The 144,179-nt window shown below is 39.6% G+C and overlaps 1 protein-coding gene across 4 annotated transcripts; it reads left to right on the top strand.

Moving 5' to 3' along the window:
* The first annotated feature begins 5,003 nt into the window (after nucleotides 1–5,003).
* Nucleotides 5,004–103,112, top strand: LOC134431707 (transducin-like enhancer protein 4). 4 transcript variants are annotated; one of them, XM_063179836.1, is made up of 20 exons: nucleotides 5,004–5,109; nucleotides 5,537–5,634; nucleotides 6,745–6,808; nucleotides 8,073–8,117; nucleotides 36,342–36,404; nucleotides 44,422–44,496; nucleotides 59,629–59,833; nucleotides 60,242–60,258; nucleotides 88,854–88,973; nucleotides 89,533–89,586; nucleotides 90,602–90,754; nucleotides 91,946–92,078; nucleotides 92,352–92,545; nucleotides 92,737–92,813; nucleotides 95,973–96,222; nucleotides 97,308–97,555; nucleotides 98,447–98,594; nucleotides 99,226–99,376; nucleotides 99,703–99,779; nucleotides 101,384–103,112. In XM_063179836.1, the coding sequence occupies exons 1-20, from the start codon at nucleotides 5,065–5,067 to the stop codon at nucleotides 101,489–101,491; spliced, it is 2,325 nt and encodes a 774-aa protein (XP_063035906.1). In that variant the 5' UTR covers nucleotides 5,004–5,064; the 3' UTR covers nucleotides 101,492–103,112. The 4 variants fall into 4 exon arrangements, with proteins under 4 accessions (XP_063035906.1, XP_063035908.1, XP_063035907.1 ...); XM_063179838.1 differs by having other exon boundaries at nucleotides 91,946–92,063; XM_063179837.1 differs by having other exon boundaries at nucleotides 59,632–59,833.
* The last annotated feature ends 41,067 nt before the right edge of the window (nucleotides 103,113–144,179 follow it).

A 144,179-nucleotide genomic window follows, 5' to 3' on the forward strand; every position in this document is an offset into this window, starting at 1 on the left:
CTAATTGTGAGTAGGGAGTGTTTCAAAAACTTGCTGAGACAGGGTCACTCGATAGCACTTGTAAAACACCAGATCATAAATTGTGTGTCATGCTGTTACATTCTTCCACCAGTAGAAGAATGTAACTGACTTAAGACCATAATTAAAATTTTCAAGCAGAGAAAACTTAGTTTCAATTCAACTAACAACCTCACTGATTTTATCTTTCTGAAAGCAAAGAAGAGCACTTGTTACACAGTGAACTTAAATATGTATAGAGATACAAAATTTACTCTGGGGCATTCTGAACTGATTATCAGTTTAACACTTTATTTTTATGAGTGTCTCTGCCTCTGTGTGTGTGTGTGAGTATACAGCTGAGAAAGTATGGTGACCTTGTAACTTGGTCCCAAAATAAACTGTAATAAGTTGCGGTGCTAGGCACAACGGTCTTGGTCTTCAGCTACAATCATTCCAGACAGGGAATATGTGGGGTTACATATAAAACAGCCTCAGGACCCATTCTTAAAGGTCCTTTAGTGCTGTTAACATCTGTATTAAGATTATGATATGACTGTAGGGAAAAAAAAAAAAAGAATCATAGGAGTCTGAAAGTGGGTTAGAAAATCTTAGGGGGAAAAAGTGTTTTTTCACTTATTCAATTAAATACATATTGTTCTGTTCACTTCAGGCTCTAAAATTTTAATGCAAACAAAAGCAGGCTAATTCTGAACTATTAGGACTGAAATAGCCAGTTGCCTTTCTTGACAAAAGAATGGAAGTGATACTTTGCAACCTCTGGCTCTGCTGAGATATTTTATAAGGGTTTTTCTACACCAGTAAAGACTCAGCACACTTACTGTGCATACAAAACTGCCTAAATATTTCTTGCAGTCGATTCACTTATGAGAAATCATTAGCAATATGTGCAAAACATTTAAAATCTAGCTTCTCCACTTCTGAGGTAACAGTACAGGTTATATAACCTAGCACAAAAGATTTTTCATAAAAGGAAAAAACAAGGAACTTTAAATACAAAACAGCCCATATTTAAAGAACCATCAAAGCTATGTCAGAAGTGACAAAAGATAGGGAAACAGAATGACAATGACATTCTGATCTTAATTCACATAATTTAAAAGTGGCAAGTTATAGCACACTTCCTCTTAAACTTCTGAGTCTCATGGATCCTGACAGAATGCTGTGAAACAGTACAAAAATAGACATTGATTAGTTACATAAAGAGTTAAGTATATGGATATAGATGTCTTGCTAAAGCTTTGCAAACCAAGCTCTGCCTTACTTTTGGCTACACAAGTTCACTTAAGACCAATGGGCAAGCAAGACCAAACACTGGTAAAGCTTTAATGAACATTACTGGTAAACTGACTGGCGCAAGAAGACCAGAGATGGCTTTGACCAAAAAGCTGTACTCTTTTGACTTTAGGTTTGGGGCTCTGTACCTAATGCCAGACTCATGCAGGGCAACAGGGAACAATTAATCCTGCTGTTATTTTCAGAACTCAGTTTCTTCAGATATACAATTTATTTTATAACTGGAGTTATATCTTGTCCACTTTGTGGATTTGCTAGTGATATCCACTGTAAACACCCATCAGCTGTCTAAAGGTGCTTGCAACTCTGCAGAGTGAATTGTCCTGTTCCTGCACAGCTTTCACACTCTCAGTGACAGCCACTTAAGCGTTTCTAGATTTGGCAGCCATACTTCTGAATGTCAAGACTTGGTCCAGGCATATGGGGATTGTCCTCTATTTCAGAGGAATTGGAAGTGCTCCTCTGTCTAGTGAGCAGTGCTCATGATTAATTTTTTAAAATCACTTTTAGTGCTGGAAGATTTAGACATGTGAGAAGCAGCATTTTCATCATTAGGCAAGTGTTCTATAATGAAATCTTTAAACAATATTTAGAGGTCTAAATCCCTATGGAAATCTGATTATGACCTTGGTAAATATAAAAATTACAGCAGAAACTACACATGTAAGTAGGCTGGAGGCTGAGTACTGCAATATGTAATGTGTAGATATTTTTGGTGGTACAAAAACAGAAGGTGACAGGAATGGACATATTTTGGCCCATTTTGCACTTGCAATTTTAGGGAAAATCTTTTTTCAAAAGGATTAAGAATCTGTGTGGCAAACTGCTCCAGAGGCTAGTGATCATAGCACTCACCACAGAGGAGCAGATTTTGGTAACAAGTTCTAGAGAAAGGTGGAATTCCTACTGTGTACTCTTGCAGCTGAGTCCTAGGCAGCAGCAGAAGATGGATGCCACCTTCATCATCACCAGCACCACTACTGTTCCCCTGGATCAGTCCTTGAAGGTCACTCTGCAAGGCAAAATCTCAATGGTAAAACTCTGGTGGCATGTCCTGTCAAGGCCTCAAGGTGCTCAGTAGCTGCAGGCCTTAACCAGAGATCTGTAGGCAGTAGAGAATTTACAACCAAACCTGTACGCATACATAATTTAGTTACCATCATTAGGGTATTAATTGCTGAGTGTATGTTTTGAGATTATAGATTTGGTATATCAAAAATGACATGACTAAACCACATCTATTTTGCATGGAGGTTTAAACTGCAACTCATCAGGAATACAAACTGCTTGAAGGCAAATATAAGCATGACAGACACAGAGAAGAAAAAAGCCCCAACAATATATGAGTCTATCCCTCATGCATGTGTCACTGCACAGCATTGTCTAGAGCGGGGCTCTGCAGAAAAATTGTTCTGGGGTCTTTTTAGGACACAGCACTACTACGTGCAAAATCGTTCTTTTTTTTCGGGAGAATGTGTATGGAATCAGGTGTTCACGTTCCAGCTCTTCACTGACAGCCCTGGAGAAAGCATGCGACGCTCAGGCCTGGGAAAACACTTTCTGATGCCTGCTTCCCAGCCTGCAAAAGGCAGCAGCCGCGGCTGCTGCAGCGAGACGAAGCCGTAGTTCCTGTCCTTTCCTCGCCGCAGGTCGCTTCCAGGTGTGCGTACCGTACGTTCCAAAACGTGCAGCAGGCAGAGGCCGCAGCCGCCCTGCGAAGCCGGGACAGAACGCCCCGTCGAACACAAACGCGGCATTACAATGGAGCATTCAACGATCGGGTCTTGGAGCGCTCCTCTTGCGAGTGGAGAACACCCTGGCCCTGTCACCGCTCCCTCCAGTACAGGCGGCGCTCCTTCAACAAAGCCGGGGGGAAAAAAAAGGAAAAGGAAAAAAAAAAAAAAAAAAAAAAAAGGCAGCAACAAAACTTAAATCACGTCGCATTCGGCGACTGTAGCAGGGCACCGCTCCGCACGCCCAGCAGCACGGGGAGCGGACGGAGCCGTCGGGCGGCCGGGGCTGCCCCGGCAGAGCCGCTGCGGCCCCTCTCGGGCGCTGGGAAAGGCCCGGCCGGGACCAGACCGGTCCGGTCCGGCGGGTCGAGGGCAGGCGGGAGCGCCTCGCCTTGGCGGCAGGCAGCGGAGGGGCAATTCCCCCGCCCATCCACGAGGGCAGCGGCGATGCTGTACCCCCCTTTTTAAGGCGACGTTGCCCCTCATTAGCGCCCGTCCCCGGCGGTGCCCGCGGGCGGGGCGCAGGGCGGAGCCCCCTGCCGCCCCCCGCTCCCGCCGCGCCACCGCCCCGCGCGGAGGAGGAGGAGGAGGAGGCGGCGGCGGGAGCGGCGGCGGTGGCGACAGCCGACACCGGCCCCACGTTACTTTGATTGACGGCTGAACAAATGTTTCCCCTGTTCGAACGCCGGCGCCGCGGAACGCCGGCGATCTGCGGGCCCCGCCTCGGGCGGCGGGCGAGCGGAGGCGGAGAGGCGGCGGGGAGCCTCCTGATTGGCTGCGGGCCCGCGGCGCGTCGGAACCCCACGTGGGGGAGAGTCCGGGGCCGCCCCTCTGCCCGGGCCCGCGCGCCCATTTGTCAGCGGCGAAGTGATGGGCATTAGTGCCGAGCGGCGATTAACGGCAGCCCGCCGCCCATTGGCCGCCGCCACCGCCCTTCATTGGCGGGCCGCGAGGGGAGCGGCTGACAGCGTCGCGATGCTTAATGGGAGAAGTAGTCCCCAGAGCGGCTGCATGCGGGCAGTCTTGGCGTCGGGAGGACTGCGACTCCCAGGGTGCCCCGCGGCGGCGGCCTTCCGGCTGCTGTGAATATGTATCAGAATGTTAATGACGAGCCGCTGCTAAATTTGGTCAAAGGAGTCACTTCGGCAGAGCGTGCTGTGGGAGCGGCGCGGAGCGGCGATCGGGCTGGACCGGGCTGGGCAGGACACGGCTGGGCTGGGCCGGACCACGCTGCGCTGACGAGCCGAGTACGGGGCTCCGCTCTGCGCGTCCCCGCCGCCACCACCGCCACTTCCCGGAGTTTCGAAAGGCGCGGAGGGAAAAAGAGAGGAAAAAAAAAAAAAAAGACATAAATAAAGCTGCCCAGACCGTACCGTATTTTTAAATCTTTCTCGCTCTTTAAATTTTTTTTTTCAATTAAAAAAAAAACCAAACAAAAGGCGGTCGAGCAGCACTAGCGGGGGAGATGCGGTGCTGGCGGTAGCAGCGAAGACCGGACCGCCGCACAAAAGGGCAACCGCACCACACGCACCCCCGCCGCGGCAGCGGAGCAGCCGCCCGACCGCAGCAGCCACCGTCCCCGCCGGGGCTCCGCGCCCCGCTTCGCCCGGCGCCGGGAGAGCCGCCGGCAGCAGCAGTAAAAGTTTTCAGGAAGGGAGGAAAACTGCCGGTGGGGGGAATCTCCGGTGGAGCGCGCGCCGGCGCCGGCGGAGGGGCTTTCCCCGCCCTCCTCCACCTCGCCCTCCGCCGCACGGGGCTCGCAGCCCGCCGGAGCCCGTGGAGCGGCGGCGGAGCTCGGGAGAACCGGCCGGCGTCGCCCGCTGACCGCCCCCGGGGGATGTGGCAGCGGCCCCCGAGCGTCGCGGACGCCGCCGCCGTCGCGCCTCGCTGCTGCCGGCGGTGCCCCGCCAGCCCCGGGGCGGCGGGGCCGGGGCGTCCCTGCCCGCTGTCTCCGCCGCCGCGCCTGCAGCCCTGATCCCCGCCGCTCCGGCCGCCAGCGCCCCCCGAAGCGGCGTGGATGATCCGCGACCTGAGCAAGATGTACCCGCAGACCCGGCACCCGGTGAGTGGCGGCGGCGGCCCCGCGGGCAGCGCTCAGGCGCGGGCACCGCGGAGTTGTAGCCATTTTCTTATTGTTGTCCGCCGCGCCGCCGTCGCCTCCCGGGGTCGGGGTTGGCTTGTTTGAGTTGCCCTCGCCCGGTGCGCGGCGGTCCCGGCGCCAGCCCCGCGTCCCGCGGCTGCCGGCGGTGCGGAGGGTCCGAGCGGGCGGCAGCTCTTGCAGCGGCGGTCCCGCACCGCCGGCGGACACGTCGGGGCAGCATCTCGGGCCGTTTGGGGCATCGCGCCTCCGCCCGCGGACGAGCGGGGACCGGGGGGCTGCGCCTCGGCGGAGCCCCGGTGCGAGGGCCGCGGTGGGGGACGGCGGCGGGCAGGAGGTGGTGACCGGATGAGAGGGGGCGATTAAAAGACCTGATGTTCCTTGCTTGCAGGCTCCTCACCAGCCAGCTCAGCCCTTTAAATTCACCATTTCAGAATCCTGCGATCGGATAAAGGAGGAGTTTCAGTTTTTGCAGGCTCAGTACCACAGGTAAGACTGCCTACTTTGCCCGAGCCCCGCGCAGTCTTTCCTCTCGCCGTTTTCCGCGCCGCACCCGGAGGGACGGCGGGGCGGGGGCCCGGGACCCCTGGCGGAACCGGGAGCGGGGCGGACCCACCCCAGCCAGGCGCTCCGGGCCGGCTCCTCCACATCCCGCTCCGCTCCCGACCCTGGGGACGAGGGGCTCCGGTGGGCCCCGAGCCGAGCGGATTTTCTTGTTTTCCCCGCGCTCCGTTTTTGTTCATGTTATTTTGTTTTGTTTTGTTTCTTTTGGTCTTTTTGTTTACTTTTGGGTGCGGAGTGGGGGAGGGCGGGTGTTGATAGAAAAATATGTGTCTGGTTGGCCTCGTCCGCTGCTTTTCTTCGAAATGCCGCTCAGGACAGGCATCTTGTCTTGGCTCGGCCCCCTCGCGCCTTTCATTGACATGTCAAGTGCTGATAACCTGGAAGTGAGGCGGCGAGCTGTTTCATTATCCTTAGGTGGAACAGCGCTGTGTCCTCAAAGTGACAAGTGACTTCTGGCAGGATTGTTTAGCGGGCTTCAGAAAACCAAATAAACACTCGAAGCGTTAGTATTTACCACGGTATTCATTAAATTACACGCAGTATTGTGCTTGCAGTTCTGTCATCAGTAATAGCAAATAGCAAAAATTCAAATCCACAAGTTTTTCTTGAAGCGGTAATGTGCATGTGATTCTTCTGTGGGTCGAGTAAAAGAAAGAGGTGTTTCTAAAACACCTAAATAAAAACTCTGAAACCCAAATTACATTTTTGTTAGTAGCTTTTCAAGCTTAACTGTTAAAAGATATGAACCCTGCGTGCTTCTTCTGTGAACCAGTGTCAGTGTTTAGTTTTTTTGTCAGAAAAATAATTTTCTGTGGATACCACATGTGTGTCTGCAGTTCTTTTAGGAGATGAGGATGCTGCATGGTATCCTTTGAAAATGGAAAAGTGCAAATCTCCATCCTAAACTCCCAAGCAAGAACTGGAATATGCGTTTATGTTTGGGTAGTGGAGAAAAGGGGAGCAGCCGGTGCTCAAGAGAATGTCACTTTAGTGTTATGAAGTACCCATGCTTTTTCCTTTTTGTGTCTTGAACAGTTTAAAGCTAGAATGTGAAAAACTGGCCAGTGAGAAGACAGAGATGCAGCGACATTATGTCATGGTAAGCAAGCTGCATAACAAATTCAAAATGTCTATTAGCCTGGTATACTGAGACTGACATACATTCGGGTTGCTGGAGGCAAACAGGAAGATTGTAGTAGCGCTGCTGTTGTTGAGGTTGCATCAGTGCTTCCATTATAAATCAGTAGTTTCTGGGGTCTTTTAACTTCTTTGCAGTGGTCAGTATCTGTGTGAAACTGGCTTTTTAATCCTTTAAGCAATTGAGCATGTTTCTTCCAAATGCTAGTAAATCACTTGTCAGCCCTTTCAAGCTGTGTGCAAGTTCCATAGTGCGCCTGGGGATGATGTTTTCACTTTTGCTGAAAAGGTTCTGTAAAATGGTTCTGGAAAGTATTTTTTTTTGTGATGGCAGTAAGACAAAATTGTACATAAGCGCATGCAAATCCAAAGTCTGCTTTCTAGAAGATCTGTTGCTCTTCGGCAGCTGAATCATTGTTTCATTAAATTGAGAATGTCAGTGATCTCAGCTGTGAAAGGGATTTCCTCAGTTGTTGTGGTCTGCCTGGTTAAATTATGTGCATAGAAAGATGTTTCTAAACAGGTAATTGTATGATGGATCATGATAACTCTAGAGGAACTCTTGATATCTCTCCTCTTGTACATCTCTGAGGGATTAGCCATTTTCCATATGCACCAGACAAGTAATACTCTTGTATACACAGAAAGAGTAAATAACCTTGAAAAAATCTTAAGGGAGAGCACAAGCAAATTGTAAGGCTCGCAGTTGTCATTTTAATGCCTGATATGCCTAAGTCTTGGAGATTGTTTGGTATTAACGTTGCACACTGAAAAGAGTTCCCTGCAGTACTGGGGCACAGCAGGACGTACTTAGATTGGTGTGTCTGCTCTGGCCCTGAATTTCCATGCTCTCTCCTTTTTTTTTTTTTAAATACCTGCCATTTAATTACAGGAATTTTTTGCGTTCTTTTTTTTTTAATTTAAAATATCGAATTGGTCTGTTAGACATTGCTGATTTATATGTTCATATGCTTGAAGCACTTTGGGTGTTTTTTTGGCATGTTTTATGTATGCTAGTGAATAGAATCTTCATAATTTTCTGCTTTTAATCCTTGAAAACAAAGTTTATTCGGAAACACACTCTTTGTAGTTCCAGGAACTCTTCAAAGCAAATTAATGTGTGTAGGTTTGTATGTCTTTGTACAGATGATGTTTCAGTCAAAGTGAATTCCAAAATAGTTTTCACAATTGCAAAGTCTAATAGAGTAATTTTCATTTTTTCTTAGTATTACGAGATGTCCTATGGGCTGAATATAGAGATGCATAAACAGGTAGGTAAAGAATTACTTTTGTTGTAAGAATGCTCTGTATAATTTCTCCTATCAATCTTAAAACACACATATTCTGTGTGACTTGCTTTAATTGCATGCAGGAGTGCATCAGAAATTTTTTTTCTTCACCTGACCCTGAATCTTCTGTCTTATGTTTGGTATGCAGACTCTTTGTAGGTTTTGGTCTTGTCTGCCAGTTGTGCATTATTTGCTTGACTTTCCATATGCAATTTTTGCACATGCAGGCATTCCTATACTTCACAGGGAGAGTGTTTGTGGGCTGTATCTTCTTTACTGTCTGGTCTCAAACCCTCGGGGTTTATTTTTTGGGATATGCGTATTAGGAAGGGGAGCATGTGTGGAAAAAAATGGATTTTTTGGTTAACCTAGGGTGATTTAAGCTGGAGCTACAAATGCTGTTGATGTTACAGCCATTTTGATATTTCCCTCTGGCTGCTTACTTGGACTTCTGTCCAGAAGTAGTGTGCTAGTATCTCAAACACAAAGGAGTAAATGATCTTTCTGTGATGGTGTAAGTATAGAATCATAAAATGCTTTGGACTGGAGGGGACCTTAAATATCATCTGGTTCCACCCAACGCTGCCATGGGCAGGGCAACTTCCACTAGATCAGGCTACTCAAAGCCCTATCCAGCCTGGCCTTGAACATGTCCAGGGATGGGGCATTGTCAGCCTCCCCATTCCGGTGCCTCCCCATCTTCATAGTAAAGAATTTATCATAATATCTAAGCTAAACCTGCCATGTCTTCAGTTTAAGGCCATTTCCCTTTGTCCTATCACTACGTGCCCTTGTCAAAGGCCCTTTAGAGCTCTCTTGTAGGCCCCCTCTAGATACCGGAGAACAGCAATCAGTTCTGTGCCTTGAACTCTAGCACTCAGGCCAAGATTAGCAAGAGATTACTCAGTTAGTGTATGCTAATGTAAATTAGAGTTTCTTATTTGATAATGTGTGTTTTTTAACCTTCTCTAGAGGAGAATGAATTGAACATCTGACCTCTTTTCCAGTGAGGGAACTTTTTATGTAGTGGAGTTTAATACTGACAATTCATTTTAGCAAATGGTTGAGCAATTCACCGGCATTGCTGGGGGAGCATAAACTGCAGAAATAAAGAAATGATTGGATGGGAAAAGAAAGATCACCTGAAAATTGGTTTGTATGTGCTTCTGTTCAAAGTTAGGGATTTGGAATTTCTCTGGGTTTGGAAATAGGATTTCTTTATCTTGTTGATCTTTATCAACAGACTTTGAACTCAAAAGCTTTTTCATGTTATTTATTATATTTTGTATTCCATTAGCACGTCAATGCCACAGAACTGATTTGGGCCATTTTTGCTAGATGGCATACATACGAACACACTGGGATTTCCCTTCTCAAAGCATTTGCAGCTACATTTTGCGTTCTGCAGCTCCAAACTTATGGAACCCTGTACATACACGTTATTTTACAGACATACGTAGGTCTTTTGAATTATGTGTGTCCTTCTCAAAGGTAACGTTAAGACTCAACAAATGGCTGACAGGAAAAGGTAGTGATTGCAGAGATCAGATTGTATGCACATGCTGACTCTCTGGACCTGATCCTTGTCGTGTGTGCGGTTGGAAAAATTGGTCACTGAATCTAAGAGGTGTTGGGTCTGTTCTCAAATGAATATCCAGATTGTTTCAGGCCCCATTAGAGTAAAACAAAAAACAAAATAAAACCAAACAAATCCTCAATCAGTAAAGCTGTAGATATGGAAACAATTCACAAAGACCAGAGTCTTTACAGGCCACCTACGTAGCAAATTCTTACAGGCGTTTTAAAGCTAGCATTGCAGTCAAACTTGTTTATATTTCTAGATACCCCATTTTTACAGCGGCGCTTTAGACTTACACCGACAGCACAAAATTCTTTGCAACAGAATCAGTTTGCAAGTGCAATGTGTAATGGAATTGTATTAAGCAAGGGGGAAAAAAAAAACCCACAGCAAAGGACTTTAAACTTCTAATTTCTAAACGTTTTACTTCAGAAATTTTATACATTTATGGTGATGGAGTCATCAGTGATACTCTGCAGAAATTAAATACTTGGTGACAACTAAATGTGGGGATTACAAAGCACTGGATTTTAATTGAACACCTTTTTCCATCACCATTAATTTTATTCAAGTTTTAAGTATTGTACTTTCATGCAAAACACTGAAATATTTTGTCAGACAATGAATCAAATTAGTTGTGGCTAAGAAACTTGTTCACTCACATTCTTAAAACTGATATCAATTTCCTGTCTTTCATATCTCCCTGTCTATTGACACAGTGTTGTATTTTTCCTCTTGCCTCAGCAAATGCAAAATATTACCATTTTTCATTATGATCACGGTATTACGGTCCAGTTGGATATTTGTGTAGATGGCATTGATTGCTTCATTTGATGTGTGTGAAGCTGTTTTAGTCTACCACCTTAAGTTCCCTTTTCCTCCTCTCCCATATTTGAATTTCACTCGGCTGAAATTGAGCAATTCACCCTTTTTTATTTTCCTTCTCCCTTGCCCCCCCCAGCTTTCTAAATTCAATCATATAAAAAATCCTGAGGGCAGTTTATCACATTATGAAATACAGACAGCCCTGCAAACCACCTACTTATTATATTTTCTTTCTTTTTTTCACTTTAGCACAGAGGCATATCTGTCTTTATTTGTTTTTCTGGGCAGACAGCCTTGGTTCCTCTCGGGTTCTTTTCCAGATGTACTCAATGGATGCCCTTGTAATGGAAAGCAGGCAATAATGCGGTGAAGTTGCCCTTCGGCGTAATTGGGCCTAGTTCTCAAGATCAGGTTAGGCTTATTCACTTATTAGATTTGCGTCTCAAAGGGTTCAAGAGCAGGACTCCCTGGAGTCCTTGGAAGTACCCTAGTAATTGGTGGCCCTGATATTTGAAACCTTTGTGTATTTTTCTGTTAAAGCTTCTGTTCTTCTTGGCTGCTTCCAGCCACAGAGTATTTATTTTTAGAGAAATTTTTCACTGGAACAGAAAATGATGTGTGATAGAGTCATGACTCTGTGACTTAGCAAATTGATAAAAGGATAAACGTGCAGAAAGCAGCAGTAGTGAGTGTGCCTGTGTGGCTGGGGGCATAGAGGGGGGAAGAGCATCTCTTTTCCCACCCCTTATGTGATGCTCATCATCAGTCATCCTGTGTTGATTTTGATAGAAGACTATTAAAGTGAAACCTATGGGGAATTTGTCATTCTGAAAGGAAAGCTAATGTAATTAGTACCAATTAAAGTACATTTAGTAAATTGGATTTAATCTTAATTAAGCCTGCATAATGTTGCCAATTTTTAACAATTATGTTTGAGAACATAATTAATTTAAATTTTGGTAACTGAGTAAATAGCGTTAGACTTGTAGAATTAGGCATTTGTAATTTTTTAAAAGACAAATGTAGGGTGTGTTGTCACATGTGATGTTATAGCCTAATATACTAAGCTGATTTCTGATATTCTTTATTAGGATCAATACGGCTTCAAAATCAACATGTTCTGGGAAAAAAAGATACTGGATTAGGAATTTTGGTTGCAGTATAAGCAGATATGTCCCTACTGTTTTAGATTTTAATATTAGCATAATGCTTGAGTGTGGTCTAAAGATCCCTACTTGTTACTAAGTTGCTTTTTTAAACATTTTTAAGAGGCTCAGTTGATAGTTTATGAATGAATAGTTAATTGACTGCCCTGTGTTTCTAACATACTGTTGGTACTTGGAAGTGGTCAATTGGTTTAATTTCTGAAATTAGAGTGTTTTAATGTTATGGTAAACAGTTTATTTAAATTGCTGTAATCAAACACCCTTGCTGCATGTTTAATTGAGAATTGTAATTGTAAAATAAGTGTCTGTATTTGGCTATAGACAAGAGATATTTATGAATGGGACTGATGGAAAGTATAAATAAGATACAGCATTAATTTTTTATTTTGTGTTTCTTTGGAGATGTCAATACATAAATTCTTTTTCACACTTTTTGCCTAGACCGTCATATTTGAACTAGTTCATGTACTAGAATGTTGAATTTCAGCATTTTTGGAAGGAAAATTTAGGTCTTTTAAGAAGTTGGGTATTGAAAAATAAATGAAATGGCATTTTAAGATCACAGGGAAAAAAAAAATCAGTCCAGTCCATGTAAATTTTATTACAAGACTTGGGTAGCAACCATTTGAGTGCTGCTAAAATATTAATTGGATAGAAATGAAAGGGTTCTGCTAGCTGATAGGATATCATAACCATAGCTGCAGTAGTCGATGGTAAATGATGATAAATGGCATTAGGAACCTTTTAGCAAGCTGTAATAACTACGAGGAGGGAAGCAGTATGGATTTGCATTATATCTGATACCCTCCAGTACCAAGTGGATTGCCAATACTGCTTGTTTAGCATTTTCTAAGGGCAATAGGATATTGATTTCTGTCTTACAAGGAATAGCTCTATTTTCACCATTGAAAAGTATTGCAGGTTGTTAAGAAGAAATTGACTTGAAGAGGCCTGACTGCTGCCCATCATGGAGCAAATAAAGCAAAACTGCCGAAGCATGGTGGAGCAGTGAGATGGGGCCCTCAGCAATTTGTTGCTATTAATTTACCATGCTCGACAGCAAATCAATCGGCATCTACTTCATCTGCTGGAGAAAATGCTGTCCAGGGCAGATAAAAGGCCCTGTGTGGTACGGGGAATAGACTGGATTGGCCAAACGGAGGCTGCAGTTAATGTGTAAATAAGTGAAATCAAGGCCACTGTTGCCGAGAAAGCTGTTTTTAATTAGGTTAGGGCTTTATAGTGAGCTATTTAAGAAAGTAGTATGGAGAGTAAGAGGAGATTTATTGCTGACAGAGTTAATATATGGGCTCTATGACATCCCAGCCTTTTCTCTACTTGCTTCTTAAGACTTAGTAAATTATTTTCCTATGGGGTTAAACACGGAAATCAATTTGTTTAATTTAGGGCAGAATTTTGACGGTTTTTCATCTTGATGGTGATAAAACACATACATTACAGAGAAATGTTTTTTGTATGCTCTACCTGTGCAACAGAAAAATACATTCCTCTTTCTCCTCTTTATTTTTTGGCAAAATCCTGGGCTTGGCATGAATGCATACGCATGCATGTGTCGACTTTCTTTTGACACATTCAGTTGCTGAGTGTATGTTGTCTTGCATTTGAAAAATAGCTGGAAAGCCAACTAAAATTATACTGACTGAATTTGTTCTCTATTGTAAACAGTAGGAAAGATTTAATAGAGATATAAGCAGTGGGTAGTCAGAACTAAACAGAAAAACTTCAAAATGAGAAGAGATTAGAAGTGAAATTTTGAAGACTGCAGCTCACACAGTACTGTTAAGGAGGAAGAGAAAAACAAGTGGCATTTTGATTAAAGTCACAAAATGTAAAAAATAGGCTGTCAAATCAGTTTGACAACTGAGGCTTGTTTGTCCCAGTTTTAGGTTATTTAGCCTCTGAAGCCAGCAGAAAAGCTTAGAAGCTTATGAAAAGTTAGAAAATCTATTATTCTGGAGGTATACCAGAACCTTTTACTTGGTAATAGCTGCTAAGTTCTGTAACAAGGTTCTGTGCTTTCTTTTCCTCACAGCTGTTAGGCAGCTGTTCTGTGGAGAGGTCCTGGTAATTACTGGGAAGTTTGTTGTTGCTACTACTCCATGAGTTACTGTTGAAATAACCTTTCCCTTTGCAACTGCAGAATAGCGTGCATGATGACAAGAACTTCCATATCATACAGTTTTTGCTGTTTATCAGCAAAGGAAAGTGTCGTTTTCTCCCACTTGTTTAGGCAAATTCAGACAGATGCTTAAGACACAGGAAGTAGCACAAAACATGCTGAGCAAATGTTTAAATTAAGACATATGCTCTGTTTTTACTGGCAAAAGGCTGTGCTCTACAGTGCTTAAACATAAAAGCATTTTTCTGTCTTTGAAAGATACTAATTGCTATGATGCTGCCTCACTGACTGTATTGGTTTATGGGCCGATTTGCAATTACAGAGGAAGCCAGTGGTGCCCCTGTGGTTATGGTCACCTAACAGTTTCCCTTATAAAAATTATTTGCATTTTAAATTTTTTTTTAATGAAAGCAACCTGCTGTTCCTTTCATTAAAAAAAAGGGAGAGTGTTCCAGTGAGAACCCCAGCTCCTATGGGGCAGTGGTAGAGGAGAGGGAAGGCAGAGGGAAGAAGAAAGGTGATGTGTACCTTTGCAGTGAGAAGCTCCCCTCCTGCCTGGCCCCACTGCTCTTTGGGTTGTCCAGTGTGGCTGGAAATATGACACAGGCATAAGGCTCCTTCGGAACAATCAGGACTTACTGTCCTCCAAGCGAGGGAAGCTACGTCACCATTTTGTATATAGCTTTTGCACCATTTTGTGCGGTGAGATTTGCTGTCCTTCTAGGGGCAAAAAAGAAGTGCTGAGGTCATTCAGAACAGGAAAAAAACATTAATTAGCCGATAGGTTTCAGAGAGAAGTATTGCTTTGCTGGGATGCCCAGGCTTTACAGCATTTGTGTGAACTTGATCCTGCCCTATTGTGTATGTGCATTGTGGTGCAGGTTTTAGTTATACACTTGCTGATCTCATTACCAGTTTTCCTAGAGGAGCTCTTTCATTGCACAAAACAGACATTAGGAAAGTAGAATTAAGACTGCAGAGCTGATTGTAAAGCTGGTTTAAAAATGTTTGGCTGCTTGTCTCAGTTAAGGAAATAACTTCAAACACAAGGATTCAAGCATGTGAAATAATTGCCATTGTAAGCTCCTTAAGATTCTGATTTTGATTTATGTTACAAAATGTGAAGGGCCTGCTTACACCAGTCAATCACATTGAATACCAAAGACTTAGTGAATTAAAACTAATGAAAAAATTTTAGCATCGAGGCTCTCAGACATAGAGAATTCAAAATTGTCAATTTGGTCTTACTTTTTATTTCTTTCTTTTATGGATAATTGTAGAGTACTGTTTATGAATGTAATAGAGAATTTGGCTTATCAAAAATGTGGGTCTGTTTGTGTACAGTGCAATTAAAATTGTTAAAAAAGTTACCTTTGTGGTCTGCAGACTGTGTACATCTGTCACTGACTTTCAGAAAACCTGTTCAGCCACAAGGTTCAGTGGGAGCAGAACAAAGATGATAATGTGAAACATGGGCTATGTAAACTGATGCTTGCATTAGCCAGGAGGTGACAAAAATGTATCTGGAAGCCAAACCTATCTACATTTAAGAAATGCTGTTCTGTGTCAGAATTGAATGTTCAAGTTAAAAATAAATCTTTGTTTAAAAATGCAAAAATATTAATTGGTTTTAAGAATACCTGTTTGTCTTTCTTTTTATCTGTATCCTTACAAGTTTTGTCTTGCTTCAAAGTAATAGTTTTACAGTTCCAGTGGTATCTAGTGGAACATGTCTCTGCCTATGTCAGGGGGAGTGGAACTAGATGAACTTAAAGATCTCTTCCTCTTCCAGCCCACTCTATTCTTAAGTACTTCTCTGAATTTTTTCCCCTGATAACTGTTTGTCTTAGTGGTGGCACAACTTCTGTAGTTCAGTGTAGTAGAAATGGTTTTGGGCATAATGTCAAAAGCAGGTGTCCATATTCCTTTTGTTTAAAGAATAGTTTTTAAATATAACTGAAATATGTAACAAATAATAAATAGAACTCTAATAGTGATTTCTTGCCTGTATGGATAGGATTTTGACATAAAAATTGTCTTCCTTAGCCTCAGACAGGTGCATAATGCTCTGGTATTGAACACTGTGGTGTTATGGCTAAGATACTTAAATATGCAAATGTCAGGCAAATCAAAGTTATAGTCCCCATACTAAACTTGAATTGGTCTCTTTATGGTTATATAGTTGTATGGTATGCTGTATTGCCAACTCCAAATGTTAAATCATGACAGTTACTGGAATATCATGAGATTGGCTGAAGATTAATAATGAGATAAACGTAAGTTTAGAGTTCATTTTACTTCCATTCTCCTTTTAAGCTGCCAAACTGTTAATGTCTCGTGCTTCTTAGATTTCTCGCTTCTTTCTTCCATAGTTGGTTTGTTTTGCAAGTAAGGAGAAAACATACCAAGATTCAGGATAAAGCCAATGGAGCTAAGTATGACATACAGCTGACAATTTTTTGTTGTAATTTCCTGCTCTCAGAAAATGTGAGATGTACTCTTCTAAAGAAAAATAGTACCAAACTGAAAATATAGAAAGAATCTTTCTGGAACTTCTTGTTAAGTTTTTTGTGTCGTTAGGTGGCAGAGATAGGGTAGTGACAGTTCTTCATGTGTTAGAAGGAAGTGGAGAACATAGTTTTGAGTGGTGATCTTCTAAGTTGGCCTCTCTTTTGGTCTATTTAAATAGCTTCTCTGCAGAATCACACACAGAGGTTTTTGACATTTGCTGCATGAGATTTTAATTTTTCAAAGAAGAAAAACTTTTCACTGTTTGGGATGTGAAACATTTGGCAGTAAGAACATGTGCTTTTCTTTTTTCTCGTGTTTGCTTAAAAAACCTTGGCAGAACACCTCACAATTGAGCAGAAGTAAAAGTTTGTCCCCTTCATGTTAAAAAGAATCTGCATAATACTAGGCTCTGCTGCTAGATTTTGTTTGGTATTGTATTACTTAAGTGTGTGCATGTTCTGTATGACTACAGATAGCGTTTAATTTTTAAAAATGCTGCTCTCTATCTAAAGTACAGGAAACCTCTTTTGTGTTACTCTGTTTGCTTATGGATGTGGCTTGGCTCTTTAGAACCTGCTCTTACCCTGTTCATGCTTACCCCAGGAAGAAGTGATTGCCCTAGGACTGAGTAGCCAGTGAAGGAGGAGCACCACAGAGAGGGCAGGATGGATCTGCTGCTGACATCACCTGTGTTTCAATTACAGCTGCAGCCCTTGGTGCACATACACTGCAGCAAAAGGGTGCTTCGGAGAGCAAAGGGGATCTTAGCCCCTTGTCTTTTCTGACTTTGAACCCTTTACCAACAAGTCAGAACAAGGCCAATACATGCTTCTCTGCAAATGCTTAATAAAATATTGTGGTACATATTGACAGTGACAGTAAATGCTTTTGAAATTTAACGTTGACCATTTTAATAGCAGGAACAACAGCAAAAAGGTATAGCTTGGGTCTTTTGTGTCCTCAAGGCAATTGGTTTCCTCAGAACGCAGGAGTGCCCGTGGGGTTACAGCAACAGACTCAGTTGTGGATGAGGGAGGACCTGCTGAACTGGCACAGTGGTGAGATCCTTGTAGAGGGTGATAGAATGCTTGTTTGATGGTGCACAGACCTCAGACCTGGCAAAGTTAGGGTTACAGGATGTTACTGACAGTTGCTCCATGGCTGAAGCTCTCATTTACCATGTTAACTTGACAGTATTACTTAAAATTATTCATAAGGCAAATTTGAGCGAGCTTTTAGCTGGGGGTTAAGGAAGAGAAAGAAAAAGTGTAATCAAAATGCTTTCTCAAGTCTCTCTGCTTCTTGGCAGGAGAGGTGGATCTTCATTTTTGCACATTCCTTATAATGAGATAGACAATAGGAGTTCTAGATTATAATATTTGGATATCTGGTTAATCTCTCTTTCTCAGTAACTTATATGTGGTTGGTAAACCAATTTCTCCTATATATCATGCCATTCAAATCTTACTTTTAAAAACCAGTTGCAGCATGGTGTGATCTTAAGGTCAGGTGTCCGGCTAGCAGGAGGGCGGCCAACACCCAGCTGCAAATGGGTGAGCACCCCTCAGCGTCAGAAGGCTTCGGGCTGTGCTCACAGCGGACGGAATTGCTGCTGGCCGACAAGAGTAAAGAGTCCGGACACTCACTGGGGACTTGTCAGATTTATTGTAAAACCGAACATGTCAGCCAGGGAGTGACAGACACCCACATGTTGAATCTAACGTGTCTGCCAGTGAGTGACCTCGAACACAGGGCGCAACAGGATTATAAAGGAGGGAGGAATTCAGGGAGGGGTTTACAAAGGACCCAATAGGGGAAGGCAAGGGAGTGGATTTAGGATTACGGGCATGAGAGAAAACCCAATAGAAACAATGTAAAGGAGGGGCCCTGGAGCCACAGCCAATCAAGTCTCCCTAAGCACAGAAGATTCTGGCAAACTAGGAGGAGTGGGGAGTGATTGACTGGGCCCAGGGAGGAGAACAAATTCACATATAAGGAAACACAGGGGAGGGGAAATTACATAACAGAGAGGATTGAGGTAAACTGTGGCGGGAGTAACCAAGGTAACCAAATGACAGACAATACCATGGTGGGAAGAACTGGTGAGGGCAGAACCATTACAGAAAATGGGGGAGTGATACAGAAAATAGGGGAGTAATTAAATAAACTAACAGAACACACTACAACAACCAGTGGGAAAATAGAGAAATCTTTGAGCAAAGTTTTTATCTTGGATAGCCACTTTTCTCCTTTTCTACCCTTTTATGGGGGTGAATAAGAAGTTCTCAGCCACACTTCATACCTGAAATGATTCTCGACTTCTTTTTGATGACACAGTGCTTTTTTCCAATTACACTTTCTTATTTATAAGTGCAAGGGAGACAAAATAACTAGTGCTGTATTTTCACCTGTCTGCCTTGAGAGGTCCTGTGTTGGGTTTGAAGTGGACTAGCCACCATCTTGCTGCTTGACAGCCAAGAAGCCACTGGCCGCATGGACTCCATGCGGGTGTTTGAGACCAGCAGCTGAGCCAAACTGTGTCGTGGTTTTAGTTCAGAGGGATGTGAGTTTCCACTGTGTTTTTATGGTGGCTGCAGGAGGAAAAAGTTCAGTACTCGTCCTTCGTGAAGTACTGTGGATCTGCAGAGAAAAGTCCATGTTGCTATTTGTTCTGGTTTTTGCTCTAGATACCTGCTGGTGCTTGTCCAGGGGCTTGCTTTCCTCAGATCCAGGGAAGAGGCCATTTTTAATTCAAGGCCTGTAACAAATTACTGGCTGGGGTTACTCCAGCTGCAAGTTTTTGAGCTCTACAGCCCTTTACAACAGTCTTGTGACATTTCTGTCTCTCTACTGAATGGTAGTGATATGTGCGTGATGGGGCATGATCTAAGATTTAGTTACTTAACATCCATTATTAGATGAGAGATTCTCTAGAATCACTGAATATTGAATGAAGATGTGTTTGCTGTGGAAGGAAGAGGACTCCTTGCAAACCCATGTTCACTGTGTAACAAGGTCCATTTATACCTTAACTGTTTTGGAGTAGCCTTTGTCCTTATGCTCCAGAGGTTACCAGGAGATATAGCACCACAGATACTTGAGCTGTCCTCCTGTCTGCTATTCTGTTAATTGTATTTGGAGACTGAAGTTGGAAATAGCAGAGTCAGGTCTTTGTGATAACATTTGGAGAAGGAAAGAAAAGAGCTTAAGACCAAACCAGGCCACAACACTTAGGCTTTTCCATTTGATGGAGAAGGCAAAGAAAAGGGAATGTTTGGAGGAAGCTGTTTAATTGGTTTTCTTCTATCTCCTACTTCCCTGCAGTGCCATACTTCACTCTGTATGAGAACCATCTACCTTCTTAGTGCCCTCTTTGAAAGATGGCACTCCGCTGATGTGTAAAAGAGAGTCAGCTACAGCACCGCTAATGTTGGGTTTCTGTAATTTTGTAGAGCATTTGACTAGATACAAAGTAGGTGCTTCTTGAAATACACATCCACAGTCTTGAATAACACAAGGTTTGGAAAACTTTGGGCAGAAAACACTCCCTGTATGCTTGTCTCAGTGTGATAACAAAGGATAGATTGTCTATTCTTATACTCAACTTGACCAGTAGACTTTTCTGTCCTGGTTGCAGAAGGCTGTTGCAGTCTGAACATGTTGATTATTTACAGTTTTTATCAATACTTCCTAATTTCTGCTGGAAAGGTGTATGTTTTCTTTCTGTCTCTTCTTAAACAATATCTAAAATAACAGCAAAATCAAGCATTGATGAGGCTTTCCTGCTTATTTGCCGCATTAAATATCCTTGGCAACTTCATCCAAATGTCAAGGGACTTTTTATTTTATCAGAGTTATTTTTTTAGGTATTTTTTCTTGAAAAGCAAATTGTGTATAAGCTCTTGGTTTAATTAATTCAAGAATGATACCCTGCTTCCTTTGCACATCCCTGCTTTAAGTCTTTTCTAGAGGTGGAAAACAAAGCTAATAGTGTGTCTTGAATACGAAGAACATAAATAGAATATTTTCCATGAGTATCTACTAGGCAGTTAGTTTTCTTACCCCCACAAAGTTCCCTGGTTTATCTCTATAGACTAGTGACACCAAAAATGCCTCCTGTTTCAGTTGTTGGCAGCATAACAAAAAGTCTTACAACTGTGTGCCTGTGACATCCTAGAAATTTCTGGGGCATGGTTTCTTTCTGACATTTTTTTCTAAAACCACGATCTACCAAGGATGAAAATTGTTCTTAGGTTTGATCATGCATTTAGAGATGGAAAGAGGAACAACACCACAAGACTGTACAAGAAGAGGGCCCCCCCGAGCATACATGTGGTTGCTTTTTTCTTTCTGAGGTTGTAGGTTTCTGTTTGAGGATGAGTTTTCAAGCATGTATACAAGATGCTTCTAAAACTAACATTAGTAGCCTTGCTATTATACACCTAAAGAGCCTTCGTCCATGGAAAGACATGGGACTTTGCTTTGCAGATACAAATGTCTAGCTTCTTTGCATTTGCAACATTTTTTTCAGATATTCTTTCAGTCAAATAGACATAGAGGCCTTATGAATGTAGGAATTATCTTTTGTCCTTTGTTTAGTTGCTGTTAGCTCTATTTTTGTGCTTGGAACTCAGGTGTATATTTTGTCTGAAGCCTTGATTTTTAACATCTCTTTGTGTAGGTGAAAGAATCCTGGGGTAATCTTAGTTTACACATTTTGAAAGAAAAATGCAGTTGTAAGTATGCACTGCATTAAGGGTCAAGAGGGTTTTTTTCAAGCCTGTGACAGACCTGGAGGGCCTGAAAATCTGTAGACAGAGGAAATGCCTCTCTGTATTAATGTAAAGCAAGGCAGAAAGCTCTCAGGTGGATGAGATGCAGCTGCCAGGATCTGGGGCTTGGAGGGAAGCTGGTGCAAGTTTCTAGACTATGCTGTCAAAGGATTCCCGTGAGACCTTGGATAAGCTACTTCGACTGCTCTCTGCAGCAAGATGGGAGCAATGATGTGGGCACTTTTGCACCACTGGGCTGCAGGACGAGAGCAGATAAGTGCTTGATGTGTGTCGTGTGACTCAGCATGGTACCAAAGAAATCTGGCACACGTGGAGGGACTTCATAGGGGAATGTTGATGTTGCAGGAGTGGCTGAAATCTCTCATTGCCTGAAGTCACCAAAGTTGGTGCTGTTGGGACACATTGCCTTGGCTTAGTAGTTTCAGAATCACTTTTCAGAGTGGTACCTAATGTTTATATCAAAGTAGAAGCATAGTATGAATTTTTCTTAAACAAGCTGCAGAAGGCAGGACTCTTGATTCATCTCAGTTCAGGTGGGGTTTTTTTTTGTCTACTAGCAAGAGCCATGTTTCTTCTGTCCCAGAAAAATGACTGATATACCCAGCAGAAAACACTCTGGTTTGTGTGAGATTCTTAATGGTCCACTAAAGCTGAAAGAGGAGAGGTGCAGTTTGTGCTATCCCCCCGGAAAGATTCTGGTCAGCTGGATGATTTGTACTGGGTTACAGTCCCTGCCCAAAACCTATTTACATGGTTTACCCTGTGGTGTTTTTTTTATGTACATTGGTTCTAAGCAGGGACTGGAAAAGAGACTTTCCTTCTCCAAGGGAAGAATTGGGCATATTTCCACTTTTCACAGAAACCTATTAGACAGGGAAAGAGAACTAAAGAAAGAATATAAGTAATGTGTAAAATGGTCCGACTAAGCTCTTTAACCTCTATGCTATGACACAGAAATCTGTCTGATCTCCACTCCTTTTTTTTTTAATGTGTTGCTGCTGTATTTTATGTCTGAATAAAGTGCTAGCAGAGATTTTCAGCTATCTGGGGAACATGGCTGGAGAAGGACTGAGTTGCAGGGACCAGGTTTTTGCAGGACTGAGTTGTGAGCTGTGTGAGAAAGATCTCGATAATTTTTAAGCCAAAGACTCAGCAGAGTAGCTTCAGTACTGAAGATGGAAACTTGTGTACGCTTTTGATGACTTCATCACTGTGTCATTCCTGAGCAGGGAGACTAGGGGCTAAAGACTGTAGTTTGGGATTTTTCTGGTATATGCTCTGGTTTTTTTAGGATGCAAAGCTACATTTACATAGCTGTAAGTAAGGGTAGAAGCCCCCATGTGCTAAGGTATTCTAGAAAATCCTCTTGAGTATCTCTCTCTTGCTAACATTCTGCAGAATTACATGTCTAGTCTGTTAAGATATTTTTAAAAATCCCATTACATATCTTCTGGAGACTTCACCTGTGGCTTTCACTGCTTCAGATCTCTGTCTCTGGGAAGTGGAAGTAATATTGTTTCCTGAAGCATTGCCCTTACCACAGGGGATCGTTTGGAGAGCAAAGCGTTAAGAAACAGGAGGTGAGATGCTATTGCATGGGAGTCACTTAGAAGTGGCTGTGTTTATCCAATAGGGTGGTATGCTTGGGGCAGAGTGCTCTTTCCCAAACAGTTTTGTCCTCCTTTTGTTTCTCATGTGAATTCTGCTACCTTCTGTTCCAGCTGCAATTAACAGGTTCGAGTAATGTACCCTTCAGTGGTAGTGCAGTCAGTGCTTTCCCTGTGGTAGTCCATCTTCTCAGTCTCTGTTCTCCCTTTGGACAATGGGGTGATACTGCTTTTTTACCAGGGTGGGATTTTTTGGGGGAAAACCAAAATTTCTTACTTTGTGGTAGTACTCATGTGACCTGTGTGCATGTGCAACCTTTACAATGCATGTGTAGCTATGCATGAGTGGTTGCAACACAGTGGGATTTTGGTTCTCTGGTACAAGCAATTACATTGTAAAGTTAGGGATAATAGGGAGTTTGATACACTTTTCTGTGCTGGCTGGTTCTATGTGGAACTACGCAGAATTAGTCTGAGGCATGATCTTGGTGTAGCTCTTGAATAGATAGTTTCCCAATCTCTTTTTAAGCATGATTGTATTTTTACCTGCCCACTACACAATGAATTCCTCAAGGCTCTTTCTTGATTTATTTATTGCAAAGGAAGGAAGGTGATGACAATGAGAGATGTCAAAAGATTAGGAAAACCAGCTTCATATTCAGTAGGGAGGATCACAGCTTTGACTGAATCATCACTCCTTACTATATAAATACCCTACACAAGAGAAGCTGTAAATGTAATTTGAGCATAAATGCAAGTTGAACTTCTGAAAAGAAGTACTAGATTAAGGACTCTCTTCAATAGAATATAAAATAAAGGTTTGATATCTGGTTCTTTCTGCAACACTGCTCTGCTTTTCCACTTTGGTGGAGCAGTGGAATTTAGGTGGTAAAGCAGGTCACTTTCTGTATTTAAACATCAGTTTGCTTCTACCTGTTGTGGTTACCCTCCTTCAGAAGGGAGTCAACTTTGGATGCAGAACAGCTATGAATATAATAAAACTATAAAATCTCAGTGTACAGTCTAGGTTAGTCAGTAGAGCTGGAGATTTACAACCATAACACAGGTTCTGCAGTGGATATTGAGAGTGATTTTGTATTGCTTTAGACTGCAGAAAAATGGCATCTATTTTGAATACTTTGTTTGCAGGTACAGAGTTAAAGTGATGTTTGGTGCCTGTGGGTGGTATTTAAGAGTATTACTGAAGTACATGCAGGTGTGCTTGAACAGACTTGCTCAGGTCCTAATAACTGAGAAGTTGGCAAGTTTTGACTGTGCTGAGTATTTATCCAGCTCCTTGGGTTATTCTGTAGCTAGTTTAAAGCAATTTCGGTTTTATGTTCAGGAGCAGAAGTTATACTTGTGATGGTAAAAGTAATTGTATCCCTTGTTGGTGACATAAAAAAGTACATGTTTTCTCACATCTCTTTCCCTTGCTTTCACCCACACTTGCTGTGTTATAGTAGTGAAAATGGACTTATTTCAATATATAATTCAGTAATTTTAAACTGATTTCACTTTATATTGAAGTATACTATTTTCCAGCTTATTCTCACATCTTCACTGAAGCTCACACAAAGGAAGCACAGTCTGAACTATCTGCTTGTCATCAAACCTATTTTTCATCCTACTCCTCCCAGCATTTTCTGCTTCTTTTGTGAAAAACAGATAATGATTTTACACAACCAGGTTTGCAAACCATCGGTAGGTAGTTCAGTAATTTTAAGTTTCCTTTCTTGTATATTTCTGGCAAATTTCTAATGCAAACAGAATAGCACATCTAAGTCTCTAATTGTCATGGGAAGCTGCTGTTACAAAAAGGAATAATTATCATAGTTTGTGCAAAACAGATTTTCATAAACCAGAATATATCCAACCTCTGTGTATTTTTGTGGGTAAAATGTTAGGATGTGAATGAGTATTTTTCATGTAAATGCTCGCCTGAAACCTTTTTGATTAAAAGAGTGGCAAGATTACAGACCTAGCAAGCTAAATGTGAAATTAACAAGTCCAGAGTCTCGCATTTTGGTAAACCATAGAATTATTCCATGTCAAAAAGCCAGAAATCCATTAAATCCACAGCAGACAGGGCATGCAAATGTGGTTTTGCTGTCTCTCATTCTGTCTGCTATGACTGAAAAAAAATACATTGTTTTGTGAGTATGGGTTTTTCTTCACACTTTTGATCACAGTATTTAATTTCTTCATTTGACCTGTACTGACTTGGTATGTCTGCCCCTAATTTGCACTAGCTTATATTTATTTATTGTTTTGAATTCACTGTGAAGTTGGATATTGGTGATTTGATTTACCAGATATCTAACAGGTGCTCTAAAGGCTAGTTGAAACCTCAGGCTTAGCCAGTCATGATACTAACCTGAGAGGTGAAAAGATTAGGATATGATTGATACCAGTGTGACTTGGTGGCAGTGTAGTGGAGGAGGTGAACTGGGTGCCTTATCTTGCCCAGAGAACTACTGGTATCTCTAATAAAATGAGCAGCTTGACAGAAATGCTGTTGCATGGTCCCTTAACTGTGCTTTTGTTTCCTGACTCAAAGGAGTGCTCAGAAAAGTCTCACCTTTGAGATTTTTTGTGTCGAGGGCTGAAGTCTTCTGTGCACTTTGAGGGCAGAAGACAGCAGTGGTAATGTGAGGGGTGATCCTGCATTTGGGTCAACCCTATGGTAGACTGGTCCTGGGATGGTGTGTATATTTGAAAAAATGTAATTGTTTCATTTGGAAGTGGGCTCTGCTTCCATGTGGATAAATTCGTTGCTTAGTTTATCACATGCCCACAAAAATGTTACCGATAGAAGGATGGTGCAAGAAGGAGTAACTGGATTAAGGGCTACTTTTATGGATTAAGGCATTTTCTCTGCCTAGGTGCATCATATTTCGTGAGTGTGTAATACATTTCTGGCCCAGACATATTTATAGTAGAGGATCATGGGTGTGAAACTGGTACAACTTTGTGAAGGAATATTCTTCTGACTAATGACTCTATTAATATGAACATGTTTAAGGAGAGCTGCTTTAATCATATGGTTAATCTGTTTAGAGAGTTATTTACCCCCTATATTTCATGTGTTTACCATGTTCTAGATGCTCTTGTTAGAGTTTATAGGTGTAGTATCATGAAAAGCACATTTAATATATGATGTGTCCTGAGTATTTGTCTGGAATTACCGCAGTTCATAGTAGCTCTCCACAAAGGGTGATCCTACAGAAGTTACACACTGGAAAACATTGAATGAAATCTGCATTTCCTAACCAGATAGTTCTTCTTGATCTATTCCTCCTCTGTTCTGCTTTTTACGGCATTGCCTTAAACTTTGCTTTTCTACAAGAAGTTATTTTATGTTGAAATCCATTTTAGATGAAAAGTGTGTGAAAACTTCAATAATGCTGATGTAATTTAAAGATAAATGCCATTAGGTGTTGCTTGACTCAGATTCTGTCTGTTCTGGTAGGAGATTTACTGGGGAAATGCCATTCAAATGAATTGAACACCAAGATGTACTTAGTGTATCCAGCTGTCTTGGACAAGCGAATTTTTGTGAACATATTAAGCATGCATGTCTTACAAATGTCTTAGCATTTGCTTTGCAAATATGTTTTCTTAGGAAGGCTGAAAAGAGAATTGTAAACTACCTGATTATTTTAGAGGTATTTCCCTAGTGAAACTACCATTTGTTAGGTATTCACATGTTAAAGGCTTAAAGGACTTATTCTTTCATTGTCCTTCTCTTAGGAGGAAAAATTGCAAGAAATCGTAATTGCAGAAATGCTGAAATTAGAATAGTTATTTTCAGCAGAAGTAGTTATGATGAATGATGATTGAAATTATGAGCAATGACAATTCATATAAATATTTTCTTCTTGATAGAAGAAAATACGTGGAACTATGGTCTTTTTGGAACTATGGTCTTTTTTCAGAAGGAACAACCTTCTGAAGTGGTTGTTCCTCTTCAGAAAGCAGTATTCTGTTGTATCAGGAATCCCTTCCTGTTGAGCTGGTTGCAGCAAGTCTTTTACTTTAAAAATGCAAATAGCAATCAGTATCGTCTGAGTGTGAGATGATACTGAAATATGTCAAGTGTGGAATGTCCAGTCTTTGCTTGTTGGCTATTCTGCTCAGCTCCCCGGCTCCATGGCACCATCCCTTGTACCCTTAGGGCAGCATGCTCTAGAGGAAGGGAATTGGGATCCTCACTGGCTGTGTCATCCATGGTGTAAGCTCCTACTGACAACCTGCCGTGACCTACAGGGCACTGGAAGTTTTTAGCTGGTACTTCTGTAGGTGTGTGGCATTGCCATCTCAATCATGAGCCAATGCCTGAAGCTGAAACTTGCACTTAAATCTGGAGTAAAAGGAAATGTGTCCTACGTATACATTCATGGTATTTTAGTAAACTTCCACTTGTAGTGTGTTGATTTAACAAACAAAAAACTCTTTAGATCAGAAAGGGAGATAGGTGTCTTAAATGTATTCTGCTTCCTAGATGAACACTATTCCAGCAACTGAGATTTGATAGAGTATGAATCATTTATTTATCTTGAGAAAGAATTAGCAGGTATCATACTTCAGTTGGTTTAAAGTGTGAGAGACAACACATTATTTGAGTTTCTGTCTTTATAAGGATTCCAAATCAAAACTTGAAAATACAATCGCCACAGAATCCACTGCACTGATTTTTCATCTCTTTAAGAGATGTTAAAATTGTGCTGTTCTGTATTGCCTTAAAAGGGGCAATATTTTTGTCTATTGTTTCAAATACTAAAATCTGTTGTGTTAATCTGAAGAAATTGCATCTGAGTATTGCTCATTTTCATGGTAATGGCTATGAGTTAAAATTTTGTTTGCTTTAAATAAAAACCTTCTATCTTTTCATTTTTGAGCTAATTGACTGCTGTTTCTGATGTATTGAGAAATTGCTGGGTGGGAAGAAGAAACGAGTAATTGAAGGTAATACACAGCAAAGTTTCCAAGCACTCAGAATTCTTGTAAACAGAATTAATAAATCCACCAAATAGATTAGTGTTTATTCTTAGTATTTTCTTGTCTGGAAGCAAACACAATCAAGGTGTGACTATCAATGAATCAGACAAACTATGGACTCCACCTTTACTAGCCTGTAGGGCTGAAGTAGGCAAAGGAAACCAAAGGTGGAAGAGAAATAATCTTGTTCCTGATGTAGAAGGACTGTTTCCTGGCTTCCAGATGAGTTTGGAAGAAAATAAACTTGAGTTAAGCAGTCACATTGTATTTCTTGTTTTTATGAGTGACTTCTGATTGCTGCTTTTATCAGTTTGTTGATTGGTTTTATGTAGTTTATTAAAAGCTGTAAGACCACAATACTTGCTGGAGAAACTTAATTTTCTTTCCTTGCAGACTGTTGTATGTTACCACTGGTGGCAGTGTTTTCTGCATGTGTCAAGACTGTAAAGTATAAGTTTTTTAGGTGTAACTGGTATCTGTCACAGTCTTTGCAGTTCTCAACTCTGGTAGCATGTTGGTATCTAAGTGATCAACATTTGAAGCATGCTGCTCCAGAGTAAGCAGTGTAGCCATAATACAGAGAGTGGATGCAAGATAACAGGTACCTGTAGCTACTTATGAGTCTTCCTCTATATGTATTTGCAGACAAAAGTGAATTTCTGACAAGGGTCGGAAGTGGACATTGACGGTTTCATTTTGTAGTGGGGAAAATTATTGCAGTGTTTATGGTAACATTATTTTTTAAAAATCAGAACTCTCTTTTGTGAGCACAATATATGTAAGTTTTGAAAGCGTGGTTTCTTTTAGATTAAGATGCTAGATATTTTCAATGAAATCTTACTCCCTTAATATTTTTCCAGAGCAGTTAAGGCCACCACCTCAAGTTAAACACAGACCTATGGAGAACAGGTTTTTGCTCTCTCAATCTTTTCTTGTCTTTGTTTAACTTTTCATGATGTAGCATTAAAACTACTAATCTGTAGTATTCCTTTCTGACTGGTTTTCCTGTCACCCCTGTGAAACAAAGTGTAAAAAATCGTGTGATGTAAATAAATACATAGGAGACTTTTCTTCCCCTAACGAAATTAAAACTAGAGTCTAAAACCAATATATGCATATAGTGCAAGGACAGGCTCAGACTGGCTTGTGCCATTTCCAGCAGGTGCAGAACTGTGGTCAGACTCTTTGGCAAGAGAGTGTGAGGGCAGAAATTGAGTAGTAAAAGACTGTGCATGTGCTATTGTCTTTCAGCAGTTATGGGAAAGATTAAAATGGGAAATTCTGAACTAATTGCAGCTAGGGAACAGATGCAAAATACTGAACTTCAAGCTGAAACTGCCTTAGTGTGGTGCCATAGGTCTGTAAGTTTAAATTTTTTTTTCTCTGTATTTTATTTAACTGTTTAAAAATTGGTAGAGAGTGGTGGAAAGTTCTCATCCCTATGTAATGAGGACATACTTCACAAAAAAAAGTATTGCTGTGAAATGCTGAGGATTGCTTGTAGGCGAAGCATAGTACCTTAAAGAGGACTTCAGAGCTCTACTGACGGGAACAGCATTTCCTGTGGCAGTGTCCTTTCACTAATTTCTGTCTGATTTTTCCGCAAGTGTTTCCTGCTGCCTTTGAGGAAGGGAAATTGAAGCCAGTCTTTGTCATTTTAAGTTCCACTTGCAGCCTCTTATTGGATGCTCTGCAGGTACATATATCAGGGCAGGGCAGGATGCAGCTTCATGGCTGCCTGAGAAACTGAAGAACTTTGGTATTGTCCAGGCTGTGCATTTCTGTTTCCCTGCTTGCTGATGGAAGTTGATTTTAACAAAATACCATCAACTTCATCACGCAACAGGCCTCATGCATGTTTATATGTCACCCTAGTTGACTTGCTTTTCATTGTCTTAATCATGAATGATTCAGGATGTATCCTTTCATGCTCAGTTCAGCTCAGTGTGATTCTTGAGACATTAAATAATAGCTGTGTCTTATCAACTCACACAGAGCAGTATGTACATTAGAAAACTGATTTTGAGAAGTCTTCCACTCCAGTTTATTGCTTATGCTGCTGTTTGTAGTATTTTTTGCAAAATAGACAAATAAATTTACTTTAAAAACACTGAATTAACTTGCAAAGGGAAAGTTACATCACTTTATGAGATTTGATGAGATGTAAAAAAGTTGGTAGGAAAGTGAGGTGGAGAATGGTACTTGTAGTTATTTGGCAGTCTGGTGGTGGTGGTTGCATGTATGTGCACTGCTAAAATTGTTTTTCCTAAACATCAGCAATTTGGCTTGGTGAAGAAGATATTTTTTATTTAGTGTCCTTCTTACCACAGAAGGTATGAAGTTCTTTTCCCTCCACTTGCTTTGACTACAAGGGTAGGCTCTTTGTATCTTGGTTTCTAAACACCATTCCTTTAGGGCTGAAAAGAAATTTTATATTCAAGGCTGGTAGTATTTCCTCCAGTTCTGTAGAACTGGAGTAAGCATTTCCAGACAAAAGTCTGTGATTAAAACAAAACACATTCTTCTTTATGAATGAAGAGTTAATTTTCTGTGAAATACTAAGATTAGCTTTTTTGCTTGCTTTATTCAGAATCATGATATGTTTCATATAGTGTAATAATGTTTTTTTGTTCTCACTAATTTGTGAAATACTTGTTTAGGGTGTGTGCATGTGTTCTTGGTAAGCACTTAATAAACTAGATTGATCTTTTTGGCAAAGGCTGCATTGTGTAGAACAAATTAAACCTGAAATAACAGTTGTTGCAGATTATTTTTCTGAAAGCGTAATTGCATATATTCTTCTTCCTACTGGCTGCTGAAATGGGTTTCCCAATAATGTTTTATTATTCTGGTTTATTTCAACAATACATATATAGTAGTTTTGTTTCCATTCCACTGACAAACCTAGAGCCTCCAGTGGTAATTTTTTACCAGCAATTTTTTATAATTATAATAACCATGGAACTTTGTGAAATATAGTGGAAATATTTTCCCAAAGTTTATGTGCTATAAATAAAATCCCAATTTTCTTTTTTTCCACAGAATCATTTATGGTTTTTTTTTCTTCTCAGGAAAAAGGGAGTGCAAATAGATATTTTTGAACAACAAATTTATTCTGAACTCTCTATCTATTAGAACATTTCTGAATACTTTAATAACTGGAGTTTATATGACTCTTGCTTCTTTTTTAATCTCCATCAGTGCTAAGAATTGGGACATATGCTAAAATGCTAATTAAGGCATGTGAACATATTTAACTGAGTGCTTATGCCCTATTTTAGCTGTGTGTGGCAAGGGTAAATTGACTTAAACCATTATGTTGCCATCCTGAAAGGGATTTAGGATTCTAATGGTCCATCACACGCTCCTCTTTTCCTGCAGCTGATAGCTGTGGAGCCATGGTTGTGCTCCAAGGACCAGCTTTACTGGGTCACCTCAAGTGGCCTGAGGTATAGTCTCATCTACAGACTTATCTTTGAACATTTTTCAGAACGCTTTATAGGCACTTCTGAACTGAAGGTGTCAGGTTTTTGGATGTATTTAGGAAATAAAGTACCATTTAACTTTCAGGTCAAAAAGATTTCACTGTCTGAATCAGAAACTTAAGCTTTTGCTCTTGTGTTGAATCCCTGCAACAATGCTGAAGGGACTGTTAACTGATATGGGTCTTCATAATTTTACTGGGATCAGATTCTGGCACAGTGATTTATTATCATTTCTTCATATGCAGAAAAAAGGAAAAAAGTTAACATTGTAGTTAATAAATACTTAATCTTTCTCTTTTTAAAATTAAACCACGAAAGTGTTGATGAAAAGAGATCAAAATTTTTAAAACAGTGTCTTGTAGGTGTCTCCCAAAGGATGCAAACAATACAGGCTTGCATTACATAAGCAAAAAGGTGATTTGAGCACAAGTCTTTCCTTTCTGCCTTTCCTTCATCTTTTCTGGTTCCATGCTGGTGTGTTTTTATGCAAAACCAAGCATCTTTTGTGTTCAGGGAAAGGAGTAATAGAAGTGTCGGTGTTTGTTAACAGATTTGACAAACTGTGGCAGCAAAAGCTATCTTTTTTATATGTTGGCATGAGCAGTCACCCTTTTATTGGGCCATTAATGCTATTTCAGAGCGTCACGCTGTATCCACAGGCAATGATTTAGCAATTGTTTATCAGGAGCTTTCATAAAGCTTTGAATAGTATTATAACATTCAGTAACACTAACAACAGCATTTCAGAAAACGTGCCAGTTTACACGGGATATCCGTGAATATAGTTGTTTGGAAATGCATGACCCACATAACCTATAAATGTAATTGGAATTTACAGTGCTGGCATAGGCTGATGGATAGCAGATTAGAGCCCTGATTAACCATGTGATTCACAGGCTGGGAATATATTGTCCTAAGAAAGATTCATTAGATGCAATCAGAATTTCAAGTGGTCAGATGAAATTCAAGTATGCTGTTTGCTTTCCTTCCCCCTAACCTCACCCACCCACCCCCCCCCCCCCCCCCCCCCCCGCCTTGTGTTTTTCTTTTCAGGTTGCCCTTGTACTCATTTATTTATTTATTTTATTTCCAGAGCTGGAAAATACTACTTTGATGAATCTGTTCCTCACCCTAAAGCTGTCTGTCTGTTATTCATCAGAAAGCAGGTCGCAGTTCAGTGAGCAGAAGAAAAGATTTTAATAGAAGCTGTGCCAAGGGCTGTAATGCATCATTTTAGGGCCCTAATTACATTACAATGACAAATATCAATGGTGACAACAGCAATAACCTACATCCTTTAATGGCTATGCTGGAAAAGGAGTTTGGGCACTGTGCCATCAGATTAGACTTGGTTTCAAAACATAGGCCATTAGAAGTGTGTGTGTCCACAGCATTGCTGGCTGATAACTGAAGCCCAGTAGAAGGACCTGTAAATAAATGAAGCCTCTCTAAAGCCTGGTCCTATGGGACAAAAGAGGTAAAATTAGATGACTCTGGAAGCAGCTGTGTTTCCGAGGCAACTTTGACTTTCTGTGTGAGGAATTGGATGCCTGGTTTTATGAAATCATACTTTCTCCTTCTGCTGGCAGTTAGACTGATCATGAAAAACCTATTGACCTGATGCCTAACAGAAAAAAGAAATCCTGAAGTGTTGCTCAAATGTAGGGTTGTAAAAATGTGTGTGAGTAGAAATGTGAATTTGTGCTTTACCTTGTGTCGGAGTTTGTACCTTAGGCAAAGAAGAATGAGTTTCCAGGCTTCCTCCAGGGGTACTAGGAATAGGTCTACTGAGATGCTAATCTATGTCATCAGTACCTACACCTTCAAGCTTCAGGGCAGCATCTCAAGAATCCCATCCAGCTAGCTTCTGGCAGCTAACTCCTTTCTCCTGTATGTTTTGTGGAAGACAATCAAGCCTCTTGCTGTGGCCTTATCTCCTGCAGTTAATTGTCAAAACAGTTGAAGTATTGAGACAGAGTGTACTTCATATTTACCATGTGAAAATGCCTGGTGTGATACTTTTACTGCTACAGAGCGTGTACCTTCCTATCATTTGTGCATGTACACAGTGTTTTTCTTTCCATGCCTTCAGAGTGCATGTGTTCTCCAAAGGTAGGCAGTCCGTGTCTCAGTCATGCTGTGTCTCTTCAGTCTGCTGCTGCTCAGCTGGCCTGTTTCCTTGCTGCCTGAGTTTGGAGGATTATAACTGTATACACAACCACAAAAGCAACTGGGGATGCTTTTTGTTAGGGAAAGTGAAGACTGTTTTAATAAGGAAAAAATGCCAAAACTTCGGCATAGCCAGGGCTTTTTGGCTTTGTTGTGATTGGCCTAGCAGAAACGCTGCTGAGGGATGTTTTGACATCACTTGAACCTGTTTTAGCTATTTTTCTTCTCCACAGGATGAGTTGGGTGCTGTCTCCATCAGCTCACTTCCCTGCATCCAGCATGCAAGGACTTGTTCTGCACTCCAGTGGGATTGATATAAAGACATTTATTGCTGTTGTGTAACTGTACATATTCAGCCACCCGTTTTCAGTTACTTACAGCTTTTTAGAAAACTCTTTTTAGTTGAACATTTCCCAGGTTTGGAATCTGCCAGAGGTGAATTTTTCTATAAATATTGAGTAAATGTATTTCAGCCCACATTGGCCAGAAGAGCAGTAGAAGGGAGACATACATCTGTTGGGGAGAAGGGAGAGAAGTGATCAAAAGAAAAACATAATAACTGAAATAACTTGAAGTATCTGTGGTTGAGTACCTTACTTGAGAAGAAATGCCTCAAAGTAAATTGAATACAATTATTTTTGTTGACTAAGCTATATTCTAGCTGGACGGTAATTTACGGGTTTGATGGGGAAGCCAGTGAAGTTTTACAGCCTGTATTACCCAGGAGGTCAAATAAGACAATTGTAACAGTCCCTTCTGGCCTTAAAATCTATGAATCTACAAGCTTTTTAAAATTAGATGCTGAGCTCATGCATGGCTCTTCGGGCTGGTTTTGTTCTCAGTTCCTTAGCAGTGCAGTAAAGCTATCTAGCTGATGTAGCTGTGGTAGAAAAGGGGTTTTCCAAAGGCTACCCACGGGGAGCTGTGCAGGGCAAGGTTGTGACAGGCATTTTAAAGATGGGAGGAGTTGTTTTGCAGAAGAAGAAAGCATGATGTGCCTTTTTTTTTTTTTTTTTTTTTTTTTTTTTTTTTTTTTACGAAGGCACGTGTCTATGTTAAATGGCAGGTCAGAGTGGCTTCAGCTTACCCCAAGACAGGGGGACTGGGGAATTTTCTGCTCGTGGAAAAACCTTGAAGAATAGAATGTGTAGTTTTCTCACTGGCTTTAGGGCACTCAGGAGATTTCTCAAAAAAAAAAAAAAACAAACAAAAAAACCCCAAAAAACAAAAAACAAACAGTGTGGCTGGAACCCAAAATTTGGAAATGACCAAGAACCACTAAGACCAGGTACTTTACAGCTGTGCCTTATATTACAGTCTACATTTCCTTAATCAAATGCTGTTGTTCAAGTAATGCTGTATTGGATAGTGTAGCCTTTCTGACTGAAGCTTAGGTGCACAAAACTTGTGACTCCCTGTGCTGCTTCTGTGTAACAAGCAGTTATAAATTTCCTTGTCAGCTAGTGTAGTGAATGCTGTCTATTTAAAAGAATATTTAAGTTTTGCCTTGTGATAATATCTGATATTATAGATGTATTTGAAATCTGTGGATAATTTAGATTTTTGCTGAACAGAACATATTATAAAGTATCCTATAAGGTACCTATGCTCCTGAATAAATAGAAAAGATGTATTAAACAAATACGAAAAAAAAAATCATTAAAATGCGTAAATTTAATGATATGAGGACTTGCATAAACAGTGAAAACCAGTGAGGAGATACAAGGACAGTTTAACATAGAAATTGCTATATAAATAGTGTATGGGAATTTAGGTGGATTTCAGAGAAAGGGAGAAGTGTATTCCAAAATAGTATGTATTAAGTCATGTGTATCACACAGTATGCACAAGGGGGCAGAGTTAGTTTCACATGTGCACTTACCTCTTGCAAACCAAATCTGCTGGTTACATAGCTTTTTAACTGTAATATTCCTTGAACCCAGATTTATTTTATTTGAACTTCTGACTTTTTAGTGCTGCTTGTGAGCCTTTCTGATCTACAGATTCTTTTCCAAGTGTTTGCTATTTAAAAGACAGCATAGCAAAAAGGCTGGAAGGTTTGCCTTTAGAAGAAGGAATGCTAAATTGCATGTTAGTATGTCTTTATCCCATAATTCGTGACTTTGCAAGAGGAAAGTCTGATCGTAAAATGAGGAGCTGATCCTGGTTAGAATTTAGTGTAAGAAAATTATGGTTTATAGTAGGAAAGTCTGTGTGGCTTTGAATATTCTGCTTCTGGAGCTGTAATTCTTGTATTATTTAAACAGATCTCCTCTGTCTCTATTGAGATTTTCAGATTAAATACAGAGAATTGATCTCTGATATGAAAATAAAACAATGTGTATTATTAATTTGTGGTTACAGTTGCCACATGAAAGTAGCTACTACTAGCCAGGAGAATAGATAACAGCAGAAGTGTGTTACAAGGCTGCAGTATTCCTTCCTGAAATATATGGTAGAATGATTATCAGTAACATTGTATATTGCAATGCTAATGTTCTCATGATACACACTGTTACAAGTAAATGGTGAATTTGTTCCCTTTGTTTACAATGGCATTGCTCTTGTTTGAAGTGATCCTTCCTTTTGCGTCATTAGAGAGAGTTCAGTTTGATACAAAGAATTTTGTTTATCTTCTTTGTTACATCTCCTGAAGATTCTGTTCTTTAAATTCCTGTGATTATGTAATTAAAATTAACTACACTTTGTATCAGTTCGATACAAAATATTTTAAGGAAAATATAGCCAGAAATTGCTAGCTTCCTAAGTACATTTGGATCCCTGTGCAAACACTTTTGTTATTTTGAGAACATCTCTGGGCCAGAGTATGGCCAGAGTTGAAAGAAAACAAATTTCTCTTTAGGGTTCATGGGTGACAGTCATGTTTGAGAAATTATGTAATTGAACTTCTTTTTTCTTGTGACTTACAGGCAGAAATTGTCAAGAGGCTGAATGCTATATGTGCACAAGTCATTCCCTTCCTGTCCCAAGAGGTAGGTAGTCATTTGTACTGCTTCTGATCTAAACGATTGCATCATTGTATCTATTACAAATGTGGGGCTTTGTGTTGAGACTGTTTCCTTATGGATCTCTTGGCACTTGTAGATGACTTTCCGTTGTGCTGTTATCACTTTATCATCATTATCTTCAAGCCTATTGCAATATCATTTAAATATATTTATGAAGTGGAATGTGTTGTAGTGTCAAAGCAGAATTTTAGTTTAAATATTTTTCTTCAACATACAATGTAGTTTCTCTTGCAGTTATGATTTTGTGGGTCTGAAATCAAAGACAGCTTGCAAAAATGCTAGAAAGGCATAATTTGTGCTCCATCTTTGGCAGTGAACATTAAAGTTCAGCAGAAACTTCTGTTTTGGTACATGAATAGTGATGTTCAACACAGCAGGCATAGAAACACAGTTTTTATGCTGGCTCTTTGCTCTCTGTATCCCTGATTACTTCCTACCTTAAATCCTTTTATGTTTTTGTGTATTTGGGGAATATAAACAGAAAATTGCAACTCACTGTGAGCTAATTTCTCTAACCATTAATTTTCTCCAAATTATGATTTGCTAGTATTATTGTGAGTGCATTGTAGATAATTTAAAAGGCGCTGGTATTTAGGGGAGTAAATGGGAGCTAATGAGGAAACTTCCAAGCAACTGGCAGGTGTGAAGTAAATAGGAAGTGTGGTTCATGAAAGGAAACCTTTGGTGCATATTGGCCTCCCTTGTCCACCCCTCTGAAGGAAAGGGACTGGACACTGGGATCTGTTGGTGCAGGTTTGTGTGCATCAATTTAGCGCACAGTGTCATTTTAATACAATATGTAGTTGCAAAGACAGAATTGGAAGGTGTATTTTTATGTGTTGCATCTGTAAAACGTCATGCTTGAGAACGCGATGTGACTTCCTCCTGGCTTTTCAGTTGTTACATAAAACGCCAGTGCTTTTCGAGGGAGCTGCTCAGCTGGCTGCCAATGAGAGGCTGTGTGATCCATGTTGCTGTTCAGCTTATGAGCTTTGTGCGTGCCACACGCGTGTGTGTCTGTGTGTATTTGAAACAAGAATTACGCCATCAAACCTAGAACCTGACGGTGTTTGTGAGTGCCACTGTACTCTCTGCTTATGGAGATGGGTTTGTGGAAACTAAATAATGTGTAATGTTCTTGCTCCATTGCTGGAGGACCAGAATTCAAGTCCTTCACCGATCTAAAACAAGTAGCTGTTTTGTACTTTGACTGCTTCAGAGTCTCTATAGGGTGCAGTTACACATTTTTATTTGCTGTTCAGAGATAGCATACCATATATAGACAGCAGGGAAGGATTGAGAGGGGAAGCATAAAAAAAAGCTTTTCATGTGTCTTGACAGCGCAGCTGCCAGTGACTTTTTTATGATGGGTTTAGGAACATATTGATGATTTTTTGACCTCTTCAAGTAAGAATACATATTTAAATCAGTATATGTTGGCATACACTGATGTGTCAAAAGGGAACGGAGCTTCAGGTTTGAGTAGTAATAGTCTTGGTTTCCCTCTAATTTGTATCCTTAAAAAGTTAATGTCTTAATGGAAGTCTCTTTATTTCATCATCCAGATTAATAGAGAATTGAATTGCAGCATGCTTTTGCTGTTTATGCATTTTGCATGCAGTCTAATTGTGGAATAATGGCTGAAAAATGTGATCAGGCTTCTTTATATTGTGCCTGAGGGAAAAATGAACAAAATACAGTGGTTGCATGCACTGATGGCAACATTATTGCCTCATAATAGCACCAGGTTAACTTGTCTTATTGCTTGTTAACTTTGTAAGGAATCAATGGCTTGTGATAACTCACTTAGAAGTAAGAAATTGTGGGCAAAATCACATAGAGAACTTGTGAAAAGGATGCATTTATAATACATCACCCTCCTGTGTACTACTGTCTGCTTTGTTTCTGGGGGCAGTCCAGTATAGTATTCAGTAAATTCTCCAGGCCTCAGGCAGTTTTATTGTGCTGTACATCATCTAAGCATATATTTAAAACAAAGTTTCTAACCTGCCTAAACACACAGTCAACTGATACCTTGTTTTTACATTTATTCCAGTTTAAGCAGACTGTAAAAAACAGCACCAAGAAATACAAGCTTCCCATTTTTGTAGGAAAGAGTGATTCTGTGGTCAAAAATGTGATATGGACCTCAGGGGCAATGTGTGTTCAATTTCTGCTGTGGTTTTGAGCTTCCTGTGCTGCAACAGTCATTTTCCACCTCTGTGTGATACGGTGAGATACCAGTGTGATCAAAGTAGTTCCTATTGCATAAAATGAAAGGAGTGCCTGCCTGGGTGTAGGTTGTGGTCATTCAGTTAATTTAGTTTAATCTGCTGCAGTTGGTAGATAGTTCAGTGTTCCCATGCTCGAATGACCTAGCCAGTACAGTGCAATTAATTTTATGTCTATAGCCATAGACAGTGCCTCTGCTAATTGGCACTTCTTAACTGAATTTACCAGCTTCAGCAGAGTATGACACTTTCACAACCTGTGGCTTTCAAGCTGGGGCTAGTTCCTGTCTGCTGAAGGTGGTATTTGTGGCTGGTTGCAACCTTTGGCTGTTATTGTGGGCTAAGCGCTGAATGACCTCCAGTGTTGGATAGCGGCATTTCTTCGGTGTATCTGGAGATACATATCACAGTCACCTTCTTTTGAGTAAATACTGTCTGTGTTTATATTCATGAAACACATATAAACTGGCTGATGTACAGCAAATGCTGTAGTTGTGGCAACTTGGAGCTCAGCACTACTTGCAAAAGCCACTTGAAAAGCAAGTACTGGTCCCTGTCAATTTACATGCCTCAATGTAAACATTTTGGAAGGCTGAAGGAGGCTGTAATAAACTTTTTTGGGAGGTTCACTTTCCTTTCCAACTGCCAGTGAGCTAGCTAATAACTAACTAGATGGATTGTTTTTTAACAGGCATCTTCCCTGTGCACACTAAGGTCGTTAGATGTACCTTCTAGTGTAATAAAATGCAAAGCACTGGCATGCAAACATGTAAACATCTAGAGGAAATTCTGCTTGGAGTCGTCTCTTTTCAAACTTTTTGATATCAGTTGATGGTTTTTCTTTAAAGAGGTTGATGTGGACCATGATATGCTTGCTCTTCTTTGTACATACTTCCCCTAGAGGTGTTTCTAAAGTCCAGTAAATTTGAATGAGAAGTATGAGATCCACTATGTAGAAGCAGAGCGGGATTTCTTGCATACTGATTGAGAGGAAATAGCTTTTGGTCTGAGATGTGAGGTTGAGAAGACAGAATTATTTGTCTCCATCTCAGACTTGCCCCAGACTAGAGCTAAACAGTAAATGCAAGGGAACTCTGAGAGATCTGTAATCCTTCTGCCAAGAAATGCATCTCATTAGCAATTAATGCATATATTGCTAATAACGCTCTCACATTTTTGTGAAGTAGTTATTATATCTTGTCTGGGTTATGGTGCCTGGATGCAGTAACCCAACTTGTCCCTTGTTGCCTTTACAGTGTGTGCTGTACTCCATGGTAAATGTGTATTTGCTTTCCAGTTCTCACTAGCATTTTTGGCATGGCCTTGTCTCATTATGTTGTCTCTAGATAGGGTTTCCAAGAAGGGCAGTGCTGCAGTTCTTAAGCAAGACCTGTACTACCTCTAAACATATCATAAACAACAAAATAATACAAGTAAGGAATAGCAGAGGCTGCTTGCTTCTTCAAAGCAAATTTTTCAGTGAGTTTTGCTTTGGATGTTGGTGGCAACCCTGAAGACAGGCTGTAATTAGGGGTTTTTAACACCAGTGTAATTGTGTCCGTGCCTGGGGAAATTTTGGCTGCTCACTTGCTGTCAGCACAGCTCTGCCTGTCACTGGGAGTTGTGGAGAGCTCTGACATGGTATGAAAAGCATGGGAATTTTCCACCATGTTGCAGTGCCCATGCATAAGCCAGGGCTAGGTGACAAGTGCGTGGTAAGACGCTGTGATGGTGAAAAAGCCTAGGTTCTTCTTGTGGTCTCTGTAGTTGTTGCTACACGCTGTGAGACTTAAATGAAGTGATTTTCCAAAACGAGGCAAGTACAGGCACACTGCTCACTATAGAACACAAAAAGGGGAGAAGAAATGAGAAAAAGTGAGAAAGGAGAAACAGTACTAGTCTGCATGACAGGTGGGGCAGGGTATCGAGCTCATTGCTCTGGCATGTTAAATGCAGTGCAAAGTACTGTTTTCCCACAACTGAAAAAACCCAGATCTGTCATTTACGTGTGTGCACAGACGAAGGCTAGCATTAAATGTGTGTGAAAGTTGCAACCCTGTGTCTATATTTGGTAGGGGAAAATGTAACCCTTTTTTGTTTTTGCTGTTTTTACTTGGCTGTAAATCGCTACATGATCACTTGGCGGACAGGCGGATGTGTATGCCTTGGTTTTAACATAATGCTGCTTGTTGCTGGTGCACTGGCTCAGGAGGGTGTTCAGGCACACGTAGTAGATGTTGGGACCATCCATCCTTGGGTACCAATTCAGGCTGGGCCAGCCAGCTGCCATCCTGCTCAGTGGGCCCCTGGGCTCCCTGCCCCCTCCCAAAACCTTGGCTTTGGGTTGCAGTGGGTCCCTGGACCCAGCTTTAGGTGTAGAGATCCCCACCTGTTCTGGAGCCATGGATGGTAAGATAGAGATCCCAGCCCACCCCAGTTTCAGAAAGGCTGTGAGCAGACAGCTCTTCAAAACCCTGCATGGGTTTTCCTGCACCCTTTTTCACTCAAGTGTGTGGTTTTTGTCTGTAACTTGAAGTAGTGCCAGGGTCACTCAACCCTGGGTGCTTTTGGGAGCTGAGGAAGTGCCTCCTCTGTTGCTGCAATGAGCTGGAAGTGATGGAAAGGCTAATTACAGACCATCTATTTTGAGTCTTTTGCATACAAAGCCACTGAAGATGAAATCAATGTTAAAGCAGCTAGCAATAGGAGAATTTTAATAGTCTCTACTGTACCTAATTTAGGTTCAGTGTTACTAGGCCCTCGGGTTTTCTCCTCTCTGTGAGGTCTTAATCCCAAACCTATTAGAATCAATGAAAGATGGATTGTGTGACTGCTCTGGCAGAAATCTGAAAGTGGGGTTTTGGTAGTCCATCCCTTCACCTTTTCTTCCTCTGGCCTAAGAATGAAATAATATTTTTTCCAAATTCTTCTGAGAGTTATTCTTTATGTATTTGCTGTGAGGGAACAGAATATACTCTAACTTTTGTGGAGTTGACTTATTTTCTAAATCCTGGATGCAAATTGAAGTAAGTTCTACAATAATTTTGATAGGTTTAGGCCAGCTTTTGTAGATGCCTTAGACATTTTTTCTTCTCCTGGGAGCAGGATTTAAATAAATTGATGTTGGAATAGAACACTCACATATACAAGAGCTTTCTTTTCCTCAGTGCAAAAAGCATTGCCTGTGGTAGGACAGAGGAGATGACAGTAAATTTCTCAGTAAATGTTTTTATTTTTAAAAGTAAATATTTTAAAACCTCTGCTTTGTTCTTTTAGTTTTTTTTTTTCAATGAATTAATGAAAAATTCCGTGGTGTGAATGATTTCTACCAGAAAATAGTGGTGTAATTTTTATAATCACTCTGTTGACATACATAGAGTCATGGGTCACTAGGCTTGCAGCTATATAATCGATGTAAGCTGTACCTATCCTTAACAAGTGATAACTTGGAGCTAATAACACATTAGCAGGAACTTGGTGATTGAATATCATAATTTCCTTTTTTTCTGGTATCTGTCATAGGGGTACACTGGATTTTTAATTTTTAAATTCTTTTTCTTGAATACCAAGAACATTGTATGCTGATGTTCAACCTGCTTTTTAGTCTTTACATTCTTATAAGATAGATTGGGCAGATTTGGTTTATACTGACAGTGTAGTTTTACAAAACTGAAACTTCTGTGATTCTGTTTACACCTAAAAAGTAGTGGTATTCTAAGTGGTGTCCAGTAATTTCCTTCATTTGCTTAAAAACAAACAAACTCTAAACCCATTTTCTTCCATCCAGGAGTGTTTGTAAATTATGACCTTGATTACTTGCATTTATCTGTTTTTCTTAGTTGGGATTAGAATTTCTTAGTGTCATTGGTTAGGAATGGCACTCCCCAGCTTAGTGTTCCCACTAAGAAAAAAAAACATGCAACCACTTCCCCCACAACCTTCCTCTATGGGAGAAAAAAGTCAGAGATTATGGGTTGAGATAAGAACAAATTACTGGAAACAGCCATGAGATAAGAAAGCAGACAGTAACAGCAACCATGCTAATCACAAAAATGTACAGAGAGAGGCTGATGTACAAGTAAAATTGCGCACCAAGACTAGGACAAAAAACGAATGAAAGACAGACCGTCCAGCTACCATGCTTTCCTGGACCAAAAGCCATTTCTTCTGGAAGCCCAGCCCTATTTTTGCCCTGAAACAATGAGGTGTGGTGGTATAGGACAGCCCAGACAGACCCAAACCTCATGGCTGCTGTGTAAAAATAGTTCTGTACAGGCCAAAACCAGGACGTACAGTTAGGGGTGGATTTTTAGGTTTGTTTCTCTTTGCCCTGAGAACTTTGATGCAAGAGGGCTTTTAAGTGAAAATGCCATTTTTGTTTGTGTGTTGCACTCAGAATTGTGAAATCTGGGCCTGCCAAGCCCCTGAAGTAGCAGCACGCTTTTTTACAGCCCCTCTTGTTTAACCCTCCCCCTGCAGTGGGGCTTAGGGTGCTCCCTGGGGAGTCCCAATGATCTTCACCTAACTCTTGTGTTGGAGGTGGACTTGAGGATTTGGGTCCTCATTTTATCTTTTGCTACTTTTTACTTCTGCTGAGGATGCACAGGAGGAGTGGCTGCACAAGATGGTCTGTACCTTGGCTCCGTTCTGCCCATATACACAGCCATGGCAGGGCAAACTTGAATCTTTAAGGGGACCTTCTCAACCTTTCCCTTAAGCTTTGTACACATCTGGATGTTGGTTTTGATGCAAAGCTGGTGTTTGCATCATTGTTACAGTTTTCACACCTCTCCAGATTGTCAGGACCTCCCTCCTTTTTCTGTTCAACCTGTGGCTGTAAATCATCGATGTCTCACTCTCAGTGCAGATCACACAACCTACTCGCAGTTCCCCATGACCCCTCCTTGCACCTATTTGTTCTGTGTCATGCTGATTCTGCGAGGCTGCCTGTGAAGATTAATTTGCCGCTGGTGGAGGTCTGAACAGCCATGGATCTGGTTGCAAGATGAGAACCTTATTTTGTTTGTAGTTGATGTTTTCAAATAAATACCAGTCAGCTTTCAACATACAGCAATTTTGAATTTAGTGCAGGAATACAGTATCACTCAAACTGATAAAACCACTGGAGCTTGTAAACTGTGTTGTTAATTAGACCATGTGTTTTTGATGGACTTTTTAAAGTTATTAAAATTTACGTGTTGGGGATTGAAATAATTAGTTCTCTTTCACATGTTTGACAGATTTGTGAATGCCATTTTAAATTTTTTTACTATGGTTGGGCTGCTTTGAAATGTACCTAGGAGGAGAATCTGTATATTCCTCAGGGATGTGGTTGCCATGTGCTTGTTGAAAAGATACACCTTTCTTTTCAGAAAACTGGGTGGGCTTTATTCATAAAGTTTCCATGGCTGTAAGGAAAGAGGCTTACATTTGAAGATGGCATTTAAATTCAAAAGCACACTGTGCTGATGAATAAAAGGAAGACAGTTTTCCATTTAGCCAGGTTGTGAAAGAGCTGCTCTTTGGGAAGCAGAGGTGTAATTCCCAGCATGTAATGGCATACAGATAAAAATCCTTCCCTTGCCTATATATTTTTGCTTATCAACACACAATGTGACTGTCTATTAGAGAGCAGTTACTTCAGATCCTGCATGTCTTAGAAAAGCAAATAAAGACAATAAAAGTAAGAATCTATGCTAAATAATTTAGAAAACAAATAATTTTGTTCTGTTTCTGATCTTCATTTATAGCACCAGCAACAAGTGGTGCAGGCTGTGGAGCGTGCCAAACAAGTGACCATGGCAGAACTGAACGCAATCATTGGGGTATGTGGTCTTTCCATTTTAGCTCTGATAGTGCTTGTAAATAGCTTTTCTTTTTCTTTCTCTCTTGCATGAACTCATTTCCATCAGGTGGGCAAAAGTTGTGGGCAGTGGTGAACTTCAGTAGCTTGACCTTCATAAAAGCTGGTTACTAGCTGAAGACTTTTGCTTGCACTGTGCCAAGAAGACTAATGGGGTAATTAATGTCTGTGTTGTATCTATTCCCCAAAGCAGGCTCGGTATTTGTTTTTTCCTGTGGTTTTTTTGTTGTTCCATTTAAGTACCATTGTTTCCTTTGCATACCACCTGCCAGTCTGCTTCTGCAGCCATGGTAACAGGTACCCTTGATATGATAGACTTTTTTCCCCATCCTTGCTGCCCACATATTCTTCTGTGTGTTGGTTCAAGACTCTGAGTATTAACCACACTTTTTATTTTTACATTAAAAAGTAGCTGTTACTTTAGAAAACCAAAAAAAGCACCCACGCACCAAACCAATCAACCAAAACACGCCCACCAAAACAAAAATACCAAACACACAATCAACATGGGCAGCAGAAAAACTCATCCCCACTGTGCTTATAGGTGTCCTGCTCTTAGTCATCTATAAATACAGTGCATGGAGCTCCTCTTGTAAAATGTTTGCTGACAGTGGTATTAGCCCAGTACAGAGATTTTATAGGTGTGGGCAGCCACAGTGTTTATATTTTGTGACTGGAGAAGAGACATAACAGCTAAAACTCTAGCTGTTCACACTACATAAAATAAAGGTGAGAAGTCATAGCTTAATAACACATTATTCTCTTGTATAATTATGCAGCTGAAGCAAGCAGTTGTTTTAGTTATTCTAATGAAGACACTACAACTGTACTTCGTATCTTCTGCATCCTCCCAAATGCTTTTTCTTTTGTGTATAGATTAAACATAAAAGTATTCTTCCTTTTTTATTCAGTGTATCAAACACACTTTGAAATGCTAATTATTCCATTTACTTTCATTAAAATTCAAATTGCTGAATGAAGATGTGGATAAGGGTCGCCGAATAATCAATCTGAACTGAAGATATGGCTTCAATTATGCCTCTGTCTTTTAACAAGAAAATCAGGACTTTCTGATCATTGCTGACAGTAGTTTAGAGCAGCGGTCTGATTGTAGCTCGTTTTTAATAGGCTATTTCTAGCTCTATTTTGTATACCTCTGACCACAAGAAAGCACTGGTAGTCAATTAGAAATTATAAATGGAAAAGAGTAACCCTTATTTCCTCTGAAGTGCCCGTTAGAAAGAAGGGGGTGAATCAGAGCGCATCGTGTAGAATCATGAATAACATTTGTTGTATGTCTATTATGCTCCAGTGGGGAGAGTGGGAAATGAATAATTTCCCAATTAGTTTTCATTACCTAAGCAAAAATATTGCCTTTTATTAACATTTTTGCATAAAGTGAGCAGCTAAAGATTGGCTTCTTTGTTAAAGCCTTTATATGTGTGTGCTGCATGTGCATTTGTAGTATGTGTGTAAATGTGCATGTGTGGTTTTGTGTGTACTTGCACACTCATACTTCACAGTCTACCTGTGCACATTTTTGCCAATTCACCTTTGCATTAGACAGACTGCAAAAAGAAATTTGATTTCTCAAGTATAAAGTGTGTGATGTTACAGATACTGGCCATCACACTAGTTATTTAAATTTGTCCTGCTTTCATGAACCACTAAACCACACAGAATAAAAATAAACAGATGAGACACTTGTCTGGGAGCCTGGCAGTAATTCTGTTGGTCTTGCCCCTACCAGACAGAAGTAAATTTTCTTTTCTCTTCCTGTCTGAATTTCTTTTCATGTCAACTGAAATTCTGTTGTCTCAAACTTCTCTAAACTGTCGGGTTTGGGTTTGTGCATTAAAGTCAGCTAGCCCTTGCCTCCCTCACAATCCTGATTTTTACCTGCCTTTTTTCACTCAGCTGTTCTACGTTGACTTAGGAAATAATATGTGTTCCTCTTTAATTTTAGAAAAACAGGAGCAATACAGACTGAAATTGAGTACTCATTAGGTTTATAGATAAGTAATCTCACGCAGTCTTTTAGTGATTAATTTTTTAAAAATGGAATGAACAGGAGTGGAAGTTATCTAATAAGCTTAAGATCATGTTGCAAGAATCCCACAACAGTGTTATGTCTGCATTTAGATTTAAAGTCTGAAAATGTAGCACGGGGCTAGAAAAGGCTTATCATACTTTGTAATGTGAATACCAATAAAAATAAAACAAAGAACATAATTGGAAATAATGGGGTTTTTATGTAACTGATTATGTTGTCTTATATTATTTTTCTGTTTAGTAAGTCTGGCAGGGTGTGTGTGCTTTGAACCCTATGGTATATTAGAAACTTCCAGAATTTGTTTAACCCATTGAACTGTGTATCAGACAAAAACAGAAGCGGTATTTGGAGTTTTTGAAATGAGATTGTAGCTTAGGTCTCTGTTTTGTGGGCATCCTGTTTGGTTCACCTCACTCACACTAAACTCTCTTGGTTCGAATAGAGCAACTCTGGCCTTGAGTTAAAAATGCATGCTACCAGAATGGAAAGGAAAGAATTGAAGGCACACAGATCATATCTCTCTTTGTGTTTCACATGTATATATTTTTGTATGAATGTGCTCTGATTTAATGGAATCTGATGAAGCACCTTCTAACTTTGCAATATTATTCTATCTTCATTGGTAAATGAACCAAATCACTGATCCGTGCAGTTTAAATGCAAAATACTGAAGTGAGCCCAGGACCCAGAGAGACTGCCTGTTCTCCTGACAATAAACTAGTTATGTTTAATGGAATGAAACAGAGTTATAATGACTTCTTTCACAGGTCATGTTCAGTTTAAAACTATTGATGGGCTCAAACAAGTTAAATATCATCTATCATCTTCTGGAGAGATGCAGCGAGAAAAACTAAACCAAAACTGGATATATCATAAGCATGCTGCAGGAGGACTGTAAATCTGCAGGCATTCAGGGTCTACCTCTGGTGTTTGCCATGGGCAGTGTGTTGCAGCACTCTTGCTCAGGGCAGTGTGTAGTGCACATCCAGAGCTACTTCCCTGTTGGGCAGGGTGTTCCAGGATGAGCAGTGTGATGTATCCAGTTGATCTTGTCATGTGTCGTGCTGCCGTGTTTTTACATTACAATCTGCAAGATTGCACTGCTGGAACAGCGCACAAATCGTAGCCTTAAATCAGTAATATGATCTAATTAGGAATGATGTTTTCATTTCCTGTATTAATAAATTGAGTCATCCAACTTTCTTAAAACGTTGGGGTTTGTTTTCTTTAATCCATTATACTATACAATTGGAACATGCTGTGTGAGTGTGGTTACATTTTAACAAAGAAGCCAGGCAATTAACTTGTAACTTTTTAGGAATTTTTTTCTGTTTAAAATAGTATTTTTTCAACTGCATTTGGATAGTAAGGCAGAAATGAAGGCTTCTGTGCCTGCTTATTACATGGAGAGAGATAAATGTACCAAAAACTTAAGAACAGGTATGTGATGGTGTTCAAAGAAAATGCAGTTTAGCACAAGAAATGCTGAACCTCAATTTTTAGCAGTGACATTTTAATGATAGGAAGTCTGCAAAATTATTTGCCATCAATTGTGAAGGCAATAACAAGCCTTGGTGGTTTTTCACACCCTCTGTGTTAAGTGCTTTCAGAATGACAGCGTAAACTGTGTTGGAGAACTCCAAGGAAGTAAAACTGATTAAAATGTTCATGCTTGAATGGTGCTGATGGAATAGTTCATTTGGACTTTCTCTACCTCCTGCAGCTCAAGCTGAAATATTAAAATTCAGTGAATTTAAATCTCTCTCCCCTCAGCTCAGGAAAAAAACATTACATTTTAATAGGTTTTAAACTCATAATTCATTGGTTTGGAGCAGCACTATTAAATCTATTTAAATATTACGTGTATTACTAAGGAAATGATTGAAATAATTCTTTTTCTTTACCATTCTATGCATCTGAGTGAAAAAAGAATGGCTTTGGTTTAATTTTTAAGCATTTTGTTTTATCATGCCACTTTCATTATCTTCTTAACAAATAAGCAAACGGCAGCTACTGAAAGAAAGGACGCCTTCTGTATTGTCACATATAATTACTATGTTAAAAGGTTTCTTCTTAAATGCACTGTTTGTCACCATTTCTACCCATTTGAGGCTAAGGTGCTTGTTTGACCCATCTCAAAATATCCATAATTTTTGTTTGTTTTTAAGAGAGCGATTGTTTTACATCTCTGGAGAACAACAGCTGTTTAGAAAATAGGCACAGAGGCCTCTGAAGGTGGTGTGGTGCAGATAAGTACACACAACTTGAAATGAAGAGCTGGCCTCTGTGCCTTCCATGACTGCCGTGCTGGCTTGTCTGGGGCTGCAGATGCCGGGTGCTGCTTAACATGCAGCAGCACCTCCTGCTCCTCTCAGATGGCGGCTTGCTTCTGGCTCACGTGTGTGCAGGTGCTGTGAGGAGCAGTGAGGGTTTTCCACTTGAACCAGTACACACAGTTTGCATGGAAAAGTTGTTCCTGCCCAGGTGTGTGCATTCAGACGTGGTGGTGTCAGGGAGGATGAGCGAGGGCAGTTAGAACAAAAGTGTTGCAGCATGGGGACAACAGTCACTTCTTTCTCCAGCCCTTCTGTATTGCTCATTCAAGGTGTGATAAGCAGTGGTTGAAGCTTAAATTCTGTAAAAAAAGTTGGTGGTCTTTGGCTGTGTATTGTACACAGGTTTTTAAAGTGGGACAGCAGAGGTTGACTTAATAGCTATATGCTTCGAATTATTTTTATTTGTGTACCCTAAAGAAATGTTGAAATTCATTGCTCCCCATTTAATTACACTTGTTTGCTGATTTTTTATTTAGTGGTCATATGGTCCTGAAAAAATTTTGATCCTGCCTAGAGACTGAAATTGATTTGTAGAAGGCTTTTGGGTGAGCACTTTTGCTTTTGAATTATTCACCTGAAGTCTGGCTGAGTTAAAGACACCCTGTTTTTTGGTTGCAAAGATGTGTTTTTGAGGAATTTATCATCTTGTTCCTTTATTCCCATGTGCCAGCCTCAGAGAGAGCCTTGAAGGTGAGGTCTAATTTAAATAAATCTCCTCCGTATGCAGTGTCTTCATTTAAGGAAACTGAAAATTATCTTTTTAGGCATTTTTGAGGGAATTAATTGGAATGTAAATAATTTCCAGGTTCCATATTGCCGAGGATGGGTTTTAATTACTGTTGCTACACTTTGAGTGGGCTGCCACTGTCTTCAGCTTTTTGTCCTATTTTCAGTAGCTGTGGTAGCTAGTTGAATTTATATTGGTCTATCACTATATGAGCAGTCAGTTCTGTTGCAGTGTGAAGTGCTGACCACTTAGAGCCTCTCACTGCCAATATGCTGGTGCCAGAGGCCTTTGCTCGTTCTGCCTAACTAAGCGCGTGTGACACGGATGTTGTGGCTCGCACACTCCACCTCATCCGGCACGAGCGCTGACGTTGGCCTCCATGCTTCTCAAGGAGTATCAAAGCTGTGTGACCACTGTATCTTGTTTTTTAAATTAGGGTTAATCAGTGCAAATATGAAGAGTTGTGGAGAATTTTTGTAATATTCTGTAACGCGGACGTATGTAATATTTTATTAATTACTTATATTTGTGTGGTTTCACTTCACACGCTGTAGAAATCAGACAATACTGTTGCCAGTGGGGTCTGTACTCCAGTAAGTGGAAGCTGTTGCCAACCATATACCAGATGTATTATGTTCCATCTTGGTCTGTTATATGCTGTGTATTGCCTTCAGTGATAGCTGGGGGAAAAAAAAGTCTATCTGTTAGGTTTTACAGTATTGTAAAGACAGGGATTTTCCAAAACCACTTAACTGCAAAATCAGCAATGTTTATGTACTCAGTGATGATGCTTTCTGTTTAAATAGGTACCCTTACTGTACAGTATGGCCTAAAGAAAGGTGCTATTGTATCATGGTTTCAGCTGCAGGAGTTCTGATACCACCCCTAAACAAGGTCACGTATTTGCCACCTAGACTTCTTCCCAACCACACTTTGTAGGCTGCTGCCTACAGCAATGAATGAGGACCAGGGCTGTATTGTGAGTGAGTCAGGTAAATGTTTGCATTGCGTCAGGTGGGTGAATAGTACTTTTCATGTCTTCAATCTTAAATGTAGGACCAGAGCAAGGGCTCTAATGCTTAACTGGGATGGACACTAAAATACTGCCTAAGTAGAGTATTTCAGCATGTTAAGTCCATCGATGAAGAAGGAATTTAGGAGGTCTTACACTGTCTGATGTTTCAGAATGTTTGATTTTTATTAGCAAGACAGTTACTTGCCTATTGCTTGCTGAATTCTTCACAGTCGTGTCCTTGGGTATATGAATGCATCACAAACACTGATGAACTAACTCAGGATTGTTTGTGAAACAGAGGTATACTGCTTTCTCTGTTATACTTTTTAAAGAGGCTAAGGCAAAGAGAACAAGTGGTCCTTCCACAGTCTTGGGGCTGCAATTTAAATCCAGACGATTTGATCCTTGTCAAGACCTTCCCTTATTGAAGCCACTGTAACTAGGAAACTGCACTAAAGCAAAAGAATTCACTTTAACTTTCAGTTACCTGGCTAATGGGCACTACATTAAAGAGTCATAACACTACATCTCACAGTGAAATCTGCTTGGAGAGGGGTAATGGTATCCACGTCTCCTAACACTTGTGGGAAGAGGCTGCTCAGCTCTGAGAAGAGCAGGCATTACAGTCCTCTGTACAGGACCACAGCTGCACCAGAAATGGCCATCTTTAAAGACACAGAATGGGCTGGAAAGAATGGATCAGTCTGTGCATCCCAGGTTTTTATCTCAAGGAAGGACAACTTGTTGAAATCCAACACAGTGTGTACTTGTATGCTGTCAGCATGAAGAAGCATCGTGTTAGCACTTAGAGTTAAGGAATCTCCGCTTCTCAGTAAGTGCTATGTAGAAATTTGACTTGGTAAGGATTGGCTTGACAAGATGCATTAGAGAAATATATCTGTGAGATGCATAACATGCATCTGTTTTATGTTGGTATTACATGGCTCTAAAACCATACCTTGTGAGGAATCTTAGAAGTGATTTATAGTTGCCACATTTAAAAGCTTTGGTAGAATTGTGTATGGATTTTGCCACTTGAATCTCTCTGTGACCAGTGCCATTGCTTAACTTCTAGCTTTTATTGTTTGATTTGTGATACATCTCGGATGGTAACTTTTCAGTTTTTAGCCCAAGGTTTTAGAAACTGTTTACTGTGGTGACCCTAGAAGGTTATTTAGAAGTCTTCTGGGAAAAGCACAGACGTTACTCTCATTTCTAAAGGAAAGGACCAAAATTTACAGAGTCCCAACAGAAATCCTGTCTTTTTACTGTTAGTCCAGAGGAGAAAAAAAAAATCTCTTCCCAGTGCCTATGGATAGGACATTAGTGGAGCATTTGGTAAATAAGGTACATGAACCAGTGTGCGCCTACTTAGCCAGAGATTAATTTTGTCATCTGTTTATACATAGCAGAAAACACAGATTTGCTGCAGTTGTTATTTGTTGCACTGGTCTGTGTGGAAAGGTTTCGAAGCAGAGTTTTGATATGTAAAGGCACATATCACACCACTGGCACTCCTCATGGCAAGGCCTTTAGCTTACAATTTGTGCTTTCTGCCTTCTCTGGCAGATGTGGATTTTCTTTACCTTAAACAGAAACTGATGGGGGAGAAGGAGGAAGAAAGTTTTAAGTTCTGTGATTTATGTGGGAATTTCTGCCCTTTATTAAATGATAACAGAAAGTGATTTTGAAGAGTTTCATTCTTCCTCCCTCCACCTCCAGTGTGAAATTGAGGTGAAGTCCTGCAATCAGAAGAAGGGACTACTGGACTCTAATACTGTTGGAAGGTGAACTTAGCCTTTTGCAGAGGACTAGGTTTTCCCTTTATGAGATTATGTCCAATTTTTGGCCATGAATCTTTTATTTGTTAGTAGGTTGTATTAATTTTTTGTCCTCTGTCTATGCTGTTTTGCTGGCTGAAAAATAGTCATTAGAGTGGAAGGGAGGACAAATGATGAAACATGTAGCCTGACAGATGTTCCTATATACATGATTAAGAACGGAAATGTGCTCTGCATGTATTGCTTTTCATCCCACAATATGATTTGGGAGATGACTTTTTGTTCCTAGATTGCTTAAAAGATCTTTGAAGCAATTTGTAGAGATATGATTCTGATGGTTTCTTTGTTATTTATGTAGGAGCTCTAAATGCTCCTCTTCTGATTAATGACAGCTATTGATTTTTTCATTCCCCTCTTTAGTTTTGTCAGTAGAGCTTGCTTTCCTTCTATGGAATCAGCATCCTCAAAGATATAAATTGCTGAATCTTAGAGAGCAAGTAACATGGTATTTGATTCTTTTAAAAAAAATCATTATTATCCTTATTATTATTATTACTACTCTGCTCCTTATTCTCTCTCCTTTTTCATAATTTTTCATTCTTAATCCTATATTTTTAAGGTCTGTTTTCATTCCCCTTTGTGAACAGACACATGCAAATTTTCTAGTAGATAAGTTGCATCTGAGCACTTAGTTTCCACTAATTGCTGATACAGTACATAGAATCACAGAATTTTTTTATGTTGGAAAAGACTTCTAAGACCATTGAATCCAACCATCAGACCAGCACCACTGTGTTCACAGTTAAACCATGTTCCCGAGTGCCACATTCAAAAGTTTTTCTGAGTGCTTCCCCAGGTGCTTCCTGGCCAGCCTGTTCCGATGCAAGACTGTGTTTTCAGGGAAGAGGTTTTTCCTAATATCCAATCTAAACCTCCCCTGGCACAACTTGAGGCCATTTCCTCTCATCCAATAGCTAGTTGCCTGGTAAAAGAGACTCACTCCTGCTGCACTAGAACGTCCTTTCAGGCTGTTGTAGACAGTGATAATGTCTTCTGAGCCTCCTTTTCTCCTGTCCAGACAGCCCCAGCTGCCTTAGCCACTCCTCACAGGACTTGTGTTCTGTACCCTTTCACTTGCTCTGTTGCCCTTCTGTGGACACACTCCAGCACCTCAATATCTTTCCTGAATTAAGGGGCCCAGAGCTGGACATAGAACTCCAGGTGTGGCCTCACCAGTGGGGAGTACAGGGCATCCGTTCCCTGGTCCTGCTGGCCACACTATTGCTGATAAAGGCCAGGATGCCATTGACCTTTCTGGCCACCTGGACACACTCCTGGCTCATGTTCAGCTGCTGTCAGCCAGCACTTCCAGGATTTTTTCCACCAGTCAGGTCTCCGGCCACTCTGCCTCCAACCTGTTGCACTGCATGGGGCTGTCGTGACTTGGTCTTGTTGAACCTTATATTATTGGAATAAGATCCCAATATTACCAGGTAGATTGTGCCTGGGCAACATTATACCATTAGCCTTGGCTCATTAATCCCTCAAGAAATTTCAGCAGAGCCTTCCTGCCCTCCTGCCCAACGTGGTGTCATCTGCCAGCTGACTGAGGGGGCACTCAATCCCCTTGTCCAGATTGTCAGCAAGGATATTCAGCACAGCTTTCTTCAACGCTGAGCCCTGGGCTGCCAGCTGGTCTAACTCCCTTCAGCAGCGCTGCTGCCCCGGCCATCCAATCAGTTTATACCCAGCAAAGAGTGCACTCATCCACACCGTGAGAAGCCAGTCTCTCCAAGAGAATGTTGTGAGAAAAGGTGTCAAAAGCTTTACTAAAGTCCATGTAGACAATATCCACAGGATGTGGAGGATGTGCCTTTCATAAACCCGTGCTGGCTGGGCCAAGAGGGCCTCTGACCACCGCCTCTCTCACCAATCCTTTTCTGTTCACAAACAGCAGGTCCAGTGGGGCACCAACCCTTGTTGTCTCTCTCATCCCTACTGTGTCAGGAAATTGTCCTCCAGGAACCTCCTGGACTGTTTCCTCTCTGTTTTGTTGTATTTCCAGTAGGCATTTTTTAAATTGGAATCCCTTATGAGAGGAAGGGCCTGTGATTTTGAGAATTCTGCTGGCTACTTATAGAATATTTCTTCTGCCTCTTCATCTTGGTGGTCTGTAGTAGGATTCCCACTAGGATATTTTTTTTTACTCTGGGCACTGTAATAATTTTCAATATGCTCACTCTCCTTTTAAAGAGTAAGAGTAGTAATTTGTTCTAGTCTTCATCCGTACCACTGTTCCTTTATGCAAACCCATTATATGGTATATATCCATATAGCTCCAGAACCATGCCACTGGAGGAGCTGCTATATGACTCTTTGTGGGCTGTTTTGGTGTCTTGTATCATAACATCAGAAAAACTTTTTTTTATTTTTTAAATATCTGCCAGCAGATAGAGAGCAGTACAAAGGAAGTACAAACAGTACAGATCACGTCAAGGGTGCGAACAGGCACAACAGATAAAAGTTCATATCATCTTAAGTACACTCATAACTGCATGTGCCAAAGAATTGCCTTTGCTGGTTTTCAAACCACTGACATTGATATTGTGTACTCTTGAGCCATTGTTTCTCTGTCTTTGTTTCCTCTTCAGCTTGGGTTCTGTTTTGTCTGTATGCTATCATGCCAATGATTCAGTCTCAGCAACACTTAACTTGTTTCAAACAAACAGTGAAAAACTGTTTGATTCAGATTTTTTGAAGTCCTCTCCCATCAGTGTTGCAGGTACGAGTAGTGAACATGTGTAAAATTATAAAAGAGAAAATATCTTTTTGAGACATTAATTTGTTAACATTAGAAATTTCTTCAGGTTAGAGTAGTATGTTCAGGTTGTTTGAGTAATGGCCATGACTTCTCAGGGTCTGTAAGAGGGAAAGTGGTAGATTACTGCAATACAAGCTGCTTGGAAAATATCCAGTAAAAACTTGAACCTCTTCCAGGAAAATAGGCTTTGAATGTGCTGACTATAACAAGAGAGCATTCAAAGCTAATTTGTTAGTGGATTTGTTATCACATTTTACTTAAAAGTTGATCTCTTAAGATGTGTTGGGAAAAGAATTAAGCTAAGCATCAACATTTAGAATGGCGGTTCTAAGAATTACTGTTACTCAGATAAAAGCCTTCAGCAAATCTTTTTTACCTATTTGTGTAAATGTGACTTTGGAGTTATTTTATTCCTTACTCTAGACAGCCTAGAAGAATATACAGAAAAGAAAATACCATTAGTAGCAGCCAGATGTTATCTTTATTTGACTTGTGTTAATGTGTTTTGAAAGCTTTAGTTTTTACTACTCAGCTGATTTAAATTATCATCTTCCTAAACTTATTACTAAAAAGAATGCAGTCTTCTCTTTTGGCTTCTTTCTGATTGCTGTGTTTACCCTGTGCTCTTATATTTTGTGTGTGTTGAATGCTCCTTAAAAACATTGCGATCTATTTTGTAATTCCATAGGGTGTATTTCTTGCTAGTAACTCTAGATGTTTTTATCTTCAAATAATTCTGGAAAATTTACAGCATCATAAAGTCTGCCTTTCCAAGTTTGCACCTATTATGCATTAATGCTGAAGATCTGTGCTTGACTTTACGCATACTGTAGTCAACTGTGATGGGATTGTCTGAAGTTAGCCACATGCTAGACATGCTAGGAGTTCATAAATAACATGACCAAAGATTACAAATTACAGGGAAGATGGAGAAGGGGAAGAGAAGGCATTACAGCAACTTTAAAAATTATGTAGTTGCTCAGTTGGCTCATTTTCAGGCTTTCTTTGCAAGTTTTTAAATTGTGTCAGGTTTTATGATCTAAATTCATGCTACAGGCAGAAATAAGTGTGAACTTTCTTCCATAACGGAATATTTCTATGTGTGGAGAGTAACTATCTCTGTACTTACTCCTCCATAACTTTGGCATTTTGATAACTACAGGAGATCACCCTTTTTTACCACTTGGTAGCATTAATCTCATGCCCAGTGGGCTAAGGAATTGCCCATTTTTCTGTAACTTTCCATTTTAAAAAATTGCTGCATGTAGGCCACCTGATGCTCACCAGTGATGCCCATAAGCAATGGAAAAACAAAGTCAAGCTGTCATTGTGGGTATTTGAATACAGTAATAGCAAATGACAGAGATGCCACTTCATCTTTACCTTCTTGACTAAGCCTATTAGCAAACAGCATTATTAATTATGTGATTATATACTTTTATTTCCTTTTCCGCTTATATATTTTGAGAGCAAAAGCCTACACAGTGTTTCACTTGCATTTGCTTCCTTTCTGGTTTTGGACCAGTGCCTCATTTTTGGTGTTCAGCATCTCTCCTTATATTGGAGGAGATCATAGTCTTTCCTGTACCGATACAGTCCTCGGCCAGGATCCTCCTTCTGTTGTTGGAGTTTTACTCCCACCCCATCTAACAGTATGCAACAATATTATCCTTGTGTGGCACAGGATGTGTGCTATGCTGAAATTTTGGGTGTTAGTTTAGACGTATTTTGCAGTCTAGTTGTCATACCAAAGCATTTTCTTTCTGCTGTTACAAAGTGACTTAATGACACTAAAGTTCTGCTGTATCAGTGAATGACACTTGGTTGCTTCTGAGGCCTTGTTACCAGATTTCAGGTTCCCATTACTTCTACTGGAAGAACTTGCTCTCTTCAGAAAAGTTCTCTAGGGCAGGAAGGCTCTGGGTTTGGTTTTTTAATTCCCCACTCTTTGCAGTTCTTTTCAGAGCTCTCTGCAATTCAGCTTGCAGTGAAAACACTTTGATTCTTGGGCAAGAGCGACTGGCACAGCCCAGCTATTCTGGGTGATCTCAAGCTCCTAGGCTACTACTCCTAAAGACCATATTATGGCTGAGAGTCATTATTGATATTCAGTTCTTCCAGGCTTCAGTCTGTGCTGTTGTCTTGCTGAGCTATGAAGAGAGATTCCTATCAAAGACAAGTAAAAAAGGGTATTACCTTCGCAGTGCGGTTTGCTTCCAGTTCTTTGGAAACCGTCCTATGTCAATAGAAGAGGTCATATAATGCAAATTGGGTAGGTCAATAGGCAGATCTCTATGGATTGTACAGTAGCGTGTTATAAGTGTTCCTCTTCAGTTGACAGTATAATAGTTAACATGGGGAAAGCTCGCTGTTGATATTCTCAGGCTCTTCTCAAAGTCTTTACTTTAAGCCACTGGCAGATTCAGACAGAGATCTTCATGCAGTGGTTTATAGAACATTATCAAGTAGGAATAGAAAATTCCTTGTTCATATCCAGGTAGCAGAACACAGATTATTCCGTTCATCTCTTTTCTTTTGCTTGTTCTTCTCCTCCCTCCCCAAGTCAGGCATGCCAGATTGCTTTAAGGCAGCCCCGTTCAAACCCTGAAGTTAAACAATACTCTATTTTCTCTTGCTTTGTTTCATTGTAGCTAATTTAATATTTTGAAGAATGAAGCATACTGCCATAAGAGCCTCAAGCAAGCAAAATGGGTTTGATACGTTCTACAAGAAGGAACACCTGCTGGAATGACATGGGTTCGCAAGCGGGAAAAAGATTTACCCTTTTCTTCTTCTTCCACTTGGAAGAACGTTCTTTATGGGCTTTTGTTCGTTTGGTTTTGATTTTGGTCTGCCTCCCGCCCTCTTCTGTATTTTTATTCCCCCATAGCTTTCTTGTAGATCATTGCCCTATTTTCTCTGGTACTGGTCTGGATAAGATGATGTGTGCATGCCACTGCCAGTCTGATTTCACTGCATGAGGTTTATTTCCAAGCAGGAGAGAAGGATCTGTTCTTTCAGGGTGGGGTGTCAAGGGAGCTATGTGTAAAGTGTGCTGCAAGGGTTATCTAGTGTGCTGTGACTTGCAGCCTTTTACTTTCAGCTCACCCCTATATAAGTAAGTCTTAGAAGTTTAAAGTGGAATGGTTTTATGCAAAACAAGTTAGGTTTTTATTTCTTCTAAATCCTGTATACAGACATGCAGGTGGGAGAGAACAATCCTAGAGGACTTGGGATTTGACTTATTCTCAGCAATAACTGCTTGAAAATGAAAAGAAAATTCTAGGGGTTATCTGTTTTTTCTATGAACAGAAATTAACTGGATGGTTAGTGTGTAAGCTTTAGACCCGAACAGATCTCTCTTGGGATATATTTAACTAAACTTTTTCACCTGTTCGGTTTTTGTTGTTGATTTGTCAAGGTTTTTTTCCACTGCCTTTCCAATGAATAGCAACAGTCTATCTACCCCACAGTGGTTAGTATAGCACAGAGCTTGATGCAGCCCTGGTTGAGGTCAAGCACTCCAATTCGAACCTCTCAAGGGCTTTCTCTATGTGTTGCCAGTGTACTGGTAAAAATGACTTTAAACTCTTGTCAGTGCAGTTACTGGTGCATGCATCACAGTCCCACTCAAATAAACCTGTCACAACACAGAGTCAGCAGCTAGAGAAGAGTACAAGGGCAGGCCTCTAGCTTTTCATTCGAGCATCACTAAACGTGCACAGAGTGCCCAATTATTTCAGCATTATTGAGCAAGCCTACAGGAGGACCCAAGCCTTGCTACATTAGATTTTCTTTAGTAATTTGCTCAAGTACCGCTGAGGACACTTAAAGGGCTTAAAACGGTGGCTGCAACCAGTTTCCTTTTCTGGATTGTTAATTCAGGTTTTCTCTTTCAAATTAACTTTCACTGCATGCTGCGCAGTAGCACTGGGAGAACTGTTTAACACTAATTTTCTCAATTTTCAGCTTTTTTTTTTCATTATATAACTGCTTTTACAGTTACATATGTTTTGATTAGATGTGTACATGGAGTGTTTCTACTAGAAAGAGAAAAGCATAATACCTCTGTCAAAAAAATAAAAAATTCACCAAAATGACAACATTCATTTGCTTTCTTTTTTTATTTTTTAAGATTTGTTGTTGTCTCCGCAGTCCTCGCTGCAGTTGTCATTTTCCAGTTCAGTCTGAGTTTCACCAAATATGTTGTGTCCAAACATCTGGACATTTTTAAGGCACCAGGATATTTGGATTGATCAGATGCATTGATTGATCTGATCAGTCACAGTTGATGTAGTTGATCAATTAGATAATCCCCAGCTCCCTGAACAAATTCAATATCTGTGTTTTGTTTTTCACAGCAGCAGCAACTCCAGGCCCAGCACTTGTCACATGGACATGGTCTTCCCGTGCCGCTCACTCCGCACCCCTCGGGCCTGCAGCCTCCAGCCATCCCACCCATTGGCAGCAGTGCTGGTCTCCTGGCACTCTCCAGTGCACTGGGGGGACAGTCCCACCTCCCAATTAAAGATGAGAAGAAGCACCATGATAATGATCACCAAAGAGGTAGGCGCTGCCAAGAGGAATGTGTGGCTTTGGTTTCCTTCTTTTTTTTTAAATTCTCCTGTTTAAAGCAAGTGAAGGTGGGGGAGGGAGGAGCAATTTTCAGAAGAGTTCCTAGCTAATTATTTTAGTGTTTATTATCAAGCAGTAGCCAGAAATTGTGTTCAAATGCTAGAAATCCAGTTTTATAAATCTGGCTGTATGGCATTAATAATTAACTGTACAGAAAAGTTAACATCTGTGCAATTTATTATTTAACAGACATCAGGATTCTTTCTTCGGAGTATGATAAATGTATAATTTTGTGTAAACTAACTAGTATTTTTCTCTTTCTTTTTTTCTTCCCCCCTGTGCCCATCCCCTGCCACCATATCTCCCCCTCCTTCTGCATGGGGGCTGCTCTGCATGCAGACAGAGACTCCATCAAGGTAGGATTCCAATTTGTAGGTGTACAGGGTAGCTCGACAGAGCTGCGTGAACACTGCATTTTTCTGAAATGTGGCACAGAGTGGTGGAAAAAGTCACAAACTGGAATTGGGTCGTGATGCTTGTGTTGATTGGCAGCACCCTGCATAGCCTGTGTATCACATCTAGGCAATGGCTGGTAGTGGGGCAGCTGGGATTGCAGGCAACATGCTGACCGGTGAGTTTACTGGAACAGCATTGAGGCTGTTCTTGGGTGGAAAGAAAGGTCTGCCCAGGGTCTGTGTCCAAGCTTTTGAGACAGAAGGAATAAGCCACTAGTCTTAAGTCATTTGGATGCTGTATATTGTAATTCTGATATTTCCTTATAATGCAGTTGAGGAAGGAGAGCTCTGTCGCTCACAGGGGGATGCAGGGTGCTGCCTGCTATCCTGTAGCTTGGGAGGAGTGAGCTGCCCTTCCCTCGACCCTGATGAATGTGGTACTGGAGCTTGCACTGAGGATTCTGCCTTCCTTTTCCAAAAATTAATTTTCAGGTTCTGAGTGACTCTGCAGCATACCTGTATCATGTGTAAGGTGATGATAATAAGTAGATGTAATAACATACCTTGCAACTTGTATAATTTTGAGCATTCAGTATGATTCAGTGACATGTGATGCTTTTCCGTACTGATAGCCATCGGAGTCTCCCAGGGACTCCTGGGGTTTTAATGCTGCAGATGGAAAGGTGTGTGTTACTCTTGTCCTCTTCCTTCGTGGGTCTGCTCTCCTAGTTTGCATGGTTTTCAGAAACACAAGGTCAAGCCTTATTAGGTGCTGCTGAGTGTGAAAAGAAAGACACATTTCTCTTATAAATGGCAAGACCTGTACCAACCTTACGAAGCACTTAGAAACAGTTTGTCAGGTTTCTAGTTGTGCTTTTTTAGGAAGATATAATATATTCTTGAGACTGGGGAAGTGATGGAAGAGATGTTCACAGCATGAGTCTAGTGTGCATTACACGAGATTAGCAGGATCTTGTCAGGCAGATATTACTAGTGTTCCCTTTATAGTGCTGGGAGAAGCATGGTTCTGGGCACAGGCTTTGCCCCCACTAGAGACCTGTCCATCTAGGGCTGACACAAAAGCTGACACCTTGGTTCTTTGGCAGCTACAGGTGGGAATGTGTCCCACAGCCTATCCCAGCACACCCATTCTGCCACTGGCACTGCTGACGTGTCCCAGCCAAGCGCAACTGAGCCAATGGTTGTCAGTTTTGCTGTTACACACATGGCTCTGCATAACAACCAGGAGCTGACAGGAACTGTCAGTTTTCACCGTGAGCAGCAAAGGCACTGAAGCTGCCTATCTGCCGACCTAAGACAACAGCGTGTTGGATTTCACTTCAGCCTCTTTGTCATGAGGGCTGGAAACTGCTAATACTACTTAATGCGATGGGGCCGGAGCACACATTAATGACCATTTCCCTAGAAAACCCAGTCTTCATTGTGAACAGATTAGTTTAGTCCATCTTCCTTTTTCCTGCACTCAAACTAACAAATGCAAGTGGGATGGATAACTAACTGTGAGAGCACAAAGCCATGTGGTTTCTTGAGTGAGTTTGCTTACCTATATAGTCGAAACCATGATGATTTCATTCAAGAAAGTGACTGAGGAGAATTGCTAATATATGCCATTCACTGTTTCTAAACAATATAAGCTATGCTAGTAATTTTTTGTATAATTTGTGAGGTGTTGGGGTGTTTATGCTGGCATGGATATCGCGGTGAGTATTTGTACTGAAAAGGCTGATTTTGCCTGGGATGGATTCAAAAGTGCTGTTACTCATACAGCTTCCAGAAGGAATGAAGGACATCTACTTTGTGCCGTTTATTTGAAATGATAAGTAGATGTTTGTCTTGCACAATGCTCAGGTTGTGAATTGGCTTGTGTGTCAGCATTATGGGGCTTACTGCCAGCTTTGCAAGGTGAAATAGTTTGCTAATTTCCTTAAATGTTTTCAGTGATGCCCAGAGTAGCAGTTAGTTGCTTGTTCAATCGATCCCTCCTCCCTTAAGTGGTTCCCGGTTAAGAGAGGCTTTTTATGATTGTCTGCTGTGTGACTTGAGACAGTTTTTGTCAGCCAGAACCAGCTGGAGTCTGTGTGCTTGTATGAAATAATTTATTCATGCAGGATAATGCTCCTTAACATTTAACAGGTGATGAATGTGACATAAATTTCCTTCTTCCTTTTAATTTTTCCCTTTCCTCTTCCAATGTGCAAACAGGCAGGCTCTGGTACTCTAAATAGTAAGTAATTTTTGGCCATCTGTCAAAAGGAAATTTCAATACAAATTTAAATTAATGATGCCTGAAATTTTTTATAGCTCCTCTAAAAGCCTCTAATGTGCAGAAAATTCTGAATCTGCTGGTAGTAATTAGTGTAGCATGTAATGAGGATATGGGCAATGTTATACAGCCCCAGTGTAACGTTTTGATATGGTAGCAAAATTTTGATTTATACAAGGTTGTGACTGGGTTTAATTGTGAGAGACACTTTAAAGTGTTTTCTTGCTGATATAGATTATTAAGCAGGGTGAATTTTAAAATAGCTCATGAAGTGTAAATTTACGCTTTAGCGTGGAATTCAGATAACAAAGGTACAGTACCCATTTCTACAAAGAAAGGAATTTGGCTGAAATGACCCATTTCTTGCCACTATTTACAGAGCTTTGGATTTGCTGGGCAGTTTTCTTCCTGAAACTTGCTGTCTCTAGCTGTGCTGGTCCTGACTCTCCTCTTAGTTCAAGCCAGGAAAAAGGCAGTTTGCATCACTCTACCAGACAAGACATGTTACGCCTGATCTTGCCCAGCACCTCCCCTGAACTAAGTCGTTCACTGCTGAAACTGAGTAGTCACCTTCAGGTAATATAAGATTGTCCAGGAGCTGTTCCTAAATAATAGATCAGCATTGACACAGCAAGCTCTGTAGAGAAGGACAGCTTTGGGAGCTCTTTGATTTCTTCTTGGATCCAGTCCTCCAAATTCTTTGCAAAGTTTGAGGTATGGGAAAACTCTAAACGCTGTAAACAGGGTCATGGGAATGCTCTTTGTGCAGTGGCAAGGCTGTGGAGCGGACAAAAGGAAGGGAAGGGTGGCATGTGCCAGGGCTGTGCTCAAAGTGCAGCCCTGGCTTAAGGGCTCTGAGGGAATATAATGTGTTTAGACAGAAAGACAAACAGCTCTGCAGTTAACCGCACAGCTTTTTGTGGAGGACTTGGTGCGTCTCCTTTTCAAAGCTATTAAACTTTTTTTTTTTTTTTTCAAGAGGGGAAAAAAGGGGAAAGGATTATTATTTTGGTGGATTCTTTCTTGCAAATTGCACTTGCACAAGTTTTTTTCCACCTCCTGTGAGGACTGTTGGTGCAGGAGGCATGTCCTTCTTTCCAGCCCTAATATCATCTCTGGGACAAAGGTGGCAAAAGTTTCTCTGACGCTTAACAAAATTCCTTTTCTAATACATTCCGTTTGGAGGAGCTATGGAAACATCTTGTGTAAAAAAGCTCCACCTGACAAAAAGTAGTGTAGTGCTGGCACTCTCTTCCCATAACTCTCAGTGCAGCAAATGGAATGAAGGAGCTCCCAGTTACTGGCTGGGCTGTGTGCCTGCCAGAGGTAGCATGGATGTCCCCAGGCAGGTTCTTCAAGAACCTCAGAGCCTCCTGACGCATGTGAATTCATTCACAGGATCCATCATGTGTAACTTTTTATCACTTCTAATGTAGATCTCTTGTTTTTTATATGCCTCTTAAGCATTGCCTTTCTTTTGGGATTGGTTGGTTTGTTTCTTTAGGTTGTTTTTTTCGTTGTTAGGTTTGTTTTCTTTATCTGATTTTTAAATTATTTGGGGCAGAGACTAAGCCTGTAGTAAGACTTGCCTAGGTGATGAAACCTTTTTTCATTTTGATCTGTTTCAGCAGTAACAAGTGCCAATAATTGAAAATTGCAGTCTTGTGACAGGAATAAAACAGCTAATTTGAGATTCCTCTGGGGTGAAAAAGAGAATTTTAGAAGAAAATATATGAAATAATGTATCAAATGGAGTTTTGGGGTGGATTTCTGGCCAACATACTGGTGAATTGGGAAAAGTCTGTCAGGGCAAATTGAGGTGAATCTAGAAATAAAATTACTTTTGCCTTAATCTGTGTGAAAGCTAATAATTACACATGTGGGCGATACAGGGAAAGTGGATGGATGCGATTCACACATTCCATTTACATTTGTGGTAGCAGGTGCTCCAGTGCTTCTCAAGCTGTTAGCCATTATTAAGTGTTTAGACCTCTTTTCATTTAGTTGTGAGTAGGCTCCTTACTCCTGAATCTGTTACTGTGAGTAACCTGATGCTTGGAGGGGTTGTGTGGAGGCACTTCTGGAAAGTACAAAATACTTTAAAATAAAAATCCCCCAACATATAAGATTTCTGGATATTACCAAATGTAATTATGTTGCTGACTTTGTTCTTCTGCTGATAGAGGAACACCACATAAGCTGCTGTTATGTATTTTGTGGACTTTGCCCTCATTATCAGGTTTCTTTTAAATGGGACTTCCTCTAGAGGCATGAGTGTCCTGCCAAATGTCTCTGCATTCAGTGTCTATGAAACAAGCCAAAAAAATGTGGCTACCTGTTACAAACTTAAAGGAATTTGCAGAATTTATTTCCTGATCATTTTGTTATTTGGCCAATTAATCACCATTCAGCTAAAAAACACTTCACAGGCGTGTTAAAATCCAGACATTTCAGACTCACATGGATTCTGTTTGTACCTTTTGCCATTCAGGAATGAAGCTTTGCTTTCTCTTATGGTGAAGTGGTAGTTTTAAACAGAGCGGATTTGAACTACACCGCTCTGCAAGAGGTGTGGTTTTGGGGGTAGCATTAACAAATAATAATGAGTAACTTCTGTTGGCTTCTGATATAGTAATTTTTTCAGTATTAATTGATATCTGCCTCTGGGTGTGTAAACTGTGCCGAATGTAACAGGTGCCCTAATTCCAGAAAATGTGTTGTAATTGTTTGTTTGTGGAACAGATGAATAAATATCTGTGGGGCATAGCTGGTCCTCAGGTGGTGAACGTGAGTGGATTAATGATGTGATTGGGTGAGACATGCTTGTTTGTTGCAGTCTCGTCCAGTAACTGTCTGCTGAAGCAGAACAAATATTAATTAGCAAGGTCCTGTTTGTTGTCTCAGTCTATCTTATGGAGCTGATTTTTTTGGCACTGTTTTTTTTCTTAATAACCTTTTAATGGCTAAACTTGTAGTGTGTCATTCAAGCTCTGTGGTTTTTAAAAGGAACATGAAACTAAACCTCAAGTGTGTATCTCCCTGCTGTGTTTGTTTCTTCTTTTCTCCCCCCCACCCCAACTGAGTTTTAAATTTCTTTCATTCATGCAATATCACATCTTTAGTATTTTTCAGGAGGTCATCTGGAAAGTTTAATTTAGTGTAGAGTACTCATATTCATATGAAAGTGACAGCATATACTCTGGCATCAAAGAATTAGCTGCTTCTGCTAGTTTTGATGGCTTCACCTGTTTTCCCCAATAGCTTTCTACCCACTTCTGTCTATTAATGGCACACTGTCCTCTTATATTGCATCTTTCTGCATGTTACCACAGGGTGATTTTTGCTCAGGGGTGTGCCCACATTTGGTCAAATTCCCATAGTGCTTCCCACTGTCAAACTTTTGTATTGCCACTTGGTGATTTAGGGTAACTCAAATATTCTCTATCCAGATGCTCTCTTCGCCCAGAAGGCAAATACATACATGGGCTGTAATTTCTAACCTGAGCAGTCATGTCTAATTATTTCCATGGCAACAGACTGTGATGTTGATAACACAGGATTATGATTTCACATCATAGAGTAGGAAGAGGAAGTTTGCTGGAATGAGGAGGTGGGTGGAAAGGTCTCCAGTGCAAAGGCTTTGACAATATAATAGCTGGGGGAAGAGAAGTAAAGGGAGGAAATTAATTTGTTTATTCTATCTCTTCAAGTTTTTTCATTGTAAGCATGCAATTAAAATCATGCTTTACACACTGGATTTCATGTCTCACACTAGTTTACTCATGGTGGATGAATTGGAATGAGGAACACATTTGCAGGTCAAGTTACAAAGATGTTTGTCAATGTAATGGGAGAAAAAACCCAACATATATAAGTTTTTGTCAAAAGTGGGACACGGATTATGTTTTTGACTTACAGATTTCTGTTGGCACTGTGATTTTTTCTTTTTTTGGTTTTGTTTTTTGGATCATGTAACATTTTAATTTTGTCTTTAAAACCCTTAGGTCCAAAGTAACTTGAAACATCCCTTGTTTTTACATGAATCAATGGACTCCTTGGGCATGCTAAGATTATCTGGTAAAGGGAGGGAAGGAGTGTGCCTTCTGGATTCAGTGACATGTATGACATGCATTGCAAGTTTCTGTCATATGGGTAAAGTCTCTGAATGCTAATAGTATATTTGTATGGCTCTTCTTATCTCTTTTCTAGTAAAGGAGCACATTCCTAGTCGAACATGATTGGTTTAGGGAAATGGGCAGTCTGACTGATATGCAAGTTGTTATGCAAGATTGTTGAGTGCAATGTGAACTACAAAGTTTTAGCTGTGCTTTGAGGGAAAAAGCAATTAGACTGGCCAGCAGGAATTGGCCATTGAGGGAAGTTTGCAGGAAAATTGCACTGTTTCCTGCCTCTCTTTGGTACAGCTCTAATTGAGTTGAATAATTAATTAAATATCTAAAGCTCGATTAGCCTATTCTGCATAGCAATTTGAAAAGTTCTGTCTTTTCTTAAGCGACATTTGGCCTTTTGAAGAACAAAAAATTGGAAATGCTAATGTTTTTCATCCAACTAATGGAAGAAAATAAAAATGTCTCCATAGCAACAAAGCTTCTTTCTACATGGTTTCCTAAAATATGCCTGAACCAGAAGCAGATGCCTGATTTGAGAATCTCGCCTTCTTCAATGTAAACAAATAACTTATAGGCAGGTGTTGGAAATAATATGGAAATCCTATTAAAGAGCCCTGGGTTCCTGTCAGTCAGGAAGCCCCTGCCACAAAGGGGTTGGTTGTCTGAATAAAGGAGGCAGAGTAAATTCTCGTTAGGCTTTAGCTTTTCCCAGGAAATTATTGTCTCTGCATGCTCTTTCTCCTGCAAGTCTGAATGCAAGCCATTTCTTCTACTGATCCCTTCTGCCACCCTCGCTTTCTGCCTCTCTTCTCCTGCTGGATTAGCGCTTGATGTCAGTGGCGGCTGCTGCTGCTTGGGGCGTTGTGTCATTTGTGATTTTAACCCCTGTTCCCTCCTGCCCCTCCCATCTGCAGTCTGGCCTTGAGGGGCTGCAGAGAGGACAGCTCTGGGAAGGGCGAGAGGACAGCTAGGGGAGACACCTGACACTGCTCTGGAGTAAGGAGAGGAAGGGAAGTTCTCTCTGTGAATTTATAAATTTTGGTAAAGGTTTTGGCATGGGTGGTTTGCCTGTGTCATGTATTGGGGTTCCAAATAAAAGTGTGGTTTTTCTTGTGTCATGTGTCTGGAAAGCTGATGAAATGGACTTGAATCTTTTTAATCTTATTTTGAAGTTACTGAGAAAACTTTCTTGCCATCACTTACCTGTTAGTCTAGTGTGGCACTTTCGTTGCGTTTGCACTTTCTGATGTCAGTTTTGTCTCCAGACGTGGCTCTACTGAGGTCAGCCCTACAACAGCTCACCTGCCAGCCTACCTGCAGGCTGTGGGTGAAAACTTCAGTGCAGAGCAGGTGGGAGCAGGTGCTGAGGACATGCTTTCCAGGGTCTCTAGGCCGGAAACTGAGACGATGCGTTTGTCTCCTCACAGCCTGTCTCTACATTCCTTGTCATGCCAGACATAGTGGCGCTCTTAAAAACACTCAGAGGGTTAAATGTGGATAAACACAAAACAAGGCTTCTGAAAAGCCTGAAGATTATCATGCAGCATTTCTCGGACTATAGCCCCCGAGACGCACTTCATAAAGCCAATAAAGCGCGCGCTGGTGGTCTCCCGTTGCCCTGGCAACGGACCACAGGGCACCCTCTGTGTGAAATGCATGAACATCTGCGAATTAATCTTTTTTAGTTTGTTCTTTCCTTGGCACCAGTGGAGCTGTGCTGGCTGGTAGCAACAGCGCCAGAGCTGGAGGGTACCCCAGGGATGCCCCAAGCTTCTGGCAGAGGTGGTAGAGCCAGGTCCTTCCCCAGCAGTGCTTCCCACAATGAAGGGATTGAAGGAATTCAGCCTGATGTAGCTTTTTTTCTGGGATGCTGTTAATTTGCATTTGGGTGCACTGGGGGAAGAAATTTAAAAAGTATTTTTCCTAAACCGAGGTATTGTTTGGCTTGTTGGACTAACATGAAAAAATAATCCAAGAGGAAAATTGAAGTCTTGTGTCCACACGACATTTTTACTGGACTTCACCACTCACGTGCTTCACTGTCAGAAGACTGTAGAAGAAATGGAACTTGAGGGGTAGAAAGTCTCGCAGAAACTGTAAAATGGAGACGTGTAGCAAAAGTCAGCAATGTGGCAGCTGGGTCTGTGCTTAAGAGATACTAATCCCGGAGATGGTATTTTCCATTGCCTCCTGAAGGACTTAAGGAGACCATGGGTACAGGGGTGATTGACCTCCTGTCAGTTCCCTGTTAGGTCCTGGGTGTTCTCTTCCCTTGCCTTCTGCCAGCCTCACCCCTGCTGCGGTGCACCAGGGTACAGAAGCTGTGCTGGCTGCTGGCTCTGACTGCTGGCTGCCAGCTCAGGGCTTGCCCCATCTTTCCACCAAGTCTCAGGGAGGACTGTAGGGGGAACACTGTGAATGTTGTATCATCAGCAATTGCTGGATGCAATCAGTGTTTTAATGAGGTATTGAAAGTGAAATGCCACTTAAATCTGCTAATTGCATTAAAAGGACAGCAGATTGCTCTGTATCACTTCTTTTTGATCTGCCAACTTAACAAAGAGTACCAAGGAGCTTTTAAGTGAGGGATAGCAGCCAGTCCAGTGCTACTTGTTTGCATACGAATATTAGTAGGCACAGCTGCACCTCTGTTTTTCTGCCACTCAAGAGGCAGTGACTACAGCTGTGGGAATGTTCTTAATGCATACTTATGAGTAAGTGGGCCAGAGGGGTAGGAGAAGGAAAAGATTCAACATGGGTTGTTCCTTTTTTCCATTAAATGTGTGAGCTGTCTATCACAGATTCACCATACAGAGAGGCTGGCATATTTCAAGCCACTATATGGTTTGAAAGAGGGCATACAGTATTTTCTTTGCTGTATTAATCTTGACAGATCAAAATAAACTCTAACACTGGTTTTGCTGGCAGGGTCCTGCTTTGTCAGACTGGCATGTTCTGCAGAAGTGCAGTGCAGGAGTATGGAAAAAAGGCCAGGAGAGATGTCTCCCAATTACAGCAACCCCCAGAAGAGTTTTCTGCAGTTGTGTGTGGTTTGTGTTTGGCACAGACCACACACAACATAAAACTCTTCAGCTATTGCAGCGTATTTCTGAGTCCTTTTCTCTTTTTATTATATTAACTAAGTGGACTGACTGTATAGAAATCACTAGTTACATTGAGTTGAAAAGCCAGTGCTGACCTAAATAACATAAAGCTTTGCCTTGTGATCTTCCAATACCAGGCATTAGGAAATCGTTGTATCTGGCTTGTAGAAATTGTAGCTTGTACCTGTGTGTTTATATTTCTCCTTTTTCCCTGATATATTTGTTGAAGCCATATCTGTTGATGCTATCTATACTTCTGTCTCCCCTCTCCATTTCTTTTAAAAATATCAAACTGCAATTTATTTTAGCCCCGGAAGAAATTATTGTTTTGCTTTTCTTCCCTGCTTTGAGAAAGGTTTTGTGCCATGACCTCCAACTACTATTTTGTAATGAGCCTTGCTGTCCAATACTGCAGCTTATGAGAAGAATTCAGACACTGAATAATTTAAAAATAATCTTTTTTAAATCAATTACAGTAAACCTTGTGAGGTTAGAGAAACCTTTTTCTGCCATTCCCTTGCAGTACAGTATTTTTCTGAGCCATGTCAGTATGTATAATTGACATGAGAGTAGCAGAGGGACCCCACCTTAACCATAAAGGCATCTGTCAGTGATCAGTTTGTTGCCCTTAGAAAAGTAGTGTGTGCTCACCATCTAGCCTAAAAGCTCTGTGTCACACTGCAGGAGTTTGAAAGCAGTAAAGTTATTTTCCAGACCTGTAGGACTCTGGTGTCCTTTACGAAGGTTTTCTGGTGGACAGCATTACCTTCACCTATGGCGAAGGATGGGGGTGCCATTTTTCAATGCTTCTTCCTATTCTGCTGGATAAGGAACAGGAGAAACCATCAAAAATTGTGATGTTATCTCGCTTTCCCATACTTTTTAGGGTATTCAGCGTCAGACTGTTTCTAGTGTCTCTAGCATCAGAGGTTTTTCCCATTTAATCTGTGCAAGTCACAACTCTTTTGATACCAGGGGTTTTCTGTTGTACAGTACCTCTCTCTACAGTACCCTCTCTGTTGTGTCTTTGCTCTCCGTGAACCTTAAGCAATTTTACAAATTCTGCTAATGACTGTAACAGTCCCGCTAGTACTAATAAACAAACTTTAGGTTGCAAATAGCAATAACCTGATTTTTAATAGTAAGTCTAACAGAAGTTTCCCACGAAGTAGTGTAGGGCTGTAGTGGGTGCTAACAGCTGTGGTGATCACAGCCTGATGGAGCTACTGCTATTTAGTAGACAAATGTTTCATGATTGTTTTGGACAGAAAGAGGAAGAAAACTTTATTTGATAGAAGAAGTCTCTCATGTTGACAACACACAACACCAGATTGCTACAGTGCAATCACTGCAAAGCCGCATGTTTTGCAAACAAAATATGTTGCAGATTCTAATTATAAAAACAAAAATATGTTCTTTAATTTGACATACAGAGAGAATTTTTCTTACTCTTTTTCTAAGTCTTAAAACTGCCAGGAATCCTCTCTGGAATACTAGTTACTCAGCATGCACAACTGTTACTGTAGATGTCAAAAATAAAATATTCATAAGTGTATTTGATATTGTATTCTGGCTCAAGGTATATATCCATCCAACACTGCACTGTGATGTATATGTAAACTGGTCCTAGAAAAAACATTTATTCACATCTAGGTTGTTCTTGCCAGTAATGAGATTAAATCAAAACAAGCAGTATTTGTTACCTAATTTGCCCATTTTCTTAAAGTTTGCTAAAAAGTTAAAAATAATATGTTAATATAATGGAGCAATTGTGACAAAAGCCAGCAGAATCAGGCAAGCAGATGTCTGAAGGTGGCTGTTTCCTGTACCTAAATAGCAATTAAAGTAAAATATATAATGTATAGCACTGGCTTCTATGCAGTAAGACTACTTTGTCCTGCTCTTTGAAACTGTAAACATGAACCTATGTGAAACCTCTGGAAGAAAGTGAGTGAGCATTTGGCTTGTGTCAAATGAACATAGGGGGCAGTGGAGGAAGAGAGATATATGGGAATAAATGCATGTTTCCTCTCTGTATCTACTTGACTAGCTGCTGTGCTTATTTTTACCTACACTTTACATACTCTCTGGAGAGAACTCTTTTACAATTCTCATGAAAAAAAGGAAGAAAAATTGTACACAACCTTGATTATGCTGTATAGAGCTCAAGCAGCTAGTAAATTGATGCATGCCTAACACTTGTGTTAAAAGCTGTGTGTTCTTTATACCAGAAGCAATGTGTAAGAAGGCATTAATCCTCTAAACATTAATGCTTTTCAAGATCACAGGTTACCATTGCCCTCTCTTACGTCAGAATGTGCCTTATGTTCCCTTTTCTCCTGTAGGACATCTGGTGGTTCCATGGAAATATTTGAAGAGCCATCGTTTAGCAGTTTGAAGGGAAAGCCTTGAATAATTCACACAACAAATGATTAGGCAAGCACTTGTCTATCTAACTGAATTATTCTGCATGTTTGCTGAAGCAGTTAAGCAGCAGAACAGCATTTTCTTCTCTGGAGGCTTTACAGTGGTAGTATTGACCCACCTAGTTATTGGGTTTCAGCCTTTTGTTGACACTGTTGTAAATGAAAGCAGTCTGGACAGGCACTGAGCAGCTGGGCTGGATAATTGTGAAGGATTCATGCTTGTTGCTGTTACCCTCAGTGTTTGTAGTGGGTTGTTTGCTTTGACTTTTGTTGAACTGTTGACAAAAGCATTAGATACAAATGGGAACAAATAAAGTGGTGAGATGCCAGGAGGGCTTGGCAGAAATGGTGGTTTTCATTCCAACTTAAATGGCGAATGTCTTGTCTGGATGGGTAAAGGAAGGTGTATTCAGCATTTATGTGCCTTTCCCCCCACCCTTTTCCCTTTCTTTCCTTACTGCTAAATAGTTTTTGGCAATCAGGTGAATAAAAACAGAGCAGAGGCAATTTCACCATTGCCTTAACTCCTTGGCACTACGTTTTTGAAGCTCTCTCTGACTGTGGATGTCTGGCTGGGAAAATCCAGTTCCTGAAATGAAAGGATTAAGTATATAAAGACAGGAGGAAAAAAAAACAGAGAGAAAAGGATGGGGGTGTAGAAGGGCTAGAGATGAGGAAAGAGAGGCTTAAATAGAACAGTATACACTAAGTAGTATAGCCAGCAAAATTGAAGTCATTTACTGGAACGCTTTTAATTTGGTTTAAACAAAATACTCTTTTGTATATTCAAATGGGGAGTAGCTCAGCTGTTGTGAAGCCAGAAAATTAATGGTATTTTTAGTGAAATAACAAACGCATGTCAACAACATAGCTGTGGATGATAATGTTGGCATTTTATTCATGAGGAATTATCAATGCAGGTTACTGGACAACACAGTGTGACTGGAATGATTGAGCACAGGGGGGAAGCAGCTGTCTTTCTGTAAGATGATTTCATTTTACATTTAGTCCTTCAGGAAGAGGAGAAGGAGACAGAAAGAAAGCATTTAAAAAAACATGCCTGATATACCGATCCTTGTGGTTTCTGGGTCCCAGCAACTAACCTTTTTAGCTCTGACTGAGTCATAGTTTTCTGGCTGTTCTTCTTTTCAAGTCTGTCTGGAGGGATGGCAGAGAATAGATGCAGAAGAATAGCATCACATTAGGGTATCCTCGCTGAAAAGGTAGTTTTGGCCCTGGGTGAGCTGCAAGTTTACTCTAGCCATCTCTGGCACTTGAGTTTTGCGCCTGGGTATTGTTTGCTTGGGACACATAATGCATCTAATGTGTTGTGAAATGTGGTTATGCTGGCTGGCTGTGGAGGAAGTTAGCGTATGATCTGGAAGGTCTTGCCACTTGGCAGGAGAGATGCTTTGTGTTTGTTATTTTGACTGTAGTTTTCTTGTAGTGATCAACTTCAGGGTGTTGTGCAGGTCAGCTGGAAAGTGGCAAGTCAAGACACCACTGCAGTGGAAGAAGAAGGCTCTGTTCAGTAGTGCTGTCTGCAGGCATACAAAGGTATTCCTTGCCTCTGCTGTAACATGTCCACCTGCTTGTATATGACGTAGCCACAGGGTTTTGGGGCACCAGCTTTTGATATGCAGGTATTTTTTGTCTCCTGCCTTCATGGATTTTCAAGTTGTCCTGAAATCAAATGCCATAGTAGCCAGGTAATCATGGTATTTATGGACCCAATTTGAGTAATCATCTGTGAGGGTTTTCATTATTCCTCTTTGTTATGGTTGCCATATTTTTCCGGCTCTCATCATGATAAGAAGGGAAGCACAAAAAGAAATAAGGAGGAAATTGCCTTTTCCTGCTGTCACTGCTAGTTTTTTGTAACATGCAGAATGTTTGTTGTGTGAAACCACGTTGACTTGAGCAAGAAGTGTTTTGCCCAGATATTAAATACTGTGAGATCAGGTCTGAATTAATTTTTAATCCATAAATATCAAAACAAAGAGTAGAAATACCAAGCTATTTCTAGCAAACCTACTAGGAGTGGTGTTATTGTGGATATCAGTTTGTGCATGATGAATCCCCAAATCTTTTCTCTTTGGGAAATACGCATAACAGTTCTAAAGGGAGCTAAAGGTATTATGATAGCAAATTTCAACTTTGATTGAAGGTAAAATGAGGACTTTTTGAAATACAGGGACTTAAAGCCCAGTCAAAACAAATATATTCCATAATCATGTTTGAATAGCATTTGGGAAACACAGTTTTTGGATCATCTAAATTGTATGAGAATTCACAAAAACTAACTTGTGAATGTTCTGTGGCATTGCCTTACTTTTTAGACAGGCTTGCACAGTTCTGTGTTTTCATATGAAATGTACTTTTCCCTGTACTTAGTGACACAGAGTTAGCTCGTTAGGGTAATCTGCTTTGCCTGCAGATCTATAAGAAGTTTTGCTTTACCTGGAGTTTCACAGAGCTTAGACCAGGAAGCAGGAAAGTGCTTCTGGAATGAATTTGGGTTGAAGTAACAGAAGTTCTGAGTGAAGCAAGGAGGGAAAGAACTATTATACTACATAGGTGGAGATTGAATCGGACTTACTCAAGTCACAAAGTGATTATGCATTGTGGGGCAGCATTTTTTTGCACTGTCTGGTGTGAGATAATACACAACTGGAGTTCTAAGTTGGCCAGTTAGGAATAAGAGTGGATATGGGAAAAAATATTCAGTAATAGGAAACGCTAAAATAAAATAGAAGTAACAGTATAGCAGATAGATGAAACCCTAAATCAGCCACAGGTCTTTACTGGCAGCTTGCCATTAACCAGTGGGCTGCACTGTTTTGAATATAATTTATATTGGATTTTAATCAAAAAAGCACAGACAGTGTTTGTTTTTCATACTTACATAGTGCTTTAAGTGCAAACACTGCATGGCAAAAAGCCATAAAAGACACTGTATCTGGTGGGTTATAGTAAATGAAGTGATGATGGAAAGGCTGGCTCTGCATTTCTGCAGAAATCAGGGAGGTTCATCTGACATCTGGCTGTCTTTGAGAAGATCTTACACATTCTGAAGTAGTGGCTTTAGGTTCTCACAGTTTGGCTGATTAGTTTTACGTACAATGCAGAAATGCTTCCTTTTTTGCATTTCTCGTGTCTGTGTCATACAGATTTATGCAAACTAAGAATTGGCTAAAGTTCTTTGTTTGTATAGTTTCTGGAGTTTAGTACAGGTACTCTGTTACAGCAATGGGATTGCTCCAATCTTTTAGTTGTGTTTTGATACAAGGAATATTGATTATTCCTTCCTCATTTTTAAATTTTCGTCTAGCATATGTAATAGATCCATTTTGGTGATACCGGAGTACCTCCAAGTCTTCAATCCATGAATCCTCTCAACAACCCTGTAAGGGAAAGAAGCACTCTCTAGACTTCTGAAATTATCCTGCTTTTTGAGGCATGAAGAAGATTAATTGACTTCATGTGATCAGACAAAAGAGCAGACTACTAAGCCTACATTTCCAAAATACAAACAGTTTCACAACCTCCCCATTTTTAGTTTTTAGCTCAAGAACCAATGCTACTTTGTGATCTGTCTGTACCTAATTCTTTCTTTTGAAACCTCACAGTGGTTTTTAGTCCCATTCTTGGCAAGTACATGCATGCTTCTAGTTTGACCACTCAGTCCTTTTGAGCTACTTCCAGTTTCATTTAACTGTCTAATCTCTGCATGTTTTGGCAGAAGACAAGCTTTGGTTGAATTTTCATCCTTCCTTCAGGCTTGATTACATTGCTCATGTATTTCTGTGGCTCCTTTCACACCAGGTTGTTGGAGACAGGACTAAAAGGGATACCGGGCATGTTTTCAGATGATACAAAACTGGGAGGAGCTGTTGACTCCTTCCAGGGCAGGGAGAGGCCCTGCAGAGAGATCTCTACAAACTGGGGGTCTGGGCAATCACCAGCCATAAGAAGCTCAGCAGGGGAAAGTGCTGGATTCTGCATCTGGGATGGGGCAGCCCTGGATGTATGGACAGACTGGGAATGAGGTGCTGTAAGCAGGGCCATGGAAAGGGACCTGGGGGTCCTGGCAAGTTGAACATGGGTCAGCAGTGCCCTGGCAGCCAGGAGGGCCAACCCTGTCCTGGGGTGCATCAGGCACAGCATCACAGCTGGGCAAGGGAGGGGATTGTCCTGCTCTGCTCTGAGCTGGGGCAGCCTCACCTCCAGAGCTGGGGGCTGGTTTGGGTGTTACAATACAAGAAAGACATTGAACTGTTAGAGAGCATTTAATGGTGGCCAGTGAGGATGGTGAAGGGCTTAGAGGGGAAGCTGTATGAGGAGCAACTGTGGTCACTTGGTCAGCTCAGCCTGGAGAACAGGAGACTGAGGGGAGCCCTCATTGCAGTTACAACTTCCTTGTGAGAGGAAGGACAGGCTCTGAGCTCTTTTCTGTGGTGACCAGTGACAGGACTTGAGGGAATGGCCTGAAGCTGTGTCAGGGGAGGTTTTTGTTGGCTGTTTGAAAAAGTTCTTCTTGCGGTGAGTGGCTGGGCACTGGAACAGCTCCCCATGGAGATGGTCACAGCACCAAGCCTGACAGTCCAAGAAGCATTTAGACAGTGCTCTCAGGCACACAGTGTGACCCTTGGGGGTGGTGCTGTGCAGGGCCAGGAGTTGGACCTGATGACCCTTGTAAATACCTTCCAACTCAGCTTATTCTCTGATTCTGTGATATGTAGCCAAATCAACAGAAGCTGCAGCCCTGTTGGGAGGGTCCTGGCAAAGGGAGTTTGTGTTCAGTTGTGTTGCTCACCCTGGGCTAACCAGCTGCCGCACAGCATATATACACCGTGCAACACAGCACAAGTGCCAAAGCCCCGGGGTTAATGTTAGCCCCTCTTAGGACCATGCCACCCACCAGCAGCAGTGACTCCAGACATCCCAGCTCTGTGCCTGAACTCTTCCTCATTGTGTTACTTCCAGCCCAGGGCCACACAGGCGAGGCTCTGCCACTTTTCATGCATAGAGCAAGAAATTGTTCAGCTGCAGATTGTGGGCATAGTGCTTTACTGACTGTTAGCAAGGTGTCCAGCAAGGGCTGCTGCACAGCTGGAAGACTCTTCCAGACTTCCTGCAAGGCTGGTGCATGGGAGCAGCCCTAGAGGTGGATGTGGGAATGTGATTTTTGTAAGTAGTGAAAGTACTCAGTGGGGAAAGCATGCAGGCAGGGAAGGATTTCCATCTGTGGGCTAGAGCTTTTGATGCAGTTGTGCTTGCTGTGAAAGTTTGTTACACTTTCTTACTGTAAGGGCTCCATCTGGTGCTCTAGGTGTCTTTAAATGAAAATTTGCACTTACTGTCAGGATTTAAGACTATGCACAGTGAGCATTCTGATGGTATTATCTGTCACAACAAATAATGAAAGCTTGTCTTGCACTTGAACCCTGTAGTACAAAAAGGGGCAAGGAAAGGCAGTGAAATAAGGGGGGCAGACTGGACAGGTTCAGAATCTGTCCCCATGTTAGCAGGAAACAGCAGTAAAGACCCACTTTAAAATTCAAGGTTTTCTATCTTGGAACAGGATTCAGCTCATAACTGAGAATATGCAAGGTAGCAGTGCAAGGAAACTCAAGCAGCCCAAATGCTGGTCAGTAAACAGTGGTGTGACTTCAGCTCAGCCTCTTAAGTTCTGGCTAAAGACATGCTGGCAGTGCTCTGTGTACTCAACGTAAAACCCCACTCACTCTTCAAATTTGAAGGTGATGTGTGCAGAGATCACCATTGTATTCAAGCCTTGCATTAGGAAACACTTTGCTAGCTATTCTGACTAGTGCCTTAAAAAGGAACAATTTTGGCTAGCTGTTATGGAGAAGAAATGCACTGACAAACAGTTGTAATTTGAGATTAAATAACTTCCCAACAGAGAAGCCAATTTTTTAAGTCATTCTGTGCATTCATCCCACCTCTCTTTTAGCCTTCTCACCTGGATCAGTGTTTACAACTAAATTCATTCTTGACTGTGCATAAGATCAGGCTGCCTATTTAGGTGTCCTTTAAAGTGTGGGTTGGTTTTTGCTGTACTCCAAAGCAAGTAAAAAATGCTTGTCTGCACTGTTTCACCCAGTCAATGGGTGCCTAGAGGAAATTATATGTGTTGAAGGAGCCTGTGGAGGCTTTCCCTTAACCCTGTAATTCCAGCTTTTATAGTGCTTCTTAGGTCTTTGATCTCCACACTCTTAATTGGCTCACAGGGAGATTATTTACAGTCAACAAGAAAAGTACCTTGAACTTGTCATTTTAATAAACTTGTTACTTGCCAGCTTCTCTAGAGGCATCCCACATGGAAATAAACATCTTTCATTTTGTTTTATAAGTAAGTTTTTAAAATGGTTTCCTGGAACCTTCATGAAATATCAGGTCTTTGCAGATCTAAATCCACACTGTAGGTATTGCTTGGAAACATGCTTGGTGTTCTTTAGCATGTACTTAATGCTAGATTAGAGAACATAAGACTTTTTTTAGTCCCCTGTTTCCACCAGCTTATTTCTAAACTATTTAAAATAAAAAGCCTGAGCATGTGTGGTATTTAAAAAACCTTTCACATGAGGTTTTTAAAACAGATCAATTTCAGCATTAGAGTGTTAATAATTCAGCAAAGGAAAATTCAATTCAGGATTGTGTTGCTGTAATAATAATGTATTATATCTGTCTTGAAAATTATTATAACAGTAGAGTTGAACCTAGTGAATTACATAATTCAGGAGCACTTGCCAGAATGCTGTTTTAGGGATATTACTGTAGTCTTCCCTTAAAAGCAAGTGGAAAGATGAATTGTATTATGAAATACTTAAATGAGAGACAAGAGTCTTCAGAAATTACCTAAAATAACTAATTTGAATAGAATAGAAGGTCATGTGCGTGCATGACAAGTTAATCACATTTAACTACTTGGCAGAGTGAAGGGGGAGTACAAGAGGGACATTTTTGCTTTTCTTTTTCTCTAACCTAAATAAAAAATGTTTTGGCTACTCATTGCTAACATCAAAACATTTCCAGCTAGCCTAAAGTCAGTATTTGATTGTGCTTTTAACATTTAAAACATTAACAGTGTGACCTATATAGTATAAATAATGGAAGGCCCAGAGAACTAAAAGCTACTGCTGCTTCTCTTGGCAAAGCTCTATGATGTTCAGGAGTTGTAATGCATCTAAAAATCTGGCAGAAAGGACCATGTGTTTTATTTTCTCAGTCTTCAAAAGTAGGTGTTATACTTATGATGTGCTATTATATACTGATGTAACTGCTTTAAGGCTGACTGCCGAATCTGTGTTCCCACCACTCCTCCATCCATTCCATTTAGCAGAGTCCTGATTTGAAGAATGAAACTGGGGACTATTATTTTTACAGCAGGCTGAGGTCCAGATTCAGAGTAGTGCACAGTAGGCATCTAAAGTTCAGCACATATGTACGTTCCACTGGTTTCTTTTTCTGCTTTGTGACTTCCGTAAGATCAAAGTGTGTGTCTCAAATCTGGCATCTGCTTAAGTGCTTTCCTGAATAGGAAATGGGATAATTTCCTGAACAAGGGTCTTGGGAACACAAGTAAGTGAGGGTAGATGAAGTGAGGCAGATATAATGGGCTAGGATATTATTTGGGCAGAGAGGAGAATAGTAGTGCTCAAAGATTTCTTATGGAAGATATTTTTAATAGATGGTTAAGAGAATGTTTTGTTTCAGAATCAGCATGACCTGGAATCTGCAAACATTTAATAGCACCCAGTTAGGTTTTATTCACCCACCCAGTTAATAGTCTGTTTGGATAATGAAATTCTGTTTTCAGTGGACACTTATCAGTGTCTGTGGCTTCCTAAACCATGTAGGTTTAGGTTAAAAAGCAGAAAATAAATCAAGTCTTCAGAAGCCACACAAAATCTAATGAAGAAGAGAGAACCAAATTGCTAGTCTCTTTCTTAATATTGGAGAAAAACATTTGAATATGTTTCTGCTAACAGAAGCAGTCAGGATGTAGAGTGAGTGTTTCTATTGAATTTTAGGGGGTTTTTGTAATCATGGTTGCGTTTTGAAGCCTACTTCTTTTCCCTTCACTTTTCTACTGATCAGGTCAAGAACAAATAGGATTAAGAATAGGGATAAGGGAGATAGCTAGTCAGAATATGCAGAAAGAGATAGTCAGTTCTATTTGTGAATTATTCAGTTAAAACAATAATTTGCTTTGTCTTCTTATCATCTCCTAGGTCATCTCTGCAGCAGAAAAACTATGAAATCCTTTAGAGACAAACAAGCAGAAGGGAAGAAAATGAAAGTGTTTTTCCCTGGAGCATTGGTGTATATGGATAGATTGGAAGGGTGCAAAAATGTGAAAACTCAAAACTGATGCCTTTGCCATGAATATAGACTTTATTAGACATAACCAAAACTGAAAATGTAGGATACTGGGGCACAGTACCTGATGGAGGGAAGCTAAATTGAGTGTCTTGTGGGACTGTCATCAGATGTGATCTCTGTGGTTTTAAAGCAACCAAAAAAAAAAAGGCTCATTGGTAGTAGGTTAGATCCTTCTGATCCAAATGAAGAACAGATAGGGAGTGTAAGTCCCAGGAGAGAGTTAGGACCTGTCACATGAAAACTGAATCTACTAAAATATCCCTGGAGAAGGCAACACTTAAAGCCTGATCATTTTGCTGCTTGAACATGGAAAATCTAGGGGGTGTAGGTGTGTGTATTTTTTACCTCCTAACTTTGGTTGCCAGTACTGAAGGGATTTTTATAACCCTTGTACCTTGAGACGCTGCAGGAAAGTGTTTGCGTTCAGCTTGGCTCTGTGCCTTACAGTCCATTTTAATCACTTTGCAAAGTGGAAGGATAACAGTTCTACCACGGTGCTTGGTCTGAAAAGAGGACTCTGAGTGAAACCCAGTTATTCTTCAGAGGGATTTCCTGGTTCTTGCAGGAACAGACTGTAAAGCATATTGACACAAGCCTTTAATGGTTATCATAAAACATTCCCTCTGTAGTATTTTTTAGAATTCTGAAAACTAACCAAGTATCTTTGTGGATTCTGTTTGAATGCAGTTGCTGTGAAAACATTATTAGTGTGGATATTCTGGAGATATGTTGGATGTTGGGAATTTTTATGCATGTCCGTCATTGGCTTTTGAAGAACAGTAGCAGAGTGTTGCTGCTTTTCCTTGCCTCATGGCATGTCAGTGACTCAAAACCTGTAATACAGGCTAGTGGCTATTCTTATCTCTCTCTTTCATGATGTTGAGCCCACAATTAAATGGCTGTATTGAATGCTTCTGCCAGTTGAGCTTTTTCTCATAGTCTGTGATTGCATGCTTTTCCTTGCTCTTTCTCCCTAGCTAACTGCCCATAGTCTCTATTCTTTGTGTTTCTGTTTTGTTAGAACTGTTCAAATTGTTTCAGGTCTCTGCTAAAGGAAATAGCATGAAAGTTCAGTAACTGGAACCCCAAATAAATACTTGAGGAGAGGAGGACTATTGTTTCACATTTCCTTGGCACTGCTCAGTTCCTCAGGTTTCCAAAGATATTTACCCTGAATTCTTCTGAATTTCTGTAACTTGATTGCCTTTGACCCTTCCCTTTAAGTAACTCTGATTTTGGCTAAATTAGCATTTAGAGGCTTGACCAACATGCAGTGGATTTTCACACTTATTTTCTAGAATGCCAGCAGGACATTTTTCTCTGGTAGCATCCTCAGGCTTGTGATGGTGGAACACTTCTTTCTGGAATTATTAGGGTTGATATTCCTTTGCAGCCTGCATATGTCCTGGGGCTCACCTACTCTGTGGTCTATAGCAGTTGCAATTTGTGCCTTAACACCTTCTTACAAATCTTTTCACTCCATCCAAATTACCTACTCTGCTATGTTCTGAAGCATGTATTCTTATTTTAGGGTTTGGTCAAGGGAGGGGATAGAAACAGAGTAGTGAATGGAGAGAATGGATCAAGTGAATTGCTCTATAGATTGGATGGGGGAGGATGTTTGACTCTGCCCAGGTTGTTTTACTGTCAATTAAATTCTATGTTAATGAGTAGCAAAATGTGGATGAGAACAGACTTCCTAGTAAATGTAATATTGTGAGCTTTGAGGCTTCTGTAAACCTAGCAGAAATGTTTAACTCTTTTTCCTGCCATCTGTTTCTTTCTCTTTTGTTCCCTGTTGAAGCCAGGTCCTGTGTTCTAACTGTTCTTCTTTGCCAAAGGGTGCTTATTACTCTTGGCACATTTGATTTCACTATCTTCATATGCCTGTGCTAGGATGTACTTTAACTTGAACCTAGCCTTCCTTTTTTCACTTTCATCTGTGTTCTTCTACTGCTCCACGGCTTGTCCTAAAGCTGCAGTAGTTCTCCCCATCCTCTGACCCTCAGAGTGTCAAGTGGTGCTTGGGCCTTATGCGTGTTATGTCCTTCAGCCAGTGGTTAGTGGAGAAGCTGTATTTTAAAGGATTTATTACAAAAATCCATCTGCAAAGGACTAACCAGCAGACCTGACCATTGCTTTAAACATCTACTTTTCTTGTCACCAATATGAACCTGTACACCAGGAGGGGCCAGGGAATCATCATCTCATGCTGATAGGATTATAGATCAAAATTGCTAGGTACCTTCAACTGTTGTTGTGTGTCCCTCTCAGCTTTTCCAGCAAATTGACAAGTATATATTGAAATACAACTGGAATTTATGTGGAATTTATGCAGTAGTTTATTGCTTCATTTTATCACCCATTTCATAGCATCTAGACTTTGATGCTTTTAATTAGCACAGATTGAATACTCCAGTGGTACCACCAATGGCAAGCAGATTGCAAGTGTAAATAGTTGCATGGGTATTTTTTATGAAGTTACACACACATATACATAATAAACACACATATCTGTACTATTCTTGACGTAACACTTATGAGAACACTTGGATTTTGAAGACTGCTTACCCTACATATTCTCTTTATTCTAGACTGTTTTATGGTCTTCCTATTGCTCTTGCAGGCAGCACTACACATCTAGACTTTGATGTTTTTTATGGCACTCTTATCCTCTAATTAACTTCATTAATTTTGCAATTAGTGAAGTTAATTAGTGGTTAAAAATGCTATATAAAACTTCAAAGTTTGCATTTTAATCATAGTTTGTATTAAAAATAATTATCACATGCTTGATTACACAGCTTGATGCAGTTAGCTCAGACCAGGTCATGTGGTATTAAAACCAGCTTTGTTTTATATCTTTGCTAGCTAGTTAGTTACATTTTTCCCTGACAGTTTCTGAAGCTTTTTCTGGTATCTGAAAATGCAGCCATAGGGAAAAAGGCAGTGACTAAGACCAAACAAAATATTGCTCATGATATGACTTAGTGGAAGTTAAGTTTTAGTTTGGGCAAGCAGAGAAACAAGCTACAAAAGGGGGACATGAAAATATTAAAGAAGTCCACCATGACCAGTGAGTGATACATGTGGGATCAACACTTGCCTACCAGCCTCCTCTGATGAACCATTTTGGTAGTGCTGTGGTCCAGACTGTACTGCCTGACTGTGTCAGCCTGATCATGGCCCCCTACGGAAACCTTAAGGTAAGGGCATGGTAAAGGAAATCTGCTTGCCCAAGGGCTGCAAGCGGTGTGTGTTGAAAAATTAAAGCAAAGAGGACAAAATCCATGCCCATCCATGCAGATACTGGGATGTAGTAATAATAGTAACAATAATGATAACAATGCCAGCAACAAAAAGGCTTTGTAAGTGTGGGTGACTTCAGAAGGCAGAGTTGCTATGCAAATGCTCCATTAGGGTATCTGTAGATCAACCCACAGCATTTCATGCCATCTTCCTGAGTTTAATCAAAGTCATGCTTCTGTGCATATAGATGTCTGTAAATGAATTAATTTTTTAAACAGCTATATGGGTGTTACCTTAGAGCCCTTAGGCTTGCTTTGTGGGAGCCCTTGGCTGCAGTTTCCTCCCTGAACACATGGTCTCTGGGCTGTATTTGCACTGCCTCTTTTTCTTGTGCCCTGACATCTCACCTATCTGGTGGGACCTCTCCCTTAGGATGTCAGAAGTCTTAATCCTAATTTCTTACTTTCTTTTTCCTTCCTTCCTTCCTTCCTTCCTTCCTTCCTTTTCCACCTCTGATATAACCTTACAGTATTAGGCAGCTTAGTGCTCCAAGCCCAAACCTAGGACAGTGCCTGAATCCAAGTTCTGGTGTGGGTGCTTCCATCTATAACATTGGCATCAGCCAACACAAAGCAGCATTACTGCCTGGTCGTTCCACTGCGATGCATATTGTATCCATTTTTATAGTTTCTTTTATACTTTCAACAGTCTTTATAACAGCAATAATGTCATTCAGATAATTATACTGTAATTGACCTTAGCGTTGAGCATCCTTGGCTTTTACTGCAGTTTGCTTAATACTTCAGTATGGTCAATTATCTTGTAATTCCCACTTTGTTGAGAATTATTGTTTTAATTATTCCACTCCAAATACATCATTTTGGCATAGTAGTAAGGGTGCACTGGGGAATGGTCATACTCGTGAATGCTTTAAAGAGTTACCAGCTTTAACATGTAGGAAGGCTTTTCATCTTGTCATCTCTAGTCATTACTTTTAACACTGATTTCATTTAATTATCACTTAGTGTGCTCAGGCCAGGTCTTATCTGGAGGAGTCAGCATATGGGGAGTTGGGGCTTGCAGCTGCATGGCTGTACAATTTGATTTATGATTTCCACACTGATTTCTGCCACATTACAGTGTGAGCTGCATATGTTGATACAGCTAAATTCCACTAAAAGGTGGTGGTAAAACAGTGATTTTTTTTTTCCCACCCCTAGCAATTTGAATTATTAATTATCCCAAACAGACATTGACAATGCTGGTAAGAATTTTATGGCTGCATAGGAAGCTTGCATGGCTCTCTGGATACTGGTTTAATTTGCACCTGTATGGCACTGATACTCCACCACGAGCAGCGTCCTGATGGTGTTGGAGAGAAAACAGTATGATCCTTCTAGTGGGAGACCATTTCAGTTAGCACTGTGCTAAGCACTGCCCAAAACAGAGACTGAATCATAGCATGCTATGCTCCATAGCCTAGTGCAAAAAATACTGTGGGTCCAGTACTAGAAAGACACTGTTCTGCTTCTTAAGGAAATTATGTGAACATGGCAATGTGCTCAGCCTATCTATAAATGTGTATGTTCATTGTTTTTTTGTCAGCATTTTGTGATGTATTTACCATGAATAAAAATGTTCTACGGAAGCAGAAAATGAAAAACTGGTATGTTTTGCTCAAACACAAACTAAGTGTAACCTACTTTCACCAAAGAGTATTTTTCCTATGTCTGATATAATTATTACATGTGAGCACACTCAGCATTGTTTAATAGGAAAATGCTACTCTTGTAGTAGATTAATGCATTTTATTGAAGAAAACAGCAGTGTAAAAAGTCTTCATTTCTCTATAAATTTTAATAGTTACTAAAACAAGGGCTCTGGCCCATTAAGTTACAGACTGCCAAGTCATAGTGCTGAATCACTTAATTCTGTAAGTAACTATCTGTTCCACCTTCTTAAAGGCAGCTGTTAGGAGAGCACTGATGTTTTAATCATGGAACAGGGCAGAGTCTGTCAGCTGAACAGTGTGTTTTGATGGGGTTTTCTTTTACCATCTGCAAATGTAAGGACCTCTCTTGGAGTTTGTGGGCTGGCACACTCAGGAGCCAAGGTGTGGGTGAATACAGGATTATTTGCAGGAATCCGATGTCAGTGGAAACCATGAGGACATTGTTACATCCCAGTATTTCTCAAGGAAGGTTGGTCCTTATCAATGCTTATAGACTGAAAAGCTGTTACAAACATTAGAGGGAACTCAGTATGATTAATACTGTTGTCTCTCTCACAGTGAACATAGTAGGCATTATGTCCATAGGAAGAGCTAGACCATGGCTCTTTGTCTATGTATGTGACATATCTTTATTACTTAGCATAAGAGATAAACTTAGATCTGCCAGCAAAAATACATCCCATGAAGATGCTAATCTTAATGTGGCAGGTGCATTTCATGTTGAAGGGAAAAGAAGGCCGTTCTGCAGGGGTATTGGTGCAAGGCGAGGGGTGGGACAGTTAAAAGTGGGGGTGGTTAGATTTGGTATGTAGTGATTGACTCATGAGGCAAAATAATGTCACTGCTAGTACACTGGCCTAATTTCAGATTGGTAAAGGAGGTTCTGCCTGCTGTCAGGAGGTGAGTTGTCTCTGTTTTTTCTGCTAATGTCAGGTGAGAATACTGCAGGAGGATCCTTTCATATTGGTATAAGGTCAGATCCATCAAGCAATAAAACCATTAAGCAGTGTGCATTGCCACAATGCCCAATGTGGTGCTCATCCTTTAATGTGCTAGTGATAATTAGCTACTTTATCTTTCTAGTAGGGACCTTCAATTTATTACTTTATTAAGTAGTGAAATCAAAGATTAAAATGGTATCTATAGCACATAGCTAACCAGATTGTGAAAAATGGAACTGTATGGTTTCAGATTTATGAAAATAAATATTTCTATTTAAATAAGTGCAGTAGTTTAATTCTTTAGACACCACTTTAATTTGTGGTTTATTGGTGATTATTTTTCTTCGTTTTAAAGCAAATTGCTTTCTGTAGGGTGAGGCTGAGAAATAATGAATTGAATTCACATTACAAGCTACTGCCTTCCAAATTCTAAATGAATATAAATGTAATAGGAGCTTAGTATAAAAATCTTTTGCAAAAGGTTATGCTATATCATTGCAGAAACAAATACATTTTTCAAGTCATTGGTTCATTTAATGTTGTGTTTCTACTTGGCCTTTATTTTAAGGGCTTCTGTACCTTGGCAGTGCTGTCTCCAAATGTCTTAACATGTGTTGTCACTTCAGAGCAAAACATAACTCTGTAAGTTTGCATTATTTGCTATAATTGTTGATTAATGATCTGCTTTAAAACTAAATTAGTATTTTGAGATGTATTTGCACAGTACGAGAAAGGCACAGTGCCTTCAACACTATCTTTGTTCTAAAATTTTTCTTTCCATTCACCGTTCTTAGAGGGTAATTAACAATTACCAGTCCAAAATACGGAAAATTTTTGCAAATTCTACCACTAATTAATCTGAGCTGCTGATCTTAAGAACTGTAAATTTCAGCAAAATGGAGAGGCGGACCTGTGTTCCAGCAACGTTCCCTTATGTGACTTGGACAATAACTACAGTTCAATTTCTGTGTTTAAGTTTTCCTAATTCATACCAGAAGCTTGTGATATAATAAGGAAAAGAAGAAATTCTATAATAGCGATGGAACAGAAGTTACTCAATGTAAATGCTAATTTCTTGGTTTGTATTTGTGTTAATAGCTGCACTGAAAACCCCAAAACCAAATTGCTATGTAGTACAGTTTTATGTGGAAAAACAGCTGTCTGTCATGCATGGAGGAAAAAACCCCAAACAAGTGTTTCTGGATGAATGGGAGGATCTAAAATCCCTCAGTCAGGACTTTGGTTCTTCTCTACCACCCTAGTAAAAAGGAGGACAGAGATGGAAACAGTCAGCAGGATTTCAACTGGCAATTATTTTCATCTCCGTTGCTGTCATTTCCAATTCTGCAAAAAGCCTGAACACATCCTTACTTATATACGTTCAACCACTGACTTCAGAGTGAGATAAAGTTTAGTGCATGCTTAAATGCTTTCTTGAACTAGGGCCAAAGCTGCTGCTGCTACTAAAATCGGTCCCAGTGGGAACATTGCATCTTTCATTGCTGCCTTTTTTGTATACAAAGATACAGACTCCACAAAGCCCTGGAAATATGGTAGAATTTGATAAATGTTACCTGCCTTGTTTTACAGAGTAGAGTGGAGTTGTTGGATGATAGTGCATAAAGTACACATTGTCTTCCTTTCTCTCCTGTCCATATGTGTGCTCTTTAGCAATCATTACTAGGTGAGCACTGTAGAATAGCAAGAGAATCACTGAGCCAGTCTGTGTTTTGTTTCTGTCTGCTGCAGGCATAGCCTGTAGTTGTAAAAGGCAGCAAAATAAAATGAGTTTAGGTATTTTCTCCTCTTCTTGCCCGCTCCAAAACTGCTCAGAAGCTTGCGTCTTTCTTTGGTAGAAATCTTCATTCAAATGTTTGCTGAAGTGTGACTTGCCTTGAGCCTCTTTGTTATTTTTGATTTACACAGGCAAACACACACACATGTGCAAACACACACCCCTCTTCTGAGACTATTGACCTAACCCTGTGTATTTGTAGAGGAAACAAACCAAAACAAGACCAGTCACAGTATTCATAAAATTCATCCTATTGGCAGTGCAGATAGCCACTGTGATCTGTCAGTTGATCACCTGTTTCTGTCTCCTTCAATATATAGTGCAGTTTTTGATACAAGGCACGTGCTGGGTAGCTGTCACTGGTTCAAACCCAACATGCTGTCTGTGAGAACAGCTCCAGATCATACTGTCAGCATAAGATGTATTGAGGGGTGGTGACAAATGAACGTGGGCCTAATGATGCTTTCTTCTCTTTTTGGACTACAGAGCTCTTCTGTATCTCCCTCAGCCAGTTTCAGAACAGCAGAAAAGCACAGAAATTCAACAGATTATTCTTCAGATAGTAAAAAACAGAAAACAGAAGAGAAGGAAATAGCAGCTCGTTATGTGAGTAGATTGTCTACATTGTGCATTGTTGAACTTCAGTGTTCCTCTGTAGTTTCACCTGGCTTCTGCTGCATAGCTAATTTTAAAAAGAGGGTCAAAAGCTGATTTTAAAAAGAGGGTCAAATTTTAACTGGTTTTTGCTGCCTACCTCTAGTGTCTCTGCTGAATTTAACATTTTGGTGCCTATGATTGATACTGTTTTTAACCATATAAATACAAAGCACCTGGAAATTGTGTGACAATGGTGCTGAGCTTTAGTTAGGCTGGGACTTGTTAATGAAGTCTATCTGGACTCCACTTTATAGTGCAGTGCCACTTTGGATGAAGATTTTCATCCTATGTCCTTCTCCACCAATTTGAAAACTGGCATGATTGCTGTAGTTGTGGCAGGCTGCTAAGCAGAAGCCCTGTAGATGTCTGAAAGATGTTAATTGTATAACCACATAAAGTGAATGGTACACTGCAGATTTGTGAGCAGATTTCCTTTGTTTTTATAGTTATCAAGAGACACTGGCATACGAAATAAATTTTTTTAACACATTGTGATTTGTCATTGCAGGACAGCGATGGTGAAAAGAGCGATGACAACTTGGTAGTTGACGTTTCCAATGAGGTATTCACAATGGTGTTTTTTCAGCCTTAGAGAAATGGTGGTGGGGGTATTTTCAGTGGTTTCTGTGCATATTGGTTTTATGAATAGGATTATGGCATTTGAACTTGAAATGCCAGTTGTATCCTCTTTGTTTAGAATACAAATCAGATCTGAAGCATTTACTTCTGCAGGGTTGTAAGTACTTCTACAAAGCTTGTAAGAGTGTCTGTCTTTTCTTTCACTTTGGCCATGACTTCACATGTGAACCTTATCAGGTCTGCCAAATGCATCAAATCTTTTTAATCTGTCACTTGTAGAAAGAGATTTACTTGCCTATTTCAATATCCATAGATTTTTGGCATTATTTTTCATGGTTTAATGGCATCAAATTTTAAGAGTATTTTTAAAAAAACCAAATTGTCCTTCATTATCCCTCTCAATTTTACAATTGGACCAACTAAATCAATTAAGAATGGAAGGAATGTGTCACTTCCTATGACAGATCTTCATTCCAAATTGAGATGATGCCTTGAGAGGCTGCCTAGAACAGAGGTTAGACAGAGTTAAAGGAATAAACTAGGTATTGAAAGGCCTTCAAAGGATACATCTTAGGCAGTACAAGAGCCTGGCCAGGGCTGCACCCAAGATGGACCCAAGATGGATAACTGGTCACGAGTTTTGACACTTTTTATAAGTCTTGGTCTATTTACATATTGGGGTTAATTGTGCAATTACAGCTTCAGGTTATGAAGTCCCATCCTCCCAGACTGCTCTCCTCAGTTTGCTGTTTTTGACATCTTTTGGGCCTGAGGCTGTAATGGTGTCCTTGGTTCTCAGGCTAGGAAAGGATTGTTTTGTCTGACTAAACTGTGAGAAGAACTTGCTGACACTGTATATGGAGTTCAGAGTTGTATACTAATGCACTACAGAATCTGGAAAATATGAAAGCTAAACTTAAGGCATCAGAGGACTGCTCAAGACAAGAACTAGTGGCTACTATGAAGTTTTTATGCTAACCCATGTTCCTGATATTTAGGATCCTTCTTCTCCCCGTGGGAGCCCAGCACACTCTCCACGGGAGAATGGCTTGGACAAGACTCGACTGCTGAAAAAAGATGCACCAATTAGTCCGGCATCCATTGCATCCTCTAGCAGTACTCCTTCCTCCAAATCCAAAGAACTTAGCCTTGTAAGTGCGACAAAATGCTTCTGACCCCTAATCATAGGCTGAAATACATGCTTACTGGACTTCTGTCTGGACACAATTTGTATTTCCACAGCTGTCAATAAAGCACTGTGAAGCATGAATTTAGTGTTAGTTTAATTTATCTTTTCAAGGGAGTCTAATAGGAAGTCCACAGTCTTTTTTTGGGATAGGAAGAGGTTATTTTCACTGGTGGTATGAGTAGATGATAGATGTGGTGTTCTGAGAGATATTTTTCTCTGCCCCCATATGAAGAACTGTTATTCTGAGAATAAATAAAAGTACACAGAGGTTTCTTGAGCTGTTTTCCTGTGCTGTGCTTTATAGCAAATTCAGTTCCCTGCATGGATGTGATTTGGTTGTTAGCTTTGTTTGAATTACCAGGCTATATACAACAACAATAATTTTTATTTTCTATCTAAAAAGTAATCTGTCATTTACAAGAGCCTTCCTTGACTTGCATCGCAAATCAAAATGCAAAAGAAAAGAGCTGCCTGCAAGGAGTGTTCTTTCCTTTCCTGCTTGTGGCCACAGTTAATCATTACCTGAGCTGCACAGTAATTCCCCTCCCAGTTCTTCACAGGGCAGGGTATGCAATTATTTAAAGAAATAAAATAAATAAAAAGAAAGCTTAAAGTGAATATAGTGCTCAGGAATGGTGATGGAATGACAGGTTCAGGCCTGGGAATCAGTGGTGTGTCTGATGAACGAGCCTGTCAGAAGAGCAGCACTGCACAGTTCCTGACTTTATAGCCGTCACTGTCTTCATCCTGTGTTTCAAGCACCACACTTGGATATGAGTAGTTGGTCAGTTTGGGGATTTTTTTCCTACTCTTCTTGTCCATCCCTCACAGAAAATTATAATGGAAGCAGGTCCATGAGCATAGTGAGACCACTGACTGATTTCACATATGCTGCCAATTGTCAGAGGGAAATGATTTTCAGTCATTTACCTCATTCTGAATCATACAGATTCTCCTGATGAGATAAGCAGTGAAGGCTGTAGTTAATGTTCAAAGCCATTCTGTCTTTTTCAGTGTCTTTGCATCTTCTCTTCATTGCCAGGGACTGTTGAAATCCAAACCCAGAAGCTAAATATCACTAATATCACTAATCACTAGCTATAAAGACAAAATTGTTTACAAACTGCTTTCCTTTTTCCTTTTTGGTGATTAGAATGAGAAATCTACCACTCCTGTGTCTAAATCAAATACCCCAACTCCACGGACCGATGCTCCAACTCCAGGCAGCAACTCCACTCCCGGACTGAGGCCAGTGCCCGGCAAACCCCCAGGTGTGGACCCGATAGGTTAGTGTCCATGTATTTTGGTGGCGTGAAGCAGTCTGGCCTTGTCAGATTCCCTTTAAATCTCTAATGGCAAGTCAGTGCAGTACAGATGCTTAAACTGGGTGCTGAGCTGGTTCTTCAGCAATGTAAAAGTGTTAAGTGGCTTTCCTTGGCTGACTGGCTGGTTGGTTTGGGTTATTTGTGAGGTATTTTGCAGTTTTCCAAACTCATGTTTTCATGTGGTGGCTCTAGAATGCCTTTGTGACTTCTCACTTTCCCCCCCCCTTCTTATAGCTTCAGGTTTAAGGACACCTATGGCAGTACCGTGTCCTTACCCTACTCCATTTGGTATTGTGCCACATGCTGGTATGAACGGGGAGCTGACCAGCCCTGGAGCTGCCTATGCTGGTCTACACAATATTTCCCCTCAAATGAGCGCAGCAGCTGCCGCCGCAGCAGCAGCAGCAGCTTACGGGCGATCTCCCGTGGTAAGTGTTTGCCGTTAGTGCATTTAGTGTTGAGAGCTGTTTGTATTAAATACAAGGCCTGTGGGGTTAACTCTGCTTCACTCATTTTGTGGTTTGGGGAGTATGCTATGGAGAACATGAATTAAACAGTCTTCCTTTGCCTAACTCCTACTTTAATACACCTTTTTTGTTTTGCTTGGGGAAAACTACAGGTTGGTTTTGATCCACATCATCACATGCGAGTCCCAGGCATCCCTCCTAATCTCACAGGCATCCCAGGAGGAAAACCGTGAGTATCAAACATTCAGCTTTAAAAGTCAGTCATCTGTTGGAAGTCATGTTCCCTTGCTGGTTGGAATTCCCCTTAGCTACTGAAAACTATTGTGTGAATAGAAATAAGTATAGCTATTCAGCAAGAGCAGGAGAATCACTGTGTAATCTTAAAGTTGCATTTGTGAATTTGTTTTGAAGACTAATAGCAGTTGACATGGACTGGGTGATACAAAGTAGAGGAGACAGAAATAAATGGAAAAAGGAGGTGAACTTCAAATTTGACTGTTTGGTTGTTTATGGAAATGCAAGCTGGAATGAGATCCCAGCTTTCCATCTCTACTGTACTCTGCTTCCCAGTTTAAAAAAATATTTCTTTGTTCACAAAAGCCTTGCAATTACTTGCAAGCTTAGCAGCTGTGTGCAGAGAAAGGAATACTGAAATGTTTTTTTGATTGGAAATACTGGAAAGAATTATTTTATGATAATATTGAGATTCATCCTTGATGAAACTGACCTGTATAGTGTGACCTGCTGTAGCAGGCTTTTCGTGTTGTGAGCCTTGGAAGAAAGATTATAGAGATAAAGAACTCTCAGCTCACATTCCTCTTGAGGTAGAGAGGAGAAAAACTAACCAAAGCAGGTATACAAACTGGGATCATATTGGTCCAGATTTCATCCAGTTCTCCTTCCTCGTCACATTTCTGGGAGACTCTGATCTGTTCAAACTGGAAAGTTTGGTAGTCAAGGAGTGTTGGTGCCAGTCCTTCTAAAGCTCTTTTACATGTGAATGCTTTTGCGTAGGTGTGGTTAAGATTAGCCATACACCTGGATTTGTGTGAGTAAATGCATATGCTTACCTGCCAGTGAGCCTGCAGACACACAGGATCAACAACATACGGTGACGAGTGGTCAGGTCTGGTGCCCATAGCTCCTGGTGTACCCATGTCACACAAATCATGAGCCAGGTCCAGATCACTCAGGCGTCACACACTGGTAACCACCTTAATGTACTTTTCTGCTAGTTGTGCCACCCTGTTAGGTATGGAAATTGATGTACAGCAGCTTGCAGACCAGCTGCTTGCATTAAAAATTCTTTGGGGCACAGATCTTCATCCATTATATACAGTGGGCTCTAAGAAATGTATTGATGTTATGTTCAAATGCTCACTGGGTTTAAGTTCATCCCTGATGGAGTCAGTCACCTGGAAAGAAGTGTCTCTAGATCTACTAGACTTTGCTTGCTGTGGTGAGAGAAATGGCAATTGCAGGGGTTCAGAGACGTCCCTGCTCACATCTTTCTTCTGTTAAAATTGAGAGGAATAAAACATGAGGCAAACTGAAATCAAATCACTTCAATTCTGGTTTATCTCCAAGATTTTTAAATGTTGTTGCTCTGTTGATGTCTATTTAAACGTTTAAATATAGCTGTCATTTCTCTACCAGAGGGCTTGAAACTTTTAAAATCTGTGGTTCTTTCAGCATGATTATATTGACTTTTCTCTGTCCTGAGTGTGATAGTTGTCACATCTTCCAGGATTGTTATTTTCTCATCTACTCCATTTTTACTTTAGAGGGAAATTTATGTAAATTCTCTGCACTGTTTAGTGTCCTGAAATGAAATGGGCAGCATATGGTACATTTGGGATCTGGCCCCTAATAACTCTCTTTTCACTTCAGTGTTGTATCAACTCCTCAGCATTTTACAGTATATAAATACTGAAAGATACTATATAAAAGTATATAGCTAATGCATTTTGTTTCTCTGAAAATTATTGATCTAGTGCCTTGTGAATCTTAAATGACAAATTCAGTAGTTTAATTGTAAATACTGCCTTCTTTAGTCACTTTGTATTATCAATTAAGGAAGTAAACTTACAAAGTATTCTCATAAAACAATTTCTTTGTGAGGTCTTCTCATTCCACCATTCTGACAATGGATTTTTTACAAGCGTTATGATGAAATTTTAGGTCTAAGAAAAGGAAAGCCTTCCATTGAGCATATCTTGATATGTATAGGTTAACCCTCTTAAAAATTTTGTGCTCTTGTAATAGATGTGCTGTATCAGATAACATCTCAGAACAAGGCAATTTCACAACCTAACTGTTCTCCCTGGAATATACTTTGAGATAAAGCTGTTGATAGGTTATTCACAGGTGGCATAAGTGGCAATCACAGAACAGATTTTTTCTCAGTGAGAAGTCTGATTTTGGCAAGAGAAATTGGGATTTGTAGCAGTTGTGTTGAGTCCACAAAAAAAAAAAAAAAACAAAAAAAAACAAAAAAAAACCAAAAAAAAACAAAAACAAACAAACAAAAAAAAAAACCAACAACAACAACAAAAAAAAAAACCAAACCAAAAAGCCCAAACCCAAAACAAGCCACAAAACAAAAAATTCCATTGCAGTGCATTTTAGCTGGTCTGACATGTCAGCTGTCAGCAACCATGCCTTGAGGACTTAACTCCTCAGTGTTGGTGGCAGTTTCACTGCACCCTTAGGTACAGTGCTGAGCAGTTTTGCTCAAGGGGCCTGGGGCCCACAGTACATTCAGGACAGATTGGCAGCAGTTCAGCTGAAGCTGCCACACACGAGTCAGTAAAGCGAGCAGCCAAATGTCCCCTGGCACGCAGCTACCCACCGTGCTCTGGCAGCAACCAGCCAACTATTTCTGTCTTCCAGAGGGCCCTGACCCAACCTTCCTTCCCTTCTCTGCGTGCTGTGATATCCCCATCCAAAGTTAAGAGCGGTGTCATATAGCCTCACTCATGCCAGAAATCATCATAATGTGAGTTGTAAAAGCTCATTTGACTGGTGCTTGACTTTCCACATTAAAAGCTGAGCGCCTATGTGCTTGGAGGGTCATGCTACAGATAAATAAATGCTTTTTCCTTATGTGATTAAAATATCTGATATGTGTCCAGTTGAGTAACGCATGGTGCTAATAACACCAAGGTGATGTGTTCAGTCCCCCTATGGCCATTCACTTAAGGGTCAGACTCGATGATCCTTGAGGGTCCCTTCCAGCTCAGAATATTCTGTGAAATATCTGTGAAAAAAATTGAGCTGAGGGCACAACCTGAATACCTGCCGGGGGAAGCACATCTTTGATTCTGTTTTCCTAAACAGCCTTGAAGTAAAACTCTTTAAATCTTCTCCTTAATTTTTTTCCCCTCAGAGCATACTCATTTCATGTAAGTGCAGATGGTCAGATGCAGCCAGTTCCTTTCCCTCCTGATGCCCTCATCGGTCCAGGAATCCCTCGCCACGCCCGTCAGATCAACACCCTGAACCACGGGGAAGTTGTGTGTGCAGTTACCATCAGCAACCCCACGAGACACGTGTACACGGGTGGGAAGGGGTGTGTCAAGGTTTGGGACATCAGCCACCCTGGCAACAAGAGCCCCGTCTCTCAGCTGGACTGCCTGGTAGGTGAACTGCAGCATACGACAGTGAAAGAAGATAGGACGTTGTGTTAAGATTGCAGTGATAGCACTAGGATATAAAGGGCAACTGGGTATTTGATTTCTGTCATGGTATCACAGGCCGGTATTGCATTTGTAATTTTGTTGTTTCTATTAGAACTGAGGTTGAAGTATGTTCCTCACCATACTTGTGGGTTTTTTCCCCTGCAAAGAATCAAAACATTTTTAATATCCTAAAATTGTGGTGGGAGGAAAGATCAAAGACAGCACAGCAAATATTGTTTATAAACTTTGACATTTGCTGGCAATCTTACAGCTTGTTGATACCCGATCATGCTAAAAATTGCTGTCTTGCAGCTGTATTCTCTGAGACTATTTGGGGATTCTGTCACGTATTTTGTATCTGTGTCTGTGTACGAATGCATTGACCTGTCTTAATGTGGCAATTAAAAATATCCATGAGTGCTATTCACAAATTATTTGAATGTCCTAACAAGATGAACTATTGTTAGCAGCTTTTCTCTTGTCATTTACCAGTTCTTGCTAAGATGCTGCTGTTTGTTACAGAGGCAGTAAAATGAGAACTGTGTAGCACGTGTAGACTTATAATTAATTGCTACACAAGTTGCTACACAAGTGAAGAAAATTGCCTAAATATTTTCCTCTGACATCTCCTAGATGGTGGCAGCAAGTCTCACTGGAATGGGAAGGGGGAAAGTGTGCAGGGAATTTGGTACTCCCCCATGCTGAGAGGTTAATGTGCTGAAATAAACAGAGTATGAAAATACAACTTTCTAAACCAGCTGTCAAATTCAGCTATCCTGAATTGTTTTGGGCTGGGTTCAGGTCTTTGCATTTTGATGCTAATTAAGATTAAATATCTCTCACTACTGAATTTTGTAGATCAAGTTGAAGTACTTCCCTAATGTCATGTAATTTTCTGGCATTAATACACTTTATCATTGTCATAAGTATAAATGGCTCATTAAAACCAGGAGGGAATACAATACTTTTATGGATTTTTGCTCTCATGTTAATGCTGTTTTCTTTCCTCATGAGTAATCTCTTGATGGCTTCTGTCTCCACAGAACAGAGACAACTACATCCGTTCCTGCAGATTGCTCCCTGACGGCCGCACCCTCATCGTTGGCGGGGAAGCCAGCACGTTATCCATTTGGGACCTGGCAGCTCCAACTCCTCGCATCAAAGCAGAGCTGACATCTTCTGCTCCAGCTTGCTATGCCCTAGCTATCAGCCCTGATTCCAAGGTCTGCTTCTCTTGCTGTAGTGATGGCAACATTGCAGTGTGGGATCTGCATAACCAGACTTTAGTAAGGTAGGTCGGCCAAACTGGATCATCAGGTTGTGGAGAATTATTACGGCACAGCCATAAATGTGCTTTTGCACATTATGTATTCTATTTTCTCCATGCATAGATGCTTCCAGTATTTCGTTGTTCAGCATAGCCATGGTAATACCTTGACAAAAGTCTATAGGATTATTTATAGGTTTTGAGAGTTCCATAGTTCCAGGCTTTTGATCAGCCCATAACTAATTCCCTAAATATCTGTTGGTGTCAGTACTGCTGTAGATTCCTTGAACAAATTATTTTTTTCTGTTTCCATGCAGTACGCTGCTCTCACACTAATTTCTTTAATCAGAGAACCAGTGAATATGTCTTGGGTAAAGATATGTGTAAATTACTGCACTACAGACTTAGCCCCTCAGGAGTAAGGATTGGTTCTCGACACTGATAGACAGTATGTTAAGAGCTGGCCACACAGAGATTCTCTGTGCACTGCACTGTGTATATGTTGTTGCATGTAATATCAGTGTTGCATGAAAGTCAAGCTTTAATTACCTGATGTTACCATTTAGACTGCTCTTTTTTTAACTTCAATGGCCTGCACGTTTTTCTTAAACTAAGGTAATTTTGCTGATCATGCTACAGTCTTCTGGGGGGAATGACTATTTTAAGTTGACTAGTGGGTATCACACAGCCAGCAGCAAAAATTTGCAGAGTACCTGACTCTTAAAGTGTTTTTTTTGAAATCACATTAGTTGTCTGGCTTGATTGTACCATCAATTCATCAAAAAACTCACATGATTGTCTTAGAGTTTGTATTCATCGGGGATTGCTATTGGAATCTAAGTTACAACTCAGGGACTGAAAGAAGGCATTTCTATTTTTGCTCAGAATTTGCTGATCTTCTTTTAATATTTTCAGGCAATTTCAGGGCCACACAGATGGAGCGAGCTGTATTGACATTTCTAATGATGGCACCAAATTATGGACAGGAGGTCTGGACAATACAGTCAGATCCTGGGATCTCAGAGAAGGGAGACAGCTACAGCAACATGACTTCACATCACAGGTTCAGTCTCAGAACTTTTGGCATGTTAACAAAATTTTCTCATGGTTTTTGAATACAAGCAAGCACTTTTTAAATTATTTTTTTTCTCCTTTATAAGCAAAAAAGCAATCTCAAAGAGAATTCCAAAGAATTTTTCAGTTAATCTCATATTCCATACTGTAGTTTTTGTTCTTTGGGTTTTTTTCTTGTGGCAGCTAAGTGTCGATCTGGATTATGACTTTGACAGATTAGTGCCTCTCCCATGGGAGTAACCAAGATTCAGTTTTATAAAACAAGTGCCAGATTAAAATATTCCTCTCTGCAATCTCTTCCCATTTCCGTAGATTCAGGTTCAAAACTGTTTTGCAAAAATATTTCTAAATACTGTCAGATAAGTTGGACATTAGCTTTCATTGTTTCATTCAGTACTTCACCATTGCAGTTTTAATAACATTTAATAGCATAGATTTGCAGCTGTGTTTGCATTAACTAATTTATCTTGATTGCTGTAGTAATTGGATTATCATGTTTTTAAAACTGCAGTAGACTGAAAAAGTGAGTTTGCATAGTGCTAACAGAGTAGCAAGGGTCAGTTTTGAATATCTCAAGCTCATTCCTTTACTGATTGAAGCATGTGCTGTGCTAATTACAGATCTTCTCACTGGGCTATTGTCCAACTGGTGAGTGGTTGGCAGTAGGAATGGAGAACAGCAATGTCGAGGTGCTGCATGTTACTAAGCCGGACAAATATCAGCTGCATCTTCATGAGAGCTGTGTGTTGTCACTCAAGTTTGCTCACTGTGGTAAGCAAATCATTCTAAATCAGTTTTTTCCTTCACAAGAAACTGATTCAAGGTTACCTTTAAATGAAAGTGTTATGTAGTTATTAAACAACAGAGTATAGTTAAAAATTTGGTATTAAATTTAAATATTAAGGCTATTTTAGAAATTCTATCTGTCTGCCTTTTTTTATGTACTGCCTGTTTAGTGATGGAACATCGTACTGCAACCAGATGAAAATGTTACTGTTCTTTGGATATGTGTGAATGCTTTGTTATGATCCTCTGATTCTGGAGACGTATTCCTTGAAAACAAAATGCAGCAATAACATTTAAACAATCTGTTGCAGGCAAATGGTTTGTAAGCACTGGAAAAGATAATCTTCTTAATGCTTGGAGAACACCTTATGGAGCCAGTATATTCCAGGTAATAATCTTCTAGAAGCTGTTTCTCACAGACATCACAGTGCAGTAGAGCTGCACATCTTAGGTGTGTCAGTAGGCTAAGGAGTTTTCAGGTGGAAATGCAGCTAATTACTGTAGTCCTTAAAGAATTTTTAATTAGGGAAAGAAATAATTTTGTCCTTTCTACTATTTCACTAATTCAACTCTTTCAGTAAAGTAGCCCTTTAGTCTAAAATTGTTCTTAATACCCTTCTTTCTCACCTTCTTCTGCATATTGGTGGAATACAATAACCCAAGTCATGTCGTTAGGTGAACAGCCACTGGAGGTCCAAAGTATAACTAAACCAGTGGAAGTCATATTCAACATGTGTGTTTTTCTTGGATGAGATGTATTAATGGATTGGACCAGCAGACTCCTGAGCTGAAAACTGAAGAGATACAGAGGGTCCCACTGAAGTGTAATGGAAGATGTAGCCTATCTATAGTCCCTCTGTGCCCAGTTTTAATGGCATTTCAGTGCCACTATAGAAAGTGGGATTTTTGGCATGTCTTTCTATTATTTCACCTGCAGGTACTTCTAGGTTGGGAATATTTTTATTGAATTTAACAGTTAAATGGTTTAAATGACTAGTCTCATGTGTTGGGATGCCTGCCATGTCTCCACTTTTGGAGACAGTGCTGTTTACCTTGACATGAGAAAGGTAGGGTCTACGTTTTCCTCATAGAGGCTATTCATTTCTAATCATCCTAACAAGAGCATATCCCTCTTGAAAATGGTGTTCAAAACTCCAGTACAGCTTTCTTACTGAGGAGTAGATAAGTAAACTTCTAGTGCAGTGAACAGAGGTGTCCTTGCCAAAACACAGCATGACTGGGAAAGTGTTTGGCTCTTGCGGTAACAGGCAGAAAATTATGTGAACGTATAAAATGTAAAGAAAACGTGAACTGAAACGGCAAGGTGAATGTGGCAATGCATACACTTAATCTTAGAACAGACAGCAAAGCCAGAAGAGACAGAGCTACAGCAACCTGCTGTATCCTGTGTCCCCTCCAGCTCCTACACACCTGTTGTGTATCCTGTTCCACCAAAGGGTCTTTTCCTACTTGCATCCTCTGTGATAATGTAAATTCCTTTGTGCAAAGCTTTTGGGTTCTTGTGTTGGGGAAGCAGTGAGAGGGGATACAGTTATTTCTGTGGAGTCTCTTTGTTTCATACCTATGGGCGGGTAGGTCTTTGAAGTGTTTCTCTGTGTGAATTTCTTGTTTACAACAAAAGAAAGGGGAAGAAGATGGGTTTTCATTCATTTTTATGCAAATGGCATGCATAAAATATCAATAAATGCTCATTCCTTGTAAAGTATATAGAAAGGACTACTTCTATTTGTTTGATTGATAGATTACCTGTAGGTCCATAATATGCACTCCCCTTTCTACTACTCTTTATTTTAAAATAGATCTTTCTGTGGAACAAAAGTATTTAAAAAATTTTGACATTATGATGCTGATACTTTAATGAGATTTTCAGGTATTCCCTATCTATAAATTCTTCCAATTAATCTTCAAGCCCTTCATGATTGAAGAATTGGAAAGACGTAATTTTCTTTTTCCTTTTCTCTTTTCTTGTAGTCCAAAGAATCCTCATCTGTGCTTAGCTGTGATATCTCTGTGGATGACAAATACATTGTCACTGGCTCTGGGGACAAGAAAGCTACAGTCTATGAAGTTATTTATTAGAGACAAATCTGAATGCAGACAGAACTCCTTCTCCTAGCACTTTGCTGTATATTCCTTTTTTTTTTTTTTCCTTTCTAACAGAAAACTTAAATGCTCATCACAGTTGTAGAATTTATTTTTACCTTCTTAACTTGCTATTGATTTGTGAATGTTCATTAAGAACTTGTGATACCAAATTGTCAGATATCTACTTGGAAGAAGATGGAATAAGCATACATAATGGTGACCTTGACTCTTTAATTATGTATTATAGCTGTAAGGTATTTATTTTGTTTAAAGAAGGCTTTCTAACAATGAGCTGACTAAATAAAGCTGTCTGGTCCGGCTTTAGTTTGAAAGATGCATCATATACTTGTGTTTTTGCAGGTGGATAAATTGGGGATCTTGGAGAAGGATGTTCAGGAGATAGTTAAAATTACACTAAATAGACTTGTAGTTTCTATTTAAAAAAATGAACTTTGTTATATTTTTTAGTCCTGTTCTTGGATGAGACCTCTAAGTGTTATTACAGTATAATTATTTGGTGGGAAGATGCTGTATCTTAACTATTTTAGACAGTCTTGGAAACTTAGGAAATTGCAAACTGTAGCCAGTGATCTACATGCCTGTGATGAATGGCAAATTCAGTTCACATCTAAATTAAATTCACTTTAAGTAAGAATGTGCTAATTTATATATTTGCAATGTTAATATAGCATCTTGTGTACAGATTTGTTCTCAATGCTCTTCTGTTGATAAACATAAAACATTTTGGTGTCAAGCTAGGTTTTTTAATATAAACACCTCTCTTTGTTATATTGTAGAGAGTACAATAAGTTGCCTCAAAGAATCACCTTTGTTACTTCTGGAAACTTTTGCAATGTTTCCTTGAAAATGGGGATATGTGTCTTTGGGCAATTTTTCAATTACAAGAGATTATGAAAAATATTTGATATGTTCTTTGGAAACTGCACTGAAATAAGAATGGATGCCTACCAATATACAAACTACAAAAGCAATGACCTCTGAGGTAGGATTTACAAGAGTACTCATTCCAACATACAAAAAGGAATGGATTCTCATTGGGATAAGGACTTGCTTTGTTCGCCAGCAGTTCAATCCAAGTCTTGATTGGATGTCCCTAAGATGGACGCAGACTGAGCCATTGTGCCAGAGACAACGTGTTATCTTTTTATGTTGTTGTTGTTGCTGTTAAACTATGATCTGTGACTTTTTTTTTTTTTTTTTTGAATGCTTTAAAAAAGAAATCTTTAAGTCTGTGGATCTGCTGATGTACAGTGCCTTTGCTGCTATGGATCAAAATCAAGAGACCCGTGTAGATAAATCTTATTGTATAAGTAGAAAATTACTTAATTTCATACTAGAAATGGATTGATGCTGCAAGTTAAAATGGACTGTTTATTGAAGTTCCAAATGTGGTAGCAAAAAATGGTGTCTTAAGTGCTTAGTGTTTGATGTCATTAACAGTTTCGTAATACTCTACATTGTAGAAAGATTTTGATACTAAACTGTGTCATTGTACATAGTTCTAATGCATTGTATTGGCCACCAGTACTTCTATAATGGTAGATTATTGTTTGTGCATTCAGACTTTTAAGCATTAAACATAAGTAACTTCTAAGCTGATTTTTCTTTTTTTTTCCCCCTCCCTCATTGTCATGTTTGTGATAATCTCAGTCACACGTGCAGCTTTTGAGTCACAGAACATACCACTACAGATACTTGTGGCTTTGCCACTGAAGCACAATGTAGAGTTTCAGCTGAGATAGTGAAACCTATGAATTTACAGTTTCTCAGGTTACCTGACTGCACTGATTCTGAACACTTGGAGGCATCAGACTTCTCCTGTCACCTAAGAGTTTGCCTCTTCCCGGTTTTGTGGTTTCCTATCTGACATATTTATCCCATACCTTGGGAGAGAGTGAAATTGAGGGCCATTACTACCCACATGCCCAGTGAGTATGTGGAGCTCAGCAGGATTTGGGAGGGATGTTGCACTGCAGCATCACACCAGGGTTTCCTCATCCAGACCTAAAGTCTGTTCATGCTCACAGACAGAGTTCTCTCACTGACTTTTGGGTTTCAATCAAGGATGTAGGCCAGCTTCCATGAAAGTAATAAACACAAGTTAAAGTGAGCTAGGAAAAATTAAGCAATGCACTGCTGGGAGGGGTGATAGAGGGAGGAGTTACGCTATCTGTAACAGGAAAAAAAGGAAATGGAAAAAATCCAAAGGAAAATTTGAATTTTGTTGTTCTGTAACCCATTTCTGAAATGATGCTGTGCATGGTCGAAATCCCCAAGCATGCAAACCTTTCATGATATGCCAGTCTGTGGTGGCTGCAGGTACATGAACCCAAGCTTAGAAATATTTTGGGTTTTCTTGAAATGTCAAAACAAGACGTAAGTTGACAAATTCATTTACTTGTACTCTGAATTTTTAGGTATTGCTTGTTGATGAAGGAGAATGTAGAGGGAAGTTGCTCTGAGAGCTATTAGTTCCTTAGAGTTAACAGTGAAGTGTTTACCATATTTCCCCCAGAATAATGTAATGTTTCACTTACACTAAGGTTCTGTGCTACTTAATACAATAATGCTCCATAAAAGTAAACATGGTACAGATACCTTCTGTTAATATTTACTCTTGTCAGAAGAAATAGAATTTACTGGTTATAAACATATTGGAGACACCTTGTCTTTTCAAAGCCATTCAAAAATATAAAAGGCTAAGGTGTGCACCATTTACTAAAAAGAGAGAAGTCACCTGCTTAACGTTCAGAGAGGATGTCGTGTTTTTATGTAGTAGTTCAGGCATGAGGTAACTTAAAACATCTAATATAAAGTATTCCTTCAAAAAGAATTAAACATTGCATACACCTGAATTTGTTACAAAGCTAGTTTTGACAGCAAAGTAATATACTTCTGAAGCAGCCTGCCATACATCTGCTTATTAATGTTTGTATTGGTGGCTTGTAAACAGTGTGGGAATCAAATACTTTAATCCAGGATTACTGCAGTTAAATGTGTAGTCATGCTGATTTTTTCCCCTTCAGGACTGAGCACAAGTGAGAGATGGTGCACAGCTACTTTCTGTTTTTCTGTGATGCATACATAGGGTCACCTTCTTTTTTCATTAGTTAGTTTTGTTTGCAACTTCACAGCAGTTTTGTGTAAAGTGTTATGATGAAGATGTGTTTTGTGCTACAGACTTGTGGCAAATACACTCCAAAGATGGTACAACCATCTCTTTCTCTATATTCTTCCCTTCTCAAATATTATTTACAATGGTGATTCATTAAGAAAGATATTTCTTTTTAATTTTTATATATTTTCGGACTGGCCAGTATACGCACACTTTATGGGAACGCTTCCTATCAAAACCAGTGTTTCCTAAAGATATGCAATTTTAGATTATTTTTCTCTGTTTTTAGCCAAAAGTGATTTCTCTCTCCTATTTTGTAAGCTACTCCATTACATAAAAAGAAAATAAAATTTACTTTACCAGCCGTGATTTTCATGTATGAGGGATTTTAAGTCTGTGCTGGAATAGTTTAAATTGGATTTTGTGTATTGCATTGAATTCTGGCACCTGAAGCACATATAAAATTCCTTCTTGAAATGTTGATAGGTGTGTGGGAGAAACAGGAAGGTAGCTATGCAGGTCTACATATGCCTGGAGAATATTCTACAAAATCATGCTAGGGCCTTGGCATAAATAAATACTTCTTCTGTTACTACCCTATTTATTTCTGATCATTCCATCTGAAATCCTGATGTGATTAGCTTCTCAAGGATTTGTGTTGTGAAAGGAAATTAAAATAAATTAAAATATAAAATAAAATAGAAAAAATAAAATAAAATACAGTTTCTGTATGTGCAGGACTCAAGAAATTTAAAGCAGAACTTGGTCTGCAGTGTTTCTCATTTACATTGAATACACTACTTCTTTGTGGCACAAAATTAACACTGCAGACAGGAATACAAGAACACTTTGGAACATCAAGTATAGCTACTGAGAAGAATGCCACTTTGAATTTTGCTCTGAATAGCTCATCCAAAAGAACTGCTCTCACATGGTATGGTATGTAGGAGGGTAGTTGCCATCAGTACTGGAGAACTTTTCTGATACTAATATTTTGCAGTGACCACAGTGGTGTTGAAGAGGGATGAGCAGTTTGGGCTTGATGTGCAGCCAGCCAGTTCTGCCATATATTTACAGGAGAATCCCCTTCCCAGACATAGCAGGAGATGGATCCTGGAGTGCTGTGCTGTAGAAGATCATCTCTGACAAGCTCTTAAATAATGCACCTGCCACGTCTGCTTTTGAACCAAGAGTTAGTGAACATAGCCCTTGAGGTTTCACGTTTCTTCCAGAATTTGGACTACAGCGTTTCCACTGCACAGCAAGAAATTTTTATGTCAAAACCAATAAATGTTCTAACTCTAACCAAATGATTTTCTGTCCCAGTTACAAAGAAACAGTATTATAGTGTCTTTTTTTATTATTAAAAATGGTGTAGTCTGACATTTACAACATGTCCATAAACCTGCCATGGAGTGCAAAGAAGCTCTTCTGTGGGGTCACTTTGACTCACGTGGTTATATTCTAAAACATTGCAGAAATAAACCTTTCCTTGTTTTGGGAGAGATCAACCTGTCATATCGTATGCACAGTGTACAAATTTAGGGGAAGGAGTATCTAGTGGTTACATTTGTGTCTGTGGTTTGGATTTAGCTGATTACCCCAGAATGCTAAAATGCATCTAAAGGGTAAAATCAGTAAGTACAAATATTTAAAGATTTAAAAAACAATTCTGCTGTTCTACAGTAATTATATTGACCCAAACTGTCTTTTAAAGTCATATCAAGGTAAGCATCTGTATTACACTTTCTTTTCATATTCAAATAAAAGAAGGGGTGGAGGAATTTTAATATAATCTTTACCTTTCAATCAAACCTGTCTTCAAAAAATACCCCAATGCTAGTGCTTGAAGAAGAAATTTTCTTTGGTTGTTGTCATTATACTTGAAGAATTTTATAACAAGTGTGCTGTAGCACAATTTACAGTAATGCTATAAATGAGAATAGGTGACACAGCTGCTATTAAAAGTTAGGGTTTAGAGAATGCTATTAACATTGGGGGAAAACAGTTTGATTTGGTGGTCAAAGGTGTTACCTCATTTCCTGAGCAAAAGCAATATGGAATTTCAGCTGCATGTTTTAATTCGCTGTCTGTCCAGTACGGCTTAGAGGTTCGTCTTCAAGGGGTTTAAGCAATTCTGTCTTGATTTTTTTTTTTTTTTACTGTAATTTAGGACATGTTTGATGAAAAACGGTAATGGTAATTAAGGACAACTCTGGTCCTAGGACCATGGGCAAGAGGTGGAATGTGGAATAGGTTACTCTGCTTCTGATTGCAGCCTGTGCTCTGTGCTGCCTGACACCTAGTGAAATGATTTGCATGAGCCCAGTGTAAAATGTTTTTATGTTCTTCTTCACGAAAGGCATTATCTAAAGGCTAGCTATCCATTATTTTGAAAAATTTGTCACAGCTGTATTGAAATTTAAGGAGGCATTTTCTGTTGGGAAAAGAACAAGGAGAACCTCTGGGGAATCAAGCATTTCAACTCTATCAAGCACTGTAAATGTGCAAATGAGGCACTCACACTGCTGTGTTATAAACTGTCAGTCTTCTGCTAAAGTGGGAAGAAAAAATACATGATGCAAAGATAATAGACTGTCTTGTGTTTCAGCATGGCTTCAAGGTATTAGGTATGAAGTCTGATTTGCACTCATTTTGGAATAAATAATCATGAATCCTCTTGTGGTATTAAGGATGGTGCGTCCGGCCACCTAACAAAAAAATAACAGCTGAAGGAATGAGGATAGTTACCAGGCTTTCTCATCTCCAACACATGAAGCAATATTATAAAAATAAAAATCTGCTCATTTTATAACCTCGTATGAGCAGCGATGTTAATATTTCAATGAAGATATTTTTTCTAAAGAAATGGTAATGTCATCCTCCTATTTACCTATGCACATATCTTTGCCTGAATAAAAAAATTCCCACCTCCATTGCAAATATACTTTTTTCATCCAAGCTTTTAAGAATAATTAGAATAGCTTCTCTATGTCATATCAGTTTTAGGGTTCCTTGCAGGTTGTGTGTGACTCCAATGATGTTTTCTCACTTTTTCTTCCCCTGCTGAGAACCTTCGTGAAGCTGGTGTTCGGTGCTCCAGAGATGCTCTTGCTTGTGGCTTGGTCTTGCTCTCAGGGGTTGCTCAGTGAATGGGAATGGGAAGCATTCACAGGATTTTGCTGGCTGTAACAACTGCTGTGACAGCTGTTACAGACTCACTTATGCCTCCTCCTTTCTCTGAGCAGTCTTAAATAAAGAGATGCAGTAGGAGCAGTCCTCTGTGCAGCTGACCCTTCTGCTTTACCAAGCTTCACAGGTGCTCATCATCTGGAAATGACAGAGGAGGAGAAGCAGCGAGGAGTTCTAGGTAGGCTCAATGTGCCAGTGGGAGACAGCCATGAAAAAGACAAATGTGATATAGGATGTGTCTGGAGAGGCATTTGCTGCAGAAATAGGAAAGTATTGCTACCATTATACAAGGCACTGGTGAGACCTTGCCTAGAATAGTGAGTACAAACCTGGTCACCCGTGTTCAAAAATCTTAATTGAAAATGGAACTGATTGGAAAAAGAGTGTACCCTACCAGGCAGACTGGAAAAACAAGAGGATGGAAAATATGTCATATAAGGAAAGACTATGTCCTTTTAATCTTTCAGGGTAGCAGACCAAAAGCAGATACAAATGGCATCTAAAAATACTTCAAATGTCTATTCATCAAGGGTGATGGTATTACAGCTGAAAGATAAATCTAGCACAAAAAAAAACAAGGGAGGGAAGCAGTGTAACGGGGAATTAAAGAGGCTCTGTTAAGAGTGGGCTACCCTGCAATGGCTTTCCAATACAGAGATGGCCAGGAAAAAGCAGACTGCTTTTAAGACAGACAGTGACACATTTATGAAAATATGTGTGTGATTGCAGGATATTGGCATCCATAGCTCATCTTCATGCTTCTTACATGCTTCATCTGCATATAAAAAGAATGTATTATCATAATTGAGTGAAGGGGTGTTTATTTTGGAAAGAAGTTTGGTGGGTGAAGAGAATGGGAGAGAAGGGCTGTCAAACATCCCTGCGGGGAGGCAGGTACACTCTCTGATGTTACACTGTGCATCATGAGCAGTCCTCTGGTCAAAGGCCCCAGAAATTACTCTGGGAATGCTTCTGGGGTCTTTGATGGCCTAGGACCCCCTCCTAAGCTGCCTCTGCCTCATAGCTGAGCCAGTTGTGCCCCTCAGAAGGGATTAATATCCTCGGGCCTGTGTGTGAATGTGAATGCGAATGACCTTACACCTTGGGGATTTTTACACCTGAGACAATTGTGTAAACAAAGAAATTAGCACGATAAAAAAAGTATTGTCACACCCTGCAGTATCTGCAGATAGGGCTTGCTTCCCTATCTGGCTCAAAACCCAGCTTGTTAAAAACACACAAAAACTCCTTCTCCCCTTCAGCTGGGGAAGCAAACTGGCCTCACAGAGCACCTTCTGCTTTTGCCAATACCTGGTTTTTTGAGTCATTAACATTTCAGTCTCAGGTCAGGCTGGATGAAGCAGTTCTAGGGGAAATTATCTAGGGAAAGGTATCTAGGGGAAGGAGTTTGAACTAGATGATCTTCAAGATCTGTTCCAACTCAAAGCATTCTATGATTTTATGAGTCAATGACTCAGTCTCAATGAATCTTTCAGAAAATAATCTTGTCTTTTAAAGTGCTTCTTGACAATCTCATTTCTATTAAAAATCATAAAAAATGTGTGATGTAGGCCCTTCATCTTATTGGGACACCTCTCCATTGTGTGCAAATTCTCTTAGCAGACTGGCAATTTCTCAGCTTACTTACAGCTCAGCAAAACGTAGAAATCCTTCATTATTGCTTTTTCTTTCCGCAGCACAATTGAATAACAAAGTATAAGATAGTTAATTTCCTTAAGAATGTTACTGAATTTTTTCAAAATATATGGGTTTGAAGCTTAAGGAAAATATTTTTCTGCCTTTTACCAGGCATCTCTGCTTGGTGATTGGTGTTGGTTTGTGGCAAGACATTTCTTACAGAAAAAAAAGTGTTTGTGTTCCAGATTAGCTGTTTGACCTGCTCAGTCCCAGTGTGTATGCCATATAGTCCTATTTACTATCCTCAATGGATGAATCATTGTTTTTCTGTTATTGGTCTTTTGCTTCATTTTGCAACACTTCCTTGACTAATGGGAGGTTTTGTGTCCAGAGGAGAGTACCAAATAGGGTGAAAGGGCATGATTTAGGAGGAATGGCTGAGGATGCTAGAAGAAGGAATCCCCTCAATGCTCTCACAACTTCTCTTTCTTCTTGGGAAGTAGAGTGGTAGGGACTGATCTCCTCCCTGTTGTTTGATGACAGGATGCAAGGGAATGGCTTAAATCTAATGAAGGGAAGTTCAGACTGTATGTTAGGAAACAGTTTTTCACTGAGAGGGTGTTTGAGCACTGAGAGCAAGTTCTCCAAGGACATTGCCATGGCCCCAGTCCTGTGCATTTGCATGAAGTTTTTAGACAACGCTCCTAGAAACAAGGTTTGAGAGTCAAGAGTTAAACTTGGAGAACCTCACGGGCCCCTTCCAACCCATGAGATTCTTTGATTAATTATTACAGACAGTTAAAAATCTAAAAACAAAAAAAAAAGAGTCAAGCAAAAAAAGAAACACTTCAAGCAGCCCAAAGTTTCATCAAAAATATGTTCTTTCATGGAAAATCTAAGATAATTGATACTAATTAACTTTTCAAATTGAGATTTATATTTCAGATTACTTTTTTATCTGGAAGCTCTCTCATGACTCAGAACTCAGATTCAAAACTTACGAGCTCTATTCCTGCATGGCAACACCCTGGGCATAGCTGCAGGTGAAGTGAGCAGCTCATGTTCAGTCCCCTGCTCTTCTGGACTCAGAGCAAATGTTTGTGTGTTGGCTGTTGCCAACATTGCTGGCTATTCACCCTAGCCATTGGATACACAGCTGTGTCTGTGTGTCCTATCTTGTTTCCTTGGTTGCAGCCTATTTGGATACAGGATTGCTGTCTCTTCCGTGTGTACAGTGACTGACCCTCTCTGAGGTCTTTGTGCTCTTCTGGAACACAAATAAAGTTGTGTCCTTGTTGCTGGTTCCAGAGGTATAGACCAAACTGTGGCCCCAAAGGTTCCTATGAACAAATTGCCCATTTTCAATCTGTTTTCCAGTTAATATTTTTACTAAACATCAATTAATTGTGGTGAGTCTGGGATTCTTTATTGTTGTCTTTGGGGTTAGGAGGTATAATATCAACTCCTAAAATCATAATCTGACCAAGCTAGAAGATTTTAAGGACCTGTTTGGTATTGTTTTCTGTTATATTATATCTGCCTGCAACACTGACTTCATTTTGAGTATTGTATATTAGACTCAGATGTGAATCATATTTCTTCTTTTCCATTATGAGCAGCAGATCTGTTTTTCCACAGTGACTCCTAGTCCAATATTTTGATAATGTACTCCATTGATATATATGGAAATTATTGTATGATGCTGCTCTAACTTAGCTTTTATCACTTGTTAAAACATAGCTGATAAACGTGCTTCTCTGGGAGACATTTTGTTATCTGTGGATTAGAAGTGGGAGTGTAACTAGAATGTTTTACTTAAGGATTCATTTATAACCTACTTAATATTTATTCTGTGAAAGATTACATAGAGGACAGAAACAATTTTTAACATGCTGCTTCAGGAAATTTGAGATCAAATCACAGTCTATTGTGAAAACCTGACACACCTGTAGATATTCCAAAACCCGAAATGCTTGCGTGATGTGTCTCATTATGCAGAATCCTGTATAAAATGTGGTGCCTCCTGAGGGATATCGTAATGACTGCCAGTTGGTGTTTGCTGAGCACAGTGATGTTGCTCTTGGACGTACGAGTCCCTTACAAGGACTTCTTGTTGTGGCAGGGGATTCTGTAGTATTTTCCCAGAGAGACCAGAATTTTAAAACAATAAGCTTGCTCCGAGCCTCTAAACATCTTGCTAATGAATAGATCATCACAACTGAAATCTCATTTCTCCTTTTCTGAACCCGGATTCTGGATGGGTGAACTTTGACAAAAGACTGCATTGCAGTTGAAAGCCTTCTCCAGACATTGTTATGTAAATACGGGGCACAGACAAAGTGTGTAATTGTCTCTCTCTTTTGAGTGCATCCTTGCTCATCAGTTAAAACAACAGGTGGTAGCAGTTATGGAAGGCTGGTTGTTAAATATGTGGAATCCTGTGTATTTTCTGTTCTATAAGTTAGGATAAATGTGACACTTTATGTGAGTGGAGATAGTTGAAGGTATTTGATAAGATGCTTCCATTACTGTACACCAGTACCTTTGCATTTTTATTTCAAGACCTACTTTATATGAGACTGATAAAAATATATTTGCTTTTATTACGGACATTGTTTTTATAAGGCTTTGAGACAAAAATGGTGTCATCAGGGTAAATAATGTGCGAAAGCTAAAGGAAAACATGGAGATTTGCTAGAAACAGTGGTTTTTTTCAAGGTCCTCTGTTACTAAAGAGTTTTAAACAGCCTTTTAGGAAAATCTAAAATTGTTTACATAAAAGCATTTCAAACTCTTTCTCTGTTATAAATAATGTGTGGTGACTAGGTATGTTAATGTTCACAGTAAACCTCTTTATCATGGTAAGATAAAAGAAATATTTATAAGTTTTTAAAAAATTTATTTACCTTTCAGTAAATAAAAGATTATTCCTCTGAAGAGAACTATATTTCTTGCAGTTGTTAAACCACTATGATCTGTATAAAAGTGGTTAGACTATTTAAGTGTTTCACCTATCCAACAGTCCTTTTGGTTGCATGTAGACAGCTTCCAGAGAATTGTATGCATAAGCCAAATATTTTATCTTAAGCAAGAAAAAAGCTATCAGTTTCACTTCGAGACACTATATATAGTATACAGGTCCCATTTTTTGTTACATTTTTTCTGATGGTTTTTTATGACTTTTTTTTAAATAACTGAAGCATCACTAGGTCATAGGACATATCCAGTGATTAAGGTAAAATGTTTTCTTCTATATAAGCATCTTTAAATTTTGATAGGCATCAAATTTTGGACTCAAGCCGGCACAAGAATATATATGCGTAGTTTAGTCATTAGCTTGAGCATGTGTCCAACAGCCAAAGATCTAATGCTCCTTTATTCTGAGAAGAAGCAATAAAACCCTGAAAATGGTCATATCTTTTAAAAGATGCAATCAATTTTAACCTGCATCTCTCTTTGCTGCAGGGTACGTTATTTTTGCAATCTTCTTTTGGGAATGGTACTTCCTCCAGGAAAGGAACATTTTTCTTCCACTTTGCTTTTTTTAATTTTCCACAGGGCATCAGTTTTACTGATCACACAGCAGTGTAGTCAGATACCTGTAAAATAAGATGCTGAGCATAACTGTGAAGGTCCGCCCAAGAAACTGGTATGCCCTCTGTGCAGCCTGTCAGAGTCCTGACACTGCACTGTCATTTTACAGAATCACAGGATAAACTGAGTTGGAAGGGACCCATAAGGATCACTGAGTCCAGCTCTTGGCCCTGCACAGCACCATCCCCAAGAGTAACACCTTGTGCCTGGGATTTATCCCAAGCAGAGCATTTATGCTGCTAAATAGCAAAAAAATTTGTTCTTGCTGCATTTCATTGCTGTGTGGTAAGATCAGTGCTGCCCTAGTGATGGGTGATGTACTTATAAGTACTTCGCCTTTCTCCACCTTACAGTTTTCAAGAACCTGGTATTTAATCCTGAAGTAACTGAAACTATAACTGTTCTCTACAAAACACTTTGGAAATGAAAAATTAACTAGATCTCTCAAGCTGGATTCTTTTACATAATGTATAAAAGGTGTCTATATATAACAATACAGTAGATGTGCTCACTCATTATGATATAGTTAATTTGATATCCTGTTGTGATGTAGAGTTTAATGCCTTAACTTGCTCACCCAAAGCACAAAAGCAGCAGACGTGTAATGCAACCATTCAGACTGATAAGGGATTGTACACATTTTCTTGAAGGGATAGTCCTTTGATTTTCCTCTAATTTCACTGGGGCAAATTACCTTTTACTTCTATGTATATTTGCTTTCACAAGAAAGCCTCATGTTTGGAGCTAAGAGTAGGATATGCAGTTAGGCTTTTAAATTGCATCTTTTAAAAACTTTGTTTATATGTCTTTGCAACTAGTACCTCAGGTAGGAAAATGCTTTTGGAAAGTGCCTTCTTTGAATTCCAATGTGAACCATCAAAAAAACTCCAACTAAATAAAATAAACACATAACCCAGAAGAAAAATGGTAGAAAATCTTCCCAGAAGAAAAAATGGTAGAAAGCTGACTGTGAGCTTTGGTTTGTTTAGAAACAGGGCAAATGTCATGTACAGCTCCTGTGGAAAAGTTGATAATAAAAAATACTTTTTCTCTTATAAATACATTGCTGAAAAAAGTACGGAAAAATATAAGCCGTACATTATGCAAATATGCATCTGGATATCCAAAGGTACAAACTTGAAGATAATACCCATATGCAAAAAGTTAGGTCTGCACTCTACATTCAGAAGTAGGTGAATGTTTAGCTGCAGTCAAAAGGAAGGATAGATTTGTAATTTTAAAAGTAATTGTTATTATAATTGAGTAATTTGTAAGATAACAAACAATCTTAAAGATAGTTCAGTGTGCATAACTGCTTGCCATGAAATACCTGAAATACAGACCACAGAGGGACACTCACAGCTAAAGATGAAGCTCTTTCTTTAAGCCAAACAAGAATGGAATAGGATTATTCTGTTTATCTGCTCCTCTCTTTCTAATTATTCTGTTTATCTGCTCTTCTCTTTTCTTCTTTTTCTAAAGAAAACTGTCAGATGGATGTGGATTTGAAATTGCATTCCTTTGTTAAACATTCCGAAGTTAAACATTTATTTTTTAAGATAAGTATTACAGATGAACGTAAGTGAATGAACGCCTCACTCCATTGTTTCTTCCTGCAGTATTATAAACAGATATTTTTAGTAGGGTAGTTTAATGTTTAGGGGTTTTTGTGGTTATGGAATTGGAGGAAGAGAAAGGGAAACATGAACAACTCTTCTCTAACAGGTTTTGCAGATTTGTTCTTTTCTTCAACAGAAGGAGAATTGATGAATGCCACTTATCTGATCTTGTTCCCTGAAAATTCCTGCAAAAAGCCTTAAAGAGAGTAATTTGATATTTTTCTCAGTGTTCAACATCTACTTATTGATTATAATATGTTGTTTTGTGCACTTGCTGGGCAACTTGACTTGAAATGCTTTTAGTTCAAATCAAGTAACTCACAGAAACAGCAGAAGATGAAGAGCTAAGCCATGCAAAACCACAATTGTGGTACAAGTGTATAGAACTTAAGAGAATTGAATTTGGCTGCTACTACACTTATTAACAAATTGTATTTTGTAAAATTTATTGTCTTTTCCTTGTATTGGCACAACAAAGACCTAGTGATTGCTTGTGATGTGTGATTAGATGAGCATGAACTCTTTCCAAAAGATAGAGATATGCTTAAGAAATAATTTTGGAATCTTGTTGACCTGGTAATCCTCTCTTCTCAAAACCTCAAGAGTTATGAGTATGTGACTCTCACCAGCACTAGGTCTCCCTACCAAGCACTGGATTATGTGTTGTGACAGTAATCTGCCCATTGTAAGATAATAAAAATGAACAAAATGTAGTTTCTACCTCAATTTGCTTTAATCACCAGCAAAAAATCTTTTACTCAGCTCAACTGCTACTACCTCACATGTTTTTCTCCATTAAAAAAAAATTAAAAACTGAAGATTAAAAACTATTTCTTAATGTGGTTGTGAAAATCTCTGCCAGTATTCCTGCCTGTAGAGACTTTTAGGGAAAATGCAATGTGAGAGCAGAAAGAGGCATTCCACCAAGAAGACGGACTGGGTGAGTCAGTACGTAAACTTCATGCCATTTGCTGCTGATTTCAAGGAGACCTTGAATTGTAGGAAGGCATTGGAGAAGGAGGATCATCTTGCAGCACTTTCAAGCTTCAAACGCTGCTGCTGACAGGTGTGCAAAATTTAGAGCAATGTATTACTGCATTTCATCCCTAATTTAGAGCTAGAGCATGTTTCCAAGAATGCGCTGACTGTTGCAGAAACCACCAGAATAACGCTGAGAAAGCTTCTCTCAGTGAAAGCAACCATGTTAGAGAATAGCTCCTGCTATGGGCTTAAAATCAGAGCTGGCTGCCTGCCAAGGGGCAAATATTTTTGGCAGCTAGGGAAAAGGATCCACAAAAGAAAGTCTGTTACACAAGAAATACTTGCCTCTGAAAATATATCCCAGTTTGTGGAAAACCAATTAAATACAGTCATTGAACCCCTTTAGTGTTTTACTTTATTTTATTTTATTTGCATGGATTACATTAACAGCATTTCAAAGTGTAGAAACTTTATTTTTGCTAGTATGAAATAATGAGATTCTTCAGACTTAGTATATGTTACACATTATTTTATGCACTTCACATTGTGTAAAATTATTTACAATATTCTCTGGAAGTGAAATAAGGAAAGCAGTCCTTTACCTGAGCTTAGATAATAAGGAGTTTAATAATGAGTAGTAATCACTTATAAGATATAAAAAGGATTACTCACTATTAGATTAAATCAAAAGAAAGAAATTATAGGGGATACTTTCAAAGGCACCCAGCCTCCCCAATTCCATCTGCTTAAAATGGGAAATTTGGCAGCTAGATTTTAGCTTGCTGAATTATGTGTGAGATTCTCTGCCTTGCTCCTTTTCTATACTAGAATAAAAGCGAAAGATTGGATGGCTTAGCTTCAGCATTTCTAAGATTTTGTGACTTAAGGAGCTGAAATAACCTAGGCTGGACAGATTTCCATTGTGCCTTAAGGGGCTGGCTTCATTAAGGGAATGGATTTCTGTGTTTAGTATGTTTGGGTTTAATTTTGATGGTTGTTTGGTGGGTTTGTTTGTTTGTTTTTTGTTGTTTGTTTTTCCAGAGCTGTATGCTGCATTGCTGTTTTACATTGCTGAAATTTTCTTACAGTCTAGAAGAGAATTATTAGACATTTGCATAAAGTTAAGAGACATTGACATTTCTTTCTTTGGGAAGCTCAACTGCACTAGGCCAGTTGTGTAATCTGAAACCATGTTTTCATTAAAAGTTTATAAGTGTTTTTGTTATAAATGTTTAGCAGGGCTGTAAAACTGGATGTATTGCAGATATGGGCTGTACGTAGATAAATACAGCTGTCTGCTATTCTTGATGGCTGTGATACTCCAGTTTAGATAGCATGGACTTATACCATATGAGATGAATGAGAGTGTTTTGGGGGCACTTTATGCCAGACATGTCCCCGATCGCTGTGATTGAGTAAAAGATTTTGATTTTATTTTTTTCTTTCAGATTGCATGTTTTTCAGTCTTTCTAAGGGCTATTTTGTAGTTTTTTTGGCCACTTGTAAAAGTCATCAAAGGTATTCTAAGATGTGAATTTATTGATGTCAGTCATGTCTACCATCTTGATCTTGTTCATCCAGCTCATGTATGCAATTGGTATAATTTTGTTGCCTTGTGAGATCTCTAGACCATGCAAGCCATATCCAATGTTTATGAAACAACAGTCTATTTATCTCCCTCCATCCTATTTCTCCCTTTGAATCTTCTGAAACTTCCAGGCTCTGCAGCTGGTGTCACTGCCAAAATCTGTGGTGTTTTCATGACAGAAAGGCCTAAGCAGCACTAGATGTGCTAGCATCAGATGGGACCCACCTTTCTCATCAGAGGAGAATCATGCTTGGGAACTAGCAGGGCTCACTAGCAGAGCCCTTCAAATCAGATGTGATGAGGGAAAGGGACAATATCAGTCTTGTCCCTGGCGAACTCTGGGATAAGAGGCAAAGGTTGGAGGGACAAGGTTCTGGCAAGGGCCCTCAGCTGGTGACTCTGAACAGTACTGGAGCAGACGTTCAGCCTTAGGGAGATGAACTGGGGACTCCAGAGCTAAGAGAAGCCAACAGGGAAACATCAGGAAAATATATGAAGGGAACTGAATGGTGCTTCTCTAGGATGATGTCCTGTTAGGGTAGAGTTAATTTCTTCTCAACACCTGTTTTGAATGAGAAAGGTGTGAGCTGGCCAAAGGGATATACCACACCACAGAATTGTACGGTGAGCAATTGTACGGTGCCTCCTTTGTTTTTCCCTTTTTATTATCATACCTGGGGGTACTGTTTGACAGAACATATGTATGCCAGCTGTGTGCCCAAGTAGCCAAGAAGGCCAATGGCATCCTGGCCTTCATCAGGAGCAGTGTGTCCAGCAGGACCATACTTCCTCTCTACTCAGCACCGGTGAGGCCACACCTTGAATGCAGTGTTTGCTCTGGGCCCCTCACTTTAAAAAGGACTTTTTTAAAAGGAGGTGCTGGAGAGTGTCCAGAGAAGAGCAACAAGGCTCGTGAAAGGACTAGAAAGCCTGTCTTATGAGGAATGGCTGAGGGATCTGGGTTTGTTTAGTCTGGAGGAGAGGAGGCTCAAGGGGAACTTCATTGCTCCACAGCTCCCTGAAAGGAGGGTGTAGTGAGGTGGGGGCTGGTTTCCTCTACTGTGCCAGCAGGGAGGGGACCAGAGGAAATGGCCTTAAAATGAGACAGGAGAGATTCAGATCAGATATTAGAAAATATTGTTTATTGGTAGCGTGATCAGACATTGAATCAGTGGCTGAGGAAGGGGAGTCACTGTCCCTGGAGGTGGTCAAGAGAAGTCTGGATCTCTCATTGGGTGATGTGGTTTAGTGGTTAAAGGGTTGCTGTGATAATGCTGGGTGGATGATTGGACTCAATGATCTTGAAGGTCTCTTCCAGCCTGGTAGGTTCTATGATCTGGTGATTCACAATCCAGTTAATAGACAGAAGAGCGTGTTACTGGATGTGTTGGTCATCAGCATAGGTGAGATCATTGGAGACATCCATATTAGAGGCAGCCCAGGCTGCAGTGACCCTGCATTGGAGTTTGCACTCCTGAGGGATATGGGCCAGGTAAGGGTCAAAAATTAGGCCCCTGAACTTTAGGAAAGCAAGCTTCCAGCTCTTCAGGGAGATAGTCAGTGGGATCCCCTGAGGGACAAGAGAGTGGAACAGACCTGACAGATGGAACAAGAGCTTGCAATCCCCATAAGCAAGAAATCGTGCAAAGAAGGCAAGAGACTGGCATGGCTGAGCAGGGAGTATCTGGACTTGTGTAAAGTCCTTAACACAGACCCCTACAAGATCCTTCCCTTTAGATTGGAAAATGACAGAACTGATGGGTGGAACTCTTAATTGCATGATGAAGTAGTTAGACAGTCACATCCAGAGGGTAGTGGTCAATGGCTGAGTCCTGAAGAACATCAGTGACAAATTGTGTCCCTCAGGGGTCTGTATTCAAACCAGGGTTATTAATATCTTAATTAATAACATAGATAAAGGAACAAAGTGCTCTTTCAGTGAATTTGCTGATGACACCAAGCTGAGTGATGCAGTTGCTGCATCTGAAGGACAGGATGCTATCCAGAGTGATCAGGACAACCTCAAGAAGTGCAGCCATGGGAATCTCATGAGGTTTAACAAGACCAAGTGCAAGGTGCTCCACCTGGGTCAGGGCAACCCTTGGCATAAACATGGGCTGGGGGATGATCAGATGGAGAGCAGCCCTGGGGAGAAGGATTTGGGGGTGCTGGGGAAGGAGAGGCTGGGCATGACCCAGCCATGGGCGCTCCCAGCCCACAGAGCCAAACGTGTCCTGGGCTGCATCCAGAGCAGCGTGGGCAGCAGGGGAGGGAGGGGATTCTGCCCCTCTGCTCTGCTCTGCTGAGATCCCATATGGAGTTCTATGTCCAGCTCTGAGGCCCTCAATGTCAAAGCTCAGATTTATTTGAGTGATTTCAGAGAAGGGCCACAAAGATGATCAGAGGGAGGAAGAATCTCTTCTGTGAGGAAAGGCTCAGAAAATTGTGACTGATCATTCTAGAGAAGAGAAGGCTTTCAAGTGAGCTAATTGCAGCCTTCTACTACCTGAAAGGAGCCTCCAAGAGAGATGGAAGGAGACTATTTACAAGAGCACAGCAGCGACAAGACAAGAGGCAAAGGCTTCAAACTGAAAGAGAGCAGGTTTAGGCTAGATGCTAGGAAAAAATCTATGATATGAGGGTGATGAGGCATTGGGACAAATTGCCCAGAGACACTGCTGATGCCCCATCCCTGGAGGAGTTTAAGGCAGGCTGGATGAAGCTCTGAAGAACCTAGTCTGGTGAAAGATTTCGTTGCCCTCGGCAGATAGGTTGGAACTACATGATCTTTAAGGTTCCTTCCAACCCAAATCATTCTATGAGTCCATGAGTCAGCAGTGAAATAACTTCAGATTACTCCTGACTCCTTGATGAATGTTTTTAATGTCTCAGACCATCTGATATTCAAACTGGTTATGTTAATTAGATAGAAGTTGGAATGCTGATGGTAGATTTGTTTTTTAAGCACTATATAAGAAGAAGTCTGATTCAAGTTTTAAATTTAGATTAGTCTTTACTACAGTAGGTAAGCTGGAGCCTTGTAGAGATGAAATGGATCTGAGATGGATTTCTGTTTGTCTCTCTCACTCAGGTAGTTTCCAATCTAACTACCTCCAGAAACCTTTAGTTGCTGGAAATGGTCCACTACAGGATGCATTTTAGACTGGCTAATATCTAATCTATATCAGTTTTATTCAGCAAATGTTACTACTTTCCCTTTTCATGTTACTATTGTTTTCCTTGCTATTATTTGTATGTGGCAGTTTAACTATAGTGTTGTTGACTGAAAGAGTGTGTTTGCCCTTGTGCATGCATGCCCATGTATTGGTTTGCGTCTTTGAACACTTGTGGATTTCCTAAGACTTTTGCCTGATTCTCTGGTGCACTTTTCCTGCACCACGTGTTTCAGAACATTGTTTCTTAGATACCTTAATTTCTGAAATACAGTGGCACTTAAAGGTGAGTCTGAAGTGACTGCAGCTCTTAAAATGAAAGTCTCATCTTAAAGAGAATTTTCAAGTATCATAACTTTTATGTTGTCTTGGATAAAGGACAGAGGAAATTTCTTTACACTGAAAAGTTTTAGAGTTTCATCTGTTTTAATAGAAGAGAATTTGTCTCTCTCTTTCTTTTTACTTTTTCTTTTTTTTTGTTTTTCTGGCTAGGGAAAATCTGTACTTATATGAGAAGAATGGTTTTATATAGTCTATAGAACTCACCCTTTTATATAACTCTATGTTTGCCTGGCATTTATGATTGGTTCTTGTTAGTGTCTTTTAGTATTTTGTCTTGGTTTGAAAAGACAGGTGTCTGCTAAGGAAGGCAGGAGCCTCCTGTGAAATGGAAAATGTAAACTCCCTCCCTCCAAATTACCATGATTTTGAAACTAAGACGCTCTCAGGCAAGGGTATGGGAATAGGAATAACAGTTCTTTACTAGCAAAATTAAATTACAAATGCAATAGTACAAACAAACAAAAAAACACACGGACAGAGTCAAATACAGCCTGACACCCTGTTGATCAGGATATTGTAGCAATCCAATTCAGTGGTGGCTGCACTCCTTGTGCAGTGAGAGATGTGGTTCTGTTGAAGCAGTGAGCCTGTAGAAGGGTGTAGTCTTCTTCTGAAGGTCCAGTGGTCGTGTAGATGAGCCTGGTCTTCCTCTGGTAATCCAGTGGAAAAATGTTGTTCTGTTGTTCCAAGTCTTAGATTATACCCAGCTAGGAATGCTTGGCTCCTGCCCCTGGGCAGAGCATCTCACAAGGGGATGATGTCATTTTATCAGTCATGCAGAGAGACTCAATGGCCCATTAGCAGAAGATATCTCCCCAGAGGGAGAAGTGGTTTATGGAAGAGATAAATAAAACTGCCCAATTAACAGAAGAAAACTGCCCCACCTCTAGCAGATGGCAAAAAGAATACACACATATCCTATAACCCAGGACATACTTGAATACTCCATGTAAATGTTTACAGAATTTCTTTCTCAGAGTGGGAGAACATGAGATATAAATAATCCCCTAAACCTGAAAAAGTAAGATTTTATTCAGTTCTTTTGTATTTGGAAATGTATTAATTTATGATATTCCACAGTGAGAGTATAAAGTGAAGATGTATTCAGGAGTTGATTAATTTCCCAAAGGTGCTCTAGTCTCAAGATATCATCAAATTACTAGAGCTGGTTTTCTTACTATGAAGACTTCTTGGTTTTCAACATTTTTTGGAGTATTTATGCAGCACAAACTGCTGAGGTGATTAAACTTCGTGTTCCTGAATGCTTGTCATCACTGGTGTTCTTGGGACTGCAAAACTCAAAAGCAACTGAACGAGCAAAACTGCTGAAAATTTTGTATAGTGCTGGTACAGAGTGTGACATTCTGCGAACAAAAGCAATTCTCTTCTGATTTGGGGAATAATTCTAAGTGCAGTTTTCAGGGATCAGAAATCTTAATTTATTGGAGTTGCAGCTCTGTTCTTTTTCAGTTTCATAAGTGTTCAAGACAGTTAAAACAAGAGTAAAAAAATTGGGCATGAAGCAGGTATCACTTTAACCAGCCAGACCAAGAATTAGCTATATACCTCTGTCTCATTCCCACAGATACTGCAGTATTTCTGTATGGAAGGTTGTGGATTGCATCTTAAAAAAATCTTTTAAATATATAGATAAATAAATGGACTTTGTCATTTTTGTCAGATGGGCATGTTCTTTGTCAATTAACATACCCTCAAAACACTGTGTAGTAGAGTAGCTTTTGGAAAATAGCTCCCACTGTAGACAGTGTATCACTGTTTTGTGAAAATTATAGTATTTCCACAATAAAGGTAAATAAACCTTTGCCATTCCAGAAGTGAATGCTGAGAAGAGGGGAGAGAGGTATCCTGAAATAAATACTGTATTGCTTTTCCCAAAGTAAATAGGCCTCTAGTTTTTCCCAAGTGCAGATCAGTTTAGATATGTCTAAAGGATGTCAACATTTTTAAAGAATGATGAAGTTCAGTACTGGACTTGTTAGTAGGTAACAGGAGCTTGAAGGTGGATAGTCAAATTAACAGACACTTTGCATAATGCTCATCTGCTACTTTGGTGAGGGGAGGTCTGTGTTTCTAGTAAGATACTTGATTGAAATTTGGGACACAGCATCTACTCTTACTGATGCCAGGAATGACCTCAACCAGATATTTCAGGTCACATTTTGGGAAAAGGTTGGAGCACAGATTTATGTCCCACTGATTGCGAGACATGTTTCATGGAACAGAGAAAACTTCCACTGCTACATAACTTGTCTAAAAACCTGAGGAAAAATATCAACCCTTTTGGGTCCCTCTCTTGGTACATTGTGCACTTGCATTGTCAACTTTCCAAAACAAGTATTTTTTTCTGTAGAAATACACCCTCTTTCTAATGCATTTCTGCCAGGTGAATTGGTTCAGGCTATCAACTCTCATCACCAGCTCTCTAGCAGTCGTGACTTCTCCCTGAGATTTCTTGGCATACACAGTGCAGGTCTTTGTAAAGAGATCTGCAAATAGTACAACTACAAGAAAGTCTGTCATGCTTTCTTTTCTGTTTGATCTGTCATTACGTGAGTGAATCAGTCTTACTTTTTTTTTTTTTTGCATTTATGAAATTTTTATTTTCCCCTTACATTTAGAAGAGGTTCTTTTCTTTGTTTGTTTAAGGTACACATTATACTTGGACAACTGAGATTTCAGCAGAGTTGAATGCCTGCCTTTTTTGAACATTCAGCAAGAATCTTTTGTAGCTCAAAAGCATACATATAGTTTTCTGTTAATAAGTAATACAAGTTTATTTGTCAGTTAATCAAAACAAACTGAAACCCCCAAAAAGTCAGAAATGATAGAATTTTATTTTCACCACTGAAGCTGTCAAACTGTTTTCCTAGTCAGTAATAATGCATTTTCAGTCTTAGTAAACTTCTATTTTACCATCTAAAAAATGTAATTAATACAGAAAAAATATTTGGGAGCATCATAAGGTTGTATGATTACCTTTGCAAAAGTCAGGAAAACTGAATGCAGCATGTGGGACACCAACGTAAAAACCAGTTCTTGTTTAGTTAGGTTAAGATTTAGGATTTCCTGTTCATGCAGATCTCTATTTACAATCTTACCTGTATCATTAGCCTTTGAAATGGGAAATTAAACAAAGTGATAGATTTCTAGAATGTATGGGCAACAAGCATGATGCCCTTGTCTTCCTTCATTCATTCTGTCTCCTCTGAGGCAGACCCTTCATCTCATTGCCCGCCTTTGTAGGAATTGCTTTCAGGATTCCTTATAATAGACAAGGTCCATAATGTTCTTGCTTCCTGCTTATAAAGTTGCTATGCAAGGTCTGAGCTTAGTCATCTGCTCTCAAGTTTTTCACGAGCCCTAGCATTCCAGATGGTGATCTATACATAGGCCTGGTTGGCTATCACCACAGCATTTTTGGTATTGACAACTAAAAACCATCTTTAGGCAACAGGTATAGAAATTTTTTTAATTATTTAATGCAGAGATTTAATTATCTCTGCATTTTACTCCATATTTTGTTTTTATGTTGACAAGGCAATTGCTGTTGCGCATTTTCAGTTAAGTTTTTTGGTATAGGTGAGGCAGCTGCATCAGATCTTTCCCACTTGTCTCGATACACTCATTGCTGTTCGGGTTCAGTTTTGTTTAGATTGTTTTGTCAATTGATTTTGCTAGTAGCCTAGTCTCTTTCAAGATTTTTGTCTTTCTTTATGCCCAAGACTGATGTACAAACATATATGATGACTGGTATACAAACATACACACTGCCTTTCTTAACTTTGAGGGAACACATTTATTTTAATTTCTTCTATTGTGTGTTATATTTTGCATCATTTGTTGTTCTTTGTGAAGGTTCCAAACCTTTATGTGAAGTACCATATACAAATTTCATGTCCCTTAGCTATTTCTCTTCATTTGTCTGGTTCCCATCTACTCTAGTCAGCAGTTTCTCCATATCACAGTGGCTGATCATGGAGATGCAAACGTACTCAATGTGCAGTCTTGAACTGTGTACATCACAGGCAGACCTGGAGGTAGATCTGCCCCAGTTCAAATAGTTAAATCAATAGTGATGAATCATTTGAAGTTATCTAAAGGATGATATCTGTATATATTTTCTTGACTGGTAACTAACTTGACAGGTACTAATGCAAGTTTTTTTCACCCTTCATATTTTTTCATATTTTTTCCTTGAAACAAAATACTTATAATTTACTTTATTGTTTTATTACATTTATTATTTATAGAAATGGTTATTCCAAATAAAAGAAGAATGGAATTTTATTTATCTGAGAGATTGTACCCAGTGTACAATAAGAATGAAATACCGAGTAGAACAAATGTGAGGGCTTTATAAGCACTTCTATGAGTAAGAGACACAGTTGTCCTCCTGCCTGTACTTAGGCTGGCATCTTCCTTTTCCCTCAATCTAGGGGACTTTTAATCTTCCATATTGTAAGAAAAGCTGTTTATGTGTATATTCTGTAAACTATTTGGGTCCGAAATTCATCTGATTAGCTAAAAAAAGTACAAAGAGTAGCTTTAAAGGACCCAGTTTGATTCATTTAGAAATGAAGTGTTAGGAAGCTCAGGTGGAAAATTTGGAGTCATGCTAATTTTCAGTGGGACAGGATCAACCAGAGGAAGTTAAGCAAGATGACTTTTGCTTCTGCAGGACCCCCACAGCGTGGGTGGGTCTTGGACCATGCCTGTAATTTCATCATTTCTCTTCTAAGAAAAGACGATACAATCTGAGCAGAATAATTATTTATCTTTTTTGTAATTTCCAAAATTCTCTGAAATTAAAGCAACAACAAAAAAAAAGGCATTTAAAACTTGATTTAGATAAAAAATTTTGCTCAAGATTTCTCAATGATTAATGAAATTTATAAGCTGGACCTCAAAGCATCATATGTTAAATGTTGAGTAATTGATAATGTCTTATTTTTATTTCTTTTCTGGTTTCTACATTGCAGTGATTCTGTAGGTTTTGTAATGACATTCTTGTCCCATATAAAAATATTACTTCAGTTTCATATTTTTTTTTAATATGAGATGAGGTTTTTTAACTAGCAACTACTAACTGGTGTTCAAGATATGCTAACATAAAAATCAAGTAAAAAGAAAAAAATAATGTGAAATTCCCCCTGCTTATCAAAGTAGTTTCTAATCCGTACTCCTTTGGTAGAAAAGGTGAAAATATGAAGCAATTGATTGCGTAACAACTTGACATCTGAGTCTCCAGTTCTTCTGCTATAGGTATAAATAATAGGATGTCAATGGTGATTCCCTCCCTGTGAGATTTCCCTTTAACGTGTAGGAGGACATATTAACTGTATGAGCCAGAATGCAGTGTTTCATTTTCCAGGGCTGTGTACACGTGGATATGGGGATCCTGTATGCTTTCTGGCTTGATGTTGAAAAAAGATGTAAATATCCATCATGATTTTATTAAATTTAATGTGATATTTTCCTGTTGATCCGGCGAAATCAGGATTGGAGGTATGTGTTAGCAATAATCTATGATACATCAGTTGACTGATGATGAAATAGTCCTACTGTGCAGCTACAAGTGCTTTCTAAAAGAGAACTAATATGACAAATATCACAATGTAAGCCAATGCTAGTAAACAATCATCAACTATTTAAAGTAAGTCTCTGAAAATCTGCAATATCTTATAAATTTCAATCAGGAAATGCAAGAAAATCAATTCTTTCAAATTGTATTCACCTTAAATTGAATTTTTAGCAGTATGTTTTCAATTTAAAATTAATCTTTGTGGAGGCCAGTTGCCTTTACTGCCAGTAAAGTTTTTAGTAGGAGTGCAGATGTTAGCCATTGGTCCTCAGCTTCTCCTCTACAGTGCAGGTAAGTACTTTTTTCCCTGCATTTATTACTGTCCACCCATGTGTGACCTTAACTTCTGCAAGTTATTCTTAAACAGGAAGAGACACAGAAGAGAGGTATCTAGTTTGTGAAGAGTTCACTGCAGGCAACTCCAGTTCTACGAAGGTGTTTTATACATCATATATTAGTTTTGAATTGAGGGGCACCGTGTTCTTGCCTGAGCAGGTGCACACCTAATACGAAGCTTGATCTTGCTGTGACTTCCATGTGAGTAGTGCAGGGTCTTAAGGCTCTTTTCAAGCTCCAAACCATAGCTTCATAGAATCACAGAACTGTTTGGGTTAGAAAGGCCTTTAAAAATCATCTAGGCCAGCCACCTGGCAATGAGCAAGGACAATTTCAACAGGACAAGGTTGTTCAGAGCCTCATCCAACCTGACCTGGAATCTTTCCTGGGGTGGGGCTTCTACTATCCTTTGAGGCAACCTGTGCCAGTAATTAACCACCCTCATTGCTGAATGAATTCTTCCTACATCTAATCTAAATTGATCCTCCTTCTGTTGAAAACCAATAATCCTTTTCCTATTGCAACAGGCCCTGCTAAAATGTTTGTCTTCATCTTTGCTATAAGCCCCCTTAAAAATGAGTAAGGGCTCCTTGCAAAAGCAAGTATTTTCAGGTCTCCATACTTGGAGTTTGTAACAGATATCCTGGTTTCAATCATATCCCCTATCTATCTCTAAGTGCAGCCTCATATCTTGTGAAATATACAGTAGACAAGTACAGTAAAGAAGCCTGAGGTTTCATGGTACAGTCCTTCTATTATGTGTAGGACTGCAGTCAAAAATGGTATGCACTTGAAATTTTTAGTCCTCAGCACTGTGTGATACAAAAAATAGCTTGCTTTATCAGATATGTAAAATAAATAATATATAAGAATAGATAAATAAGTTGGTTTACACAAGAGAGAAATAAAGTATTGGCATATTTTTCTTTTTTTCCAGCAGAAAATGTGCCTCAATGTAAATACCCTGCTGCTAAATTTCTAAACTATCTCTGATTTTAGTTCTATCTCTCTATAAAAAAGGAAATAAGGAAGTTGTATATTGTTCATATATTTTATACATATACATATATTTTACATATACATATGCACTTTATGAATACATATGCATATACATATACATAAATATAAGTGATTATATAAATATATGTAATGTATATACATAATTTATATATGTAAAAAAAATATATATTTTCTAAAAATACACTGTTAAGTGCTCTGCTTTTTTAATCATGGTTTTGATGTATCTATATGACAGATAGCTCGGCATAATAGTTCATGGGATGATTTTATTGCCATACACTAAAAATCAAACTGTGACAGGCAACTGCAGTCTTCTAGTGCTCTTGGTGTTTGCTCTCTTATAGGAAGTGGACAAAAGATCATTCTGGACAGTGTATAAAACCCAACATCTACCCCCCTCAAAATGCTCTGAGACAGACCATGGAGATATTCAGCTGTTCCTCAAAGCTTGTTACCTGTGGAGCTAAAACCCTGTGCGTCAGCGAGCTGATGGGAGCGAGGGCAGCTCTGTGATGGAGCCGTGCGTGCAGGGGCTGGGCATGGCCCTCCAAGGCAGGGGAGCCTCAGCTCTGCTTGCTTACCATGCAGCATCACTGCATCACACCTCTGGAACGCCGTACTCACGGCGCTGGGAATGGTGTCCTAGAGAAAGGAGAAGCTGCAAGGGTAAGCCATGGCCAGGGAAAATAAGTTTCCAAAAGTGTAGTAAGCCCTTTGACAGCAGTGGGTGGTGATGAGCTCAGTTCAGCTCTGCTCTGGTTATATGAACAGCCAGAGAGAGATAATAGTACTATTTAGAAGTTATTTATGTTAATGCTGCCTTCACAGTTAACAAGCTAAATCTGCCAAGAATGAAGACTTTTAAAATATTTACTACTTTATTTCTAAGGCAATAATTTCTGACATGCTAGGAAGTAGCATTAAAGCACTATGGAAAAAGGTTTATAATCCTCTTATCACTCATATTTTTGAGGTCAAAGATGATGTAATTTTTCAATGGTTGCCAGCAGCCATATGTTCTGCAATTACAAACAGTTCTAACAGAAACCTTAATTTGTAAAAAATCCAGATTTTTTGCAAGTGATTTCTCTGTGTGATCTTTCAAAATACCATTGTGTCCCTCATAAAATGAATAATCCTTTTAGTCTTTTTAATCACTGAAAAGCTGTATAGGGCTACTGTTACTATCCCCCTTTTTTTTATTCCAAACAGCATGAGAGGATGATTTTAAGGAATGCAAGGGACCAATGTTTTAAATATCTCAAGAATGTTTTCTTTATAATAATTCATTTTCACTATTAAGATGAAATTACTGCAATGAGGAAGATATCTCAGTGTAAAACACTAGTAAGATATTCTTGTTCTTTACAGAAAACATTGCAGGTTGTATGCCAGTGAAGCAGACAAACATAACTTTTCTTGCAAAATCTCTGTTCAGCATAGCACTTCAGCATCCACCTAAGACACTTTGCAGTCAGTGCTAAAATTTGAACACATGCCGTAGTGTTTATTGAATCTGGTTCCTGACACACACCTGTGAGTACATTTATTTAATGAATAATCTTTTTAAATGTATGTTTTCCATTTCCGTAACTCACTAAGCCTCCTTCCTTTTGGATCCATCTATTAAACACTTGTGTTTTCCTCTCTATTTAAGGAAGGTTAGAGCTTTTTCTCATATTGTGACTTCATAATTGTAAGAATTTGGTTTCTGTCTCAGCAGATTTTTGAGCATTTGCGATGGTAGTTGCCAGATTTTCAATTTTTCATTTTAACTTACATCCAGTAAATGCTGAATTTATAAATAAATTTGGTATAAAGTAAAGATGATCCTGAGAGCAAAAGATAAATCACTGTTATAGACATCACAACATTTTGTATGACTTTGTACTCAATAGGTAAACTGCTGCAAGATAAATATTAATCTGTTTTGGATTTAAAAATCCTAATTTTAAATAGGAATAAATAACACCCATGTATACCATTTTCTATCAGGTTGTCAATACTCTATCAGCCATGGGAATATGCTATATTTCATCTATATTATATTATTTGTACAGAAATTCTCATTAGACACAAATCCTTGGATTTGTGGTAAAAGTAGTGGTCAACAAACACCACAGGGGGGTGTCTATGACCCAAGTTCCCTTTCTGGTCCCGTGCATGGAGGTAGGGTAGGGGTGGCTGGTGTGGGAGCAGGGCTGTCCTGTAGAATCAGGACAGAACTGCAGTCTGTGGCTGCAAACAGAGCTAGCTGTACACTGCCTGGTACTGACCGTGGTCTCTCCGTGTCTATCCACCCCGGGCATCCAGAGGCGGAGAGGGACAGAGGGCAGCCATTATTCCGCTGTTCAAAGGCACTGGTACCCATCAGGGCTGCAGGGAAGTGGGCAGGAAAGAGGCACCAGAGATGAGTAGTCAACAGCACAGCTAATGGAGCCAGCTGAGGATGCCACCACGTGCCTGGAGCAGCACACTCTGCAGTTCCTCTCTTTTGGTTGCTTATCCCGTTGCTGATCATACATCCCCTGAAGCCTCTCAAACAGGCAACATTTTCCACTGCCCACATGACTTCCAAAGGTTGCATTTGCCATTTCTGTAGCAAAAATTTAGGATCTTTTAGTAAAACTGGGTTATTATTATACATCAGATCAAAATATTAAACTTGGGTTTAATTCAGGTTTGAATAAACTACTTTTATATGCCTCCTATCCTTCCATTGACATTCTTATGCATTTGCAAGGAAGTTATTTTATTTCTAAGCTTTCAGACAATCTCTGTCAGGCTGTAAGTAGATGCACAAATCAAGAAAAATACAGGCTTGTGTAATTTTTGCTTTAAATGCTAATATTACACAAGGAAAACATTGTATTAATCTATTAATTTTTAAATAAATATATATTATAATTGCTTCCCGTAAAACAAGATAAAACCTATATTTCCAGGAAAATGAGCATAAGATCTAGTTTTCCTGATTGGAATACTACAAAAATAATTTTCTTCTTATTAATTGAAACTGGAAAGTGCAGTTTCATTTTAGGAGGTAAATATTTGCTATTGAAAAGTGTAAAAGCATCTTGAAACATCAATGTACATGTTAGCGATGTACACCTATAAATAAAAAATATTTTTATGTTACATACATAAAATAAAGGAAAACAATAAAAATAATGAAGATTGTATATTATCAGACATTTAATTAAAATGTTTCAGAATCATAGAGTCTAGAATCATAGAATGATTTGGGTTGGAAGGAACCTTAAAGACCAGGTAGTTCCAACTTATCTGCCGTGGCCAATGACATCTTTCACCAGACCAGGTTCTCCAGAGCTTCATCCACCCTGGCCTTAAACTCCTGCAGGGATGGGGCATCAGCAGTGTCTCTGGGAAATTTGTCCCAATGCCTCATCACCCTCATATCATAGATTTTTTCCTAGCATCTAGCCTAAACCTGCTCTCTTTCAGTTTGAAGCCTTTGCCTCTTGTCTTGTCACTGCTGTGCTCTTGTAAATAGTCTCCTTTCATCTCTCTTGGAGGCTCCTTTCAGGTAGTAGAAGGCTGCAATTAGCTCACTTGAAAGCCTTCTCTTCTCTAGAATGATCAGTCACAATTTTCTGAGCCTTTCCTCACAGGAGAGATTCTTCCTCCTCTGATCATCTTTGTGGCCCTTCTCTGAAATTACTCCAATAGGTCCACGCCTTGACATTGAGGGCCTCAGAGGAGACCGACTAAATACTTACCACCAGGTCAAAGAATTCATCAAGGAAAAAATCTGTGAAATCCCAGTTGTGAAGAACCTTTCCCATGATGCAAGGAATCAACACTATTTATTTCTTTCAGAAATTTCAACTTCCAAGGGTGTAGAGGATAAAGAGAGGGATCCAGACTACAGAGAGATAGATGACTGAAATGAGAGCAAAGTCACATTTCAGTATGTCTTCCAACATATTGCAGAAAAACAGTTATTCCTTATAATTAAGTATGGTGAATGAGGGGTTGAGTTCCTTTACACTGCATATTGATGTAGCATCATTTTTACAGATTCTGGAGAGGCATGTTAATTTATATCACTCAATCCTACCCATTCATCAAACTTCCAAATTTGTTTGCAATTACATAAAATTCCCTCTTCTAAATTTATGATGGTTTTAGACCTAAGGACATTGGTTAAGTGTTTGTCTGCAAAAACCATATATTCTTTTTTAAAAAACATTTAAAAGACATGATAAATAAAATGGCAAGAATGACAAATATCTTAACTACATTGCTCTTAAAATACTGTACTGAAATAAAGGTTTAACGGTCTGTGCTTGACCAAAAACACTAACAATAGTGTTTTCTTCCAATGTATATTGGGAATAACAAAACACTACAGTTGGTTTTTAATAAGCATGGCGCTACTGTAACTGTAGAAATAATTCAAGGAAATGTATTAGAGAGTGCTTAAAATAAATTACAACCTATTTGTCATCATTTGTCTTCTAAATGTTTAAGTTTACAGATTCATCATAAGAAGAGTGTTTCAAACTGAACTCAGTCTAACAATGCAAAGAATAAGAGGAAGGGCTTCTACAATCTTCTAACCAGAAGAGGAAGGTCAGAGAAGTTGTACCACTGTCCTGGATTGCCAAGAAAATTGTATTCTATTTGCCATCTGCATGGCAGTTGTCTTCTGTTAAGTGGGTAGTTTTCCTTATCCCTTTCACAACCATTCCTCCCTCTGGGGAGCCATCTGCTGATAACAGGCTATTGAATGCCACTGCATGACTGATAAGGACTATAGCATCCCATTGTGAGATGCTCTGCCCAGAGGGAGGAGCCAAGCATTCCTACCCAGATATAATCTTGAGATTCTGGAACACCATCACGACTTTTCTCCACTGGATATCCCATAGGAACAGCTGCCTCTTCCACTGGATCTTCAGAGGAAGACTACACCCTTCTACAGGGTCTCTGCTCCAACAGAACCACACCTGACACTCCAGGAGGACTGCAGCTGCATTTCCAATTGGACTGCTACCAACACCCTGACCAAGAGGGTGTCAGTGTTGTTACAGTTTACTTCATTTTTTATTTTACCTTTTCATTTTCTTCCCTAATAAAGAACTGTTTTTCCTGCTCCCATATTTTTGCCTGAGAACCCCTCTTAATTTCAAATTTATAACAATTCAGAGGGAGGAGATTTACTTTTTCCATTTCAGGGGAGGCTCCTGCCTTCCTTAGCAGACACCTGTCTTTCTAAAACAAGACAACCACCCTGATAAAGAGCGCTGGAAAGCTGTCAGCTATGGTTGAGGAGAAGGCTGAGGTACTCAACAAGATTTTTGCCTCAGTCTTCAATGTAGCACTCCTGCCCAAACCTTCTACAATGTCAGTCCCTCCCACAGGCAAAACAGTCTTCACACAACTGCTTTTTCATGGGCCATTAGTTCACGCAGTGCAATTTTTTCAGGAAAAGCTGTTCTGGTATAAAAGCAAGGGTCTTCCTCCTCTGTCTCTGGAAGCAAGAGTTCTTGCTGTCTCTGCTCAGGCCTCTCACCAGATCACAGCTTCTCAGTATCCACATGCTCCAGTGCGAGCACCTTTCTGTATCCTGCCCGGCACTTCATGAATTACAGGGAAATAGTTTGTTGTATTATAGTCCTCACCACGGCTTGCAGAAGAATCTCAGCTCTGATGCTCAGAGCACCTCCTCCTTCCCCTGACCTTAGTATCGTCATATTCTCACGTCTTCACCTTTCCCTTTTTCTCTGACGTAGGGAATTGTTATTCATAGGTTGGTTTGTTCTTAAGTTCTAGCTACTGAAATGTTTCTTCTAGAGTTCTGCAGCACTGAAAAGTTGATTCTGTCCAGGCTCTGTGTTGGTGAATTTCTTGCCATGCCTCTCACTGCTGGTCATGTGGTCCCAGCTGGCGCTGTACATGCCACACCAGACACTGCCCTCACTCAGTGCTTCTCCTCATGTGGGGAGCTGAAAAGATACAACTGCTGTCACCACTTCTGCCCTTCTGTTCTCAGCATGGCTGGCTAAAGAGGCTAAGCAAATAAAGTTCATTATGAGCCATGCTGAGATAGCAGCAGCTGTGTGGCACTGTCGCGGCCATGCCACTCTCAGCCACGCGGGCGCTCCTGGCTGTGTGAGCGCTCCTGGCACTAGCCCAGCCTGCACGGTCCCAGCCATGTGGCTGCTCACGGCACTGGGATGGCCCCTGGCAGCATGGTCTCTCCCCACCCCTCGAGAGCAGAAGGAAAGTGAGCTTCTCGTGGGCTTTTCTTTCTTAAATATGGAAGCCTTACCAATGCCTCTAATTGGCCTGGTAGCATGCTGAGCCTATTCTCAGAGCAGTCAGCAATTGGTTTTGCCAGGGATGGAGGAAGCTGCTAGCAGCTCCTCACAAAAAATCACTTCCATGGCTGGCCTCTTCCTTCCTCACCAAAAATCAGGCCATACAAAATCAATGGTGTAGGTGATCTGGAAGTCAGGGAGGAAACAATCCTTCTTTATGTTCTCCAATACCATTCAGCCTGCTTTACTATCCAATTGAGATATACATTCCCAGCTCTACTACCGGAAAGGTGGTGGGAATTTTGTTTGTTTATTTTGTAAAAACCAGCGAGCTGGCCTGAGATTTCTGCTGGAACAGAGAGATAACATCAATTTTGAAAACCCATTTTGCATGCTGTTTCAAATATCAGACTGTAAAGGAAAGATGTGTGAATGGCATATTCTCTGTGACAGCAGTGGTGAATCAAAGTTATAAATGGGGTTGGCATGAAAGAAGTAATGGAGTTTAAATCAGACTGGGCTTAAGTCAGTAGCTTTGTGACCCAAAATTGGTGCAAACCTTGTCTTTGATTTTTCATTGTTGACTGCTAGATCTGCCAGTGCTGCATTTTATCTCTTCTACCATTCACTGAAAGCTGTTATATCTCTATGACGTCAGCATGAAATGATGGGTCAATTAAATGCTCTTGTACATAAAACAACTGGGGATCTTGCAATAAGCTGTAAATCCAGTAATTTTTGTGGTTTTTTTTCTGTGTGCTTTGAACTAGTCTTTTTTAGATTCTTTTTGTATACTGTTTTTTTACACTCACCTCGACCCCCACCTGGCATGGTAAAAAATAGAAACAGAAAAGTTCCATCTTCTGATAATGCACCTTTGTTTTTGTGGGAGATATTTTTGTTTTGTAAGGGTTAAAGAAACTCAGTGGGTCAAAATCTCTCACTATATTGGCAGAAAGACACTCCAAATGCCTGGAAGAGAAATTTCTGTACAAGGAAGTTTTCTTGTGATGAAATCTTTGTTTGATGACTGTTGGGCTTGGATTCTAACCCTGATTCATGCAATAGAAATTGTTATGTGAGGAAGCACAAAACTTCACTCTCAAGCACTTATGGTTCTGAAAATATTGGTCTTTGTACTTTGTAGGTCTTTGTATTGGTAACACTCAATTCAGTGTTATCTGTCATCTGAGCAGAATGTGAAAGGAGGCACAGGAAAGTGGAAGTGATCTCTTTCTCATATTCTGAACTGGTCCACCTTTCTTTATCTCCTGTTGTGACAACTTCATTAGGCACAGATAACTTTCTGAAGCGTTTCTTATATGTCCTGAAACTTCCAGATGTCAAAAATCTCCCATCATTTAGGGCAGTCTATAAATTTTACTGGTGTGGGTTCTCATTGTAACAGTCTCTCTCTCATAGGCTGAATGCTTTCAGAAGAACCATGAACAATGTTTCGCCATATTCAAAGAAAGTAAGCCCTTTTAAAAAAGGATCATTTTATTTAATGTATTTTTAAACCCATATTTTGTTAACTGTCCTTTAGTGGGGAAGAGGAAGAGCAGAATAAATAATTAAATTATGCTGCTCCTCAGAACAACTACCTTAATTTATATTGGATCAAAGGCAAATGTCCTGATAGTGGTATAGGCTTGAAGACTTATAAAGAAAACATTTCTGCATTTATCAGAATAAATTATTTCCTGACAGCTTGACAGAGACATCTTCAATCCCTTGGGTCTGTAGTCCACACAGAATCAGAAATGTTTAGCTGAAGGTTGTACAAATCCCAGAATATACAGGGTTGCGGGATCTTTTATAAGTGTAATGAACAAGTTTGTTCTGACAGGAACTCTTTAAATATATTTTTGCATGATGTCTAGGACATTTATATCTCAGTCAAGTCAAGTCCTTTGGATAGTGAAGTATAAAAGATGAAAAATCTGACAATTTCAGAGACGTGGTGAAAGCTTGCTCACATTAGTTAAGTGTAGTCTGCATATAAAACAAATAACTGCAAGAATTAGGAATTTTGCTAGGTGATCATTTTATGTGAAAATGTGTCCATATCAAATTTAAAGGAAGCTTTGACTAAGTTGGGCTTAAAAATATTGAAAATAATAATATGTAAGATACACCCAAAGAAATATTTCAACCAAACATCCCTCCCTGATTGCTCCATCTGAGCTGTTTACCAGAGAAGGAAATTCTGGAGTAGGTTTTCGAGCTGTAATAAGGTACAAAAGTGGTTTTGGTTGTATAATGAAATGTGATGAATTTAAGTGAAGTGATATGTCCATCACTGTAATGTCAATAAACCTTTGATCTGTTCACTATCTTTACAACACTGTAATATCCCTGAGTTCTATCTTTGCACTTATGAAGAAATTGTAACAGCAAGGTACTGCAAGGATTAGAAACACAATTTAACATTTTTTTGTTAAACTAAATTATGGACATGTTTGGGTATATTTCAGTCTTTCCAACAATTTCCCTTTCTATCATTACTCTGTAGAAGCTTAATTATAAAATATCAAGACTCATGGTTTAGTCTTTTCCAAGTCTAAATTATCACATAGTTTCCTAAACAGTAGTTTGGGGTTTTTGTCTGGGTTTGGTTTTCCTAAAAAAGGAAGAAAGGTCGTCTAAACACCAGTGAGAGACAATGAACTTTGACTAACCTCCAGAAGACCACTTGACTATGAGTAGTACAATACTTAAGATAACTTCTCTTTATTGATCAAATGCAATCGAACAATGAAAAAAGCAGAATTTGTGAATGTGCTGGCCAAAGGGGTCCTGGAATGAGTACCTAATTTAAACCTAAATTAAAAAAATAAAAAAGACAGAATAGCACCTTTAAGCATTTCTACCTTCAGGGGACATTTCAGTAAGCAAGGTCAAGAACAAAGCAATAGACTATTGGTACATGTGAGACTGAGACAAGTTGCTAAAAAACATGTTAATGAGTGTTCACAGGAAAGAAACATGAAGACAGTCATTCTTTCAAAAGAGGAAGTATACGATGAAAAATGCATATGTTCTCATATGATAAAAAATTTACAATAGAGTATCTAGAAAGGAGTCATGTAAAAGGAAAAATTGAAAGCCTTAAAACTGATGTAAGCCAAATTGGCACCTTAGAAATATAAATCAAAGGTGTTGTATACAGGTGAAGTTTTCCTTAGCATATATTAGTAAAGGATCAGAGAAACCGAATTGGTCATAAGACTTGGAAGATTGTGATCCTATTTTTCAAGTATTGTGAGATGTTATTAAGCAAATGGTTGGATTCCTTTCCGCACATCATTTCTGTGGTCAGTTTATTAAGGTTAATAAGAGCTTGAAAGTCACTTCCAATAAAAGGGCATGTTTTGTACTGTGAGATGTTTACAATGTAAATACTCTGGATAATAAATCTCAATGATTTCTTAGTATTTTGCACAACCTTCTTGTATTCTGGCATTATTTCAGCTTAAAATGCTAACCTTTTCTTTTCCTTTTTTCCTTAAGCACTTCACTAACCCTATGAATTTCAAAACATTCAAAAGAAGTAAATGCTATGACGAGAGGGAAATGGGATAGATTAACAGTATTAATTATTTGTGAAATCTGTAAAATCATTTGCTAACTTGTTTTTTTATTGCATACTGCTTGTTTATTTACATTTAAATAAGAAACTTAACACATTTCCTCATACAGTAGTTAAAATACTACACTCTGCATAGTCCTCAACTTTATCTTTGTGACTTATGAGACATTCTAACAGAAGTACAGTTTTCTGCCTTGGTCAGGCTAGACCTCTAAAAGCACAGGTGCATATTTTCTTGATTTAAGTAGAGTTTATCTCTTTTTAAATGTATTACTTTATTTTTTAAAAATAGCCCTGTAGGCTGAAATTTTGCCATGTGACAGAAAGCGCCAGGAATGATTACCTAACCAAGTGTCCATGCTTTACAGGACAATTATGGAATGCCACAGGCCATGGGCTACAGTACTTGGGCATGGAGAGCACAGACTGAAGCAGGAATCCATGCTGCGCCCATACTACTGGCAGTAGAACTCCAGGTGTAGGTAAATGTACTAAAAACTTAATTGAATTTTAAAAAATGGGAACTTATGAGATAGCTTATAGACAGTCTAGACTCATCTCTTGAATTCAGCAAGAATCAAAATATGTATTTAATTTCATTCAAAGGAGCAGTCCACTTATAACTGCGTCATCCCATCAAAACTAAGTTTTAGAATGTTAGCATCTGCCCTATTTCAGTTTTGGTGTTTAGAGAGGAGATTCACACCACAGCCAAACACCTTGTAACTTACAAGTACTTCTTTGCTAGGGGGTACTTTTTATTCTGATCAATCAATGTTATTTTCCAGGAAAAGACAACTATGACCACTACAGTCAAGGGTGGGCTATAAGCAAATTGGAGGATTTGCCACCTCAGCATAGCTCTTTGCAGAATACATATTAAATCTGTGACCCAGTATGTGGCTGGGTCCTTTGTTCTGAATGCAAACGAAAAGGAGGAAGGGATTAAATGACCTTTCTCTCCACAGAAGTGTCTCATCAGGAAAAAAATGCCTTTTAGGGAAGCTTTCTAGACTATCAACCTGTAATTGTCAGGAGGACTAGTAAAAACCATCTTACTCAATATCCTCTTACATGAAATTGCCAGGTTGCCAGTTGTACACCAAAATAAAATAAATTTCACTCAGTTTAAACATGTGCTTATACATAGACAGATCTGGATTATTAAATGTGGCATCATTAAAATCTCTGTAGATGGTAATTAACAGCATGAAGTAAATTAAGCAGAGACATGCTGTATCTAATTTGAGTTGCTGTACACTAGCTTCTTATTGCATACCTCCAGAAAAAGGCATGATGGAATGTGGAAATAATTTTTCTTAATAAGAAAAATTAGTGGCAATGTCCCAGAAGGTCACTGGAAGCTCATGCCATGAAATTACTGCAGATGTTTGACACATTAGCATGCTTTTTTTTATAAACAGTATCTACATAAACCTTTGGCTGAAAATGCATTGGTCCTCTTTTTCTGAACCATTTTTCTATGAAATACAATATTGATAATGCACCTTAATTACTTAATATATCTTTTGTTAATGTCTTCAACTTCTTGGCTACTTCAATGTGTGACGAGCATCAGCAGAAGCCTGCCATGTAAGCTTTCAGGATGTGTGCTACAGATGCAAAAAGGTGTGAAACACTGTTCTACAGAATTAATATCTATCAGGCCAAATGCAGGGCAGGAAGTTCAGTAGTGTGAGGATGTAAATCAGTGGTGCTGTCAGCCAAACATCACAAATTTCTGCAGGAGAAAAGTAGAACTTCTTTATAATCGGGATTCTACTTCTCTGGGTGACTGGGAAAGGCAATTCACGTTGGACTCTTTCCCCACAGTTTAGTCAGAGGAGTTTGCATTTACTTGTGCCAGTGTACAGTCTTGCAACAATAGCTACATTTTATTGACACCTTCTATATGGCAATAGCAAAATGAGACAGACAAGTAGAAATGTCTAACGGTATTTGCTTTTGGAGCAGTCTGATAGCACCCGTAAGTGGAAGAGTTGTATAAAGTTCTTTTTTCTCTGTTTTTCCTGCATGGCAAGGAAGTGTTCTACATGCTGATAATTGAGGCAAAACTGTAATATAAACAGAGCACTTCCAGAGTTAGCACAAGGTCCATCAAATCAAGTCAGTTACAGGGGTATGGTACAGATTTGACCTTACGTGGATACTTCACAGGAAATAGTGAACATACTATGTCTGAATGTCTAGGATTTTTGACTGAAATAAATGACACTGTGGGATTTTTAAAGCTCATTAGAGAAAAACAATAGCATTTAGTCAGTACAGAAAAAGCCTCAGTGTTTGCTTAGTGTTTTCCGTTATAAATTCGCTCTCTGAAGAATTTTCTTGTTGAAATGTTTGCTGCAAAAGTGATTTTTAAGCAAATGCAAGAGTTGTTCTTAAAATAAAAAGAAAATAAAAGATAAAAAAGCACTGAGAAACCCAATTCCCAGTTCTGAGTGGTTTTACTAGAAATCCATGTCTAAGTGTTATTTGCCATGAGTAAAAGCATGACACCTCTCTGTCCTGTTAGCAAGGATATCTCAGTCTCTGGGTATTCTGAGTGAGCAGGACTGGTCTACTGCATGTGAAACCATCATTATTAGAAATTGTAATTAAGGAAAAAATTATTTTAATGATGAACTAAACCAAGGTAATTTTAAACTGAGGTGAGAATCAGAGAATCATTTTCACTCAAATGTGGCAGAAACAGTACTGAATACTGACTCTCTCTTCTTTGAGATATTGTCACGATTATTTTGTCTGTCTGCCTTTTAATGTATTGCTTACTGGGTTTATTAAATAATGTCAATAAATCTCCTCTGTGGATCAGAATCCTGTACTGATAGACCACGTATAAAAGCATTGGAAATTGTGTGAATTGTATAAAAAATGTACTCTTCTCAGCCTTGCTTCTGCTGGTGAAACACACTGCAAAAATAAGTATTCTGCAGAGCTAAGGTGTGCACAGGAAGCTAAGATTCTTGTATGCAACGCTGAAAGCCATGCAGCACTGCTCCCAGATTTTTTAAGGCTTTAAAATTTCTTAGTGTAATTTCCTCTCACCTTGTGCATAACATACAGGGATTCAGATGAATAGTGGCTATGAAGAAAGAAGGAAATTTAGTATTTAAGTTTTTTCTTAAAATACTTTGGGTCAAGACTCAGGCCCTCATTTCATCTGAAGGAATGATTCAAATTAAGTTTATTTCTATCTTTTTCCTTAACCAGAAGAATGCCACTCTGGGTTTGAGACATTAGAAGTTGCTAGCTGAGCCCACTCTTTTCCCCTTTTCTGGAGTGAGGATGCCATTACAATGCCTATCTTCCATAGATCTGATTTCACAGGCTAACTGCAACACCCTAAGAGCAGAAAAGAGAAAGGTTCTTCCTAAAGCAGCAGGTAAAAATTTATTCAGATGGTTATTATTTAACTTCTAGCTTGGTCAACACTACATGGCATAATTCTACCATGTGTTTTTTTTTGAAGAAAACTTGCAAAATTGCCTGGTTATCCGAATAAAGTGATTTTAGGCTTCCAGTTACTCAAGGAATTGAGGCTGCAGGAATTAAGGGCAATATTGGAAAGAACTTTGCAGTAAAATTAAATTAAAATTCCAAAACATTCTGCCTCTGACAGCTAAGATCATGGGGGAAAGACAAGAGCACAGCATAAGGGACTGCATAATATAATTTTTAATTAAAAGCCATTTGTACAATCAGTTGTAGGCAGTTAGGCCGACATAAGAAATAGACAGAGAACATGAGGCAAACATAGGCATCTCGGCTCAGAAACAACAGAAAGGTGAAAGAAATAAGAGCCTGTGGGTATAATTGTGCTCTCAGTCACACGAGGAGTAGAATGCACATATGTCTTGATTAACTGCACAATATTGTAAAAAAGATCACAATCAGAAGCTATAAATCCACTGGCCAGGTTAGGGCAAACAACTGATGAACCAGGAGCTGCTCTTCAGGAAAGGACGTAGAGAAGTGAAGGTACTCACAGCTGTCCATTAAAGGGAGTCAATGGCCTTTGTCACAGCGAGAGGTGGTGATCTGGGCGTATTCATCCATGAAGAGCAGCGCACTTCTGTTTGCTCATCTTCTTTTTCTTATTACATAATGCTGAGAGCTCCGCTTCATCTGTCACATTTTGAAAACTTGTGTAACTTGTTTCCCACTCAATTTTTGGTCCTATCTGGCTTCATTTTTTATCATGCTGTGTTTCTGCTTTTCCCATATTGAGAGGACTCTGTTCATCAAACTCCAAAATTTTCTCAGGACCCATCCTAAGACATTTAACTTTCTTAACAAGTACCTGTATTAAGGTTGCATGAGAAGGTGATACAGATTTCTTACTGGTCATGTCAGAGACATTATGTACTCATGCCAAAGTTTCTAGAGGTTTCTGATACATCTAAATGTATTGTTACCTGAGAAATTGTCTCCTTAGCACCTTTAAAAAAAAAAAAAAAGACTAAATTCTTTACTTGAAAAGCTAGAAACTGTTATGCAAATGTCGTTGGATTAAGTCTGGTCTGGTTGCAAGGGCTAAAGGATGTAATTTCCCTGTGTTCTTCTGGAGGACTTTTTTTTTCATTATCTTGTGCCTTGAAGTAATTTGGTTTGTGGGCTCAAAGGCAACTCTGTGATGAATGACATGGTGCAAGAAGTGGTGATGGTTTCAGGAAATGCTTTCTTCGCTTGCTAAAGCACCAATGCAGTTGTATAGCTTAACATTTTAAAAATATTATGTTCATACATACTAGAGTTTTCAGACGGCTCTTCTGTCAAAATATATTTGACAGAATATTGTTTTAGTCAATACAGAAATATAAAATATATTACTTATTCAGTAACAGTTTAGCATTAACTATACCATAAGTAACAAATGCTAGAAAAAGATTGGGGGTTGTTTTCCCCTTTATTTGGCAAGTTTTATTTTATGAAGTGAAGTCACTTGTCTACATTTTCCATTTATTTATTTTTTGATAGAAATTAATAAAAAAGTATGTAATCTGAACTCCTGTTATTTTGATTTGGAGATGTTGCCATGGTATCCTATCCAGGCTGTAGTTGGAGCCCTGCTATTCTGCTGGTTTTGTTGGTGACTTAAGTTCCCTGGTTAGACCACTTTTTTCTTGAAGTGTCTAGTTTTACTTCCAACTTCATCAGCTAAGTCTGTATTTCAAAGAGTGGTCAGTAAAGAAAAAAAATTATTTATGTTATTAAAGCTGCAATATTCAGTGACTGCATCAGGATTTCCAGATTTCTTGAGAATATTTATTTGTAATTTCCACAGCAAGTGGATTTATTTTAAAAAATCTGTTTAGTTAAAAAATACTTAGTTACCAAAAAAAAGTTTCAACTGTTAATGGTGAAAAAAATTGGTGTCTGTGCTCTGTGACTATACTCTTCCATGTTAAATCAATGGTTTACTTTAACTGTGGCACAGTATTTCTCTGACCTATCTTCAAAAGCAGGAGTGAAATTAAACCAAGAGTTCACATCAACCACTTGAGTTATGAGACTCTGACACGATTTCAATTTTACACAATTTTTCCTCAGTCTGTTGAAAAAGATAAGCAAAGTGGGCAAGGGAGTGAGAATTTTCAGGACTGAATTTGCAGCTAATGTGGTTGTCAGAGCTAAAGACATGCACATTCCCAGAAGTATTTCTATCTGCTATTTTTCCTTGAGAAATATCATCTTTCTAAAATCACCTTTTTCAAGGAAATCAAGTATTCCCCAGCGTGTGGCTGATGGTGGTCCCAGGGCTGCATACTTTCTGGCATACCTCCATCAGACTTTGACATAGGCCAGAAACTATAATTTGGAGCCAGCAATGTAAACCCTGAGACAATGGAATTATTTTTAACTGACCTAAATCAAGCATAAACAATAGAGCAGCTTGAAAGGTTTGGTCTACGAAAAATGTCACAGTCTATGGAAGACTGCTTCCTCTGTTTAATCTGTCACTATATTTCTCAAAACATGACACTCCTTGAACATAATATACTTTGATGATAAACTAGATTAACTTTCCCAGTACAAATGAAAGGCCACCTGTTGCCAGAATGCCCATATTCCTTGTTGGCTGTCTTGTAGCTGTCATCACTTCAATGCAATCTGCGCCCAACATGCTGGAATATAATGAATATGTCAGGAGTTGGAGGTCAGCCATCGAAGTACATGAAAACTTGGCTTGCATACAGTGTCAGCATGGAGGCCTTGCCTATCATCTTGTGCAAAGGATTTCTGCACCACTTGATTTGTTTGCAGAGGGCTTGTTTCTGTTGGATGGAACACATTTACAGAGAGGCTTTTTGACAGCCCATTCAAACATTTTCAATCTGGAAAATGGTGCTTCCTGTTTCAAGCTCTATAAGTGATGGATGCTGTGAAATGCCACTGTAGCTGATCATGCTTTTTGTTTATTGTTATTACTTTAGCATGAAAAGAGCCATGATGAGCCTTGAAGTATTTTGATGAGAGGAAACAATAGAATAGGAATGCAGCGTACTATCAAATCCTGTTCCCTTTGTATAGTGAGCAGAACCCTATTTTTGCTTTATT

This window comes from Melospiza melodia, chromosome Z (genome assembly GCF_035770615.1).
Source record: "Melospiza melodia melodia isolate bMelMel2 chromosome Z, bMelMel2.pri, whole genome shotgun sequence".
Lineage (NCBI taxonomy): Eukaryota > Metazoa > Chordata > Aves > Passeriformes > Passerellidae > Melospiza > Melospiza melodia.

Excerpts from the sequence above, each read along its gene's own strand:
- LOC134431707 (XM_063179836.1), top strand. The coding sequence starts at position 5,065 with ATGATCCGCGACCTGAGCAAGATGTACCCGCAGACCCGGCACCCG. Across the intron at positions 44,497-59,628 it reads AACTGAACGCAATCATTGGG|CAGCAGCAACTCCAGGCCCA; the intron begins GTATGTGGTCTT and ends TGTTTTTCACAG. Across the intron at positions 97,556-98,446 it reads CATAACCAGACTTTAGTAAG|GCAATTTCAGGGCCACACAG; the intron begins GTAGGTCGGCCA and ends TAATATTTTCAG.